The 104650-nt window shown below is 43.6% G+C and overlaps 2 protein-coding genes and 4 non-coding genes across 13 annotated transcripts; 5 read left to right on the top strand and 1 right to left on the bottom strand.

Moving 5' to 3' along the window:
• Positions 1-17273: 17273 nt before the first annotated feature.
• Positions 17274-59180, bottom strand: LOC120400117 (MFS-type transporter SLC18B1-like). 8 transcript variants are annotated; one of them, XM_039528500.1, is made up of 14 exons: positions 58973-59178; positions 57061-57206; positions 55113-55208; positions 51086-51159; positions 43805-43952; positions 40970-41126; positions 38040-38176; positions 29304-29405; positions 27566-27657; positions 26164-26259; positions 25137-25211; positions 18188-18281; positions 18036-18085; positions 17274-17789 (listed from the first exon to the last, which is right to left on the bottom strand). In XM_039528500.1, the coding sequence occupies exons 1-14, from the start codon at positions 59016-59018 to the stop codon at positions 17723-17725; spliced, it is 1380 nt and encodes a 459-aa protein (XP_039384434.1). In that variant the 5' UTR covers positions 59019-59178; the 3' UTR covers positions 17274-17722. The 8 variants fall into 8 exon arrangements, with proteins under 8 accessions (XP_039384434.1, XP_039384437.1, XP_039384439.1 ...); XM_039528503.1 differs by having other exon boundaries at positions 57123-57206; positions 58973-59169; XM_039528505.1 differs by lacking the exon at positions 58973-59178 and adding an exon at positions 58817-58960 and having other exon boundaries at positions 57123-57206.
• Positions 59181-68919: 9739 nt separating this feature from the next.
• RPS12 (ribosomal protein S12) lies at positions 68920-74020 on the top strand. The gene is made up of 6 exons (XM_039532900.1): positions 68920-69030; positions 69142-69187; positions 69605-69721; positions 71890-71992; positions 72511-72612; positions 73927-74020. Exons 2-6 carry the CDS (start codon positions 69174-69176, stop codon positions 73987-73989), a joined length of 399 nt encoding a protein of 132 aa, XP_039388834.1. The 5' UTR covers positions 68920-69030; positions 69142-69173; the 3' UTR covers positions 73990-74020.
• Positions 70447-70521, top strand: LOC120402473. The gene has a single exon (XR_005597254.1). It is a non-coding gene; the product is annotated as a small nucleolar RNA SNORD101 (small nucleolar RNA).
• LOC120402487 lies at positions 72357-72445 on the top strand. Its single transcript, XR_005597268.1, has one exon. It is a non-coding gene; the product is annotated as a small nucleolar RNA SNORD100 (small nucleolar RNA).
• Positions 73012-73145, top strand: LOC120402486. Its single transcript, XR_005597267.1, has one exon. It is a non-coding gene; the product is annotated as a small nucleolar RNA SNORA33 (small nucleolar RNA).
• Positions 74021-74218: 198 nt separating the features above from the next.
• LOC120402488 lies at positions 74219-74303 on the top strand. Its single transcript, XR_005597269.1, has one exon. It is a non-coding gene; the product is annotated as a small nucleolar RNA SNORD100 (small nucleolar RNA).
• Positions 74304-104650: the final 30347 nt, after the last annotated feature.

Genomic DNA, 104650 nt, shown 5'->3' with positions numbered 1-104650 from the left:
CTCCTACCCTTGGCTCTTGTAGGATTATGGAACAAGACCAGGTCCCCTCTTTTAAAAGTTTCCCCACATGACCTTACAGCCTAGAACCTTTCAATTTGGTCAGAGGCAATCTTCAAATTTTTTCCTAGCAAAGGTGTGATTTTTTTTTTCAGTTTGGGATTGTAGGGTTTCTACATACTTCAGATCTTTTTGTTCCCCTTCAGAAACTCCATACAAGAGGTTTGCTGGGTCCTTAGCTCATACCAACCATGAGTGCTGCACACTTTGAACTCTCATTGACAGCTGTTCTATAAGCAGTCCAAAGGAATGGGATACGCTGGTCCCCATTCTTTTGGTTCTGTTCCACAAAGGTAGCCAACTGAACTCCCAAAGTCCTATTGAATCTTTCCACCCTCCCATCAGACTGTGGGTCTGTTAGGGTGGTGAGAGTTTTATGGATCCCTAAAATCTCACCAACCTCTTGAAACACTCTGGATTCAAAGTATCTCATTTGTGTAACTCATCCAAGACCCCAAGTCTGGTGAAGGATTCATTCACTAGGGCCCCTGCTACTGTCACAGCCATTTTGTGAAGTCGTCCATGGCTACTAGCAATTATTGATCGCTAGTCTCTGAATCAGGCAAGGGCCCAAAAATGGCAATGCTCCCCATTGCTGCCCTCACAAGATACTGCTGCAAAGAGGCTCTCCCAGTTTTTTTTTGGGGGGGGGAGGGGTCTTTGCAATATAAGCATCACATTTCCTGCCTGCATTTTACACAATAGAAGTTCTCCCTTAGCTTGGCTAAGGTATTTGCAACCCCAAATGTCCAGCAGTTTTAAGATCATAACTAAAAATAAAAACTGAGAACATGGAATACTAACCCCCCCAAAAAATCTGATTTTCCAAAAATTAGAACCAGGATGAAATAGAGTGAGAAAAAAAAATCTGGTAAGAAAAACAAAACAAAAAACTCCCCACACCACACAACTTTATACTATAATAAAATATGTGTATATTATTAATTTAAATTTTTTTTTAAAATGTACAATGGTATCTTTGTGTCTCAGAGTTAGTTTTGCCAGAAATCCTGGTTTGCATATGCTTGCGTAATTTTCTTCAGGGTATCCTCACTCATGTTGAGCTTGCTGTCTTGGAGGTAGTCCAACTTTGAAAATAAGTGCTCTGCAGTAATAGATACAGAGTGCTTGCTTTGCCACTTGGCTGAAGAATTTCCTCTTCTGACCAACCCAGTCATCAGGCAGAGACAATGAAGGACTATTTACATAAGGTAAACAACAACAGAGGGAGACAGGTCTCTCCCAGACAGCAGGGAACAGTGCAGTTATTTACCTGTCAATGTAAATTATGCATGGTGGAATTAAAACAATGGAAGCCCTATTTACATACTGGAGAATAGGAAGCTCACAGAAAGGGAAGAACAATGTGAGACCATCTTCTCTCTTGAAATAAAGTCGTTGAACTTTGGGAGAGATAAGACCATCAGAACAGCCATACTGGGTCAGACCAAAGGTCCATGTAGCCCAGTATCCTGTCTTTTGACAGCAGCCAATGCCAGGTGCCCCAGAGGGAATGAACAGAACAGGTAATCACTGAAGTGATCAGTCCCTGTTGCCTATTCCCAGCTTCTGGCAAACCGAGGGTAGAGACACCATCCCTGCCCATCCTGGCTAATAGCCATTGATGCACCTATCCTCCATCAACCTATCTAGTTTTGTTGTTGTTTTAACCCTTTTATAGTCTTGGCCTTCACAACATCCTCTGGCAAGGAATTCCACAGACTGACTGCATTGTGTGAAGAAACACTTCCTTTTGTTTTAAACTTGCTGCCTATTAATTTCATTTGCCAAGCCCTAGTTCTTGTGTTATGTGAAGGAGTAAAGTAACTAAGGCTGTGTTATTTCTCCACGCCAATCATGATTTGATAGACCTCAATCATATCCCTCCATAGTAGTCTCTTTTCCAAGCTGAAAAGTCCCAGTCTAATTAATCTCTCCTCAGATGGAAGCTGTTTCATACCCCAATCATTTTGTTGTTCTTTTCTGAACCTTTTCTAATTCAAATATATCTTTTTTGAGATAGGGTAACCACATCTGCACATACTATTCAAGATGTGGGCATACCATGGATTTATATAGGGGCAATTGATATTTTCTGTCTTATTAGACATCCCTTTCTTAATGATTCCCAGCATTCTGTTAGCAAAGACTGAGAGCCATTTATGCATCCCTCCCCAGACAAACTTAACTGGCCAGAGGTCTTGCAAGCTGAGAAAGATGGGTACTTCAACCCCTGTTGGTTGAAGTCTCTGGAAACTAAATGTAGGTGAGAAATGTGCTCAAAGGTCTTCCACCTAGGAAGACAAGGGAAGCCCGCAGCTTCTCTAGAAGGTGTCCTGACTGAGGGGAAAACAAAAGCCATCTTGAACAAAGTCTGTACCTCGCTAGATTAAGTTTTAGATGCATGTTTTCACTTTTATTTGCTTGTAATCGTCTCCACTTTTATATCTTTTACTTGGCATCACTTAACCTATGTCCTACTGTTAATAAAAGTGTTTTGTTATTATAAACCAACTCAGTTGTGTGTGTGGAGGGAAGGACATGTTTACACCAGTTATTTAATAAGCTGCAACATGTTTTTGTCGCTTTAAAACATGTTGCAAATGAAATTTATTTTTCTGAGTAGTCCAAGTGAGGAGTGGATGCTTAGGGAAATCTGGGGTCATCGTGCTAGTTGTAACCAAGGCTGGTGGAAGCCAGAGTGGAGCAGTGGGGTTGTAGACAGGCTGCCAAAGTTGGAGCTGCTAAACCAGGGCTTTCAAGCACCCAGACACTTAGGATGTGACCTACATGCTTGAAGGCTAGTTGTAAGAACAACAGGGTATTTCAGGTATGCAGGGTTACAGGTCAGATGGTGATACAACCCTTCCTTGGTCTGCCTTGCATGCAAGAATGCCGTGACAGGTCACCCAAGTTGGCTGCTCGTAATCCCCCTTTCAGTCCCTTCCAGCCATCAATCTGAGTTACAATGTCTAATGGAGTCAAATAAGCCTCCCAGGAGTTCTTCCCTCAAAGATGACTCTTGCATTATTTGGGCTAACACAGCCCAATCTCTCTCCTCTGTGGGTTACAAATGGAGCAGAAAGCAATTGTAAGTGTCAAGTCTTATTCAAGTCCTCTGGCTGGCTCATGTTCTCATCCAGGTGGCTGCCTTCCTCTGTGGTCTGTGATCCTTTGATTTCCTTCAGGATCTAAATTTTCAGCTCTTTAAGTCCTTGCTTCAACTCTTCTCGGTTAGGCTTTGGCCAGTTTGGAACCTGCTATTTGGTCACCACTATTTTTGGTAAAACTTCTGGTCCATGGCCATCAGATTGTTGGTCACCTCATCAATCCATTCTACTATTCCAGCCTGAGTGTGTTGCAGTTGTGTTTCCCAGTCTGTCCAAGCTCTTTGTAATTGCTGCTCTAACAGGGATTTCAGCTTAGTCCACAAGTCCCCTCTGAGGCTTTTCTGGGAAACCTCCAGACCTTTTAGGTCTTGCTTTAATTCATTTTGGCCATCTTTAATTTCCGTGAGTGCTGCCATCATTTGCTTCAACTTGGTTCAACAGTTATACTAGTTCATAATCTCTCTCGTTGGAAATCAGATCCCACTCTGAACACTTACTTATTTTGACTCAAGCAGCTAGTCAAAAAATTAGGGTCTAGTGGATGATTCTGGTTAGGAGTAGAAATTGGAGATAGTCCAGTGTTTCTTTGATACAGTTTTGATTATTTCCAAAGTCCAAAGTCCTGTGTCTCTGAACACAGAAGGAATCAAACAGGAAACAGCTTCTTTGCTCACAGCATCAAAACAAACCACACCTTTTCAACCTTCTCCCTGACCCACAAACGTCTTCCCAGGTTTCTTCCAAGGTCATACACCAGACTTTCAGCAGCTCGTTCTGGCTGTTCTCTTGGCTTGCAGCGAACCTCTGTGTTCTGCCAATTTTCACACTCTCTCTCTGACCCAAAAAATATTCTGCAAAAGCTCCTGGGCAGGTTCAAATACTCCTTTTGTTTTAGGTGGGGGCTTTTCCTTACGGTTTTGTTACTTGAAGAGTGCCTTTACACCAAATCAATCTTAAGTGAGGCTCTAGCTTAAACCATAAGATTTCACCCAGGTCATAATAATATTGAAGAAAGTCTGCATGCATTTTTAATTTTCATTTCTGCTAACATGAAAACAATAATAATTTGCTCTAGGTATATATAATCTCATGGACAATACCCTGAAATGCTCAGAACACCCTGGGAATACTCATTCCTCACTTTGGAACTGTATATTTGTATAAGCCTGTGAAATATTGTTGGCCCTTCCTTCAAGAGACATTACTCTTTCCTGTCCATTGTGATCACAGCTCTCTGAACAGGGCCAGCCCAAAGATTTTAGAAACATTTTTATATGACATGATGCTTTGGTGGGCCTCCAAATATAAAGGACTTATTTTATGGTCCAAGACAAAGGCGAATCTTCCAATTGTGCTGGGGCCTGTGCAGTTATCAATGTTTTAAAATGTTTTCAAGAGAGTCATTTGTCAAAATAAGCTGGGAATGTGGGAGTCAATGGATTGTTAAGTTGTTAGAGGTTTTTGGTGCATTTTGGTGAATGTTAGCACTTTATAAACCAAAATTAATCACTTCTACACTCCTGTGAAGTGGCATTATCTTCCTCATTTTACAGATAAGAAATTAAGGCTGTCTACTGTACTAAGTTTCATTGATATAAGTTACACTGATGTACTGCCAACATTTGTATAGCCTTTGGATGTATGCCTGCTTGGCTGCTTGCAATGGCCCTGCACATACCAACCAAGAGCAGTGGTGGCTATGGAAAAAGTGGTGCACTACAGAGAGGTATCCCAGTGTGTCCTGTGCCATCATTTGGTGCAATGCCTTATGTGACATTTTCGTAGTGCTTTGTGGGATACTCATGATTCGCCCTGGGAACTATCAGTCAAGTTCCCACACAAGCCTCTTTATGTTCCTAGGTTACTTGGGAGCAGGCAACTCACACCTGTTGCCTGGGTGCCCTATGTCATTAAAGACAAGAGATTCCAGGGGACCCCAGCTGAGATGGGGAATTAGGTAGGAATCCTCTAGTCACCCCTCTGCAGAAGTCCTCTTACTCATATGAATATTTATAGTTGGTGGTGCCTCCAGAGAAACAGATACTGTACACCCCTACAGGTATGCCTCAGTTGTCTCCAGGAACAAAAAAGTATAAATATTTATACAGGTAATAAACACCCAAAATAGAAAATTGGATTTAAAGGGTTATCCGAGCAACATACAATGGCAAATGCAGTAGATTAAAGCAGGGTTAGTTATAACAGTAAGAGGTCAGTAGGTAGCCCTTCTATAGTTTGGCTAATGGCTGCAGCTTTCATCAACAACAACAAACCTAACCAACAAACACTCAGCATTATACAGAGATCCACCCCGTTCCTAAGCGGGGAGTCTCCCTTAAGTTTATAGTCCTTGGCTCGCTTTTGTGCATTGGCGTGCTGGAGTTCAGGCCAGTGCACTGTAAGTCTGGCAAAGGCAATCCAGTTGAAATAAAAAAGAGTGAGGTGATTTTGAACTGTGACCAGTTTAGATTGCACAGCAATAGCTGGTAATATAGATTGTTGTATGAGAGAGCAATAGCTTGTGAATCTGATCATACAATGAATCTCTCCCTCTTTTCTTCTTAGACTTAAATGTAGCCACACAGCCTTAACACTATATCTTCAAACACAGAGCATAGCCTCAAGGCAACTCACTCTTTCCTCAAATCATCTGAGAGACAAATTTAGTTCTTCTGTGCAACCAACAATCTCCAGCTTCCGCTCTGAACACCTAGCTGGGAACAAAGAGTCCATGGGCTGGGGCCCAGCACTACCATGTTGTCAACAATAGCTCAGTCTTAACCCGGGTCGCACATCTTCAACCCCTGCAATTCAACAAAAGGGCTTCATCATAGCTTTTCTTTGCCCAAACCCCCCAAAAAGGAGCAGCAACTCAGTTTCTGACCTGGGAAGCCCCATCCAATTCCAGAGGACACCCAGCATGGGATCTATAGTCCTTGAAAGTCAGTATCTAAGCAGAATGCCTCTGATAGGAGTTCAGAGGCTCCTCAAATACAGGCCTACACCATTTTCTCCATCCCATAATGCTTGTTCCATCCCATCATTTTTGCGTTGTTTTTATAACTCCCATAGTCCCATGCTCTGCTTTTTAGTCTCCGCCATATCTCTGGAAGAAGCATGGACCTTGCAGAGCTCAATGCAGTTCTAATGACCATTTCTAATACAGGACACACAATTCTCATGTGTTTGTGGGACTTCAAGTGCTATAACAGAAAACAATTTGACAACTTCTTTTACTTTATAATCCTTTCCCAATTCTAGTAACCTGTGCAATGGGACAAAGACAGGAATGACTTAAGCAAGGAATTGACATTAGAAGGTCTGAAAGTCCTTCTTTTAAGTCTTTCAAGTTCAACTGATATTTTTCTTATGGGTTTGTTTGTTCAGTAGTGTTTTTTTAAATGGTTATTGTTTTAGCACTAAGATTTATAAAGTTATTGGAACCATTTTCCCTTAAATGCTGCCTAATATTTATTAGAATGAAGCTATTCCCTCATTTTAGAAAACAGATTAAAGAATTTAAAAACAAAAACAAAAACCCCTTTGAGCAGGTTTCCTGCATTGTAATAGTGAATATCTCTTAGGTTCTGGCTTTGTCATAGAACCTACATAGAACTCATTGAAAAAGCAGAGCCCTTATATTTTGTTTCAAATAAGCTTTGGACCCAACAAGTACATCAGTTACTCCATTTTACTTAATTAGACTATACCAGGGGTTGGCAACCTCTGGCACGCGGATCGCTAGGGTAAGCACCCTGGCAGGCCAGGCCAGTTTGTTTACCTGCCGCGTCGGCAGGTTCGGCTGACCGCGACTCCCACTGGCCGTGGTTCGCCGTCCCAGGCCAGTGAGGGTGACAGGAAGCCGAGGCCAGCACATCCCTCGCCCGCGCTGATGATATTATATGTTCATTATTAGCCTATACTTTTTAGAGCTATGAAGTTATGAATAGAGATTTTTACCCCTCTCCCACCATACCATTGCCCCTTTTAATACTAAAGACTATCTTCCAGGGTCTCTACGTGGAATCCAGTTACTTGTGGATCTGGGATGTCTTCAAGATAGGAGTAAACGGTTTCCCTTGTGAAGACCCAGCCGTAAATACCATCTTCAGGAGGCACAATGATACATGCACCTTGACAAGACAGGCTAAAACAAAAAGCCTCCACCTAAATAAATACATCTAAGTACAGAATAGCCAATGACAATACCTGCAGGGCTGCTGCTCTGATGGCCCCTTTCAAAACGTCCATATTTTTATTCATCAGCATCAAAGCATCTTCAGGAGAAACAGGTATTTTGGTGTCCTCTGACAATATAATCAAGTGCTCATATACTGCTGCAATGTAGCTGTCCAAGGCACAGGCCTTAAGGACAAGCAGAATAAAAGCTGAAGTGTAAAACACAAGGCTGGGAACAGGCCATGTTTGAAGCTTGGTAGTTGCTCAAAAATGACCACAAGTGTGGGCAAGGCTACGGGACTAAATCAGAAAAACCGATTGCCTCGCTTTGGAAACCTCCATTACCTATTTAATCAAGGGATTCTGTTACAGGAAGTCCACATTGTGCAACACAGTTACCACATCTAGAAAGTCTTACACCATAAAGGACAGAAGACCTGTACTAGTAATGCTGTGCCATTTTAATTACCTTTTTGTTGACATAGAAGTCACGGGGCAAAAGCTGCAGAAACACTGCAGTGCTGATTTAGAAACAGAGCAAGTCTACGGCAGAGCCAATAGTGTGAATTCATGGCTAGCCAGCCCAGTAGAAAAACAAAGTGGGGGGGTAGGGAGAAATCATAGCAGGATCTGGTTACTCTTTACCTTGTTACTTATTTATACATGCTGGGCTAAAGTCTTCTGCCTTAAATCAGTTTATTTACTGAATTAGGATCGTTTGCATGGAGTAAGCCAAATAGGATTTGACGGCAGGAGATGAAAGCTGAAAGCTGGAACACCTAAGAACAACATTTTAATAAATAAAACTGATTTTAAAAACACTGTAGCTGATACAGTTAGGCAACCTTGAGAACAATGTTAGTAAAGAGAACTGGTTAACCTGTTTGGGCCCAGAACCATTTAAGACCCAAAAAAAAAGCCCCAGAAGGTTAGATTCTGAAGTTGCACAGATGACCAAAATTATACAAAATAGGAGAGAATAATCTAATACTAATGAAAAACCCATTCAAACCGAGCTCTCACTGGCCATTCCAGACAAACAGCTTTATTACTAAAACCACCCAGAGCACGCTGCTCTAAAGTAGCGCATAGGATGAAAATGATACATACACTACAGCTAACTGAGAACATATTACTTATGAAAAAACAGGCCATACCGATCTTTAGCTGCCTATTCTGGGCAACAAAGTAGTTTTGTATTAATAAAGCCACTAGGGCTGTCAATTAATCACAGTTAACTCATGCGATTAATTGCAATTAATTTTGAGTTAATCAGTTAATTGCACTGATAATACTAATTTATTAAATATTTTGGATGTTTTTCTACATTTTCATATATATTGTATTTTATGTTGTAATTGAAATCAAAGTGTATATTATTTTTCTTTACAAATATTTGCTCTAAAAATGATATAGTATTTTTCAATTCACCTCATACAAGTACTGTAGTGCAACCTCTATTGTGAAATTTAAAGTCGATTTTTTTGTTATATGACTGCACTAAAAACAAAACAATGTAGAATTTCAGAGCCTACAAGTCCCCTCAGTCCTACTTCTTGTTCAGCCAATCGCTCAGACAAACAAGTTTGTAAATAAGAAGAGGGCAGCATTAGCTCCTGTAAATGTAAACAATGTCACTAGAAAGTGAGAACAGGTATTTGCATGGCACTTTTGCAGCCAGCATTGCAAGGTATTTACATGCCAGATATGCTAAACATTCATATGCCCCTTCATGCTTCGGCCACCATTCCAGAGGACATGCTTCCATGCTGATGATGCGTGTTAAGCAAAACAACACACATACAAACACACCATTAGTTAAATTTGTGACTGAACTCCTTGGGGGAGAAGTGTAGGTCCCCTGCTCGGTTTTACCTACATTCTGCCATATATTTAATGTTATAGCAGTCTCAGATGACGACCTAGCACATGTTCATTTTAACAACACTTTCACTGCAGATTTGACAAAACACAAAAAGGTACCAATGTGAGATTTCTAAAGATAGTTACAGCACTGGATCCAAGGTTTAAAACTCGTAAGCACTTTCCAAAATCTGAGAGGGATGAGGTGTATACCATGCTTTCAGAAGTTTAAAAAGAGCAACACTCCAATGCGGAAACTACAGAACCTGAACCACCAAAAAAGAAAAAAAAAATTCAACCTTGTGCTGGTGAATCTGACTCAGATAATGAAAATAAACATGTGTCTGCACTGCTTTGGATTCTTATCAAGCAGAACCCATCATCAGCATGGATGCATGTCTCCTGGAATGGTAGTTGAAGCATGAAGGGACATATGAATCTTTAGTGCACGTGGCACGTAAATATCTTGCAATTCTGGCTACAACATCTGTTCTCACTGTCAGGTGACATTGGAAACAAGAACCGGGCAGTATTATCTCCTGCAAATGTAAACAAACTTGTTTGTCTGAGCAATTCGCTAAACAAGAAGGACGACTGAGTGGACTTGCAGGCTCTAAAATTTTAGATTGTTTTATTTTTGAATGCAGTTTTTTTGTACATAATTCTACATTTGTAAGTTCAACTTTCATGATAAAGAGATTGTACTTCAGTACTAGTATTAGGTGAATTGAAAGATGTGTTTTTAAAACAAAAAAACAAACAAAAAACCACACAGTGCAAATACTTAGGGTGACCAGATCACCCAGGTGAAATATCATAACGTGGGGCGGAGCAAAAAACCACGTCCACTGGAGCTCCATGCCCCGCCCCCCGCATGCCTCCGCTCTGTTTCCACCTCCCTCCAGCACTTGCACCGCCATACAGCTGATTAGCGCGAGCCTGGGAGGGAGCGGGGAGGAGGAGGAGGAGGAATACGGCGTGCTTGGGGAAGAGGCAGGGCCAGGGCAGGGATTTGGGGAGAGATCCAATGGGGGCCTAAAGCAAGAAAAAGAATTCTAGAAGTATCTTTACTGAAATTTATTTCTTTGTCAGTACACTAAAATCTTCATTCTTTTAACTTGGAGAACATTTATGATGGGAAATATTTTACAGAAGATACTGGTTACTTCCAATCCATGTTTTCCACCTACAGGTGAAAACCCTTTGTTGTTTATCAAATGCTTAAGATGGCATAAGCTTCTTCCAAACATTTGCAAATATTTTGTACCTAAATGCAAGGCTTCATATAACCACTGCCTGATATCATATGAATAGCAAGATGTTTCATGTACAAATATTGCAACACAAGGTAATTTGATGCTAGACCTGGTGAAGTGAAGAAACAGATTGACAGAGCCAGAAGGGTACTGAGAAGTCACCTACTACAAGAAAGGCCCAACAAAGAAAGTAACAGTACGTCACTAGCCGACATCTACAGCCCCCAACTAAAACCTCTCCAGCGCATCATCAAGGGTCTACAACCTATCCTGAAGGACGATCCCTCACTCTTACACACCTTGGGAGACAGACCAGTCCTCACTTACAGACAGCCCCCCATCCTGAAAGAAATACTCACCTGCAACTGCACACCTCACAACAAAAAACACCAACCTGGGAACCAAAGCCTGCAACAAACCCTGGTGCCAACTCTGTCCACATATCTATTCAAGGGGCACAATCATAGTACCTAACCACATCAGCCACTCCATCAGGGGTTGTTCACCTGCACATCTACCAACATGATATCCACCGTCATGTGCCAGCAATGCCCCTCTGCCACGTACATTGACTAAACTTTACTGCCTGGGGGAAGCAAAGATGAAAATTACACATCTCCGAAAAATCCAACATCCTGTCAGCCAAGCTTCTCAGGGTACTGGGAAGAGCTGTCTCATGCAAGCATGTCTGGGGTGGAAAATTAAATAAAGTTTTGGAAGCAGTCGGTGGGTTTTAAAATTATAGAGTTTTGAAATTATACCCACAGCCACTACAAAAATTTCTGTGTATAGGTATGAGTTGTCCTGCACCAAAGAGTCTCATTCAGAACTCAATTTCAGAATATTTAGGTTGAAAAATCATTGTTTGCAATGGGCACCTAGAAACAGGAAGAGCTATATGATGCCAAGATGGAGAAAGAGTCCTGATGGCCTATAAAACAGGGTTATCAAGGGCAAGTGGTCAAAGCAGGGTGAGAGAGACATTATGCTTAAGCAGCCAGAGCAATGGTGAACAAAACATCCTAATTTTCCAGTGGTGATCCAGTAGATAATACTGAAAACAAGGTATCACTGGTTTCATTATAATGAGCCAGCTGACCAACCTGTCACTGGCCCCATAATCCACCATCCTACAATCCTCTCCTAGCATTTAGATTAAATTTTGGATTCAGCTTCTTCAATCCTGGTACCTCAAATTCTTGCAAAGGCATGCAAGGGATTTGAGCTACCCCAGATCCCAAAGCACAAACCCGAGAGTTGGTGTGATTCATAGTCTGGCATGCACAATGGGGAACACTGCAAGTGTGCCTTTGAAGGGAGGGAGAAAGCACTGCATTGGAGCAGATGGCAAGAGCTCCCCTACGCCTCCCATAGAGAGTAAGGCAAAAATAGGAACTACGCGGGAAGAAGCAAAAGCTGGTCAAAGTTGGAATTTCTGTTCCATAGAATATTACAACATATTGGAAAAAATTCATTCTGTTGAAAAGTTTTTGAACAGCTCTAGTGAGAGGGTCCTTACCAAGAAACACGATAATACAAGTAGCACTTTGGCACCCTCTCGACTACAAAGCAATATCCAAACCAAACTGAAACATGGTTTAATTATTGCTGCATGTTGCTAGTACAGCTTGGGACAGGGAGTCTAAGGCTGAGAAGGTGCCACTCCAGAGATCAAGAATGTCCATGTCACTAGAAGACCTCAGAGTAGAAGCTAGAGAACCACCAAAACCACTCCTCTCAGTCTCTTCAAGTAGGGGTGCCAAAAGTCTCTCCTAAAGAGACAGGAAACCCCCCACAGCTTCTAGAATACCAAAATCCTTAGCCAAGAGAAAGGGACACCTCTCCCAGTTCAATATTGCAACAGTTGTGATCAGCCAAAGTGCTTAAAATCCTCTTGGTATACAGCAAAAATGCTGCTGGCAGGTTGATCTTAACAGCAGCCCCTCAAGTTTGGAACTCACTCTCCTCACTCCTAATTGCCTTCAGAGCCTGTTTCTCCAAGACTTTGCGGAAGACTGTGGTAGGGGTGGGGTTTATCAGGAGAGCAGCCAGCAGCACTCTAAAGAGGTGGGGCTCACCAGGTGCTCCTGATACAAGCTATGGAGCTTTACAGTGATGGCAGATGGCTCAGAGCTTTTTGAGATGGGAATCTTTCATGTATTGTTTATATATTGAAGATATAAACTCTGCTATACTTAAAGAGGTAAGTGGCCCAACTAGCATCCACTAGTAATACAGACCCTAAGTCCACCCAACTCCATCTCCATCGTAAGCCAAATTCATTCCTGGTCTAAATAGGCCCAACACCAAACTTCTTTAACATCACCCACTGTGTAAACTCAGCCTTCCCACTTTAGCCTTTCCTTCCCACTCCTGTGTTCATTAGGATGACATGGGAAATTGTAGACTTCCTCTCCACCCTCACTTTTAATCTCATTTGGCTAAAGAAATTCACAGAATTTAGAAATAAGAAATTAATTGGTTTTATTTAACAGAGCATTATGCTCACTGCTTCACTATTTCAAAATTCCCTTTGACCATCTTGTATTATCAGTTATGATATTTTTAACCACCATCTGTTGCGTCTCGGTGCCTCTCAAGCGGGCATGAACAAAGCTCTTCAGTCAGTATGATTGGCAGCTAAGTCATTTATTTCTCTCCAGCATATTTCATTTATACAATTAATACAGGCAATCAAGCAATTGCTAATTGGTTAATAAGGTACAGACAAGCACAGCTATAACTTCATTGGCTATTTAGCATCCTGGCCAACCCTCTAATTTATTATTCTGTTATTGCCTCCCAGCAGATAAGAACGAGCCTCATCCTTGAGACTTGCATGTCAGTTTCCCACACTCTTATGCAAAACAATCCGACACTTCCCCCCTTTTCTCATAATAAAAAAAAGGAAGGCACAGCAAAACATTTTCAACTTATAGCATCACATTACTACAATCTATTACACAGCAAAACTAAAAGCAAATCTAAACACCAGCTGCCTAACTAAACCGTAACAATATCTTCCGCAATGCCCTATTTTTACCTATACATCCCTCCTCCAGGTACAGGAGGGTTGTTCCAATGTGCAAACACCCACAAAGCAGGTTTCCATTAAGGGCTTTCACTGCAGAAACATGGGGCAGCAGGCAGAAGGCCTTTGTATTTATGGCACTCTGCGCCAAATTCAGCCAAGGCCGGACCCAAATCCACCTTGCTTACTGTCTTCCCATTTCCCATGCGCCGTATCTGATCCAATTAGGCCACCTGGCCTTTGCCTCGCTCTGGCAGTTCCCTACTTTCTCATAACAACATTATCTCATCCCTCTATTCTCGTAACCACACAGCTGTGATTTTCCACCAAGCCAGCATAGGGAAATTCTCCCCTCTATTCCAAAAACACATAAAAAAATTAACAATAACCCATTAAGCAAAACAAAACTAAAAACCAAATAATACTTCCTCAATCTATAAGGCTTATCCATAACCATGCAATTCATAACATACAACACCAACAACATCAAACAAAACAAACATAAATACACAACAAATAAATGGTATAAATTCTACAGGATTCCCCCCTACTCTATAGCACACCAACTTGTGGCAAACTTCTATTACCAAATCATCCCTCAGATGTCAGGCGATCAAACTGACACTGACTAAAAACACAACATAAACCACATAAACGAAAAGACAATACTTGCCAGAAAAACAAACAAATAAACACCACAAAACAAAACATAAGACACATAACATAAATTTAACTCCATAAATAAATGCATGGTACATAAAAATGCTATACAGCTAACACCAATTTTCTTAATATCTAAAAAACAAAACAAAACTACCCCTACTGGGCAAGCAATCAGCACATACAATATACAAATACCCTTAATACCATCAGGCAAAAAAAGAAAAATTACATCATCAATTAAATCATTTACAGTAATACAATTGCATCCTAACTTACTTCTGAATTCAAAGCTATTCACAGCTTAAGGGTTCTTACTATTAACTTCTACTTTTAAACACAAAAAAAAATCACCACTTATATGCCCGTAGCCTAATACAATTACAATTACATAGCACAATATACATTCTTCAGCTAATGCAACAAAATTATTCATAGCCAAACAATTACAAACTAATTTCTTTACCTACATGTATTTACAAAAATTTCAAAACACCAAAAACTTTTCTCTCTCAGCATTTTTACAAAATTCAGCTATTATTCCCTTTAGCAACCACAGAGTTAACTTTTTACTCTGCCTAACATTACTAAACTTGTAGTTAATTACCTTTTCTATCAACTACACCCTCAAGGTTATCAACCAGTTTTCCAAGCTTGTTGTCTGTTGCCCGCCGCCTGGGCCCGATCCTTTTTTCCTCTTCAAGTTCTCTATCTATTGCGTGCCTGCCTGGGCCCGATCCAAAGCACTTTACATAAAGGTATTTTGGGTCACATAAATTCAAAGCCATTCTCCCAAATTACCTAAATTTATGCCTAAACAATCCACAATTCCCCCCTTTGAGAATACTCAACAAACCGTTGGCTGAGTTTTCTCAAACTTGAAAAACAACAAACAATTAAACTCTAAAAAGCTGGGGTAAATAATTCCACCATCATCCTCCCCATGAACCCGGCAGGGTTCAGTATGTAAAAACCCTCACCCCCCAACTCAACTGGTTTACATGCTGGGGAGGGGCACTGCAAATACTCACACTTCCAACCAAACAGTATCCAAATATATCTCTACAACCCCAAATCAAATGGTACTCCTAATATATCTGTAAGGGCAGTGGGCTATCCTGGTGCTCAAAATCACTCCGAATGGCCATCAGCTGGCCATTCAAAACTTCAAACATACTAGCTCCCACGGCAATGCTTTCTCAGCCTCAATAAAAGAAGGACATATCATTTACAATCCAATTAGGAAGGGCTACCATAATGGGGGGGGCAATACATGCTAAAAAATATATATATATCCAAAACACAGGGCGCAGCCTGTAGAATAAATCCCAAAATCCAATGAACATCACATTTCTCAGCAGGAGTCCCAAATTTCTTCCTGCCAGTGTACAATTCTTTATTTCTTCACCAGGGTCAGTTCTCAATGTCTTTTTAGTCAGAAATTTCTGGACTTTGGCAATATCAACAACGTGAATGTTTTTTCTTCTTTTCCACCACCGTCGTAGATCAGCTTCTACGGGGGAAATAATCAGGACGTGGGGGCTGCAGCGGACAAGGGAAAAATTAGCCAGCACGTTACCTTGTCCTTTTTTCCTGCTATTTAAAAGCACAATGGAACTAAAAAATAATTAGGCCAATCATCAGTAGGAAAATTCTCCTGATGTGAAGGGGTCTTTTGCAATAAAAATCATGGGTCCAGTCAGTCTCCTGGTTGCAAAAATGGCAGGGCTGCTAGGATCTTTGGGCAGCTCTTCCATACCTGTAAAAGGAGACAGCTAACACAGTCCGTTAGTGCCTGGCAGGATTTTGCAGCTCTCATTAGCTTTTTTGGGCCCAGTCAAGCTCTCTTTAGTCTGGGCTGTTTGCCAAGTCTTAGTGTCCTTGACTGGGGCGAGAAGAAAAAAAATGAGCTGTCTTCGATTAACTCATGATGTTCTTTACTTTCCCTGCTTGGCTTCTTTTAAACTGTAAATCCTGTGTCAGAACACCCAGTTGTTGCTGCTCATACCGGAGAAGCACAACGGTTTTCCCGGCACTGTCCCAGGCTCAGACCAGCCAGCGTGGGACGCCTTCTCGGGCTCCTGCCAAAACAACTTACTTGCTTGTAGGTCGAACGACCTCCGGGGCCACGGCATGAGCCTCTGCCTGCGCCGTGCACTCCAAAGTTTTCCGTCAGGGCTCGCTTCCAGCGGGCACCTCCTCGTCCTGTGCCTGAAGGCCGGTCAGGAGGAGCCTCCCCAACTCCCCTCTCTTCTTAATGAGTAAATCAGTGCAGCAGGGGAAATTCTTTCCCCTGTCGTTCATAATGTGCAATAAAGGCTTCTGTATTTTCTTCCTTGTTTTACTCCATACTTGACTCAGGAAGAAAGCTTCCTTATCGCCCTGAGTCACCGACTCCCAAAGCTCGGGCGTAGCCGCTCCCAAACAGTTTTATCAAAGACTGTATTTGGTTTAAGTCCCCTTCTGTGTCCCCAGATAACATATCAAAGGAGCCTTTCTCCCTGCCGCTTCATAATGTGCAATAAAGGCTTCTGTGTTATCTTTTCTTCCACTGATGCAGCGGTTCCCATATTAGCCGCTCACCTCTGAGCTCAGATGCGCCTCTCCTTTGGACGCCCGGGGGCCGGCCCTTCTCCAGCACTCCCGCGCGGCTCTTCCGCCTGGAACAGGCCACGAGACTAGGCCACCGACACTTTCAGCATTCGAATCACGCCGGATAGGCACTCCCGCCTCTGGGCTCAGGCTCCTGGCCGTTCGCCTCTGGGCTCAGGCTCCCGACACTATCATGATTCAATACGAATCACGTCGGGGTCACCATTTGTTGCGTCTCGGTGCCTCTCAAGCGGGCATGAACAAAGCTCTTCAGTCAGTATGATTGGCAGCTAAGTCATTTATTTCTCTCCAGCATATTTCATTTATACAATTAATACAGGCAATCAAGCAATTGCTAATTGGTTAATAAGGTACAGACAAGCACAGCTATAACTTCATTGGCTATTTAGCATCCTGGCCAACCCTCTAATTTATTATTCTGTTATTGCCTCCCAGCAGATAAGAACGAGCCTCATCCTTGAGACTTGCATGTCAGTTTCCCACACTCTTATGCAAAACAATCCGACAACCATCTTCCCTTTAAAAAAGAAAAATGCACATTAGAAAAAAATATGGTAGTGACAGACTATGTGGAATAGTCCCCCGCAGATACAAGTACAAAAAGTAGAACATCCCGAAATAAAATTCTTTCACATTGGGCAAAACCGCTTTTCAGAACACTGTACAGTGAACACAGATAAGCCGGCTGACATCGGATATTTACCAGTTCAATTAATGCACAGCAGGAACATCCAAAAGAAGGGCATTTGACATTTAATATCCAAGTTTCAGAACAGCCCTGGAGCAATTTATTGCAGTTACAAATAAACCACAATTCATTGTGCATTATGGGAAGATATCCCCACCCCCAGCTCTAGAATTATGCAGTATTGCGTGTTTGTGTGTGCGAAGTCCACTCTTCTCATCATTAAGTTAACTATAAAAAATGAGCAGTGACCCAAAAATATTTCTGGCTACATCTCACTAGCCAAAAGGTGAACTCTTTCTTCATTTGTGCCTGGACGAGTCTGCAGGCTGGATCTGTGAGTGGAGGGGAAGGGAAAAGGAGGAAAGGCAATGTGTGAGACACAACTTCTGGATACTTTTTGAATACATAATGCTAGCATTAACAAAAACAAACAAACCCCCAAACAAATGCAGGTGTAGTCTGTACCCCCAGAAGTGCTTAAAGTATCTTTCATTACTAAGCTGACTTTGTGTTTTCCTTAATTAAAAGGATTTAAATCTGGTTGGACATGGATGTAAAGAATAAAAGTCCCACAGTACCTTCTTCTTCGTGAGGCCTCTAGGATATAGAATATTCCAATAGCTAGTCCCTTTAAAGAAATGGCCAATTATTACAGTTGTAATAGTTGTGTAATATTTTATAGTCACAGTCTGCAATAAAAGCAACAAGCAAGAATACTAGCTTTACTTACACTTAATAATGCCCATCCTCCTTGTATGGCGGCAGCCCATTCAAACCCCAGCCTCTCATTTAGGAATCCACCTAATGTTGGTCCTACAAAACCTCTAAAAATATCAAAGAGAAGAAGTATGGGTACCTCAAAGAGAAGAGAAGAGATTACAGCATCCACAGCTAAAAGATTCTTTATCACAATATGTTGAGACAAGAGGTTTCAGATCTATAACTTATGTACAGATGGCACATCAGCTGGCAGACATCTATGGAGTAGTCCCATGCAAGAGTGGTTTGACACAGGGTCTGTCAGTGTAGTCCATGCACCAAACTGAGATTTTGTGAAGTGAGCAGGGGGGAAAGCTACGCAGAATATAAACTAACTTATGTTTTCAGACTTGTGTCCTGTTGACTCCTGTGCCCATGCAGAGTCCCAGTGATTTAAATGGGACCATGCCAGGTCTGTGCTAGAACTCAATGCAGGAGTGGGGCCTTGTGTTCAAAGTTAAACTACTTATATAGGGGCCTGGTTTTCTGAGGTGCTGAGCACCTTGCAAGGTCCACTGATTTCCATGTGAATAGTGTGCTCTCCAGGACCGGCTCTACAGTTTTCGCCACCCCAAGCAGAGCACCGAATTGCTGCCGCGGCGGGGGCAGTCCACATGCCCTTAGGGCGGCAGGCGCATTTCCACAGCGGCGGCAATTTGGTGGCAGCTTCTATGTTTAGCTGAAGCCGCTGCAGACAGCTAAATATAGAAGCTGCTGCCGAATTGCCTACACTGCGGAAACGCATGTGCTGCCCTAAGGGCACACAGACTGCCCCCGCCACCCTAAGGGCACACGGACTGCCCCCGCCACCCTAAGGGCACACGGACTGCCTCAGCCGTCCAGGGCGGCAAATCAGCGCGCTGCTTGGGGGCAAAACAACAGGGACTGCCGCCCCTTGAAGATTGCCGCCCCAAGCACCAGCTTGGAATGCCGGTGCCTGGAGCCGGCTCTGGTCTACTGTGCTTTTCAAAAAAGCTGAGTGCAGCATCATTCTCATGCAGTAGCACAACATTATTATTTGTTCACAATTAACTTCACTTTGTGTAAACTGAAGTAGCTTTTTACAAGATCTAAAGACTGATTTAGTAACAGGAGAGGACGGTACATATATATCTGTACTACATCCACCAGGCTGCTGTCATATACCCAGCATTGCTCTCAACTGTCCTGCACTAAGCAGGACAGCCAGCATTTCAGTCACTCAGCAGAGAGCACCCCACTCTTGTTTCATTAAATCCCATCAGCTGTGAATATGGATGATATAGGAGGGCAGACTAACATCCTAGAAAATGCTGCCCAAAGCTATGGTTTGTGCTGCTGTTGCCTGTGTGCTGCTCAGGGCCGGCTCCAGACCCTAGCGCACGCTTGGGGCGGCGTGCCGCGGCAGAGCAGCAGGCAGCTCCGGTGGACCTCCCGCAGGCGTGCCTGTGGAGGGTCCGCTGGTCCCACGGCTTCGGTGGAGCATCCGCAGGCATGTCTACAGGAGGTCCACTGGAGCCGCGGGACCGGCGACCGCCAAAGCGCCCCCACGGTGTGCCACCCTGATTGGGGCAGCGCAATTCCTAGAGCCACCCCTGGTGCTGCTATCAACACAAGCAGGGTGGGCAGAGCCCTGGCTGTGGCATACCTAATGTCTTCCTGAACTTCCACTCACTTGGTGGCAGCAACTGGGTGAGAAACTCTGGAACCCCTCCCCTCTATCCAAATAGACGCAGATTCAGGGGCAGGTAACCTAGGTAACTGCTTGAGGTGCTGGACTTGGGACACTGGGCTCAGGGTCCTGTTTTTCTTGTTAGTGGCAAAAAAAGGAAAATAGAACATTTGAAGTGAAGTGTTTCAGGTATTCCACATGTGGATTCATTTTTCACTTAACCTCTGAGAATGTTCTGGACCTTTCTAGAATGTTGTGGAACCTTCCGGACTTTGAGAACTACATTTTCCTTGAACCTCCTAGAATGTTGTCAGCCATGCCCTCATGGGTGTGTAAGGGGCAGGGCGTCACTAGTCAGTGAGATATAAAAATGAAGCCAAGTGAGAATCCATCTGCGATATTGTGAACCTTGTTTTATTGTGTAATTGTGAAAGTGTACTTGTGTTTTAAGACTTGAAGAGTGTAAGTAGCAACTAATAAAAGGACTAATAATGAGACCAGAGATATCTATCAAACCCCTATCTAAGCAATATAAAAGAAATACTGTTACTTCTTTTGCCATGCTTAACACATAATGTTTGATGACTTTCTAAGACTGCGGAACATAGACTTTTGCTCTCCCCAATACTGTCTGTTTTCCCCCATAGAAAGTAAAAGATGCCCCCAAAAGAAGCCTTCAGGAGCTCAGTATAGGAAGCAAACTAGATTGCAATTGAGCTTTTTGCATCAAGGGGTAAATTTGATGGAAAAATATCTGAAACAGATCAATATAGACCGGGCTTTAGATAGTAGCCATCATCCCAGTGCAAATAAAATTGAGGCATAAAGTGTAAATCATAGAAGTCCTATTACTAAGGAATTAACAGATTTACCTGAAGATAAGAAATGAAAATGTGAGGAAAGTGATGGAGAATGGTCCAGTGTTCCTGGCAGCATAAAGGAGAGCAATGAAGAAGAATGTGGCTCGCATGAAAAGGAGCGTAATGTGAAAGAAGAAGAAAAAAAACTGGTTTACATGAAAAGGAGAGAAATAATAAAGAAGAATCAGCCTTGCATGATGACAGAAACAGCAATGAGAAAAATTGCACCCCGCAAATTGATACATCAGATCCCGTTTTATGGCCAGCAATCCTAAACTCTGCCAATATTGATCGTACAATTTTGAATGGGCCAGGAAAAACTGAGGATATGATGTTTCCAGTAAATGGGCAGAAGCGACACATCTCAAAGTCACATTGTGAAAGAGTGCTCGAGAATGGTGAGAAACTGAGTAAACTAGCCAATGCCAATTCAAAACACAACTGACAAAGTATTTTATTTGTTGCAAAATATTTGACAAAACCAAATCATTGCTTCTGTTTTCCAGGTACAATTACCAGCATAATTTAGCTTATGCTCTGAAGCAACATAAAAAGTCTCCCGGCCATTTTACAGCCTAACTCCAAATGGTTGAAGGTCAAGTCCAGACTCAAGCTGAATAAATGCAGATACACAGAAAACTAGCACATTAGTAAATGTAGAAACCCAGCATTGGAGGAACGTCAGCATCTGATCTCAAATTACTTGCAAAGAATAATTTGGCTTTCTGGAGCTTGTCGGATATGTTCAGTGAACAACTTAACAGCAATTTCCTCAGTTTGGTAGAGCTCCAATGATATCATGAGCGAGCACCTATATCGAGTAGTTTGTAAAGAAGCTCTGGACCATTACCGCAGCAAAACAATTCAAAATGAATTGATTGACCTTATGGCAAGGAAGGGACTTGATAACATATTGATGCGGCTTGATAAAGCCAAGTACTATGCTGTAATAATGGACTGCACTCCGGACATTTGTCACAAGAAAAAGACGTCATTTACAGTAAGATTTGTTGACGAGGAAGGCTGTATCCAAGTGAAGAAACACTGTTTCCAGTCTGGATGACTCAACTGGAAAAAGCCTAACAGAATTGTTTATGAATGTTTTGAATGAGAATAAAATAAAGCTTCAGGATTGTCATGGCCAAGGCTACGACAAAAAGTATGAACATGAAGGGAAAAAACAGTGGCGTCCAGGCAAGGATCCTGGCACTGAATCCAAGAGCTTTCTTCATGGCTTGTGGCTGCCATGCCATCAATCTGGTTCTGTCAGAGGCAGCATCATCATCATCTTTAGAATCAGTATCTCTCTTCAGAGTATTGCAAAAGGATATACATCCTGTTTTCAGCATCAACTATCAGGTGGAAGATCCTCACAGATAACAACAAATCTGAGCCTGAAGCCACTAGGTGACACTCATTGGGAGAGCCACATTGACAGCATAAGGCCGGTGAGCTACCAAGTGAATGAGGTTTACGATGCCCTGATGGAACTGGTGCAGTCGAGTAAAGCCGAGGCCAGAATCTGACATTAGGCACAAAGCCTGGCCAACCAGATCACCGACTTCAAATTTCTGATCTCAATTGTGCTTTGACACAATATCCTGTCCCAAGTAAATATTGTAAACAAAGCATTAAAAACCTCAGTCAATGGACATCACAACTGCTGCTACTTTGACAAAAAGCTGCTTTGATTTCATTGTGGCCTACAGAGGCAACGGATTTGAAGGTGCCATCACTGCTGCCAGAGAAATGGCAGAAAATTTAGGAGTTGAGCCTTTCTTCAAGGAAACTCTTATTCATTGGAAGAAGAGAGAGTTTGGTTACAAGCGGAGAGGTGAGGTGATGGGAAGCTCAGAAGAAAAATTCAGAAGGGAGGTTTTTTTGCTCACTCATTGATGCTGCTCACGTGTCCATCAAAGAAAGGTTTGGACAAATGAAGTACCATGAAAAGACCTGAGTGTTTTTGGTATGCCCTTAGTAAGCTGCTGGTGGACAGGGAAACACTCGAACAATTGTACAGACCTTCATTGGAAGCTGACACACGGGGAAATGTTCGGATGTCAATGATAAAGACCTCTGTATCGAATTGTACAACATCCATCACATTTTGCAACATGGGAACCACTCTCCACTCCAAGTTCTCCAATTCATTCATGATGCAAAGCTGAAGGATACTTCTCCTAATGTGTGGATAGCTTTGAGGATTCTGCTCACGCTGCCCATCACAGTCGCAAATGGTAAGCACAGCTTTTTGAAGCTCAGGCTCATTAAAATGTATATCTTTTATCAATGATGGCTAAGGCTGCGATTTTGTCATAGAGGTTGCAGAAGTCACAAATTCCACAACTTTCCGTGATCTCAGTGACTTTTGCAGTTGCAGTGGCTGGTGCAGCTGATCCCGGGGCCAGCTGCTCGGGTGCCCTGCAGCCAGTGGAACTGGGCACTGCTGGAGTAGCCTGGGAACCAGCCGCACAGGTCACTGCTCAGGCAGTTCCAGGGTGGCTGGCCCCAAGCCGTGGTCCCCAGGGGAGGCTCTGTGAAATGTCTGAGCAGTGGTCCCCGGGGATTCGGAGCAGGGGTGGCTGGGGGAAGTCAGCCCCCACGACCAATGCAGTGGCTAGCCATCAGTCCCCAGGCCCCCACAGCAGCGGTGTCCTGTGGCCCCCAGAGCAGCAGCACCCAGAGCCTCATGAACTGCTGAGTTTTATTCAGGGGTATTTATATAAATTTTAAAAAAAAGAGTCATGGACAGGTCATGGGCCATGAATTATTGTTTATTGCCTGTCACCTGTCCATGACTTTTACTAAAAATACCCATGACTAAATCTTTGCCTTAGCAATGGCCAATGAGAGACTGACATCGCTTGCTATTTCATTGCTTGAAAATGCCATTGCCAGTCTTTAGATCTCCGACATTGTGCTTCAGGTTATGAGGGCAAAGGCAAGAAAAACGACCTTTTGAACTAAAGGACTAGGGTTAACATTCTAAGGCTGTCACCTACTGTAACACTAATTAATACTGCTCCACCCAATGTCGGTGCACAGTTCAATTTTGTGATGTTAGAACACTTCAGTTATTCTTAAAATTAAGTTTCTATAAGCTTAGAGGAATTTTTATTGTCTTATATATGGCATGAATAAATGCAGTTTTACAGATCCTAGCATGCAAATTGATAGTCTTATATGACAGGGATAAATCATGCATCCAAATTGTGCAAAGTCATGAAATGGGCTACAAATGCAAAAAAGGTATTCAAAGTCTAACAAATGGCAGGGAGGAGCACCAAAGGCACTCCTTGCCTGGGGTGCCATTGGTCTAGAGGCAGCCCTGAACACACACCCTACCTCAAAATGCCAAATTATCCACACATTAAACTGTCCAGACAATGAAGGGGGAAAGGTGGCAATTGACAGGAGAGTGGAAGGGGAGACAGAGGGTAGAAATTGGGAGTAGTGATGGGAATGTCACTATGTCCTTCATCTCAGGCACAAGCGTCCCTCCTTGCACTATTGGGAGGTTCAGTGTCAGTGTCTTTAAGCTAGCACACGCCAAGAGTTTTGATAGCCAAGAAGTAACCACACAGAGGGGAACTGCAGGCTCACCCAGACTTAGTCACTAACAATCATTTCTTGATGTGAAACACACCACCATCTCAAGGAAGATTAGTTCAGATTCTGTCCTGCTATCCCTTTTCTGCACATTTTGAATCGCTGCAGAACATGCCCACCTGGCAGCAGTTTAGTAATGAGCCTTTGGTCCAAGGTTAACACAATGACAGAGGTAAAAGTTAAGTGATTTTTCATCATCAATTTGTCACTGGGAGACTGGTCCCTTTAAGAGGTAGCAGGGTCCAGTGCACCTGTGACTAACTACCTGCTGCCCAACCAGGCTTAAGAAGAGGTATCTGGACAACAGGAGATGGGGAAGGGCTACCCATGGATCTCTCTTTCAACACAGGGAAAGAAGGGAGAAAATTACACAGGGAGCAAGTGAAAGGGTCCCTGAAGGGAGCTACTGGGAGCCTGGAAGCACAGACTCCCCACCTCCAAAGAAAGAGGGCTATACAACCCCTGAACCTGAGGGGACAGAGACTGCAGGCTCAGGAGGCTTTATTTTGAATCTGGGCAAAAAAGACTTTATTTCAAGTCTTTGGACTTCATGAAGTAGAACCCCAGCAGGGGAATTTCATGTTATACCTTTGGACTGCGTGGCATTCTTAAGGGGTCCTGAGAGCACAGACTATTGAGGTGGGACATCGAAGAACCATACTTGGCCAGCAGGGAAGGGGGGGGAGAAGGGGCTAAAGGGCAAGCCAATTCTTTTACACACTTAAGAAGCCCAGCAACATTATAGTAAACACAGAGCAACCAAAACACCAGAAGTTTATAGAGCATGATTGTGTACCTACCCAAGTGACCACATTGCACCACAGAGCCCAGACACCAGTCCTAATGTACTTAACCCCTGCTCGAATCCATTCTCACTGGAGAAAGACAGACAGACAGGTTATTTCCACTAAGTACACTTCTTTCCTTTTAAAGTGCTCTATTCCTGGGGGAGGTGGGGAATGTTCATATTTTCCTGTGGGGGGGACTACATAAATATACACACAAGTACATCCACTACAGCACAGAGAAGTTTGTCTGCACAGAGGATCTACAACTTTCTGCCCCTTGTCTTGCCTATTAAGCCATCTGGCACCACCTCCCTAGGAGAAGGAAGAAAAGGACAATGTTAAGTGGGATTCCCAGCACTACTGCATAATCACCTTTGAGACTGTGATAACTGGATATCCATGTCATACACAGTCAGTCTGTGATGGGGCATAGGAAAAGGAAATCTGAGAAATGGGTCTGAAAAAGGGGGAGCCCTTGGTTCCAAGGAGAAATACATGTTGTCTAAACATGGAACTAAGAGGACTTCAGCCCACTATGAGCAAGCAGCATGGAAAATGGGAAACTTCATTTAAAGTAATCCTGACTCCTGCTGATAGAACTGTTACTGTAGTGTCTCCCAGAGAGACAATGATATTCGCTGGATATTAACCCTTCCAATGACCTGAAATAAGAGTCCCCTAAAAAAAAAAACCCAAAAAACACACACATTAGTGTTATGGCTTGCTATGCAAACTACTAAAACCATCTGGACCCCATAACCATATTGAGGTTGTCACACACCCCTGACCAACAGATAAAATTCAGAAGTGCGTAAGTGATGTAGAAGCCCAGCTAACCTGGGAGGGGGAAGGGGTGGGGGCAAGAATAGCCACTTGTCAAGTGGCTAAGTCACTTTTTCAAAAGGTTCACCCAACATCTCAGGCTCAGATCAATAATTAGTTTCCCCACCCCTCCCTCTCAGAGAATGAAAAGGTGGCTGGAAATTGTTTGCAGAGCTTCCAAATATTAGTAAGAATATAAACAGACAGAATTACTTACTAAGCACAACTTAGTATCTCAGGAAACAGTGGGATACCAGACATCCCAAAGGAAAAGCCATATAAAACCAGCATTAGGACAAACATCCAGAGTTTGCTGCAAAATAAGCATTGAAAGGAATGGTGTAAAACTTCCTTAAAATAAACTTTATTTTTGTTAATTAGGACTGTTACACCAGTTCTCCATGATTCAGAGATTAGTTTTCCCTTCAAACCATCATTAGCTAGAATATTCATTTTAAACCATCTAGTAAATAGCCCTGCATGTTTTGACGGAAGAGATTTAAGAGTGCAGCTTCAATTTGAAAAATGGACTTTGTGAAAAATAAAAAAATATGTGATTCCATGTCTGTTGTGTCAATTATTTCCTTATGCAGGGAGCTCAGTTTATAAACAGAGAATAGTTTTACCAACTGCTGACCCTGAAAATTTATCTTGGGGTTGTTAAATCCAAGATATGGTCTTTGTTTCACAACACTAACCATTCTGCAGTCCACAGTTACATCGGTGTAGAGATGTAGGGTTTTTTCACCCTCTAAGCTACTTTCTGAAGTTTCTCCTCCACTCACTCCTCCTCCCAAAATGTTTGAAATTAGTTATGTTCTTCTTCAAAAGTTAGGGAAAAAAATGTAACCAGCTCTACACCTTAGCAATCCTTGCCATCAGTGTCATTTCACAGGTGTAACAGAGTGTATCATTGGAAGACAATAGGGGTAGCACAGGTGGCTTTACAAATGGAACACAGACTTTCTTTGCTTTTTTTGGGCAATGATTTTCCATTGAGAGGTATTTCAATGTCATAAATATCCAAGGAGAGACAAGCACTGTCGTTTTTTATTTTAGTGTAATTAAATACGAAATGCGGGTTATAGTGTTTACCTAACCTAGCTACACTGAGGTAAAAAAAGCCACAGTACCCATCTCCCCTTGAATACGACATCAAGATGGCTCTCAGTGGGATCCCTCTTCTCCCCCCCCCCCTCTTGAAGATATAGCCGTAGTTTATGCATCCCAAGAACTAACAAAATAAGTCACTTTGCTCTCCCACAGCCATCTTGGTCCTGGAGGACTTACTAGTAATAAAACTAACCTTTATTATTCTCCACCCCAAACACAGACTAAAGTGAACAGATACAACTCTGAAGAGGCAAAGGCTGCAGGGCAATACAGGCAAGTTTCTTCTAGTCATTTTTTTTTAATTATAACCATACGCAAGTATTCTGATGCTTCCATCTGGAGGTACCTTTGTGTTCTGCTCATTGAGCAAGGAAAACAGTATCTCTTTTCAAAAGCTCAGCAGATAAACTCTTCTTGCATTGAATGGCTACATAATTAGACAGAATGCCAATTAATGGCGAAAGCTCACTAGATAGTTTTGGAGATAAAAAGGCAGTAAACTGTACCTTTCAATGTGCAAGATGGGAGCAGGTCCTAACAGGAAAAACGACAGTGCTGTCAGTAAGCCTCCAAAGACCAACAACCATTTCCTTAGGTACTGTGAAAAAGAAATCACAGGTCTGAAGAAATTCAAACTCAACCAAACTCTTATCTGCCAAACTAGCACATACGCAAAAATAATGTGGTTAAGGCACTTCTGAACACTTCAAATCCACCAGGGGAAGGAACATAGTTGGGACTCATTCAGATGCATTTCCCTTCCTTCAGGAGCATCTCAAACCTCTTGGGGGTGAAAGCAGGGAGTGGGATTTAGAACAATAATTTTCTAGAGAAAAAGTTAATATTCTCTCCCCATCAAAACAGAGTATGAATCCTTACACTTAACATTTGCCACTCAGCATTAGTTATGGCAACACAGTATCTACTACTCCCAGTGTAAGAAGATGCTGCAGATATGACAGGTAACAGAGGCAAATTTAAGAGTTTGACTGGATTACCTCAACCCCCAATGAAGCTTTTAAAGTGGTCCCTGCGGAAAACTCCTTTACATTCTGACTGAGGGTCCATAGGTGGATGTATGGGAGAGGCACTGATCAGTACATATCCTATCTCATGCCCACTCCCTGGCAAGTACTGCCTATTGTGGGGATTGCATCAGGAAGCTTTCAGGTGACAAATCAGGTGGTGAGGGTATTTCAAGTCACTGTGACCCTACTGCAAATAGACTCTGCTACCAGATGCCCAAAGCTTGGTTTTCACCAGCAGTATGATTCAGGACTTTTTAAAAAATAAATAAAATTAAAAAAAAAAATACTGCTGAAAAGTAAGTTTGCATGTGATGCTGATGTGACATTAACGGCTCCCACTACTGTCAAGTGCTTGCTGCCATACAGAGTTGGCCATGCACCTAATTTTGGATATTCAAGGTCTCTGCTTTTCCTATTGTCTTTTTGCTACTTAATTGGTGGTCTCTGGTAAATGGCTAAAAAGTGATACATACTGTGTCAAAATAAACAGACATTTGCACTTGTGATCAGATAAAGCTTGAACAAAGATCTCCACAGGTAAAAGGCTGCGTCACCAAAGCCTCCTAGCCCACACATATACAGAGCTTATTTGAAAAATTCCTATAGTGAGTTTTTCATTAAGAGTGTGAAGATACAGCTGGTCAGAACATTTGTCCAGAAGGAGGGGAAAAAATCCTGATAGCTTGTTCACCACCTCACACCCTCTCTCCCCCCAGTTCCACCTGGAGTAGTGATATACCTATCTCATAGAACTGGAAGGGACCTTGAAGGGTCATTCACTAGCAGGACCAAGTACTGATTTTGCCCCATATCCCTAGGTGGCCCCCTCAAGGATTGAACTCACAACCCTGGGTTTAGCAGGCCAATGCTCAATTTCTCCCCCCACCCCCGTTTCTTTACATCTAAGAGGCCAACCATGCATTTAGCCCATCTAAAAATCCAGATGTACATCAGCTCTAATGTACATAGAAATAATAAAGATAATGAACAAGTGTATTTGTGATCTTAATGTAGCCCAAGATCCTATGAAGGAATCCACTGACTTGAAAAAAATGGGACTCCGTGCAGGTGTAAAGGCCTGGGCAGATGGATCCCTTTGCAGAATTGGGGTCCTGGTCTAAGACTTCAGAAAAGAGACTGCTCTGCTTTTTACTTTGCATATTTAAGCTAGTCATGTACATATGACACTATACAAGCAATAAGAGATTTTACTCACTGGCATTTTATCACTTAGAAGCCCAAGTAATGGTGCAGACAGGGAGTAGGAGAGTGCCAACGCTAGAAATACTAAACCCACATAACCAGACGGTAATTTGAACTGTAAAATAAAGTTAAAAAAAAAAGCACAGAATGATTGAAGTATTCCATAAGAATCACATTTTAGGCTAAGTGGCTGAAGCCAATAACTAACTTCCTTATGAAATATAATTTTTCAATACTTGTGTATCAGCAGTAGTTTTGGGGTTCCCCTTACCCCAAATCTCGTCAATTCATCAGGTTCCATTACTCCACAGACACGCATGGGTCAAGTCTAATCTCAAAAGTTGACAGATTTGCCCCCAATCCAGAAGGCTGCATTTTAACAGCTCAGAATCTGAGGTGTTTGAAATGTAGATCTCAGAGTTCAGTACCCAAGTGGCTCTAGTATTTACATTTCCTCCAATTTTTAGTTTTATTAATAGTAGAATACTACAGCATTTGTACCTTCCTACTAGGTGAATTTATTTTACAGCATGACTTCCCTTTAAGATGGCTTTTAAACTGGAAAAAAATTAGTGATTTGATTTGTTTAAAAAAAAAAAAGTCAAAAAACACTGCAAACAGAGGTGTTGTTGGAGCCATGTTGGTTCCAAGATATGAGAGACACAAGGTGGGTGAGGCAATATCTTTTATTGAACCAACTTCTGTTGATGAAAAAGAAACTTTTGAGCTACACAGAGCTCTTCTCCAGGTCTTGGGAAGGTTCTCAAAGTGTCACAGCTAAATACAAGGTATGGAACAGCTTGTTTAGCATAAGCAGCAAAGAATCCTGTGGCACCTTATAGACTAAGAGACGTTTTGCAGCATGAGCTTTCGTGGGTGAATACCCACTTCTTCGGATGCAAGTAGTGGAAATTTCCAGGGGCAGGTTTATATAGGCAAGCAAGAAGCAAGCTAGAGATAACGAGGTTAGTTCAATCAGGGGGGATGAGGCCCTGTTCTAGCAGTTGAGTGAAAACCAAGGGAGGAGAAACTGGTTCTGTAGTTGGCAAGCCATTCACAGTCTTGGTTTAATCCTGAGCTGATGGTGTCAAATTTGCAGATGAACTGGAGCTCAGCAGTTTCTCTTTGAAGTCTGGTCCTGAAGTTTTTTTGCTGCAGGATGGCCACCTTAAGATCTGCTATTGTGTGGCCAGGGAGGTTGAAGTGTTCTCCTACAGGTTTTTGTATATTGCCATTCCTAATATCTGATTTGTGTCCATTTATCCTTTTCCTTAGAGACTGTCCAGTTTGGCCGATGTACATAGCAGAGGGGCATTGCTGGCATATGATAGCATATATTACATTGGTGGACGTGCAGGTGAATGAACCGGTGATGGTGTGGCTGATCTGGTTCGGTCCTGTGATGGTGTCGCTGGTGTAGATATGTGGGCAGAGTTGGCATCGGTTTGTTGCATGGATTGGTTCCTGAGCTAGAGTTACTATGGTGCGGTGTGCAGTTACTGGTGAGAATATGCTTCAGGTTGGCAGGTTGTCTGTGGGCGAGGACTGGCCTGCCACCCAAGGCCTGTGAAAGTGTGGGGTCATTGTCCAGGATGGGTTGTAGATCCCTGATGATGCGCTGGAGGGGTTTTAGCTGGGGACTGTATGTGATGGCCAGTGGAGTCCTGTTGGTTTCTTTCTTGGGTTTGTCTTGCAGTAGGAGGCTTCTGGGTACGCGTCTGGCTCTGTTGATCTGTTTCCTTATTTCCTCGTGCGGGTACTGTAGTTCTGAGAATGCTTGGTGGAGATTTTGTAGGTGTTGGTCTCTGTCTGTGGGGTTAGAGCAGATGCAGTTGTACCTCAGTGCTTGGCTGTAGACAATGGATCTTGTGGTGTGCCCAGGATGGAAGCTGGAGGCATGAAGGTAGGCATAGCGGTCAGTAGGTTTTCGGTATAGGGTGGTGTTAATGTGACCATCAATTATTTGCACCGTAGTGTCTAGGAAGTGGACCTCCCATGTAGATTGGTCCAGGCTGAGGTTGATGGTGGGGTGGAAGCTGTTGAAATCATGGTGGAATTTTTCCAGAGTCTCCTTCCCATGGGTCCAGATGATGAAGATGTCATCAATGTAGCGTAGGTAGAGAAGGGGCGTGAGTGGACGGGAGCTGAGGAAGCGTTGTTCCAGGTCAGCCATAAAAATATTGGCATATTGTGGGGCCATGCGAGTGCCCATAGCGGTGCCACTGATCTGGAGATATATATTGTCATTAAATTTGAAATAGTTGTGTGTGAGGATAAAGGCACAGAGCTCAGCAACCAGTTGTGCTTTGGCATCATCAGGGATACTGTTCCTGACAGCTTGTATTCCATCAGCGTGTGGGATGTTTGTGTAGAGAGCCTCTACATCCATGGTGGCCAGGATGGTGTTTTCTGGAAGGTCACCAATGCATTGTAGTTTCCTCAGGAAATCAGTGGTGTCACGGAGATAGCTGGGAGTGCTGGTGGCATAGGGTCTGAGTAAAGAGTCCACATATCCAGACAGTCCTTCAGTGAGAGTTCCAATGCCCGAGATGATGGGGCGTCCAGGATTTCCAGGTTTGTGGATTTTGGGCAGTAGATAGAATAGCCCTGGTCAGGGCTCTAAGGGTATGTTGATTTGTTCTGGTGTTAGTGTAGGGAGTGTCCTGAGTAGATGGTGCAGTTTCTTAGTGTATTCCTCAGTGGGATCTGAGGGAAGTGGCCTGTAGAATTTGGTGTTGGAGAGTTGGCGGCCTCCTTTTGGTAGTCAGACCTGTTCATGATGACAACAGCACCTCCTTTATCAGCCTCTTTGATTATAATGTCAGGATGGTTTCTGAGGCTGTGGATGGCATTGCATTCTGCACGACTTAGGTTATGAGGCAAGCGATGTTGTTTTTCCACAATTTCTGCCTGTGCACGTCGGCGGAAGCATTCAATGTATAGATCCAGACTGTCATTTCGACCCTCAGGAGGAGTCCATGTGGAGTTCTTCTTTTTGTGCTGTTGGTGGGAGGGTAGCTGTGTATCAGTGTGCTGTTCAGTGTTGTCCTGGAAGTATTCCTTGAGTCGGAGATGGCGAAAGTAGGCTTCCAGATCGCCGCAGAACTGTATCATGTTGGTGGGGGTGGCAGGGCAGTAAGAGAGTCCCCGAGATAGGACAGACTGTTCTTCTGGGCTGAGTGTGTGGTTGGATAGATTGACAATATTGTCAGGGTGGGTTAGGGGTACCACGGTTGTGGCCCCATGTAGCAGGTAGGAGTTTAGACAGCTTGCAGTCCTTTTTCCTTTGTAGAGAGGTGAAGTGAGTAATGTAGATCTCCTGTCTTATTTTAGTGAAGTCCGTTGGTATGGAAGTTTGGTTATTGATGAGGGTCTCCAGGTTGGAGAGCTCTTTTTTGATGTTTTCCTGTTTGCTGTATAGGATGCTGATCAGGTGGTTCCTCAGTTTCTTTGATAGAGTAAGGCATAATCTCTCACTGTGGTCTGTGTAGTATGTAGATAGCAGTGGATTTTTTACCTTTAGTCCATTAGGTATGATGTCCATCCGTTTACATTTGGAAAGGAAGATGATATCCGTCTGTATTTGTGCAAGTTTCTTCATGAGGTTGATGGATTTCCACTCCATACGGCTAAATGCAGTGCCTTGCATGGTGTCAAGTATCAGAGGGGTAGCCGTGTTAGTCTGGTTCTGTAGAAGCAGCAAAGAATCCTGTGGCACCTTATAGACTAACAGACGTTTTGCAGCATGAGCTTTCGTGGTGCTCATGCTGCACGTGGTGGAAAAATTCCACCACGATTTCAACAGGTCCAAAACTTCAGGACCAGACTTCAAAGAGAAACTGCTGAGCTCCAGTTCATCTGCAAATTTGACACCATCAGCTCAGGATTAAACCAAGACTGTGAATGGCTTGCCAACTACAGAACCAGTTTCTCCTCCCTTGGTTTTCACTCAACTGCTAGAACAGGGCCTCATCCCCCCTGATTGAACTAACCTCCTTATCTCTAGCTTGTTTCTTGCTTGCCTATATAAACCTGCCCCTGGAAATTTCCACTACTTGCATCCGAAGAAGTGGGTATTCACCCACGAAAGCTCATGCTGCAAAACATCTGTTAGTCTATAAGGTGCCACAGGATTCTTTGCTGCTTCTACAGAACCAGACTAACACGGCTACCCCTCTGATGTTTAGCATAAGTAATTAGCATATATGCTAAGGGTCCACCTAAGGTGAAGTGGCTCATTAACACCCCGCTCATAGGACAAAAAAAGGTGAGGTAGTGGGTTAGATTGTTTTAATAAACCATAAATCCTACGCCTTTATTAAAGCCATGATTTTAGTGTCTAGCAAAGTTATGAATTTAAGCTCCTAGGCTTGTCTTTTGAAAATGTGCAGTTTTCCTTTGAGGAGAAGGACTGAGAAGTCAGATATGAAGTGATTGTTTCATGAAAAAAGTGTTCAGACACCAGTGATATGGTTTTTGTCTTTCATCATTTTCCTTGGTGGATTGTGGTGTGGGGTCTTCTTAAAATTCATTATAGTAGGCATTGTTGGAAAGTTGCCAGCTGACCTCATTGATGTAGTCATCATGGTTGAGAATTACAACAATACTCCCTTTGCCTGCAGGTTTGATCACTATCTAGTGGTTGAATTTCAGGGACTGTACAGCTGTCCTCTTGGCAGTGGAAATACTGTGGTGGATATGATGTTTGTTAAGGATTTCACAGCCTTTTTTTTTCCCCCTGAAGCAATCAATGTGTGGTTTTGTCCACTATGGGGTGTCCATCAGCGTGCCCTCTAATTTTCCCCATGCATGTGCGGAATGAATTGTGCTATGTGCACCATCACCTCCATATTGGTGCAGATAAAATTCATGTGGTGGGGATGGGGCCAAGGGGTTTGGAGTGTGGGAGGGGGTTCGGATGCGGGGGGTGAGGGATCTGGCTGGTGGTGTGGGGACAGCAATAAGGGACTTAGGGCTGGGACAGAGGGTTGGGATGCAAGGGGTGAGGGATCTGGCTGAGGGTGTGGGTTCTGGGGTGAGGTCAGGGATGAGGGGTGCAGGCTGCCCCAGGACTATGGCAGGGAGAGAGGACTCCCCCAGCGTGCGCTCTCCCTCTCCCTCCCCTGCCCCCACCACAGCACCTAGGCTGGGGTGGGGGGGGGGAAGAAGAGGTGCCTCCCCTTGCTGTGGCAACCCCGGGACTGGGCTGGGGCCGGGGTGCCTCTTCCTCATCCGCAGCAGGTCCAGGGCAGGGAGAGAAGCATGTCTCCCCACCACAGCCCTGAACACTTGCATGACACTTAATGCGACCACACAGCTTAGAGGGAACTTAGATGTCCAGTCATTCTTTTTTTCTTATGACTGTGGGTGGGGACATGGTAATTGTAGGCAGTGTTGTCATTGTTGTGAAAGAATACTTGGAGGCAGAGTCCATGAAAGAGTTATTCTAGTTTTCCACATGATAGTATGATATCAGGGTCTGTGGTGGGGCAGAATGTTGGTCCCTTGTAAAGTACAGATAATTCAGCTGCAATTAGGGGTACTCTTGATAAATCGATGATGTTGGGTTGTCATGCAGCATTCGTGTGTCAGGTCCTATTGCCATGGTTTATCTCAGAGACAAAGTTCTGTGGGTTGTGGAATTGCTGTAGTTGGTTCCATTTTTTGTTTGTGTGTGTTTGACAGTGGTTAGTTTGTTTTTTTAAAATAGTTGTTTGAGGGTTTTTTCCATGATCTCCAGGTAGGTTTCTTGATTTTTTTCTTCTTTCTGTCATATGGGGGTACATGACAATTTCTTGTATGAGGTGATTTCTTCTGGAGTATGGGAGGTGCAAGAGATGGTTTCTTAGTTTTTCTGAAGTCCTTCTGCAGCGCTGTACACCATATTTGGAGTTGTAGGTCTCTTTCTCCAAACAAAAGTTGGTCCAGTAAAAGCTATTACTTCATCCACTACGTCTCTCTAATATCCTGGGAGCAAGTCAAACAACAACAAAAGATACTGAATTTTGCCATTGAAATGGAAATTCCACAACAAGAAAAAAAATTAACAGCGGCATTTACTTCCTGAGTAAATGCAAGAAACAAATCGTCCCCAGAGGGCTCATCATCTATAGCCCTCTGACCACTACATACAACTTCAAATATGCTAAATAAAACTCTGCAAAAGGACTTCAGGAAAAACTGAAGAACCATCTCTTGCGCTTCAGATATTCCAGAAGGAACCTGACAGACAGCTATATACAAATAACCTGTTGATCACCATACCTACTTACACAGGTCCAGTAACTACCCCAGATACACCAAGAAATCTGTTATCTACAGCCAGGCCATCAGATACCACAGAATATGCTTTGAGGAGAAAGTCAGAGATACATACCTTAACACACCTAAAACCACCTTCACTAACTGTGGTTTAAACAAAGACTGGGAAATGGTGGGTCATTTACAATTTGAATTCTTTTTCCTATGTTAAGTTCTCTCTCACACCTTCTATGGGCCATCTTAATAATTATCAAAAAGTTTTTTTTTTTCCTGCTAACTCATAGCTCATCTCATTTTTTTAGACTCTGCCTGTTGGCATGCATATTTTTTTCTTCATCTTCTGTGTATGTATAATAATCTCCTGTCTGTGTGTGTATGCATCATGCCAAGAAGAAGAAGTAGCTAGCTCTCAAAAGCTCAAAAATAAATAAATTTGTTAGTCTTTACAAGTACACAAGTTTTTTTTTTTTAAATAAGGACAGTCCACCAGAGAAGTGGATCATATCACAGAACAGGCCTCTCTAATAGCCCGAGAGAACTTGCCCCATTACAGAAAAACAAAAGTTCTGATATATCCCCACTTGTCAGTTATCACCCCACACTGGAACCCTTATAGAGCATCATTAAACAATTACAACCCATGCTCAATGGGGACCACATCCTGAAAAAAAAATTTCCTGAACCCCCTCTTCTGGCCTTGAAACAACCTCCTCCCCCACAACCTCACTAAGGTCCTCATCAGAAGCAAGCTCCCTACAGACTAGGGAGCATCAACTCAAAATAGCACCAGACCCTGACAGAACAGAAGGAATATCTCCACTGCTATAATGATCAATACCCCACCACAACACACCTTTCAAGATCCAGGGGTTCTACACATGCCTATCACAATGTGTGGTTTACCTCATCCAGTGCACTCAATGCCCCAACAACCAGACAATCACTATGCTGTCAAATAAACTTGCACAGAAAAGTGATAACACAAAAACACCTTATCACATATGGGTGAACACTTTTCACAAAACCATCACTCCGTATCTGACCTCTCAGCCCTCTTCTTCAAAGGAAACCCGCACAACACCTTCAAAAGATGAGTCTGGAGCTTAAATTCATAATGCTGCTAGACACTGCAATCAAGGTCTTAATAAAGGACACTGGATGTATGGCTTATTACAACCATCTGTAACCCACTAACCCCACTTCTTTGTCCTATGACTACAGAGGTGTTAATGGGCCACTTCACCTTGAATGGTCCCTTACAATATGTATTAACTTCTTATGCTAAACAACCTGTTCCACTTTGTATTTAGCTAGGACACTCTGAATACCCTTCCCAGACCTTGAGAAGAGTTGTGTGTAATTCAAAAGCTTCTCTCTCTTCTCACCCCAACAAAAGTTGGTCCCATAAAAAAGATCTAACCCACTTTGTCTCTTTGATATAAAGAGGGATTCAGAACAGGGCATGGGAGGGAGAGGAAAGGAGTCTCACTGATGCAAAAAACAATAGAATGGAGAAGTTAGAATATTGTAGAGTAGGCTTTGTTCACTTGCCATTTGTCTTTCCCTAGTTTTATAGGCCAATGGCATCAACAATTCGCAATTCTAGATTTGAAGAGCTCAGTCAATTCAAATATTCCAAGATTGCAGCTATTTCAATTGAAACCTCAAAGTCTGTAAATACTCTTCTTACCCAATCACATGAACCCTCCTGCCATTCACACATGCATTATTTGTTCATACTTATCCAGAGTGGGTAAGAATCAGGAAAAAAAATGGCACTTGGCAAAGGTGCAATTAAGCTTGGTTTTCAAGTTCCCTGATGGGGAAACACAATGACAACAACATTAATACATACCTAATGATTTTGTTAGCATGCACTTTATTGCAGCATGTCATGCAAGCATACAAACAAGTGTCACTTATCCATCTTAATGGATAAGTGACAAGGCCAAGATAGTGTCTTCAGAACAGACTGTTGAAACAGTTTAAGTGTTTTGTGTTGTTACAAGCAGAGGTGGAGCCTAAACAGCTTAACCCCAAAATAAGATGCTTTTGCTTAGGACAATGTTCTGTCACACTATTATCCCACAGACAAAGCATTTACTCATTTTATCTGATAGACAGGGGTGCATGAAAGGGAGAGTTGCAGTCAGTTTCAATACCTTAGGGAAGGATCTTACGCAACTGGAAACCAAGGGGGGTGGGGTGGGGAGAACATATTAAAGAGAGCAAGGGATGGATTTTCATAGCTGTTGAGTACCCATAATTCCAAATGAAGTTAATAGGAGCTGCTAGTGCCCAGCACTGCGGAAAATCAAATTACTCTGAATGGCAAGTCAACAATACAGTATTAAGCTCAGCTAATGCCAATGACAAGCACATTTGATAAAATAGAATTTATTAGGACATTGATTTTAAAATATTTTGATTAAAGTACTCCATATTGCTGAATTCATTAACCCATCTGTTGCACAGTAAGATGACTCACCTTCTCTGAAACAAACAGTGACATAGTGGGCTCCAGAAAGCCTAAACACGCACTTAGTGAAAATCTAGTAAAACAGAGAAATACAACTTTTGGCAGGGTAACGAGCATCCAGAATGAATCCTTGGTAGCGAGTGCATCTGTTTTAAGAAAAGAAAATAAACTGTGTTCTTTTGGTAGCATGGATTGTGTTTAATTTGATATGCTCATAACCCACTCTCTTGCTTCCAAGATTCAGTATTCTCCCACAACCATCTTCAAAGCAGTGGGAATCTCAAACAAATTGAAGCAAAATTTACAATGTTACAGCTCATGGTTGGACATTGTTATGAGATCAGATTTTTTTTTTTAAAGCCTCGAAATTTGGAAGCTGGACAAATGAACAGAGGGAAAAAAAGGAAGAAAACAGAACTTAAATGTTCCTACTTAATGCTTTCATCTTAGATTTAAAGTAATTGGGCTATTGCCTATTAAGTGAATAGGCAAAAATATGAAATACTGCCATCTCTCTACAGTACACCATTTGCCATTACATAAGATCAAACTAGATAACCTAATAATTCATTCTGACCAGTAAACAGGGCCGGCTCTAGGTTTTTTGCCGCCCCAAGCAAAAAAAATTTTTGGCTGCCCCCAACCTCCTGCCACCCCCGCCCTGGGCTCCCCACCAGACATGACCTCCTCATTCACCACAGCAATCCCCATTTACACTTGCAGTGGGGATCAAACTGTTTCTCCTATTTTTATTTCACTTTAGTATAAATCGCACCCTCCCCCCCCATCCCCCGCAACCCCATCTTTAGTGCTCCAAATGCACATGGAAGGCATAGAGACTAACCCTCAAACCTTGTACCCGGAAAGGGATGGGGATCTAGTAAAGAGGGTTCAGGCAGGAGGAGCAGGTGTAGGGGTGCTGGGGGCTCAGAGGGGCAGGCACTGACAGCTGCTTCCCCAGCCCTGTGCAGGCAGAGCCAAGAGGACAGACACTGACCCCCAGGTGCCCGAGCCATGGGGGTCGCCTGGCGGGGCAGTATCTGCTGCCCCGCTCGGAGCTGGGCTCTGCCTCTCCCCACCTACGGCAGGCAGCACGGGGCTGAGGCGGGGGAGGTGAGCAGCGGGCTGGGTCCGGGGGCAGGAAGGGGTGGTGGCAGCTCGGGCTGCCCAGCCACTTGCCCTGTCAGCGCGCAAGCCGGGATCCGCGCCCCCTGCCCAGCCCGCTCGGGCGGGGAAATGCCGCGCTGCACCGCCCTGGGGAGACTCCGAGCAGAGCGGCCCCAGGACCCTCCCTGCATCCCGGGCCCCACTTCCCTCCCTCCCCGGGTCTTCACCCACACGCTGGACTGCAGTTCAGGCTGCCCTGCCGCTGGGGAGCCAGAGCATCATCCCCCGGAGCTGAGCCCCTCTCGCAGCCGCAGCTCCGGGGGGGGGATGATGCTCTGGCTCTCCAGCGGCAGGGCAGCCTGAACTGCAGTCCAGCCTGTGCAACTCAGGCTGCCGTGAGCACCATCTAGCGACAGAAGCCAGAACTGCAGTGTCAGTTCCTGCTCAGCCTGAAAGTCTCAGCTGACAGGGAACATATTGGTTCAGAGCTGGCTCCTGGCTTTTCGTGCCCCAAGCAAAAAAAAAAAAAAAAAAGGGGGGGGGTGGGGGAGGAGGCTGGAGCGCCGCCCCTTGGAAAGTGCCACCCCAAGCACATGCTTGGAACACTGGTGCCTAGAGCCGGCCTTGCCAGTAAAAGAAAATTAACACATTGTGCATCATAAAACCACATGTGGAAGTTCTCCCTTTTCATGGTATTCCTAGTTCAGACATGCACTACCAAAACAAAAAAGATTGATTTGGTTTGACAACTGACAATTAGCATATTCATGCAGTTACCCGATCAGGCTTCCTGCACCTTGGATATGCACTCTAGACAAGACACATTTCAAGTACCATTGTGATGTCTTTTCATTTTTAAGTTATGTTCCATTGCCCCGCTCCTGCACACACTTCAACATGTGCACAATTAGACTGCTACTCATATGCATCATCATCTACAAGATCAAAACCTAGGACTATTGTATAATGACTTCCACACTGCAGAATTCAAAGCTGCATAATTGAGTATTTATATCCAAGCTATAAACATCTTTTGAAGACAGACAAATGGTTAACCAGCATATCCCATGTAGTGGTAGCAAGCAGGATACATACTTATTATATATGTAGTGCTTCCTCTCCCGTGATTCTTTTTATATTTACCATCCCCTCACTTGTGGGCTTTCTATAAAGCTTCAAGTATTTAGCCATGCAGTTCTTATCCTCCAAAGTTATCACATCTGAACTGTTCCATTAGTTTTATCCTCCAGCAATCTGGTGATGACTACCTTCTAATATTAGGCTGTTCATATTATATCGACAGTTACTTTCTAGCTACCTTTTCCTCTCAAAAATGCATCAGAGTTCAAAAGTACTGCATGCAGCTGGATTCTTTCCCTTGTATTCCACACAATGCAAGAGATAATGAACACAATACATAGGAATCCATTTGTCCTTGGTACTGTAAGACTCCAACTAGCCTCAAAATGCTACTAAGCAAAGACAACTGATCATTTCCAGTCCCAAAGCTAAGAGACACATGTAGAAAAGTCTCACTGCAGTTCAATGCAACAGAGGAAGCTAGCATTTACAGGGATGGACAGAAGATATTTGGTTCATTCCAAGCCATGTGCATCCATGATTTTTAGGTATGTTCAACAAGGACCTGATCCTGCAACATTAAAGTCAGTTGCAATTTTGCCATAAGATTTCTGATGCCTGATCCAGCTCCAGAAATCTCATACAGATAGTTGCACACATGAAGAATTAAAATATTTTACTGGAATATGTATCTATCCATCCATCTCAAATTTGAAATATTAATCAAAGGAAGTAGAAGGAAAAGAGCCTACCGTATTTTGGTAAGAGGTACATGTTCAGAGGCACCAGGATCAGCACTATGCATCCTAGCACTATGAAAGGGACTTCATAGCCAAAGGACTGGAACAAAAAGCCACCTATAGGTGGGCCCAGCACCAGTCCAAGCCCTGTAAATGTTTCGAGACTACCCTAAAGAGGGGGAGAGAGAGAGAGAGAGAGAGAGAGAGAACAAACATTAATTTTTGGGTGCATCCAAATTCTTCAGCAAGTGTCTGGAGACAAATCACTTCCTATGAGAAGCATCCAGTGTGAGGAGGTTGGTTAGACAGAAGCGAGGCTGTGTCATTGATCAAGAGCTAGAACAAATCAGATCCATCAACAACCACTTTCACATGCAAGGACAGCAAAAGGAGTCTGGAAAGTTGTTTAGGTAAAAGCAATTTGATCCTCTTATTTCAGCACAGAGAGGACAGGACCAAGTATAGTTCTTATATTTTGGTATTAGCTACTCAAGTACTGCCTAACATAACTAGTTTCTGGGGCAAAACACCTCCATATACCCAGTACATCTGCAGAGAGGCCAGCAATGAAGTGACTACATTTCCCAAATACTAAGTTCTCCCCTTCAGGTTCTACTGTAATTTCGTAAGCATATTGCAGATCATCATCATCAAATTACTTCTTTGGGGCTTGGGTGAAAAATGCCTTAAGTTGAAGCACTTTTCTACCTATATACAATTGGTCAAGTTCAGCCCTGGTATCTATCTAATGAAGTCCATCAAGTCACAAAATGGGTATGCTTGACCCACTAAGTTTGGTTTCTTTTATCAGAGGCTACCTCAAAAAAAAAATAGGACGAAGGGGGCCTATGTGGACTTAGTCTCCTCTTACAATACTATTAGTCCCCATCAGGTAGTCAATAGGTGGACCACAGGCCAAATCCAGGGCCGGCTCCAGGGTTTTTGCTGCCCCAAGCGGTTGCGGGGGGGGGGGGGGTGAAGCCGCGATCGGCAGCAGCTCCACCGCGCCGCTTTCTTCTTTGGCAGCAATTCGGCAGCAGGTCCTTCCCTCCGAGAGGGACTGAGGGACCCGCTGCCGAAGAGCCTGACTTGCTGCCCCTTCCCCTTGGCCCCCTGAAGCACCTGCTTGCCAAGTTGGTGCCTGGAGCCGGCCCTGGCGAAACCCAGACCATCAGATGCTTTTGAATGGAGCCCAATAATCTATTTCTCATATTTTTATTTATTTTCTTCTCTGGAGTCTGGACCGTGACTATACCTTGACCAAAATAACTGGACTTTGACAAAAATAATTGACTACCCTTCAGTTACATCATTGGATCAACCTATACTTAGACTAAGAAGATTTCCTAAAAAACAAAAAAAAAAACAAAAGTAGTTAGCCATAATATCCACTGGGAAGTAATAGAACAGTGACAAGAAAGCTCACATAAGGGCATGTCTACACTAGAAAGATGTACTGCTTGCACTATAGGGGTAGTGCTTTCACCAGCATCATTATTCCTATGCAGGAAGGAGAAAAACTACACTGATAGAAATCACATTTACACTGTATAACTGTCTACATAAGGCTTTTGCCAGTATAACTATTTTGGTTTAAAAGGCCACCCATAATTAAAATATGGGCAAAAAACTTAAGTGTACATCAGACTTGGGTGTCTACTTGGTTTCCTTGGAGTTAATTTGCTTTGGGAAGGGGTGTGGGGGGGACAGGGCAGTTTGTTTTTTTTATGTCACAATGCTGGAGTGGTCTACTTCTGAGATTTTTGCTGTGTTAACAGCAAACTATGACTCTAGTTATTTTCACAGGATTTCAGAGATAACACTGAAGGGCAGACATCTCTCTCATGGAGAAACAAGACTGACAGGTGACAGAGGCCTCAGTTCAGCAAGTCCACCTTTATGAACTGGAGCCTTGTATAAAGCGATGGAGGGTTTAAGATTTAAAGTAAACTTTTATTTAGTTCTCCCACACGCACTCCACCCCCCGCTCCCTCCAAAAATGATTACTTCTATCTAAATTTAACAGCAGCACCATTCCTACTCCAAGTCTCCAGCCATATCCACTTCTTAGATCCCTCCTCCCATTGCTACTGGCTTGCTGTTTTATAAGCAAGGGCACAGCATTAGTATCATGCAAAGTTGGGTCAGCACGCCCTCCCTTGTGTCTACTCCTAGTGAAGCCATCACCAATGCAGCTGGACACAACAGCATAGGGCACTTTGCAACAGTCCCCACTAGAATGGAGGAACCTTAGAATAAAAAAATCCCAAATGTAATGGTTTAACTCCTCACTGAAGCACCTGGTTAAAGCAGATTGATCCTTAAGCAGAAAGCTGTATGATAAGCCAAGACATTTCCCTTTGTTGTGTTATGTCATAAGGAATTCAGTTTTCACGAAGACTAGATTAAATGGAAAGCATTTTAAAATGCTTTCCTACCCATGTTTCAAACAAGGCTGGTAAACTGATCACAACAAGAATATAATTTAAAAAAAAATCCCTCCTCTCCTAATCCTCAGAAAGACATCAAGGTTTTTATTATTTTAAAAACACTCCTGTATATGTTACTGAATGAGCTCAGTTTTACTTCTTTATTCCTTCCATTGTTCCAGGACCTGCATAACTTTTGTTGCACCTGAATCATGTTTATTCATCCAGGCATATATAGTTTTTAATTCAAATTAGAGATTTTTTTGTCAGGCTTTTTAAATTGGAGGAGCTTATATTAGACACCTGACATGAGCTGTAGGGTTACAGTGGCTGTCTGGTACGCAAAATGCATAAAGATGAGAGTAATTAAAAACACTTATTCTTGACATTTGGCTATAATGTATAGTTCTGTACATACCATTACTGTAGCTATATTATTGGGGAAAGCCTTTGCAAGAATAGAAAATGAAGCTGTCACTGCTGCAGCAAAGCCTGTGGCATCCATCACTCTAACCAGAAAACACAAACCAATGAATACTGATCCATCAGGTGCTCTATCCAACATACTGAAAGAACAAGGAAACAAAACAAAATGAAACAAGCCAAACCGATAATAGTTTTAAACAATATGCTCGAGTGGTCAAAGCACAGGGCAAGTCACTTGCCCTTTGTCAAATGGGTAATAAAACTCTTACCTACCTATCACATAAAGAAAGTTTGAAAAGTTTAGACACCTATCAGCCAATGCAGGCTCTCCCCCCTCCATCAGAGTCCAGGGATAGGGTCCTGATGAGAAGCTCAGTTCCACTTTGACTCTCAGGTGCTGTGGAAGGTGCTGTCCCAGGACCTGCTTGGGTGCTCCAGCTTTTGCATGTATTAGAGATACTGGAGCTTCTAATATATCAAAGCTATGTCTATAGTGCATTGTAAATCCATGCTAAGACTCAGGTTTGAGCCCAGACCTCCCTTAGCATCCACACACAAATATTCTGACTTGGACTCTCAGACCCAGCTCCTAGGACATGGGTGAAAAAGGGTGTGGGGGGGAGGGGAGGGTCTGAGCCTGAGTCCTTCGGAGATTCAGGTTCCAACTGTCTTTTTGCAGGGTGGATGCAGCTCAACCCTGGCTTCCCAGGGTCATGGCTGGACAGCTTGTCAACATTGTCCCCCAGTCCTCTGGGCCAGTGTTTCTTGGCCCTTTTAGCTCAGAACTACCTACTTGATTCCCAGAAACTGGAAGCAACCCTTCCTTCCCATGCTGGCCTCTGAACTGGGAACACAGTTAACCATCTCCTGTGTTAGCACACTTGCTGTAGGATGACTTCTTGTGGCTGGCCATGGGTACTAGCCAGCCTCGGAAAATTAACCGGAATCTGGCTGATCTCTAATGCAAGACAAGCAAGCTATCTGACTTCAGCAAAAGTACCAGAAATGACCATGTGTACCAGGAAAGGTTGGAGAAGCTTACAGCATTGGGGATCCACCACTCAGCTGATCAATGCTCAGAGTGAACAAAGTGACTCTAGTATCAGAGGGGTAGCCGTGTTAGTCTGGATCTGTAAAAGCAACAAAGAATCCTGTGGCACCTTATAGACTAACAGACGTTTTGCAGCATGAGCTTTCGTGGGTGAATACCCACTTCTTCGGATGCAAGATGCTTTCACCCACGAAAGCTCATGCTGCAAAACGTCTGTTAGTCTATAAGGTGCCACAGGATTCTTTGTTGCTTTTAAAGTGACTCTAGACCAACTACTGCAAAGTCAGGGATAAACAACCACACCTCTGGGAACTCTCTGCCTCTTCTCTGAGGAATTTGATGGGGTAATGGGAACTGAACATCTCACTGAGTCTATGGTGGTGCGTGACAATGTGCTGAGCAGGGATTGCACCCTTGTAAGCCCTGAGTCACAGGCAACACAGAGCAAAACCAGCCGCCATCAGATCAAGCACAGGAAGGATTTTGCTACTCATGCCAGTCCCTGAGGAGGTTCTGCATAGTGAGCTGCTACAGCACATCCTGAGTCCATGCTGAGAGGAGCTGTTTGAAGATGCCCCAGGGAGCAGCCCGCAGCAGAACTGGAAGCATCAGAACCTAGTAAACATGGTGGCAGAACATTTTTGTTAATATAGGGAAGAGTCAATTTTGGCTTATGCCCCAATGAAATCATCACCAGGGATAGCAGCACGTATCCGCTAAAGGTGGAACACATGCCAGGACCCTAATGTTACCTCCACCCCCAGCCACCATATGGAATTCAAAATGGATTCCGGGAAGTGAAAACAAAGTTAAGCAGTTCTGATGAAATTTTTACTAAATATACACACACACACACACACACACACACACACACACACACACACACACACACACACACACACACACACACACACACACACACACACACACACACACACACACACACACACACACACACACACACACACACACACCTTGTCCCAAAGATGCATTGTGGAGATAAAGAGCCTTTTACTAATAGTACACAATGCCATACAAATCAGCACCACTGGACCATGCCAAGCTGCCTGTCCAATTACTCTAAACTATAATGGAGATATGGTGGGGGGGGGAGGGACGAGAGAACATAACTGTCCAAAATGCACCTGGGTTATATTTACTCCAGGAGTCCTGTATTACAAGTCCAAAAAGATGTTGGCGGGGAGGGGGGGGAAGAAGTGCTTTTCAATCCCTTTTACTGAGCTATTATCTGAATATGGGGAGAGGGGTAAAAAGTTATTTAGGCTATGGACATCTATGTGGAGTCCAGGCGTGTGTGCGTGCGATACAAGGAATCCAAATTGACCTGGGGTGTCTGTATGTAACCATGGGGGCTGTATTGTAAGCCTAAGCTGCACTGGGGTCATTGCCTGACTGCAGGGAGCTTTCAGGGAGGCTTCACTAGATCTGCAAGTGAACTCTGGATCCTGTTGATTTCCCCACACATTTTCCATACAGTCCCAGTTATTAATGACTGCAAACTTTTCCTGGAGCATAAACTCCAAACAGGTGATCACATTTCAGTGCAGGGCATGCTTATTAGGGCCTCCTCTGTAGGTCACTAACCCCTTCCACTCATAGATGTGTAATGCCTGACCAACAAGTCTAAAAGGATTATGAAACCATGGCAAGCGGTCCCCCTTCTTCCACCATAACTGAAAAAATGGACTGGAATTTTAGAAATAATTTGAATTGATTTGTAAATCAGACCTTATCCTAACATGATTGCTTTCTGCTCAATTCCCAACAGTGTCAGAAAACCAACTTCTTTTTCCTCAGAATAAAACCCAAAGTACCATTTTTGACCTTGACTTTCACTACAGATGAAGTCAAACTTTTTGAAATACTCAGACAATATGTTCTTTCATTTGTCTTGCCAACCCTTTCACCTCTGCAGGGCAGTCAGTCACGCAGGACCCTTTGGGGGTCAGGGAGGGAGGGCCGTATGCTGCTACAGCAGTCAAGGAGGAAGCAGGCAAGAAGAATTAATGGTGGACATCCTGGATAAAACTGATATTGCTGCTCATGACTAATGGGAGGAAGATGTATGGTAGATTGACAGACCAAGAGAGGCTGCAGCACATTAGGGGAGATTGGCAGCATCATTTCTGGAGCCCAAGCAACACTTGAGGGAGAAAATTCAAGTACAGCAGAAAGGTTAGGGAAGCTGCTTGTGCTCAGGGAAGTGAGACTGAAGGTTCCAGCCCCACTTACCTCTGTACCTCCTGCTCCAGTCCCACCCCCTGAGCCCCACCACATTCTGTGATCGGGTAATACATGCCCCCAAGGCATGAACACTAATTGGAATGGACACATGTATCCCATTCATTCTTCCAGTCCTGTGTAGCAGCAGCCAGTACATACATGATGCACTAGAAAAGCCAAAGAACTGGGGAAGGAGGTACTCAGAATTGGTGAAACAGAGCTGGAGTGTTTTCTTCTTGGAGTGTACAGGATGAGTCAATTAGCTACCCACCTGTCTCAGTGAGAGAGACAGACTTAGGGAGCTGGCACCAGTTTAGCACCACTGTCTTGCCAGTCTGTTAGCCACCCAAACAATCAATCTCCTGAGAAGCTCTGCCAGCCTTTCCCTTGACCCTGCAGGTTAACACTCTAATCCCCATGCTCCCTTCAAGAATAGAGTATTCCCTGTAATATCCAGACCCTGTCACTGGGCACTCACAGAAATTATCAAGTTGGCTGTCTCCAAAGAAAGCATACTCACCAGCCTGTTTTATATTTAGTAAAGTGTGAATCCTGAACTGAAAAAAGCACTAAGATGAATTTATAATAAACTCAAGAATAAGCTTATTGATTAAGGACAGATTTAAGTGAAACTGGTTAAGATGGTGAAAGGGGAATTGGTTACAAATAAAACAGAAGTATAAACACTTTCAGAGATGAATAAACTTTTAACAGGTGGAAAGCTTTACCTATGCTAAGTTTCTTGCCTACAGCAACCTCTCAGCAACACTAGCCCCAGGGCCAGGATCCAATTTCCATGGCTGCAAAAAGAACTGTCCATTTTGCTCCCTCAGTTATGGGCAAAATGTTTTCGCGTTATGTTTCCCCAGAACTCATTTGTGTCTGGGATCAAAACAAGACAACCTCCCTTGCTTTAAGTCTCCAACATCTTCTCACGCTGATTACTCATCTCCCCACACACCTGGCTTTTCCTGGTGACTTGCATGCGGATGTAGTTCCCATTGTGTTTTGGCTTTCATGTAGGCACACTGGTAAGTCAATATTCCTTTGTCTGAGAGAAACTAGTTTATTAACCCTGCCTAGTAACATTTTCAACATAATGGTTACATATTTTAAACATTTTTAGTACATACATACAACTTCTTGAGAAAAATACCTGCAGATGCATCTCACAGTGCTTAGAATGACCAGTACGGTATAAGCTGTTATTTGACATCTCACACAATCTTCTTTAAAAGACAAATACTATGACAGCAACCTGTTAGGTGTAGTGACTTGGACAGGTCAGATAAGAGTCACTGACACAAAGCAGTCAGCCACTAATGAGTCTATGTCACAATTGTTCACTTTTTTGGCAGTGATTTAATGAGCACCATTCACTTTTTTTGCAATTCTCCCCACCACCCCCCGTATTAGGAGTTTGATGGTAGCTGGGCTGGCTTGTAGTTTTTAATATTTTCAGTTTTTATTAAAACCATGTCTAGAATTAAAGTGTTTTGTTTGCACAAAGATGTCATGACAGCTGTTTATTACCTTTACTAAAGCTGACTACATAACAGCAATCCAAAAACAGTGGGCTGAAGTACATGCCCATTTTACAGTAAAGATTTTAAAAAAAAAAAAAAAGCATAGAAAAGACCATATATTCCATTGCATCCATACATTTAAATTCATTAAGAATCCCCCAGAGGTAATGGAAGTGTGAATGGGATCCATCCCACCACAGATGATATTTCACATTACTATAAGCATATATTCACACTTACTATTCCCCCTCATCCATGGGGCGAGGCAAGCCCACATTGTGGCTCCACAAAGCATCCCTGATTTCCATGGCACACGTGGATCCTGATTCCATTATAATAGGTGTACTGGTCTAGCAATCCATTAAAAGCCTGAGTGCACACCTGAAGAAATGGCTTCACTTTGTGAAGAGCACAGCAAGCCACAATAATGGACAGCATAACTCTAGCATCCAAATGATCCAGTAAACAGCTATAGCAGGATTTCAAACCACCATTCTACAGCTACGGAAGGTGTAATTAACCTTCTTTTGCAAGGCCTTCTGAGATCACGGTACTGTTTCAGAAGCCATAAGGGGTACATGGAGTTCCCTAGAACAGGGAGGACAGTTACTCTATTTATTACCATCTCATTTGGTGGGAATAGTCCCAGCCTGTCCATGAAGGTAAAGTCCTATTCTGCAGAAAACCTTGGCACCATGCACTTTGCTGGAACAGCCCATGTTGGCATCCATGATTTAGCCTCTGTGGTCAACCAGGGCCTCCATGATCAAGTTGTATCACTTGTAGTTCATGCACTCATGTACTCCTTGAGGAGATCAAACTAAGGACACGAGTCCCATCCATGCCCCAGTGCAGTTTGGAAAGCCCATTCTCTCAAAATTATTTCAGGGACTTTGTTTATGCCCACTAACCTTTGGGTAAATCTCAGTTCCAATTGCCACACAAACATCCACCAGCACAACTCCTACCATTGACTTGCCAACTGGTTAGCCATGGATGTGTAGCAGTCAGGGATAGAGCTTCTTTCAGATGGCTATAGCAACCTTGCTCTGGACCAGCTTGGCTCCCTCACATGTGTCCTGATGCTGGAGTGTCAGGGCAAGCTGCTGACAAAGCTCCAGAAACACCTGCTTCTTCATGTGAAAGTTCTGGAGCCACTGCTGGCATCCCAGGTCCATGTGATCTGATCCCATTAGTCCGTTCTCATGGCCCTGATCCAGAAGCACCAGTCAACATATGGGGGAAATCTGCAGCTATAGCAAGAATCATTAAGAGCACCCACCAGCTGGAGTCTGCTACATCTGTATTCCTCTCTGAGAGGTGTCTCCAGTAGGGACCATCCCCCCCTCCCCCCCAAAACACTGTCGAAATATCTACCAGCATCTCATGAGCACTCTCTCATTTCCTGAAATGGGAGGGAAAGTGCAAGCTCTTCCAATGGTGCTTCACCCATGTTTGTGACTCTGGTTCTTGGGAGTGTGTAGACCCAAAGATGGCTCAGCTGGATGTGTTGGCAGGTTGAGACAATTTCCAGTCAAGTGCCATAGACTGGACAGTCAAGTTTTCCCACAATACACAGTGAAACAAGGCCTAGAATGGCTACAGCTAGAGGATGCACTAGGATGCCCGGAATATGTCCCAAGAATAATGTTTGACTGGGGTCAGTATAGCACAGTATGGATGTGTCAGCATGATTGCAAGACCCAGGTCCAGAAATTGTAAGCCCTGGTTCATGATGCAGTGTGGATGCAAAAGATACTGAGTCTGCAGTCTCAGATCCTACAGACCCAGGCTGACAATGCAGTCCAGACATACCCCTAGTGCTTGAACTGGAAAAGGAGAGTGAAAATCTCTAGCCCTTCTCCAACTCCTCCACCCCCTTTGGGGGCAGAGGGCCAGCACAGCATCCTTCTCCCCTGTGAAAAACTCCAGGGCCTTCCTCAGTTGCTCCTCATTGTTTTGCCAAGCAGCATCCCCACAAAGCTGAACTTGATTTCACTATTTCACAGCATTGTGAAATAGACACTTTTTAAAAATAAAGCCTACATAATCAGAAATTAGTGCCTTAGACCTTACAATTGCCAGACAAAGTTTCCAATTTCCAAACGGATTTAAAATAATTAAAAGTCCCATTTTATGAGCTAGATTTTGTATGTACTTATTACCATACTTGAGGTTTTTCCAATAGCCATAAATGCAATTTGCTAATTAGTATCTTCCAGCCAAGGGTCTCAGAGTGCTAAACAAACCTTACAGCCCCCGGAGTTAGGCAAGTATTAGTCTCACTTTACAGAGGAGGAAAACTAAGACAGAGAGGTTAAGTCATTGGCCCAGTGTCAGAAACAGAGCTGAGGTCTTTTGACTCCTAGCCCTGAGTCAAAAAACAAACACCCCCCCCCCAAAAAAAACACACAATGCAAATTTCACACTAGAAACAAGAAAACACACTCACCCAAACAGAATTGTAACACATCCTGAGACAAACATCCCAGCCACAAACGTGAATTTGGCTCCAATTTGTACAAGCTGCAATTGGTCAAGAATAAATGTTACATTTTAATTATTTCCAGTCCATTTTTAATCAAGGAAGTTTATTTGGAGAGTTTTGTTATGAAATCAAAAACACTGTGTGCATGCTCTAGAAAAAAAATCACTGACAGAACAAAGGCAGAGAATCAGACTCCCCGCACATTTAGCTTGTAACCAAACCTAAAAATATTCTAAATGGTTAAGTGACTTAACCTACTTTTCCCCCCCCCAACGGTAAGTCACTGCTAGAGCTAACTGTCACTGCCATTTGCTGTAGCCTCTGTACAGTGGCAGAATGCACCAGCATTCTTATATCGATTAGATAGAGTGACTCACATACATCCAGCATTGCTTATAGCAGGCAGTAATGGTGCTTTAAGGTAGGCAATGGGGAGCTGACTAAAATGGCTGTTTCCATTTGCTCAGCTGCTAGTCTGTTCGATAGATAATCCAAGACAACAAGGTATGCAGCTCAGGGCATATAAGCACCAGAGGCAGTAAACACAGGATCTGTGAAAGGCTAATTATTCAGGGAAAAGATCATTCTGTCATGGAAGCCAGTTTAAAAGAAACTAGTTACCATCTCTGAGGTAGGGAATGCACTTCACTTCTCCCCATTCTCAGAAATGCCAGAGGCAAGACAGCGTGGCCTGCTTTCACTACAGACTCTGCCAGCTAGGAAATGGATGGCTGGGGGCGCAGCCTCTGGCCAGGTCACCTTCAACAATATAACTCTGTGTGGCTTCTTATTGCATTCTAACCCTCCCTTTCCATGAGCACACATTTCAGTTTCTTTGGATTGTTCAGGGCTGGAGAACCAGTCCCTGTACTGCAGCGTGTTTTACTGAAGCCAGTGGTTTGTCCTGCTTTCAGTGAAACACAGATGTCTGATCATTGCTACAGGCTACCCACTTGTCTCTTCCATTAGTGGGAAGTTGTGTGCTTCACACAGCCCCCACTCACTTACCTTGCAGATGAGAAGTCACACACATGCACAGTAATGATAGCCAGAGCCCAAGTCACCGGCCCCGGGGCAGCTGCTCCTTCCCACCCCCCTCCCCGCCCCATCAGCAGACCAGGGGAGGGTGGAGAGGGCAAAAGGGGCCTCACTTTAAGCAGGGTCCTTTGCCATGGCACTGCTTTAAAGAGGCAGCTGTACAGGCTGTTATCGGTGGCAACTTTTCACCAGTACACTGTACCAGCTTGTACTGCCTTACTTTCACCCCAGTGGTCTGTTGTAAGGGCTTTTATTCTTTTTTCTTGTAAATTGAAGGGACTTCCCACTGGAAACAGAGGTCTAATGCCACTTTCATTGAAAAATATTTTCAAGTACTATTCCTTCCTCCCCCCTGCCTCCCCCCCCAAAAAGGAAGGGGTAAAATAAAATAAAAATTTTAAAAAGTGTTGTAAGTGTGTTAAAAGTATAGCTAGAGCCTTAAAGCAGCCTGTACACTAGCTTAAGAACTATATTTGATAGCCATATTTAAGGTGGGAACCTAGAAGTCATTTTCCAACTCTAAAATGTTTTCTTGCACGGTTTAGCTCCATGCCCACTGACTGGCCAGACTGCAATCACTGCAGCAAAGGGGGAGAAAAAAGTCAGTTTTGAAAAAAGACTAACAAGGTGTTTCTCAAATCTTTGAGTACTAGTCACAAAAAGACAGGCAAAATTGAAATTGGAAGAAGATACTCCAAAAAGAGAGCAGACAGGAGAACTTTTTTTGATTACAGCATATTCTGGCCACAGTTTTGACTAGGGCTGTCCACTAATTGCAGTTAACTCACAAATTAATTGAAATTAAAAAATAAAATGGCAATTAATCACACTTAATTGCACCATTAAATAGAAGACCAATTGAAATTTATTAAATATTTTGGATGTTTTTATATATATTTTCATATATGTTTATTCTGTGTTGTATTTGAAATCAAAGGGTATATTTTTATTACAAATATTTGCACTGTAAAAATAGTATTTTTCAATTTACCTCATAAGTACTGTCGTGCAATCTCTGTTGTGAAAGTGCAATTTACAAACGTAGATTTTGTTTTGTTACATAACTTCACTCAAAAACAAAACAAAGTCCACTCAGTCCTACTTCTTGTCCAGCCAATTGCTCAGACAAACAAGCTTGTTTACATTTACAGGAGATAATGCTGCCCTATTTACAATGTCACTAGAAAATGAAAACAGGCATGTGCATGGCACTTTTGTAGCTGACATCAGGGCCGGCTCAGGTTTTTTTTTGCTGCCCCTTGCGGCGGGAAAAAAAAAGGCTGTGATCAGCAGCAGCTCGACCATGCTGCTTCATTCCTCGGCGGCGGGTCCATCACTCAGAAAGAAACTGAGGGACCCGCTGCCAAATTGCCGAAGACCACTGACATGCCGCCCCTTTCCATTGGCTGCCCCAAGCACCTGCGTTGTTCGCTGGTGCCTGGAGCCGGCCTAGCTGGCATTACAAGGTATTTTCATGCCAGATATGATAAACATTCATGCTTTGGGCACTATTCCAGAGGACATGCTTTCATATGGATGACACTTGTTAAATATAATTAACGCTTTTTTTTTTGTGACTGAACTCCTTGAGGGAGGATTGCATGTCCCCTGCTCTGTTCTACCCACATTCTGCCACATACTTTATGTTATAGCAGTCTCAGATGATGACCCAGCACATTTTGTTCATTTTAAAAACACTTTCACTGCAAATTTGACAAAATGCAAAGAAGGTACCAATGTGAGATTTCTAATGATAGCTACAGCACTTGACCCAAGGTTTAAGAATCTGAAGTGCTTTCCAAAATCTGAGAGGGATGAGGTGTGGAGCATGCTTTCAGAAGTCTTAGAAGAGCAACATTCCGATGTGGAAACTAGAGAACCCGAACCACCAAAAAAAACACCAACCTTCTGCTAGTGGCATCTGACTCAGACAATGAACATGCGTCTGTCTGCACTGCTTTGGATTGATGCATATCCTCTTGAATAGCAATTGAAGCATAAAGGGCAGGGCCGGCTTCAGGCACCAGTGGAGGAAGTACGTGCCTGGGGCGGCACATGCTAAGGGGTAGCATTCCGTCCATTCTTGGGGCAGCACAGTCCCACAGCTTTTTTTTGGGGGGGGGGGCATGCTTGGGGCAGCAAAAATGGTAGAGCCAGCCCCGATAAAGGGACATATCAATCTTTAGCGCATCTGACATGTAAATATCTTGCAATGGCAGCTACAACAGTGCCATGAGAATGCACTCGTTTCAGGTGACATTGTAAATAAGAAGAGGGCAGCATTAGCTCATGCAAGTGTAAAAACTTGTTTGTCTGAGCAATTGGCTGAACAAGGAGGACTGAGTGGACTTCCAAGCTCTAAAATTTTTGCATTGTTTTGTTTTTTGGTACATAATTCTACATTTGTAAGTTCAACTTTTGTGATAAAAAGATTATACTACAGTACTTGTATTAGGTGAATTGAAAAATACTATTTGATTTTTACAGTGCAAATACTTGTAATCCAAAATATAAAGTGAGCACTGCACACTTTGTATTCTGTGTTGTAATTGAAGAGCATGGATGTCTGTAAAAGTAACTGGAAAATAGGAAGACAACAAATACATTTACTAGAGTATGGAGTGAGTCTCAGAGTGCACATAATTAGTTTTTCCTGACCACTAAACACCCAGGAACGGGCGGCAGCAGATGGATCACTTGAGGATTACCTGTTCTGTTCATTCCCTCTCAAGCACCTGGCATTGGCCACTGTTGAAAGACAGGATACTGAACTAGATGGACCTTTGGTCTGACCCAGCATGGCCATTATTATGTCAATGTATCTTTTCACTTGCTTAAAAGAGCAAATTTATATATGTCAGCAGTCAAATTCGTTTATTTGGACCAGGCTCTGCATAAAGTTTAGGTCCTATTCCATAATTAAGTCAGTACTGAAAACTGTAAAAATACTTACATAATTTCCTACTATTAAAGAAGTCAAGAAATTAGATAAAGCAAAGCATCCAAAAATCAGTCCAACAACTGTATCACTGGCACCCTTTTTCTCTGCCTGTAAAAGGAAACACCATGACAGCCAGACTTAGAACATGGACCAAAAAAAAAAAAAAAGAGAGGGACCTCAGTTCACAAAGGAAAACATTAGCATTAGGTAAAATACTTTTAATCAAGTCTTACATCTTTACAGCAATTTAAAATCACCTGGCACCACAATTCAGTGGTGATGCAGAAGCAGCATCTATTACAAGTGGAAGCAGGTGTGAAGGATGGAAATTCTAAGTTGCTGTGTTGCACTACAGGTCAGCTAGTAGGACCTTACCCAGGGACAGAACACATTCCCTAAGTCCATGCACAGATGGAACCTGGTGTGCACAGACCTCATCCCCCCTGCACGGAAGGGGCAAATGAAGGATTCTGCTGTCTCCACAGCATGGTTCCCCTACCCCCCAGATCCCAGGATGCCACAGAGGACACCCTGAAAATTTGGGATCCATGCAGAGGAAAAGGTGTGGACCGGGCAAGGGGAAGATGACCACATCTCTCCCCTGGTCTTATAGAAGTTACCTGGGAAGAGGTAATATGGTCTGTCACTGTACTTTTCCTTTCCAGTAGAACTACACTGCCAGAGGGAAAGAAAACTAGGGTGATTCCAGCACTAGAGGTACAAGGCCTCTGCACAGGGAGCACTGGCCTCTCTTAGATCTTGGTGGCTATGTAGCATCTGGGGGCAAGCTTTGAAGATCACTCCATGCAGCAGGTGGGCAGAACACTGGAATGTTCGAGGGGAAAACCCTTAGCCCTCTCTTCTAGGCATTGCCCCAGGTGGGGATGATCTGGCTAACTGACCAGGGCCTAAGGTGACCAGATGAGAGACATGAAATATTGGGATTTGGGGGGGGGGGGTCATCACCAGTGGAGCAACCAAAAAAAAAAAAAGGCTGCTGGAGCATAGGAAAAATTGGTGGGGGCTGAGCCCCCACCAGCAGCTCCTCCCCCCTCCCCCCACTGCACCAGCTCACCTCTGCCTCCCCTGAGCTGGCTGCCGCATCCTGCTTCTCCCTCCCAGAGCTTCCGCCACCATACAGCTGATTCATGCAAGCGAGGCGGGGGGGGGAGGAGGAGGAATGCAGTGTGCTTGGGGAAGAGGCAGGGCCAGGGCCAGAGCAGGGATTTGGGGAGGGATCCAATGGGGCAGGAAGGGGGCAGAATTGGGGTAGTGAGTTGAGTTGTGCTGGAGTACAAAATATTGGGACAATTCGCATCCCGAACATCGGTCAGGACATGGGACAAACAAGTAAATATCGGGACACTCCCAATAAAATCAGGACATCTGGTCACCCTACCAGGGCCTGCCTCTCCCTGTCTGAGCAATAGATTTGCTCTAAAATGATTACTCTGAAGTGTCATGGGGCTCCACATACATTTATTTTTCCTCAACTTGCACATCAAGTTTGCTCAATTTAATATGACAGTAAAGGTGATTTTCCTATCTGCCAGCCTGGCAAACTTTAACCTGGGAAAGACTGAGGGGGAAGTCATAGGTGGATGGGGGAGGGGAGAGAAGAGAGTGATCCAGAAGATAAGGTATTGGAATGGAGTCAAGAGACCTGGGGTTTATTCCTGGTTTTCCTACTGACCGGCTAAGAGGCCTTGGGCAAATCACTTCACCTCTCTCTACAGTTTGTCTGCCTCATCTAAAACAGGCTGTAAGTGCTTTGGGACAGGAACAGTCTCTTACAGCGCCTGGCACAATAGGGGCCTGAGCTCACATGTAGCCTCTAAGGGTGATGCTGAAATATAAATCTGATAACTTTATAAAAAAAGGTAATTTCTGATTAAAAAAAAAATCTACAAAATATGCAGGTAATTTGAATAATAGTTTGCAGAGCTGTACATTGATTTACCTCTCTTGGAAAAAAGGGCCCCAGGATCGAATAGCAAATCATTGAACTGAAGTTTAAACAACCTGTTGCTGCCATTGTGAAGAGCTGATCTCTGGTAAATCTGCTTGACTCTTCACTGGGAACTTCTGGTCTGCCATTCTCTAGAACTACAAATATTTGTATTAGGTACAACTTCAAGCTGTCCGTTTACAAGAGATGGGCCCTCCAGGAATTCAGAATTAGTAACCTAAACCTATGGGTCAGGAAAAGGGAATTTACTAGACAGTATTTGGTCCTGCCATGAGGGCAGGGGACTGGACTCGATGACCTCTCGATGTCCCTTCCAGTCCTAGAGTCTATGCAGGGGTGGCTCCAGGCACCAGCATGCCAAGCACGTGCCTGGGGCGGCAAGCCACGGGGGGCGCTCTGCCGGTCGTCGTGAGGGCGGCAGGCAGGTTGCTCTCAGCAGCATGCTTGCGGAGGGTCCGCTGGTCCCATGGCTTCGGCAGACCTCCTGCAGACATGCCACTGAATACGCGGGACCGGGGACCTCCCGCAGGCAAGCCGCCGAAGGCAGCCTGCCTGACGTGCTTGGGGCGGCAAAATACCTAGAGCCACCCCTGAGTCTATGAGTCTATGTTCTGCCATTAAAAGCCATAAAACCCACCATTTCCGAATGTATTACTGCACCATTTTACAAGGCTATGTCTACACTGCACAGCTTACAAGCCGTGTTACGGCTGTAAGGTAAGCAGAGTCGCCACTCTTCTTGACAAAATAAAAGCACCCCCAATAAGTTGTTTTTTTCCACACCCCTGAGAGATAAGAGTTTTAATGAGGAAAGTGCAGCATAGACATAGCCTAAGTGAAGCCCTCCCCACAACCCTATCAGTATAGCCTCTTGCACCCAGAGTCCATTTGACTTTTGAGAGTCTCCCAGGGTCTCTCCACAGCTTGTCATTGATGCTGCAAAATAATCTGCCACTGCCACTCTCACATAGTTGCAGTGTTTTGGCTACACAGTATTAATATGCTATAAAAAGTCTGCACTTCATCCCTCACAAACACTTTGTTTTACAGCCCAGAGACCCAGAAACAATCAGCTTACAAATAAAGATGTAAGAAACATTTAAGATACAAGTGTAAGTCATCTACCAGCTCTTTGTATCCTTCAAAGAAGGTTTGCAATAGATAGTATTTAAAATTTACTCCCTTTCTTTCTCACCACTCCTCCAGGTGTAGATTTCAAGTGTTCCTAATATTTTGCACTCCAGAATGAGGTTGAAGCCAGAAGAGAGTTCCCAGAAAATCAAAGATACTCTTTTGCTCTTTTTCCAAGGTGCAGTAAGATAGTTATTTAACAGGTTTGGCTTCAGGCTCCACTAGCAAATCTTTCCGTTATTTAGCTAGGGTCGCAATTAGAGTCAGAGTTTTTAAAATAGCCAGCAAGAAACCTTCAAGTTCATCCCTTCATAGCCTTTATAAAAGACAAAAAGCTCCTGCTGAGCTTTAGCTAGACTTCACATAAAGACAAAAAGCCCATTGAACACATTACCCCGGAAAAGAGGATGAAATGGGTTAATTTCAACAGTGAGAGATGTAAACATGAAAGGCAAGAAGTATCAGAGTGTGATCTTAGTGTAGTTTTAAATTCTTCTGATGTGCAGAGTTTAGTTACAAAAATAATAAAAGTGCAGACAAAACGGGTCACCTGCCCCCAAAGTTGCAGTTACTCCGAAAAATCAGGTCCCACCTTAAACAAACGCAAACCACTAACCTAAACAGAAGAAGTCAGCCGGGGTTTTCAGAAGCGTTCAGACAATGCTTGGGTGAAGTAGTCACCCAATTTCCCTGGGGGGCGAGAGGGGAAGACACCCGCAACCCAAAAGGTTAGAGAGAGCAGGATCTAAAAGACAAACTCTCCTACTCCCACCTGGGGTTTGCAAAGTCTCCTGGATCCCTGCTTCCTGGCTATCCATAGCGAGGGATCCTGGATATCGCAGCCCCAAGGTAGCTTCACCAGAGTACCACTGTCCCTCTGTCTATCCCGGCTTTGCACAGGGAAGAGATCCTAACCGCAGCGGAGAGCAGATTTAAGGCAGCAGCTTCAGATGTTGTTAGTGAGTATGCTCAGCCTCAGCCCACCCTAAACCCGCTCATTAGCCGCGCGGGAGAAGCAGCTGACACTACCGTTCCCTCCCAGTTTTTCATTGACAAACACAGGCTGCTTCACCATATTTGCTGAATCCGCAGATCAGCGGCTTTAGTACATATTAGTCCTTTTTCTACCCTGAGACTTTGTGAAGGGTTACAAAGAACATCTGCGAAGTTAACGTCACAGCAAAAGGGACATGACACATGGTCACTGGAATCACATCCGTGTAAATGTTCTTTGGTTATTCTATCATTCAGTGCTCCAAACCCACAGACAGACCTATGGGAGCAGCACAGGTGTGTGTGTGTGTGTGCGCGCTTGTGCACATGTGTGCAGCATGTAGCAAAGTAGAAGTGAGCATTACACAACATTTATAGAATTTAGGACAAAGACTATAATGATCATCTAGTCCAGGGGTAGGCAACCTTTGGCACCTGTGCTGAAGATGGCAGGCGAGCTGATTTTCAGTGGCAGTCACACTGCCCAGGTCCTGGCCACGGGTCCGGGGTGCTCTGCATTTTAATTTAAATTTAAATGAAGCTTCTTAAACATTTTTAAAATCTTATTTACTTTACATACAACAATAGTTTAGTTATATATTATAGACTTAGAGAAAGAGACCTTCTAAAAATGTTAAAATGTATTACTGGTACTTGAAACCTTAAATTAGAGTAAATAAATGAAGACTCGGCACACCACTTCTGAAAGGTTGCCAACCCCTGACCTAGTCTGACTTCCTGCATAATACAGGCAACAGAAACTTATCCAGTAATTGCTACATCAAGACCATAACTTCTGTTTGAGCTATGTTTTAGAAAGATATCCAATTTTGATATAAAGTCTCTGAGTGATGGAGAATTTATTGCATTCCTAGACAAATTGTTCCAATGATTAATTACCTCACTGTTAAAAAGTTGCACCCTGTCTTGATTTATGTTCCAGCCATTAGATCTTATTATGGTGGTACATCTACAGGAGCTGTCTATAACTCAAGCTTCAGTCATTTATGATGCCAAAAAGAGATGTCATTTCAAGTAGATCATGTAGATCTTTTTTTGCTTATGCTTTCATCAGCTGCAAAATAGATAACATTGAGATTTCATCATCATTAGGGTCAACATCCCCTGGAGATTAACAGAAGCAATTCATACTTTTCTTGGCTAAGGTTCAGGCAGATGCTTTGGATTTTTCTTCTATGTGGTGGAGACTGGGGTATTTCATTCCCCAGTCTTGAGGCCTTCTCCTGATGTGCTGCTGAACAGAGGGTCCACACAGGCTGCCTCATTCTCCCAAAAGTTTCCAGGTGTATATTGAGAAGCAGATCTAACTTATTCTGCTCATGTGAAGACACAAATAGAGCATTAGGCCAGCTGTCCCCCTGTGCAGGAACAATGGAGATGAGGAACAATTTTGGAAGACATCGGAAAAAGACAGAAATCTGTGCATGGTGGGTGGGTAGGGATGGCTGCTGGATGTTACCTGTTTTAGGTTTTCAATAAAAAAAAAAAACACCGAGTAGTCTAATGTGTATTTCTGACCTGCTGAAATATAGTGGTTTCAGCCTAGGTTGGTTCACTTTTAACTCAAAAGGAAAGTTCTATAGGATGCAAATTGAAAATTTTAAATTTCACAAAGCTTCAAGAAAGTCTTATTTTTTCCTCTTGTTCATTTGTGCTTGTGTAGTTTTTTTTATGTTATTGATATTCATTGTACATTGTGATGGACACTTTTCTTTTACAGGGGTGGGCCACCCTATGCCCTCCCTCATGGCCAGATGTGGTACTGCAGGTATACCTCACCCTATATTATCCTTCCTGAGTGTCAACAAGTATGCTTGCTCAGATCAGGGCAATGAGAAATGAAGCATGCTAATTAACATAAATATGTCTTCCTTTTAATTAAGCTCTATGAAAGGTAGTCCCATAAAGGCCCTTACCTCAGGACTAAGGTTCAGAACTTCCAAATCTTAAAAGTCCAAAACAAATGTCTCTCTGATCTCAGTCTCTCTGAGCTACAGAAAGAGAGAGAGAGAGTTCTTACCTCCTCTTTCTGCCAAGATGGCTGCAGTCTCAGATAATGGGGCTGAAAGAAGGCTTTGTCCTACCCACAAGTTCTCTGAATGGGATGGCATAAAAGTCTGTGTGTGTGGAGATGGATGCAGAAATCACCGTGAACAGATTGGTGGATCTATGTGGTGCTATCAGCTGATGTTATATTCCTGTGGTGCCTGGTGGGGTTGTGTCCCCAGGCTAAAGGTATGTATAGCTGGGGAAGCTGACTTGGGATCTGCATGGAGAGGGAGAATGAAGAGACTGGCAATAGGAGTATATGTTCAAGTGGAAAGAGAGCTTGTTTTGAAGCTCCCTGCTGTTGGGGATCAGCTGCCAGAAGGAGCTTTGGCTAGTGAGGGGGTGGATTAGGTTTCCTTACTCTTGCAGATGGTTTTCAGGGCATGCCCTCCATTTTGAATTCTGCATGGGGTTTAGAGGAGGGGCAGGGATACAGTGGAACTTTAACACAGTCAAGCTGTATCAGAAATGTAGAGGTAAAGGACAGCTTAACTGCCGTACATGTGGCTTCCTCTTTCCCCATGAGTGGAGATGGGGGTAGTATTGGGGTCTCCTCTGTTGCAGGAGTTCCATTTGCTTTTCTCCACTCAGGGAATTATTAAGGGTATGAGTGGACCAGGGGGAAAAGTGGTCCAAAGAGGCATTTTTTTAGAATCTGAAGTGGTGTTTTTTTGTTTTGCTTGACCGTGAGGATCCCAGCAACACAAAGGGAAACCCCAGGGCTGATGAGAGAACACAAAAGCCTGTCAGGAGTTAGAAACTGAGGAGTGGTGACAATAAGGAAGGATCTGAGGTGTCTGTTTCCAGCCATGGGTCTTCTTAGGAGCCACCTAGGAAGAAATCCTAGCAGCAGTAACAGTAGGCAGTATGATCTTCTGGGCAAGATTCCTCATAATGGAAGAATTATCTTAGGATGCCTCCATGGAGATAAGTGATTTGACTGCTGTATACAGGGGACGGGGACAAATGTCCAATTAGAAATGTTGTTGTTGGGACTCCTGTTAAAAGAGCTAGGACTGCCTCTTGCACAGCTGAAAGCTGTGATACATCTGCTGGGCAGCAGAGAATGCTGTTTCAGCTTTTTCTCTTATAGTCTAGTGGATTTTTCTGGGAGTGGTTTGGAATGAGGAGGGGGACTAGGGATTGGGAGTAATGGTTTTGTTATCCCAACCTTTATTAAACCTGTGACTACTTTCTTCCACAATGAATATACCCATGAAGCAGATTTTCTGCTCTGGGTTCCAAGTTGCATTAAAGTGGTGCAGCCTCCAGGTAAAGCTGATGATTGATAGGGTTTGAAGGGTGAATTAAAGGCCCTCATCAAGGCTGATTCTCCACTCTGGCACTGGGAGTGTAGAAGATGGGGGCACGCAAGGATTCTAAAAATTAATACCAGCCACTCCAGGCTTGTATTAAACTCCCAAGGTTACAGCTTCTCTCTCTGACCTTGGATGGGTAGATGCTGCCACCATGCAAATGTTAAAAAACAAACAAAAAAAAACAACAACCCTTTGAACCCAGGAAGGAGCACTTGGGAATTCCTCCCTGTGGGGTACCCTCAAGTCCTTTCACCCCCCTCCAGGGAAGAGCTGAGAAAGAAAACAAAGGAAATCAGCTGTTGCCACCAGCTAATTAAACAACATGTGCACACCCTCTTAGGACACAAAATCCAATCAAGTTCTTAAAATATAAATTTTATTAAAAACAAAAATGAAAGAAAATACATCTATAAACTCAGACTATTGCTAGATTTTAAAAAGAACCACTTATAAGGATTAAGCATCAAAATAATTTTGAGGTCCATCTTAAAGTTTACAAGCAAAACAAAAGCACCTAGGGTTAGCACAGAGGAGTCCACAAGACTTACAGAAATAAAAGAGAGAAACCTAATAGCATCTTCCTAGAAATTTCCTGATCTACTTACATATCTGGGGTTTCAAATGAGTAGTTTCTAGGTATGATTTGATCATTTTTCATACCTGGCGCAAGCTTCTTACAGCATTGCTGTTCTATGTCTCCTCTCCAGAGAGAACAACCACAGACAGACAAAAGGGGAGTCTTGTTTCGATTATAAAAAGTTCTAGCCTTCCCATTGGCTCTTTTGGCCAGGTGCTCACTCACGTCTTTTTACCTATGCATGCAATCAGACTTTTTAACCCTTTACAGGTAAAGCAAATAGAGAACAGCTACCAAGACGGATTTTATAGCTAGCTGGCTGGCTGGGGGCCCATAAAAGGGAACTACTCTCCCCCACACCATTTATCACAGTCCCATTGAAATTTTCCAGGGAAATAATAGAGTGCAACATCTCCACAGTATATTTTATTTAAGTTCTGAGCTGTAGGTATCGCAAGCAGCCATGCACTTGTTTGCATCTATCCTTCACTTTTAGTACCTGATTCTTTTCTCACTTATTCTGACATAAATCAGGATTAACCCTACTGAAGCCCATGGAGTTACACTCATGTAAAACCAGCATAGGTCAGAGAAATTCCTAGTAACTACCATGAGCACCACAACACAGGGTTTGTATTGTATGTCAAACTCCTGCCTTGGTGTCACAGGCTCTTTATAAATGCTGTCACTTCTTTTGACCTTAGTGGCTAGCCAAAAATTAGTAGGTGTTTCCAGTTAGGAGGAGAAATTGCTGATATTCAAGTAGTTCTTTGATGTGGTTTTGTTTATTTACAAAGAATGGACAAAGTCCTGTGTCTCTGAACACAGAATGAATCAAATAGCAGGAAACAGCTTCATTGCTCAGAGCACCAGAGCACTCTCTTTAGCTGACCTCTCCTGACTTTTTGTGGTCAGGATGAACACTCTTCATCCTGACCACAAAACCTCTCCCCAGGTTTCTTCAAAGTTCATATACCATGTTTTCAGCAGCTCCTTCAGGCTGTTCATTTGGCTCTCTTGGTCCTCTATGTTCTGCCAATTTCTCTCTCTCTTACCCCAAACAATGCTCAGCAAAAGCTCTTGGACAGGGTCACATACTCCTTCTCTCTTAGGTGAGGGATTGTCTTTACAGTTATGTTAACTGAAAGGAGTACTCACATCTGTCAATCTTAATGAGCTTTTAACTTAACCCTTAACAAAGTTTCACCTACCTCATAACAATACTATTGATGAAAGTCTGCATTCATTTTTAATATTTTTGTCCACTACATGAAAACACAATAAGAATAATAATTTCCCCTCAGAACACCATGGGAATATGCATTCCTCACTCTGGTACTGTATATTTGTATAGGCCTGTAAAATATTTTTGGCCATTCCTTCAAGAGACATAACTGACTGCTGTCCGCTGTGATCACACCTCTCTGAACAGAGCCAGCCCCAAAGATTTTGGGAAAGTTTTTGTGAAATGTGATGCTTCGGTGGACTCCCAATTGACCCATTTTATGTAAGAAGAGAGATGTGAATCTTCCGCTTGTGCTGAAGTCTGTGCATAGTTAAAAACATTTTTTAAAATGTTGATAAGAGTCATTTGTCAAAATAAGCTGGGAATGTGGGAGTCAATGGATTGTCCAGTTGTTAGGGATTTTTTGGGTGCATTTTGTTGGATGTTAGCACTTTATAAACCTTAATTAATCATTTAAACACTCCTGTGAAGTAGCATTATTATCCTCATTTTACAGATAGGAAACTAAGGCTACGTCTACTGTACAAAGTTTCATTGATGTAAGTTACATTGGCGTACTACCAATGATATTCGTATATTGTCTGGGAGTATGCACTCTTGGCTGCTTGCGATGGCACTCCATTATCATCAAGAGCGGTGGCATCTATGGAAAATGTGGTGCACTATGGATATTTACATGGATATTTATCCCTGTGTGTTCTGTGCCACCATTCAGTGCAATGCCTTGTGGGACATTTTCACAATGTTTTAGGAATATTAGTGATTCGCTCATGGATTTTTGGGAACTTGGTATCAAATTCCCAAAAAGCCATTTTCTCCAACACATAATGCTTGTTTCATTCCCATCTCTGCCATCTCTCTGGCAGAAGCATGTGCTCTGCAGAACTTAGGACAATATTAATAACTGCTGCAGATACAGTACATGTGAATCTCCTGTATTTGCGGAATTTCAAGTATGACTACCACCATGTGTGTGAGGAGGAAGAAGAGGAGATGTTTGATGATAATGACTGGGTGCTGATGCACAAGGCAAATAAAAATGGCAGGTTTGCTGATGGCACTCACAGAGCAGCTCTACATGGTGGATTGCTGCTTCTGGGCCCAAGAAACAAGCACTGGCTGGTGGGGTCACATCAGAATGCAAGTTTGTGATGATGAGCAATGGCTTAAGAACTTTCAGATGCAAAAGGCCATGTTCCTGGATCTGTGTGCTAAGTTGGCCCTCCATTGCAGAGTCACCGGAATTAGAGCTACATTAACAGTAGAAAAGCGAGTGGTGATCACACTAGGGAAACTTACAACATTGGATTGCTATCGGTTAGTGAGCAATCAGTTCGGAGTTAGAAAATCCACAGAGGGTTCCATTGGCATCCAGATGTGCAAAGGGATAGGTTTTCTGTAGTTATGCAAGAGCTGATTGCATGATGCTTACATCTTTAAGAACACAGGTCTTTTCCAAGAGCTGCAAGCAGGGACATTCTTCCCTGATTGGTGCATTCCCATTTATGATGTTGAAATGACAGTAGTGATTCTGGGGGACCTTACCTTTTGCTTCCTTGACAACAATGAAAGATTCATCTATTACAGTGGTGGGCAACCTGCGGCCCATCCAGGTAATCCGCTGGCAGGCTGTGAGACAGTTTGTTTACCTCAACCATCTGCAAGCACAGCCGCCCGCAGCTCCCAGTGGCCACGGTTCACCATTCCCGGCCAATGGGAGCTGCGGGAAGCAGCAGGCCACAGGTTGCCCAGCACTGATATATTGGCTGAGCAGATGCAGAATTATTGTTGAATGTGCTTTTGGTAGATTAAAAGGTTCTGGTGATGTTTACTAACTAGGTTGGATCTCAGAGAGAAAAAATATCCCAGTGGTTAATAGCTACCTGTTGTGTCCTGTATAATATCTGTGAAATGAAAGGGGCTACCAGCAGGGTGGATCAGCTGTCTGCTGAGTTTGAACTGCCAGACACAAGGGCTATTAGAAGAGCCAGCCTTGCAAGGGTGTCATTTAGGGCGTCATTTAGGGATGCCAGGGGAGGGATGCAGCCCCCTCCACACCGAGTTTCATACCACCAGTTGGGACCAACGCTGCTTGCTCCTCTGCCTCCTCCCCTCACAAGCCAGGAGCGAGAGCGATGCACACTGCTTGCATTGCTTATCCTCTCCCCTGCTCCCCTCACCAGTCAGGAGCAATGTGGTTCACTCTTCTCTCCCTCCCCTCCCTGGGCAGGCAATTCTTTGCTCAGCCAATAGGAATGAAGAGATGTATCTCACAGAGCCAATAGCAGGATTGGGAGTTTCTGCAGCACTTTTTTCAGATTCATTCCTGAAACAAACTGGCTCAGGGAGTGATGGGGGGAAGGAAGCTCTGGGCTTAGGTTGGAAGATGCTTGCTGCAGATTTCACCATAATGTACCATTCACCTTCACATGGTGACATGTTACAAAGTCAGGAGCTGACATCAGTAGACACAGGGCTGCTCAGGCTTGGGAGGGGGCTGCTGCCCCAGGCACATTCAGGGGATAATTATCCCCACAGCCAGTCCAGCTTTGGAATTTTCAGGCAGGAAGAGCAGAGCTCAAGAACGACCACCTGGGATCTTACCCTGCTGTCAAGAAACACACATGTGCTGTCACTACGGTTGCAAACTTTCTAATTCCAGAAAATCAAACACCCTTGCCCCACCCACTGCCCTGCCCCTTCCCCGAGGCTCTTCTATTATTTTTCTTGTTTGATCTAATACATACCTTTTTGGCTGAGCATACTTCCACCTACTGGATAGAATATATATTGCATATGTCATTATTTAGTTCCCTGTACAGAGGCGTAAGGAGCCTCATGGTCCACAAGTGGTTGCCTCCCATGATAACTTAGATGGAAAGGAGGGGGGTAAAATTCCACCAATGATGTGGGTACTAGCAAGGTGATAGAGGGATACATTGGAGAAAAAGGACAGAGGATTCTGATTTTGGTTTCTTTAGTTAAAAAGCTAAGGCTACCAGCTTTTGTTACCTCTCCCCACCCCCAAACATCTGTTTTTTGGATTTGTTTCTGTGCTTTTTCATTCTCAGAATTTTCCAGTGTTTGTATTTTACTTTGACTCTTTTCTGAACACATTCATAGGCTTCAGAAATCTTTTCAGGCACAGTGGAGAAGAATATACACATGCTGAATACTGAAACGTAACATTCAAAAGGTGTGGGATTATTTGCCTTATTTGCACCCATGAGAGCCATAAATTATGCTGACATAAGCTGTAGTGTAGACGTACCCTGGGAAAGGTGTGTGTGTGGGGGGGGGGGGAGTTGAGCTGTGTGAATCACTGATCTTCTTCCAGTTCTTGCATCCGAAGAAGTGGGTATTCACCCACGAAAGCTCATGCTGCAAAACGTCTGTTAGTCTATAAGGTGCCACAGGATTCTTTGTTGCTCTTACAGATCCAGACTAACACGGCTACCCCTCTGATACTCTTCCAGTTCGCTGGCCCTTGGGAGAACTGACAAACAGCAGGGCTTTGCAGGGCCATCCAGGAGGATTCAGGGGGGCCTGGGGCAAAGTGGGGGAGCGGATATTAAAAAAGGCACCACCCACTGCAGAGCTTGTACTCACTGGGTGGCGCTCAGAGTCTTCAGCGATGGTGGCTCCTTCACTCGCTCCCTGTGTTTGGCAGCAGGTCCTTCAGTGCTGCCGAAGTGCCACCGAAGACCCGGAGTGAGTGAAGGGCCCGCGGCCAAAGACCCGGACCGCCACTGGGTGAGTAGCCAGGGAAGGGATTCTCGGACAGGGCTCGTGGGGGGGCGGGGCAAATTGCCAGGCCTGGGGCAAATTACCCCACTTGCCCCTCCCTCTGGGCAGCCCTGGGGCTTTGTGCAGAAGGAAAGGGGAACTCTGAGCCCTGGGACCACAGGCGATCCCAGAAGCAGACATGCCAAACCCAAGGGGAAAAAACACAGAAATTGGGCTTGGTTTTGGCTTAATTGGCTTGAGAATTGCTTGTTGGCTAGTTTTTGGCTTGTAGCTTGTTGCGTTTTTTTTTTTTTTTTAATCAGCTCCCAGCAAGTGGGGGTGAGTCCGGGGTGCACAGGGGGCCCACCACAGTCCCAGACAGCCCGCGGGGGCAGCCAGTCACAGAGTGCCGGGCTTCTCAGGGGCTGGCTTGGTCTGAAACAGGATCAGCTTCGGTTTTGTCCTATTGTGAAAGTCGGGTGCTTGTTTACCGCGTTTAAAGCCGGCAGCAAGAGCGCAAAGGCAGCGTGGCACTGAGCCCCGCACGTCTGTGGGGAAACCCTGGGACGGGCCGGGGGTCATCGCCTCAGAGGCGGGTTCCCGCCACCGGCGGGGTTTGGTCCGGCTCACCCGCCGCGCCATGTTGCTGTGGGAAAAAAAAGGTTTTGGCCGAAACACGTCACTCGGCTCTGTGGGGGGAGGGGTCACAGCCAGAGGAGACTGGGGGCGGGTTTTGTTTGTCCGATTGTGAACGGGAGTCAGTGACAGACAGAGGATCAGGCAGTTCCGTGGCCACCTCTTCCGGGAGCGCGCGGCAGCGCCGGGGTCCTCGCGCCCTTAAGAAGGCGCCGCCGGGGCCCCGCCCCCCTCTTTCGCTGGTGACTCGTAGAGGCTGCGGGGTAAGTGGGCACGAGGCCGCGGCGCGAATTTAACCCCCGTCCCCTGGGCATCGGGGCGGGGCTGCGGCCGCCACCGCCGCCACTAACCTCGGTCTGTCTCTTGTGTTTCAGCAAATCCCGGGCGGGAGCGACCCCCACCGACCATGGCCGAGGAAGGGTGAGAGCCGGGGCCGCGGGGCGGGGGGCAGGGGGCGGGCGCTGGGTCCTAGTAGCTCCGCTAGGACTTCCCGGGAGGGGAGGGGGCGCGGGCGCGCGTGGCCGATGCCGGACCCCGCCCGCCACGTGCCGCCGCGTGTGGCTCCGCCGGGCGCTGAGCGCTCCTGGCCCGGCCCAGGCCTGCGCGGCCTGGCCGCGTGTTCGGAGCCGGGTGGGAGGAACGGGTGGCGGGATCTCCGGGTCGGGGGCTTCACCTGCAGCGGGGGGAGCCGGCCTGGGCTGGGCTGCAGCGGGGTTGTGCGTCCCTTTGCACCCCGCCCCCGGCGTGTTATGGGCCCGATGTTTGCAGGTCCCCGGGGCTCCTAAGGCGGGAGGCCAGCAGGTGAACAGAGACATAACTCCTCGCTCAATTGTTTAGCATTGCTGCTGGAGGTGTAATGGATGTTAACACCGCCCTGCAAGAAGTGCTGAAGACCGCACTCATCCACGATGGCTTAGCTCGTGGTATTCGTGAAGCTGCCAAAGCCTTGGACAAGTAAGTCTTATTTTGGGGCTATGTATTGTAACGAGCAAATCTGTTTAAATATTTGTTAATGTAGGTGTATAGATACTTGGACATATATTAGCATGAACAGGTTTTGGCTCGAAATCTGATCCCATTAACAAGGAGACTATCAGTCCTTCTGTCATATGTAAAGTTTAAACCCAAAAATTACAGGTTACAGTCCCAAGATGCTGGGTTTCCTGTGCTTGTGTTATGTAGTTGCATCATGTAACTGAGAGCACCCAAGCAAAAATAGCTTTCATGAACAGTTGTGGGATAGCACATGCAACATGATTTGAGTTTAGGAAATCTGAGTCTCAGTGTAGTTTGCTTGAGCTTCTACTTTAAATGTAGTTTGATTAGTATGGCCCTTGTTTTGGTGAGCTGATACATTTCTTCTGGGCTAGGGATTATTGGAAGATTGAGGTTTTTTATAGACAGTATCAGACTTTGGGTCTACTAAACTTAATAGTGTGCCTTTTTAACTGGGGATAAAAATCTTCTCAAGATCTCATTGAGACTAGGTCTGTTTGGGAAAACTTGTCTTCATTTTTTTGGTAACCTTTAATTTATTTTATGTATCTGTTACCAAATGTAGTATGTGAGTTGATCTCAGAGCACACGCTTAGTGGCAAAGTAAGATAGAGATGCATGTGTGAATAATCTTTTTAGGTTTAGGTATATAATAGCTTCCAAAACTCCAATAAAACTACAGTGTTTGAATGATGACTCTCAAACATGTCGGATACCCCTTCACTCTTTTTATGAGTGATAAAAGTAGTCTGACAAACCTGTAAGTTTAAGGGACTAGACAGATAATACTAAAACAAGAGAGAAAGAAAGAAGACATAGACTATGTACAGTCAACTCTCTGAAACATACTTTAGGAAATACAGTTATATTGCCTAATGTGACATTGCTTTTTGAGCTGCCTTATTTGTTGTAGGCTGGGTGAGGGATGGGCGGGTATTAGCACAGGACCATGGGTAGTAGTGATATTTAATAGGTGGATTCTTTCAAAGTGTGTTAAGTACAGTACTAAGAGACTGTTTTTAGCTGCATTCATCTCTAAAGATAATCAGGTGTGTGGTGCTGGATGGAATAGATGGAGTAGCATCATGATTGTAATTAGGTCTGAGTGTAATGACTCGGATCCTCCTGATATTCATATCTCACTTCCAATTCTTGCATGGACCAGGAGAGATCAGAGGTAAACCAGTGCCCATGATTCAGGTGGATCCTCAGTCAGATCCCATTCTTTTTCAATGGTGTCCTCCCCCACCTTTATCCAATATATGTTATTAATCAAACTTTTACTTGAGAGATTATGAACAACTACAAAAACTCCATTCCAGTCGCCCAGGGCAGGGGGTGTGTAAAATTGCATACAAAATTCAAACCACTCCAGTCATCTTAATAGTCAAAATGCATAAAGATACAAAATTCATGGCTTGTGCCACTTTTTTTTTTTTTTTTGCCTGGGCTCCTGTAACTGCCTTCTTTCAGATCTCCCTTACTCTCATCTTCCTCTTCAATCTATTCAAAAAGTATGTATTGCAGTAGTGTACAGAAACCCTAATTAAACGTGAGGTCCTGTCATGATGGCTGCTGTGCAGATGGGCAGACAAGATCCCTGCCTTGAAGAGTTTATAATTTAAATGTCAAATATAACTAGTGGACATACATTTTTACTTCACAATCATAGTTTGTGCTAATGGATTGCTGTCATTTGAACTATGCCGTGAAGGCCTCACTCTTGCAGTTGACTGCTTGCTGTAATATGGAGGTGTGCCCATATGCAGTCATTTGCAGAAACTGGAATCTAACTACATTACATTAAATCAAGGGCAGAGGTTCCATGTAATCAATGGTTTTTTAGATTGTTTCCAAAACTGAAGTGGATTCCTGTCAGTTAAACTCTGAACTCTGATATTGATGCAGTAAATCCTTCTAAAGCTTGATTAAAAGTCATTTATTCTCTTTTAAACTGAATCTGAACATATTGGTGGGACCAGATAGGTTTTACCAAAAGTGGTTTAATGCAAACAAATAAACTTTGAATATTTGTATTTTTAGTTCATGGCTTAATTACTAATGAAAATCTATTGACTTTGGAATAACTTGTTGTGTAACTTGTGTATAAATGTTCTTTATTTTAGACGCCAAGCCCACCTTTGTGTTCTTGCTTCAAACTGCGACGAACCCATGTACGTAAAGTTGGTTGAAGCCCTTTGTGCAGAACACCAGATCAACTTGATAAAAGTGAGTGTTGAAACTTCAGTTACAGATTTAGAGCTGTATCAGTATTGTACTTAAAAACATACGTGGTGCCATAAATGATCTGATACTGTAGTCTACTCAACCAAGACCCATTTCTGTTGGACTAGTATTTTAGTGCTATGAACTAAGCATATTAACAGTACAAAACCACAAAAGTATAAAAATATAAGCCAAAGAGGAAGAAAATTAAGATTTTTTTTAGTAAGTAATGTTGAAGACCAAGTAGACTGTGGTGTATTTTGTGTGTTGTAAAACTCAGTTGCTGGTACTTCTGCCTACAAATGTTAGTCTGAGGCTCTTAATTTCAAGTCAAAGCCTCATTTACTTTCTTCAGAATCCTGTTAGAGCTGTACAATGATGATAGTTTGGCTCCCTCTACTGATATTTATGAGGAAAGCAGCCACAAACGTTACCCAATGTTTCTGAGTGTACAGCGGCTTTGATCTTATTCTGATTGCATCAAGGAAAGTGCAGTTCTAACATACTAATGTCTTTAACAGGTTGATGACAACAAGAAACTGGGCGAGTGGGTAGGTCTCTGCAAAATTGACAGAGAAGGAAAACCTCGCAAAGTAGTGGGCTGCAGTTGTGTGGTTGTCAAAGTAAGATGACAAGTTTTTTTTCCATTTGTTTCCTTGGTTTCCAAAAAATAAGTAAAAAATCTAGAACATAGTTTTAAATAGAAAAATATTTCCACTTAGTAAATTCAGTGCCAATTCTCCGTTCCAGAAAAAGTTTCCTGTATTGGGGGGAAAAAAATAGGCATACATGGGTTAACATTCTTATTTTATAATTAACTTTAGTGGTATTTTTAGCAGCAAATAGTTTTACCAGTCCAGCTCAGTCTAATGTTTTCTCTTTTTGTTGCTGATTATTTTATAATGCATAACTAGAAATCTGAGTACAGGATTGATAGAAAACATTAATGGGTTACCCTTAAAACAAAATTCAATATTACCCTTTATTGGAAGAGGTCTGGTTCTGTTTTAACAAATAACTAAATGCCAGTAAATTATGTCTGCTTAACTTGAACATGTTCTGCAGAAATCATTAAGATGGTGCTGGCAATAACAAAGCCATGGTACGAGCCTTAAAGACTTGCTAGTCCTTAAGGTCCCTGAAAATGGCTACACATCGTCCATAGTGGACAACACTGATGGTTACTCTGAATATTTTCATATTTCTGTCATTGTTCTGGATTTTAATAAATGGATTTTCTATGACTGTTAAGGTTTTCCCATAGATTCCATGTTTTCACAACAATTAGGTATGTTTGCCTACATTTTACCATTTGGTTTCCTTAAGTCTCAGACACTAAGATACGTTGTAGGGACGTTGAAGGGTATTTTGGAAGAGTAGCAGAGTATCTGGGAAAGTGCAGTCCACTTGCAGTTGCTCAAGGAGCACAACAAAGAGATGGTAGAAGCACACTGCTTTTGAACACACCATTGTTTTTGTCAAAGTACAGGGGATTATTGGTGTGTTTGAGGGGAGTCAAGGATGGGAACAGCCTTTCAAAAATACTTTGTGTATATAATGGAGAATCTGGCAGTTAGTATCCCAACTTCTGCACAGCTCAGTTTCTTCAAATAGTGGGAAGTAGATGAAGTGTGTGCAACTTACTAGCATATTAAGGAGGCTAAAATGAATACCGAGAGTCTCTGATTGTTGTTCTAACATGAGGGCGTGTACATGAACAAGTATATACATACATGTAGATCATACTTGAAGAATAACGTTTGTGTGCCCATATATCTAACTGCTGAATCTATTTGAATATCTTCCACTAAAGTTTACTCCAACATAGCCAAACAAAAATATATTGTAATTAATTTAGCCTGTAGCTTACTCTGAACAAAGATATATTAATTTCCAAAGATGTCTGTATTCCATTAATTTACTCTTTTGTATTATAGGACTATGGCAAGGAATCTCAGGCCAAAGATGTAATCGAAGAATACTTCAAGTGCAAGAAATGAATGAAAAATAAATTTTGTTAAGCCTGACTAATTTGTGTCCGCTTTTGATGGGCAGCATCTATCATGATCTTTCAAGCTAAAAAAGTACACTTTCTAACCCTTCCTTTCATCTTGGGTCTTTTGACAATAGTTTATCCATTCAACTATATCCACTTAGTTAAGCAAACTTTTGCTATCAATTGTAGAGAGAACCTAATTTCATTTTGAGGGGATTGAGAGCCTGTATTGCAGCATCTGTGATGAAAATTTGGCTCCCTCTACTGAAACAAGTGAGGAAAGATGCCTGAATTGTTACCCAAATCTTCTGAGATGCAGCAAAAATTCTTTAAATCTAGCTTTTTTGGCACTTTTTAATTAACATTGGATACATTTTAAGTATGTTTTCCTATCTTTTGAAAACTTAACTACACAGTCCCAAAGGAAATTCAGGTTTGAATTAGAGATTACAGCTCAAATAGGTTTTTATAATGGGCTGAATATGAGTAAGTTTCACCCCACCCTTTGGGAGCATCTGGATTTTGCTTTCTTATGTTTAGATATGTTCTGATAAGGAGTTCTGGCTTTGACTTTGCTGTGAACCAAAACAAGTAATCCTTGTAAGATTCCATTATAATAAGTGAAATGCTCAAATTATTTTGACCTCTTGACCATACTTCTTCTCTACTTTGTGTACTGGCTGTGGCTTACTCCTGTGAAAAGTGAATGTTAAATTACCACTGTTCTAATTAGATTGCATTTTTGTTAGTGCGGGGAATGCACTGACTGAGTTGTGAGGGAATTTATAGGAACCAAGTTGATACCTTCATGCTAATTAATAGGTGAATTTCCTTTATATAACTTGTGACAAAAGCTGGACAGCTGCAAGAGAGTGATGTTAGCCTTAGAATAACGGTCCTGTTTCTGATAAGCTGAGAAGGAGTTGCCGCAGGTCAATTAGGGACACCTGAGTCCAATTAAGGGCTGCCTGAAACCTAAAAATCCCTCTCCTGGTGAGGAGAGACAGGCACCTCTAGGATGAGAGGCTGCTCTCCTCCCTACAACGGAAACAACCAAAACTGAATACTTGTTTAGAGGAAGGACTTACACCCTGGGTGCATAACAGGACGATGCTTCTGAGGTGGGGGAGGGAAAGTTACCCCATTTATGTTTGAATATTTTTTGTTTGATGGAGTACTTCAAGGCTTAACTTGAAAATAGTGATAAAGAAACAGTGGGAAGACCCACTGTCCAGAGTGGGGATTTACTGCAAGTCCTCCCACCACTGGATGGGGAAGTGCCTTAGTTTGTGGCTTTTGTTTAGAGTTGCTAGAAAATTCTTGTATGCCAAATAGGACATTTTGTCAAACAAGAGAAACATCCGAGCCAACGAGTATAGATCTGGCTGTTAATATTTGTCCATACCGTCTCAGCCCCTTTTATCTCCAGTTTTTTGCAAAAGGTTTTTTCAATTTTAGCTCAGGTTGCTTAAGTACTCTGAATCAAAATCACTTGCATACTCCTACCAAGTGCACACCACTGCTTGGAGTTGTGGTCTGAAAATAAATCTATAAGCCTGATTATGTAGGAGACATGCACTCAAGTATTTTAGTATTTACTACTGTGCAAAACTATAGAGAAGAAAAGATTTGGTGCTTGACCAAGGCTCTATCAGCAACAAAGTTGGTTTTACTCTTTCCTAATAAATGAAGCCTGCTGATGGGAATAGATACATTAAGGTTCTCAGTTATCTGCAAGGGCTAGTATAACAACCTAAATAGAATTACATACACAACTACAGTTGCAAAGCTGAGCATTCAAAAGTTGGGAAATGCCAGAAAAATGGTTGCCTGTACAACCATAATTCTGCTGCCTTTGCATATTGAGTTTTCTTCACAGGATTTTGACCTTATTGCACTCAATGGATATTGCATTTTGAATGAGCAGCTCTTTTAATTCTGTTACGTGATTGCTGGGTATTGCACCATGCCCTTTCATACCAAATACTGTTCAAACCCTGCTCAGATTGCAGAATTATTTCCTTGTTTTTTCTGTGGGACTCTTTGCTGTAGTTAGGAGTGCTTCACAAACATTAATTAATCTTCACACCACACACACCCCGGGTGGGTATGTCTACACTCATAAAAGGCTTGTACAAGCATAGCTGCTTCTGGCCCAGGTCAACTGACTATGGTTGTGGGGCTATAAAATTGCAATATTGATTGGACTGGCCCATGTGGGAGGGAGGGACTAAGAGTCTAGGCTAAGCCTGAACTTCTCCACTGCAATTTTTATCCTTGCAACCCACCTCAGCTGACCCAGGCTCTGAGACAGTGCTGTGGGTTTTTTGTGATCTGGTATTCCCATTTTATAGATGTGGAATTTAGGCATTGAAACCCTGATCCATAAGAGAGCATAGGTGCCACTCAGATCCTGAAACCCCTCTCCACTCCTGCCTAATCAGAAAAAGGTGCCTAAAATCCCATGGGATTCCATAGTTAAAATCTAAGGCTATGGCTACACTTAAACTTCAAAGCGCTGCCGCAGCAGCAGCTTTGCGCCGCTGTAGTCATAAAAGCGCAGCTGCGAAAAAAATCCCCCTCCTGTCGCTGTCCTGCCTGCCTGCCTGTGGGGGAGGCGAGGGAGCGCTGCCTGCTCCCAGCGCTGGGGCCTGGGGCACACACTGGCACTTTTTTTTTTGCGCAGCAGCTTTTGCAGCCTGCTGGTGCCTGCACCCTTTCTGCAAACTTGCAGCAAGCCAGTGCCTAAGCCTCTGCATGTGTGCATACACTCTGTTGCCTCAGTCTAGGTCAATGGTTCTCAACTTATTTATTGTGGGCTGCATATGCAGCTCTATGTTATGTGGGTTGCATCCACACTATATGTACTACGTGTATGGCCCTGAGGATGTCAAATGGGCTGCAGCTGTGTGCTGATAGACCAGTGGTTCCCAACCCATGGCCCAAGGTGTACATGTCATGCCTAAGTAGGTTCCTCAGACTAGGTCAAGGATTGGCAACCTTTCAGAAGTGGTGTGCTGAGTCTTCATTTATTCATGCTAATTTGAGGTTTTGTGTGCCAGAAACACATTTTAAATGTTTTTAGAAGGTCTCTATAAGTCTATAATATATATATAACTAAACTATTGTATGTAATGTAAATAAGGTTTTTAAAATGTTTAAGAAGCTTCATTTAAAAGTAAATTAAAATGCAGAGCCCCTTGGACCAGTGGCCAGAACCCAGGCAGTATGAGTGCCAGTGAAAGCTCACGTGCTGCCTTTGGCACGTGTGCCATAGGTTGCCTACCCCTGAACTAGGTTGTCTCCTACCTATTTTTGCAGAGCCTTAGCCAGTAGCTGTGCTCAAAACATGTTTTAACCTGCACAAAATGGTTGCAGGGTTGTGAGGCTGGCTTCCCTCTAACTGAGTGGTGAGGGACCTTGCCTGTGGTGTGGGAGAACCCAAGTTCATTTTCTCATTCTATGTGATGTGGAGCAGGGATTTGAACTTGGGCTTCCCACCTTCCAGGAGTGACATAGCCATTGAGCTATGAGGTATTCTAGCATTGGGAGGAAGGCATCTCATTCTTGTGAAGCTGTGTATGATGAATTATTAAATATGGGTTGGGCCAGGGTGAGTGATTATAGTGCAGTGATTAGAAATCTCACCTGAGAAGGGAGACCCAGGTTCAAATCCCTGTTCTGCATGAGGGAACGGTACATAACTGGACCCAGTTCCCGTATCTTAGATGACTATCCTGATAGTATAGGCTCCTAATTCCAGGAGAGGGTTCACTGCTAAGAATCCCAACCAGAGATTGGTGCCTTCCTCTGGCCCAGAGATTGTGGTGACTCTCAACCTGCACATGTGGGCTGCATCCAATACTACCTGTATGGCCCTGAGCATGTCACATGGGCTGCAGCTGCATGCTAATTGGGCTGCAGGTTGAGAACCACTTGTATAGAATGTCTAGGCACCTAACTTGAGCTGTGGGTTCCACTAAATGGTAAGGTGTCTAAAAGATGGTGAAGCAGCAAAGAAGATGGTGCAATGCTGAGAGTTGCAATACCTAAATCTATGATTCTAGGCCAGAAAGAATTAAGATAAAAAGTGACACCTCTTTCCAGAATACTTAGCATTGTATATGTTCAAAGCACACCCCATTAATTCTGCAAATCAGCCCAGGGTCTCAAGTCAGTCATCCACAGAATGATGATCTCATAATGAGTGATAACCTATAAAATGTTTGGCTTACGTGACTTTCACAACATCACATGAGAACTCTGGCAGAAGTAGGAATAGAAGCCAGTTCTTTGGGGCAGCCATTTAGCTATTAACTGAGAGACCATTATTCCTCTCCCTGTGAGCCTGTACTTTGTTCACTTCACTATACCATTCTGATTCATTCTCAGAGCACCATCCTGTGTATCTGATGAACCCTGGTTCTGCAGGGGAAAAAAATAGTATGTAAGACTATCATAATGCATATTCCCAATGGATGCATTTCCTAACTTTTGAGTGCTTGACTTTGTAACCTTAATTTTCTTTTTTAACATTTCTGTGATTTCTCAGCTTTTTAAAAAACAATGAAGAATAAATACCATCATATAGAAACCTAGCGATAGCGATGTGGGTAATCAGTGGTGTAAACTTTACACGTTCAGCACAAACATTGGCCACTCATGTTAATGGACTAACTGACACTCTCCTGTCATCCTCTGCATGGACCTGCATTAAAGGGAGATGAGCTGCACTTTGCCAATGGATTTCACAGCTATTTGCTGACAACGGGAATGTTGAGACTCAGAAATCTTAGGCTGTGTCTATACTATGAACGCTATAGGGACATAGCAGCCTACACTGATGGAAGGGGTTTTTCCATTGGTGGAGGAACACCACCCTGAACAAAGTTATGTAGGCAGAAATATTCTCTTGCTGACATAGCTGCATCTACACTATGGATTAGGGCAGCATAGCTACATTGATCAGGGTAGTGTGCTGTAGTGGTCACAGATGCTTGTGTCCATTCTTGTGCTTCAGGGAAAGCCTGACCTGTTTCCTCTCCAGCCTGTCTGTAGAACAGTCCTGTCTCTTGTCCTCTCTCCCTGGCTTCTCATCCCAGTTTTTCCTATGAGGCTCTTTACCTCAGTTTTCCTGCTGTCATGATCTGTCTTGTTCTCTCTGTGTTACAGTCAGGTAGCTTCCTCCTCCATGCTGCCTCACCATCAGCAGTGGGAGCATTGAGAACAAAGAGAAACCTACTCCTTGCTCAGTTTGTACCATAGTAGCTGACAACAGCTGGGAGCAACAGTTGCAGAGAAAGTTCTGCTCAGTCCCTGCAGCTCCAGGTTGGAGCATATGCAGTCATTCTCTGGAAATAGTGCATGTGCAATCGAGGCAGCATGTGCCAGCTGTCATGGGATGCAGTATGCTCAGTGCAGAATGGAATCTTCAGAGAATTTAGCTGCCAAATTCTAAGAAGTCTCTACTGAGCATGTGCTTCAGAGTCTCATAGTGTGGCCAAATTTGGGCATTTTTTCATGGGAACTGCAAAAGACACATCCCAGAAACCAGGGTGACTTAAGCCAAATTTGGTGTCTCTGCTCCAAAACATGGTGATGCTGGAGCATCTCAACAAAATAGTCACAATTTTTGAAGATGGTGTGACAGGGCTGGGGTAAAACCCTTTGAATGCCCTGCCAAAATGGCCAAGCTCTGGGTTCTGGTAGGGAAGCCAGCGGAGAGCTCAGCTGCGGGCCCTAACGAGGGTTGGCTCATAGCAATGGGCTATGCTCAGCTGGGCTGAGGAAGGGGTAGGCTATAAAAGCCCTGGAGAAAGCTGAGTCAGGAGGCTAGTCTAAGAGGGGATAGCCTAAGAGGGCTTATATCTTTGTCTCCTCACTAAAGGCAGGGAGCCTCATGGTGGTTAGATCCTGGGATGGGTCTGAATGGGGATAGCTGTTGGGGAATAATGGGGACTACATGGTTGTACTGTAAATAAAGACAAGGGTGAAGCACCAAGCAGGCACGGGGACTCTATTGAACCAGCCAACTCAGGGCACAGGCTCAAGAGGGTGGAGACCTGAGTGGAACCTGTGACAGACGGGCTAAGCAATATAATTTCCTTTACACTCTCAAAAATGGTTGAACCATATTAGCTGAAACATCTCAAAAAACAAAAAAATAGCCTGAGGCTGACATCCAGCATGGGAAATTTCAGCCCAAGCAGTTATAATTTGGGAAACTTACAAACAAGTGAAAACAGGTTCTCATAATGAGAAGGATTAGGCAACCTTAACAATAGACAGTGGCACCAATTTCACTTATTGTGCATATTGGTGGGGGAGGGTAGGACACAGTAATCTTCCATCTGAGGACCGTACTTGGCACTCATACACATTTGAAGTCTGTGAGTGATAGCTGAATTTTCTCTATATATTTTTCATATATAGATGTATTCATTATTTGTATTGCCTAGAAGTCCTGGTCATGAACAAGGAACTCGTGCTGGTTGCCATACAAACACACACAAAAATGGCCCCTGCCCCAAAGAGCTTACATGCATTTTAACTTTTTTGTGCTGTGCAAAAGGAAAAACAATATTCCTCCCACAAAAGAAGCTAGCTTGTGGAAAAGAGTATGAACAACGTAGTCCCCCCACAAGAAATTCTCCAAAAAAGCAACCCAGAACAGCACTGATACCCCTTTAATTTAGTTAGATTTCATAGAGTTGGCTAATTTTTATTTGCACATATTTATGTGCATATCTCACAACTTCATCAGGAAGGCCATTCTACCTTAGCTCAATATATTCTTTCATGTGTTCTCTTAAAGCTCTGCTCCCTAGTTCTCTTAAATTTCTATCCAATGTCTTTGTATAGATAAACAATTCACAGCAGTAAATCCCATTTTTTCCTTTGGGTAAGATCCAATTACTCTTTTTTTTAATTTATGCCAAATGTAGCTAACTAGTTGTGGGGAAGGGAGAGGAGGTTGTCATCTGTGTACAACCTGTGCTGATTGTTTTCCTGATTCGAGCATCTTCTCCACTTTTCCCATTTCTGTGACTGTGGTCTATACTTAAAAGTTATATTGGCAGGGATGTGAAAACCTCTCCACACCCATGACCAACATAGCTAGGCTGACAAAACCCTCAGTGTTGACACAGCTATGCTGACAGAACAGTGTTTTCTGTAGGCATAGATAAAGTCATGCAGGGAGATGGTGTTGCTACATTGGCAGAAAAACTCCTTCAGTCAATGTACTCGGTGTTGTCACTAAAGGGCTATGTTGGCATAAGCTCTGTAGTGCAGTGGTTCTCAAACTTTTTTTTCCGTGGACCACTTGAAAATTGCTGAGGGTCTTGGCGGACCACTTAATGATCTTTCCAAATGTTGTTTGTACCATTAGCTAACTATTGTAAAATGCTTTGGATAAAAGCACTATATATATCTAAAAAAAAACCCTTAATAATAACCTTTTTTTTGTTCTACAAATAAAAGCACACAACTCATATTTTAATATCAGTTGTCTTACCTTTCTAATGTGATGGTTGTGGCCCCCCCCCCCCCCCCCCCCCCCCCCCCGCCATGGCCGCCCCTGAGCTGGGGCTGGGAAGGAGGGAGGTTTCTCCCTGGTAACTGCAGTCCTGGAGCTGGGGAAAGTCATCTCTTTCTCTGGCTGCCACAGCCCTGCATGTCCCAAAGTCTCCCCGCCCCCTCGTCTCACCCCACTGCCCCCTCCCACCTATTCCTCCCAAGGCCCACACCTTACATGTGTATCTTCTCCAGGGTCCAGGTACCTATTTAGTGGAGTCACGCCTATGCAACTCCATTAATTAAGTGGGTGGCCCTTCATTGTGTTGTATGCGGCCGCCCAGGTGCACATCTTAGAGGGAACTATCTGCGTACCACCTGAATGGAGCTCGTGGACCACTGGTGGTCCATGTACCACAGTTTGAAAACCTCTGCTGTAGTGTATACAAAGCCTAAGTACAGGCTCTTTTGCATAGGGAGTTTTTCCAGAATAGCTATTCCTGATTGATTAATTCTGAGTGTAGATGCTCCTCTTCTGGAATAAAAGTGTTATATTCTGAATTAGATTAATCCATTTTGGAAGTGAGTCAAACTAATTTAGAATAAAACATTCTGGAATAAGAGTGGCTGGAGTAAATTGGGAATAGTTAATCCACTTTAAATTCACACCCTTTATTCTGGATTAATTTTCATGACTAGACAAACCCTTGTTGTGAATCCCTTTTCTTGTTGAGAGTGAAATGCTACAAGGGGAAGTGTGGGGTCTTCTTGGAGTTTTTGGCCTGTGACAGGAAAAGCAACCATGTGGGAGTCAGAGGTCACAGGGTGGAAAGTCCAAGACATGTGCGTGTGTGTATTTGGCGGTGGAGGTGGGCCTTTGAGAAAAATCAGCTGTGTTGGGGATAGGATAGGAGAGGTTGGTGTTTTGTAGACAATCTAATTTTGTTATAATTTATGGCAAAGATGTCTAGAGCTTTGGATAGGTTAATTTTTTAATATAAATATAATAAGAAAGCAAAATGTTTGTAGAATAACATAATACAAAAGTGAAGCGTCTGGTTCTTCTTGGACCTAGAATTACTGCACTTCAGCTTTGAGTTTTGACATGGGACAACTGAAATATTTGGGAGCAAATTAAAAGCATTTGTTTTTGTTCTCTTTTATTCCTCTTTTAATACTATATTGGGAGCATAAATACTGCTCTTTATTGTTGCCTAAGGCTGTAATATTGTTAAGGGACACTCCTAAAATTCAGTCTGCATTGCAAATTAGAATTTTGTAACCAAGTTCTGTGGCACAGTTGTAATTGTAACTGGGTCCTAAAGGGAAAAACATTGCTTTTACATTTCTAAACCACTGATAATCCAGGAAATGAGAGACTAACATCCTGACTGAAATTTTAATAGAAAATTCTACTTCGTTCAACACATTTCAGCTCATTATACTTCAAAAATGTTTGCCAGTTATCTTCAGTGTAAGGAGAATAGTAGACCTCTTAATTATAACAATATTTGGTGGTTTACATATTCAAACTTTACAGCTTTATTCTTTGGAGTATCTGTTTCACTGAAATACAACAATAAAACTAGTTGGGTAAAATCCTAACCCATTGAAACCAATGGGAATTTTGTCATTGATTTCAATGAATCTAGAATTTCAACTGCTGTGAATACACTAGGGATTTTAGGGAAATCTCTCACAGTTGCTATCACAACAGTACTAGCAAAAGTGGGAGCATTAGTAACAGTGGTAGACTGGTTGTTGTGCTGATCCCTAGTCCCACAAGTAACAATGGGAGACTTCCCTAAAATCCTTATTGTACAGAAGGCTTGCATGTCTAGCCACACTTGTGTTTCTAGTGTAATGGTCTGAAGTGAAATGATTTACATTATTTGTATTTAAGAGGTCAAAATTATTTCTATTAGAATAGATGGATGTTCACAGCTCTCCCACTGCAGACTCAGTGAGATAACATGTCTTGATCCTAAAGGACTATCTGCTTTCAGAAGTAGAAACTTATTTTTTAATGAAAATCTGGAGAGCTCAACAAATTCCACAGGAAGGTCATAAATACCGTAGAATTTATGGATTTCTTTTGTTTTAACTTACAGCCTTTTCCCTGGGTATATTTTAAATTTGCTGACTCAGTTTATGATATGTTAAAGTAGTCATACTTGAAGGCAGGAAGCAATCTGGCTGGCTAATGAGGGTTTTGAGGCCTGTAATTATTTGAATGTACCTACACTGGTTGGAAGTCATTAGTTTCATATCAAATGTTATCAGTGCACAAATTAAAATGCATAGTAAAATATTTACTATACCTTTAAGTTCCTGTTCTCTATGATTTCAAATGTTGAATATCTGTCAATTTTTAAACTTGAAATGGTATGAAATTGAGGAAATGTAGAATATAGATCCTATCTCAGGATTTTCTCAGGTCCTGTTTACATTAGAGAAACTTGCATTGCAGTTATGACTTCAATGAAGTGATAATGGCGCAAACCCTTTTGGAAGCAGTATAAAATGAATCTTGCACCAGTGCAGCTTCAGATTTTTGTGACTCTGGAGAGAACATTTTTAAGGGAAAGAGACAGAACTACATCTTGTCCCCCAGTAATCAGATATTGTCATAAGAATGCCAATTGTAATTGTGTGTGTTGCAAAGTAGACAACTGGACAGTATATCAAGCAGACTGGTTACTTGGGGCCAGATTTTTAAAGATATTAAGTGCTTAACAATACAGAGAGGCACCTTAGTGGGATTTTTAAAATGCTTTTGCACCTGACTCACATTAGCACTTTTGAAAACCCACTAGGTATCTATCTGCCCCAAATCTGGCCCTTAAGCACTTTTGAAAATTGAGACTTAGGCTCCTAAAATCCCAAACTGGTTTTGAGCGGAAATAAAATAGATTGCAGTTACTCTGAATACCAGTGTCTGGACTATGACCAAATTCATACTGGAGAACATGTTTATACATACTGAGTCAATGGACTAAAAAAAAAGTCCCTGTTACAACTTCATTGTACACAGTGGGGTTTCTTTGCCATAATTTAGAATAGAATTTAATCCAATACTTGGCATACTAATGAAATATTTTGTATTAGTAAATGTAGTGAATAATACAGCTCATTGAACCTAATGGTAGCTGGAGAACAAACTTTCTCTTATTTATCAGCCTGTAGCTTGTTAGATGAACAGTCAGGAAAAGATAAGAAAATAAGAATAGCCATATTCTGGAAGAATAAATTTGTTGTCCAAAATTTAAATTTCTTTGTAAGTACTTAATGGTTATCATGGTCCAAACCCCTTTATAACGTACGTGTTTTAAAAAAGAAAGAAAGAAATTTGCCTAGACATGAACATTTTATAAAATGACCCATCAGTTTAATAATATTACTAGATTCAGCTGGAGACTGACAATTTCATTTTGCGAAAACTTTTGAGGCTTCAAAATTTGTTTTCTTTCTGCATTGGACCAAAACAAAAAAATTGTAATTGTTTTTTATGAAAAGGAATTCAGTTTAAATGTCCATTTTCAGATCAAAAAGCCCAGGTTTTCAATTCACATCTCTCTTAAAGTGTGCAGTCTTCACCCTGGACCTCAGAAACCTTTCCATCAAAAACACCCCTGTGAAATGTTTCAGCTTCTACCAGACAGCATTAAAAAAAAAAGTTATTCAAAAATGTTCTGATCAGCACTAATTATTATTCTTCGAGTGCTTGCTCAGGTCCATTCCATGTTATGTGTGTGTGGTCACCACATGCACCGATGCTGGAAGTTTTTCCCTCAGTGGTATCTGTAGAGGCTCTGGCTCTGGTGCCCTCTGGAGTGGTGCACATATGGGCCAGTAGAAGGGGCGCTGTTGGCTCCCTCCTCCCTCAGTTCCTTCTTACTGCTAGCGATGGTGCTGGAACATCTCCTTGTTTTGGCAAGTGCTCTTACCCAGTGGCTCTTCCTATCATTCATTGTGTAAATAGTTCTTAGATTGTTCTCTTAATAGTTAGCTAATAGTACTGTAGATAAGTTAGATAGTCCCCTAAGGGACTTAGCCCAAGGATCGGGCATTCAAGCCTTGTGATCACTGCAAAAAGCCTATGCCACTCATCAAAGCTGCTTGAAGTCTTTGGGGGAAACCCACGCTAGTGCCAAGTGTCACATCTGCAAGAGCTTCAAGCCTAAAACTAAAAAGGAGCGGGACATAAGACTAAGGGCTTGGCTACACTCGAAACTCCAAAGTGCTGTCGCGGGAGCGCTCCCGCGGCAGCACTTTGAAGTGCGAGTGTGGTCGCGGCGCCAACGCTGGGAGAGAGCTCTCCCAGCGCTGCAGGCACTCCACCTCGCCGAGGGGATATGCTCCCAGCGCTGGGGCACTGTTTACACTGGCACTTTACAGCACTGTAACTTGCTGCACTCAGGGGTGTGTTTTTTCACACCCCTGAGCAAGAAAGTTGCAGCGCTGTAAAGTGCCAGTGTAGCCAAGGCCTAAGAGTGCTGCTCATGGAGTTGGGCCTTGCGCTGGTCTCTAAGCCACCGAGATCAGATTCTGCTCTGAGCACAATGGCATTGGTGTGAAGTGTGGCACCGGCCTCCTGACACCAGTCCCAGTCCCTGATACCTACTAAGAAGCAGAGGAAGCACACCGGGAGAAGGCTTCCCTGGCATCCTGTACTGAAAAGGGAAAGTCCAGAGAGTAGCATAGGTCCATGCGGGACTGCATGTCTCCACAGCCCAGCCAGGTACCTGTATTGACAGCTAGGCTATCCGGCCCTCCTAGGGTCCCACTAGCCACTCCGGGTAGTGGCAGAGGTCCCATCCATGCCGGAGGCCTTCCAGACTTCAAAAGACATCATGTCTTTGCCGGTACCACTGATGCCACAACAAGATGTTCTTGTCTCTAGAGGGAAGCCAGCACTAGGGCTGTGCAACAGCCCCCATCTATGTAGTATCGCTCCCTGGCACCGCGGTGGTCGACGTCGAAGTAGTGATCCCCGGGGACACACTTCCAACCTTCCCATACTGACCAGAATTCCCAGCATCGTTCGCTGGACTCTCGGCACTGGTCCCTGAAGGTGTGGCATCGCTGCCCAATGGTCACCACAGAGCTGTCGCATGCCCCTGGTCTCCCGAATCATGGCACCAGTCACCGGAGCATGGGCATCACTCCTTGGGGCAACGAAATTTGCCGGGACCATGATGCCGATCCCCAGGACCACAAGACCAGTCCCTGGTGCTCAAATGCATATCGCCGGACTCATCACTGATCCCTGGGGTTGAGGTGACATTCTCTGTCAACCCATTAATGGTTGCCGGACTCCTGGCATGGTTTCCAGAGCTCTAGGCATGGATCACTGGTGTACCATCACCGATCTGCCTAGCTCCGCTGCTGGTCCCCGTCAGGCTATTCAACATTTGAAATCATAGAGAACAGGACCTCCTCAGGCTCAAAGGCTGAGGAGACAGCAGGTACCTTGGGCCAGGTGCACCCACCCACATCGGGGGGGGGGGGCCTCCTCCAGGGCCACCAGCCAGAGCATGGCCTTAGGGTCAATGGCCTACCCCGTGGTACTCTTGGAACCCTTGGGGGTTCCCCTAGGCATCAGAGACCCAGATGTAGCGTTCAGTGTCAGGGGCCTCAGAGAGGAGGTCGGCGACAGTCTCCCACCCCCCTCCAGACTCTCAGGAGTGTTCTGAGCAAGGTGCCCAGGAGCACCCTCTGGCCTCGGTGGAGGCATCCCATGCGGGGGATGCTGAGCCAGCCCTGCCCTCACCTCCTCTTCGTCCTGACCTGATGAGGCAGTGGCAAGACCATTCCAGACAGTGCCACAGGACGACGCCAAGGCACACAAGGAACTGCTAAAGTGAGTGGCTGCATACCTGCAATTGGAAGCAGAGGAGTTGGTGGAACCCTCTTTCACTCTATTTGACATTCTAGCTGTGGTGGCCCTGTCTAGGGTGGTGCTTCTGGTACACAAAGAGGTGGTATAGCTGGTGAAAGCCTTATGGTAGACCCTGTCCTCTCTCCCGCTTATTTCCAAGCAGGCTGAGAGGAAGTATTACTTCCTGACAAAGGGGTTTGAATATTTAAATTCCCACCCAGTCCCAAAGTCTTTAGTGGTCTCTGTGGCCAACAAGAGGGATAGGAAGGCACAACCCAGCACAACTCCCAAAAACAAAGACAGCAAGAGGCTAGATTTATTTGGCAGAATAATTTATTCATCTACTAGCCTCCAACTTTGAATGGCAAACCATCAGACCTTACTTGGGAGGTATAATTTCAGTGTGTGGCAGTATGTGGCCAAGTTTGCGGACTTACTGTCGTAGGACTTCAGGCAAGAGTTCCTGCCATTTTAGATGAAGGGAGAAACGTGACAGGGCCTCCCTTCAGGCCGCCTCCTACGCGGAGGACTCAGGAGCCAGGACCATCACTACAGCCGTGTCAATGAGGCAAGCATCATAGCTGCTGTCTTCCAGGCTGTCGACAGAGGATCAACAATCCAGGACCTCCCCTTCAATGGTCTAGCCCTGTTTTCAGATCAGACAGACACGAGGTTACATGGACTTTCCGTTCCGTAGGTCTCTATACACCGGCCCCCACTAGAAAGAAGTTCAAACCACAGCAACCTCAAAGACCAAGCAGTCAGGCACCACCAAAGCCCTACCACAAGAAGGGCAAGGGCTATAAGCACTGTCAAGGCCAACAACCAACCCTTTTTTCCCACTCAGGCTCCTCCTGCTACCTGCCTGGAAACAAGCGGGCGTTTTGAGGATGTGCCTGGGGGCAACCTCCCAGTCTGCAGCCAGGATCCTGCACCCCTCTTGTTTTCAAAACGCCTTTTTCCTTTCCTCCCTGCTTGGACACTATAACATCGGACTGGTGGGTCCTCAGCACTGTGGCAGTGGGGTATACCCTGCAGTTTATTTCTACCCCACTCTTACCCCCCTTCCCTGTCCTTCAGGGACGCTTTTCAAGAGCAACTTCTTGCCCAAGAGGTGCAAGCCCTCCTGCAAGTAGAGGCTGTAGAGGAAATCCCCATACATCTAAGGGGCAAAGGGTTTTACTCTCAGTACTTTCTGATGCTGAAGGCGAAGGAGAGGGGTCTGCACCACATATGGGACCTGCGAAGTGTCAACCAATATCTCAAGAAGTTGAAGGCCTCCATTATCCCCTCCCTGGAGACTAGTATGCCGCCCTTGACTTGAAGGATGCATATTTCCATTTTCCACAGACACAGGAGGTTTCTGTGGTTTGTAGTGGCAAACCCATTACCAGTTTGCAGTGCTTTTCTTTTGGCCTGGCTACAACACCAACATTGTTCATGAAATGCATGGTGGTGGTTGCAGCCTACCTGAGGCACCAGGACATTCAAATTTATCCATACCTAGATGATTGACTCATCAAGGGTCATTCGTGGGCACAAGTCCAGCACAGCATCTGGTTGGTGCAAGCCACGTGCCAAGCACTGGGTCTGCTGATAAAGGAACAAAGAATAGAGTTCATCGGAGCAGTTCTGGACTCTGCCTGAGCCAGAGCTTTTCTCCTAGAACCCAGATTCAAGGCAATGTTAGGTCTCATCAGCCAACTCACCAGCCACCGTATCACCAGGGTTTGCCTCAAGCTGCTAGGGCACATACTAGGGCACTTTTATGTAGTTCAACATGCACAAATGTGTCAGGCCCCCTGGCTGGCACTGGTGTATACCCGCCCAGCCAGACACCACCTGGACAGAGTCCTCTCAGTTCTGCTGTTCTGGCATGGTGGTTCAACCCGGTAAATATATCTGACGGCATACCCCTTGCGTCCCCAAAATCCATAGTGGTGCCAGTGTTGGACACATGCGACTTGGGCTGGGGAGCCCACCTTGGATCACGAAAGACCATGGGGCTGTAGTCCCAGGAAGATCTGGCATTGCACATCAATACCAGGGAGCTCAGGGCCATCCATTTGGCTTGTGAAGTGTTCCTTCTGCATCTATCCCATCAGATGGTATAGGTGTTGACAGACATATGGCCTCCATGTTCTATGTGGACAGACAAGGAGGAGCATGGTCCTCAGACCTCTCTCAAGAAGCCCTCTGACTGTGGGACTTCTGTATTTGGCATGCCGTACATATCAAGGCTTTCCATCTCCCCAGTGTTTGAAACATGTTGGTGGATCGCCTCGTCAGGTCATTCTTTTCTCACCAGGAGTGGTCTCTCCACTCAGAGGTTGTCAGAATGATCTTCCAGAGATGGGGAACTCCTTAAGTGGACCTGTTTACCACCAGGCAGAACAGGAAGTGCCATAAGTTCTGCTCCCTTCAAGGGCTCGACAGCAGGTCACTCTCCAACGCTTTTCTCCTGTCTTGGGCAGGCAACCTGATGTACTCCTTCCCGCCAATTCTGCTTATCAGCAGGACCCTCCTGAAAGTCAAGAAGGACAGGGCCAAAGTCCTCATGATCGTCCCAGCCTGGTTTTGCCAGCAATGGTTTGGCATGCTCATAGACTTGTTAACAGCGCCCCCATGGATGCTTTCCAACTGCCCAGACCTGCTATCTCAGGATCACGGGAGGTTGTGGCACCAAAACCTTGCCTCTCTCCACCTCACAGCTTGGATGTTGTGTGGCTGAACCCGGAAGAGCAGACCTGCTCTGCTCAAGTCCAGCCCGTTCTGTTGGAAAGTAGAAAACCCTCCACTAGAGCAACTTACCTGGCGAAGTGGAAACACTTCTCCTCATGGGCGTAAGAGCAGAAGATCCCCCAGACCCAGTCTTCTCTGCAGTCCATTGTGGACTATCTGCTTCACTTGAAACATCAAGGGCTGGCCTTCTCAATCAATGTGCACCTGGCAACCATTTCAGCCTTCCATTCCTGTGTCCAGGGCAGATCAGTATTCTCTCATGAAATGACCATCAGATTTCTTAAGAGCCTTGAAAGGCTTTTTCTGCCAGTTGGGGATCCAGTCCGCCAAGCAATACATGGGCCTTTCGGCCTAGGGGTGCATATGTCACCACCCCAGGGGTGGGGTTGGCAACAGGGAGATAGGGGGACCCTGGCCCACCCTACTCCACCATGTTCAAGCCCAGGGCCCTAACAGTGGCAGATGGGTCTGCCACTGGGTCAGCGGGGATCCTCCCGAAACATGCTGAGTCACCTTCAGGCAGCAGAACTGGACTGGAGTCTGGTTCCCCTGGGCTGCTTCTTACCAGAATCTGGGTGTAGGGTACAGTGATCCTCCATCTCCTTGGGGTACTTGACCACTGGCAGTTCCTTGGGGTCCTCCTCTGTCTCCCCTGATGGCAAGGCATCAGTCCACTCTTGGGTTGGGCCAGGCTCCTGCAGAGGTGTCTGCTCCCTAGAAGAGATGTCTGCTGTCTCCCATGGCTCAGCAGCAACTGAGCTCCAGGGCACTCATCTCCTTTCCTACTTCCTGTCCTGCCTTGGTACTTCCGTGAGGGGGGCAGGACAAATTTGGCCCCTCCCAGCCAGGGGAGTTTAGTGGTCCCTCACATTCCAGTTCCGAGGGAGGCCACTCCGCCTCACTACATTGGCAATAGCAGAATTTTCCTATACTTCAGATATTTCGTGTTTGGTTATATCTGTAACCCAAGCTTTCACTTAATAGTCCTACTTCCGTTAATTTTTAATCACTTAGAGACTGGATGATGGAGTTTATCTTTCATTCCATGTTGATCCTGATTAAGAAGGAGGTGGGTTTGAATGCTGATAATGCTTGGTGAGACTTATATTCCTGACTGCTCTTTGGAAAGTCAATTGTTACAAGACCAGTTCTTCTCATTCACATCAGGATTTCCCACTATAATATGCTGATATATTTTGCAGTAGCACAAATGGCAGGGGATCAGGTCCTGTCAGCAAGAAATCGGTATCCTGTACAAGCACATATGCAGGCCCCAACCTTTCCTTTGGAGAGTATTATTTATTCTGCATGGTTGCCAAGAGAAAAAAAAATGTATTCCAGGATTATTAAACACACTAAGTATGATATTGGCTGATGTGCACTAATGTCAAAAAAGTAAAATATATTTATAGTTAAGGCTGACACACTCTAATTAATTCCTGCTGTTGTTAATAAACATAAGAACCTGAGTTCAGCCATAAGGGCTCCTCAGCATAAGGACTGTTTACCCAGTTTTATTATTTATTTGTGTAGTAGCACTTAGGAGCCCCAGTCATAGACCAGAGTCCTATTGTACTAGATGCTATAGTTACACTGAACAGAAAGATGATCCCTGCACCAAAGAACTTAGAGTTTTTATTAAAATATGGGTTTTTTTAATCCACTGCTGTAAAACATCTCTGAGCACACATTTTCACATCAGTTTTGCCTATGTATTTTAAGGTGTCACCAACATCCACCAGCACCCACTAGCATCAAAAGGCTAGATACACAAAAGGGACTTAGAATTGTAACTGTAATTATGGTATTGTAATTGTGATCTGAAGTAGAGCTCTGTGTAGCTCGAAAGCTTGTATCTCGCACCAACAGAAGTTGGTCCAATAAAATATATTACCTCCCCAACTTTGTCTGTCTCTGGTAACCCTTAGCATTTACATCCCCAGTCCCCTGATGCCTCATGGAATCTACAGCTCTGAGTTAGGCATCCAAGCTCTCTGTACAATGCATGGGGAGAGTTAGGTACCTAAGAATGGGATCCATCTGAGCAGAAGCCACCTAAGATAGGCAATAGGAAACAACAAATGACATAGGCACCTAACAGGAGCTGTCTTCCTCTGCTTGGGATGTATGACTGACTCATGATTCTCCTAGTGTCAGGTGCCTAAGCCAGGTAATTCCTTTCTCACAAAAAACAAGGGGGAAATGATGCTTTCTCTCCCACCATTGTACTCAATAGCCCAGGGTTTAGCATACCCAACTAGAATGTGAGAGATTGAAGTTCAAATCCCCTCTGTGCCTGATATAGAACAGGTATTGGCACTCTTAGAAAAGGGCCTTAACCACTGGCCTGTAGAGGCATTCTCCTTCTGTCAGTCCAGAGTTTTAAGCTTTTATTTGCTTGAGGGCATTAAAACAGATCTGGATTGTTAACTGAACACAGTATTGTGGTTTGATTTATTTTATTCTGAAAACTGGATAAATCACCCAAGGCTTCTTTCCAATAGTTTGTAACTGTTACTTTGGTTTATTAAGGAAATGATGGGCCTTTTCATTAACTTGAAGAGCAACTATGGCTGTATTGCCACAGATCATCAGGCTCTGCAGCCCTAGGACCCTTTGTGAGCCCTTAACTCGGCCTGCAGCCTGGGGTTTTGCTAGGCTGGAGCTCCCCAGCTCCCTCTGCCCTTCCTCAGCACTGCTCCACCTCAGGTACCCTGATCAGCTTCCAGACAGCCAGGTCCTTCTCTCTGAGAAGCTAGAGAGAGTCTGTCTTTACCCCCTTCCCGAGGCTGCCCCTTGCAGCTCTCTGTCTCTGGCCCTCAGTCCTCTTATAGGGCCAGCTATGGTCTGATTGGGGCATGGCCCCACCTGTGGCTGCTTCCCCAATCAGCCTGGCCTTTTACCAGACACAGCCCTCTCCCAGGGCTACTTTAACCCCATCAAGGCAGGAGCGGGGTGACCACCCCGCTACACGCCCCACAAATATATATGGAGCCAGGCCCACAAAAAGTTAATGCGGCCCTGGCCAGGTGTGCCTCTGATATTGCCGTCTGTGGTAGGAGAAGGTAACGGCTCCCAGAGGGTTAATAAACAGTCTTTATCCCTAAGGGAGCAGCAGTGGGAGCTGATGTTCTGAGCACAGGACTGCCCACATGCTCAGGGTTTAACTGATCGCCATATTTGGGGTCGGGAAGGAATTTTCCTCCAGGGCAGATTGACAGAGGCCTTGGAGGTTTTTCACCTTCCTCTGCAGCATGGGGCAGGGGTCACTTACTGGAGGATTCTCTGCAGCTTGAGGTCTTCAAACCACAATTTGAGGATTTCAATAACTCAGACATAGGTTAGAGGTTTGTTATTGAAGTGGATGGGTGAGATTCTGTGGCCTGCATTGTGCAGGAGGTCAGACTAGATGATCATAATGGTCCCTTCGGACCTTAAAGTCTATGAGTCTATGAGAAGTTTATGTTGAAAACTTTTTAACATGTCTTTGATTGATGAAAACATCTGTGTACTGTACAAGGACACAATACCATTAAACCTTTTCCTAGTGCATTGAGATGACTCGTGTGAGTATGGTTTTGCAGAGCCATGCCCTAAAACTACATTTGCTATTGCTCTGCAATATGAAACAATCAAATGATAATATGCATAAGCAAAGTGCAAGGTATCATGAAAAAGCTATGATGCAAATACTAGTTAGCTTTCAGACATTATTAACTGTATTTTTTCCCTCAATTCCAAGAAGTGTCTGAGCCACATTACATGATATGAGCCAATAAAAATAATTTTAAAGTCATTTTGACCAATGGGAGCCTAAAAAATTCATCCAAAATCAGAGAACTATTTTTATACTGTTAAAATATAAGTACTTTTAAAAATATTTGTACTGAGATATATGCAAACAGTACAGTATTGTATAACATAGGGATACATTTTGATGTAAGTGGAGTACTTGTCTTTTTTCTTAACCTAAGCACTGTATTAAATGTCCAAATTGATATAAAAACTTAGTTTGTACCTACTTGGCTTGTTATAAAAAAAAACCTTTAAAGGCCCTACGGTACTTCACATTGCTGACATTCTAGATTAGTAGGTGCAAAGTGGAGATATAAAAATAATAAATACTGTATCTATGAGGGGGAAAGAAAATATTTAGATACAAATCAATACAAACTTACAACCTTGTCTCGTGTTTCTGATCTGATGTTTGAAACATTTGGATAGGTTCATAGGTCAGCAAATGTAATGCTGATCTGGGAATATATTGGGCCAGTTCATCCCTACTGTAACTCAACTGAGGTTAATGGAGTTACACAAGGATGAATTTACCCTTTGTGGCTCAGAGACTACAGTGTTATACACTTGAGTAATAAAACTACAAGAATACATTGTGTGATCAGCCGGGCATTACTTTAACTGAAATAAACAAGCTATTTTCCCCACCCCCAGTTTTTCTTAAATGTTGAAATAAAGCATTTAGGCCAAGATCTTGCATGCCAAGTTTCTGCCTAGTAAAGTTTTGCAGCCAAGTTATAAAATAGCAGAAAATATATATCTATTTATTATGCTGACATGTAGACAGACCTTTATTAAAGCAAATTTTATCTGATTTTTTCTTACACCTAAAATGTGCATAATGCTAATTATGGTGCATTTTTGCTTTCTTGCTTTTTCAAATGATTCTAAAATTTTGTTTTCTGTAGCAAGCAAGTTTAATCCCACATTCAAATAGGCTTCATATTGTGGAGGCAGAGTAAAAAACCCATGCACCGTAAGTGACCTTTTATATTGATTGTATTGTTAGCAACTGGAGTGTTGGATAACATAATGCAGATGCCTAGGACAGGTTTAAGAAAGCAAAAATTTCTGAAATGATTCCAATTTTAGAAGTGTGTGTGTTTTGGGGACTAGAGGTCACATTTTGTAGAGCAAGTAGAGCCCCCAAATGAAAAATGAAACACCCTCAGATACCCATACACTTAAATGTGTGTGTAGATTCAGGTTGTGTTGTGCATTTTCCTTTTCAGCCCTTGACTTGAGTGGCCAATATTGAGGTAACACAATTGTTTCTGTTTCACCAGGGCAACAAACAATCTGATATTTAAAAGCTCATAAAGAAAATGGGTATGTGCATACAGAATCTCAACTGCTACTGCAATGCTAGTACATAGAAAACAAATGCACTAGATTGCAGTCTGGAAGCAATATTCACTGTAGGGCTTTTGCTTTCCTAAGCAAACTGGATAATGGCTCTTCTCAGTCCATAATCACTCACACACTACTTGTGCCATTCTCTCCTTATGCATGCATAACACTTATTAATATCAGTGTGGGTTTGGCACATACTGAGTGTGTGTGTGTGTGGTCATTATTTAGTGAATGTATTTAAAATAGGGACGAAATTGAGATTTCTGGAGACTTTAAGTCCTCTATGCACTAAAGCAGTACAGCTTGGGCAGCAGAAGTGTAGATTTCCACATCTTTTTCTGAGAATTAGATTAGGAAAAATATGTTTGTGCCCATGTTAAATTCTTACAATCTTTCTGCTGAGAAGGTCTAGGGCCTCCCTCCATGCAGAGATTTTAAATTTGGCAGTGGGGTAGCTATGCATCAGGGATGTGCCCTTTGTTAAGCCCATGAAAATCCATCCAAATTTGGCTAAGTTATGAGCTTTTGAAAAATCACAGTTCATACATGCTTAGTAGGCATTTGTTAGTTTGGCAGTTAAATTCTCCAAAGCTTCCATCTGCAATGAGCACAGGGCCGGCTCCAGACCCCAGCGTGGCAAGCACGCGCGTGGGGCGGCCCTTTCCCGGGGGGGCGGCAGGCTGGGCCGGCGGACCTGCCGCAGTCATGCCTGCGGGAGGTGGTCCCCCGGAGCCCCGGGACGACCGGACCTGCCGCAGGCATGACTGCGGCAGCTCAAGCGGAGCCGCTGGACCTGCGAACCGTCCGCAGCCACGGGAGGTCCAGCCGAGCCACGCGGGACCAGCAGTCCCTCTGCAGTCATGCCTGCGGGAGGTCCGCTGCTCCCGCAGCTCCGGGGCGCCTCCCGCGCATGACTGCTTGGGGCGGCCAAAAAGGTAGAGCCGCCCCTGAATGAGCATGCTCCAAGCTGTCACCAACTGGACTGAGTATGTGCCATCTCCACAGAGCATGTGAGCAGACTCCATCCCAGGGTTTATAGGGGCTGAGCAGGACTTTCACTGCTATTGCTACTGATGGCAACTAGGGACTATTGTAATGCAAGAGAAAGGAACTGAGACAAAAGAGACTGTGTGCTCTCAATGCTCCTCTTACTGGTGCCCAGGCAACATGGAGGATCAAGAGGAAGGAATGCAGGGGTGTGAGAAATGATGGGCAGCAGAGAGTGGGGAGGAGCTGAGGAGCAGCAGAGGGGAAGCAGACTGATGATGGTGGGTAAATAGGTGCAGAGGGAGATGAGAACTGGAGCCAGGGGAAGGGCAGTTGGGTAGGAACAATGGAGGAGGGATAGGAGCAGTGAGACAGTGAAGTGGACATTGGAAAGGAGCTATGAAGAGGAAGGGAGGGAAGAGGACATGGATTGGTACAGAAGGGGGCAGAGGTAGGCTAGGGCATAATGGAAGAAGGATCTAACCAATAGACAATACTCCCTTCCAAAACCAGGAATTGAACCCAGGAATCCTAAGCCTCACCATTCTTCTACTTCTCACCATTCTTCATATCTGTGAAACCCACTGGCAAAATGTCCCCACCCCATCCACTGCTGGTCCACATAAAGCAGGGATCAGCAACCTTTGGCATGTGGCCCGCTGGGCCGGGCCAGTTTGTTTACCTGCCGTATCCACAGGTTTGGCCGATTGCGGCTCCCACTGGCCGCGATTTGCTGCTCCAGGCCAATGGAGGTGGCGGGAAGCAGCGGCCAGCATATCCCTCAGCCCGCGCCACTTCCCACCACCCCCATTGGCCTGTAGCGGCGAACTGCGGCCAGTGGGAGCTGCGATCAGCCGAACCTGCGGACGTGGCAGGTAAACAAACTGGCCGGGCCTGCCAGCCTTACCCTGGAAGGCCGTGTGCCAAACGTTGCCGTTCCCTGACATAGAGGATTATAACCTCTACTACTACTGCTATCAGTGATTCCATTAGCTCAAGTGGTAGAATTCTGTCACTATCATCAATCTGTTTCCCTCCCTGATGACAAACCATGTCACTAAGATGTCATGTGATGGAATTTCTGTTTTTTTCATGTTTTTTTTTTTGAAAACCTAGGAAATTACATAGAAAGAAACTATGTTAAAAACATTATTAAGTGAACTACCCATTCACTGAATAAGCAGGGGGTCTGTGGAAAAAAGTAGTATGCAATTAATGACAATATAATGCATATTCACAAGGAGGCAAAATTAAGGTTACACAGGAAATCTTAATTCTGGCATTTTCTAACTTTTGTGTGCTTGACTTTGCAACCTTGCCATTTTTTTAACATCATTTTTTAAAAAATGTAATATAATATGGTAGAATATATTATAACTCTTTGTAAGGTCTGTAGTGTCTATTTTAGTACTCAGATGGAAACTATTTTTATACTGATCACACAGATGTGCTGATAGCTGGTGCATCCCATATGGAGGGATGATCCGTCTCATTCAAGGATTCTGTGGTCTGACTACAGATTGTGTTCATCTCTAGACTCTCTCAAATGTGGTCCTAAATCTACTACAGTACCCAGGCTAAAGGGTTAGTCCATTCTAAACAATATTTCGCGGTTTAAACAGGAGATGGCAGCATTGCTACAGCTAAAACAAACAAACAAACAAAAAAAAGCAGAGCAAGACTGCAGGGGGGGAAACTGATTGAGATTAGAGTTATAGCAGCACCTGCTGCTGTGATTCCATCAAGATGGGTACATAGGAAACAAATGTGAAATGAAACTGTTTAATGCCTTTGAATTGTAGATTTTTACGCATATTTTCCAGTGTTGTAGCCCTGTCCCTTGTAAAATGTAAATGGTCAGATGTTTAGCCTTTTATGGGATTCAGAAAGCTGTGCACATAAAACAAAGGGCTTTGCTGTACAGCTGTGACATTTTTAATCTGCTTTCTCCCAAGTAATAACACGCAGAACAAATAGCAATTTCTGCTTTCTTTAACTCAGGTATTTAATTCGAGAAATGAAATGCAAACTGGTAATGATGCACTGAGTTATTGAAACTTTTGTGAGGTTGTATAATTCAGTCATTTGTTTTGTAGCTCACCTTTATACATTGGCTAGACATGGAACACACACCAGTTAAGACTGAAGAACACCAGGTCTCAAATTAAGCATGTAGGGATCCTTTGGAATGTACAGGGCTGTATAAATGTAAGATAAGCAGCAGTGTAGGTGAAGTTTCTTTCACCACCCCAAGTGTCTGATGCATTACAGTATTCAAAGCAGTTCAATATGCTTACAAGACACTCACACATGTGCAATATATTTGAAACATTCCTACCAAAAGCATTGTGGTAAAATCTGTAATGTACAGCTTGCTGGATTTTCACTGTAAAGTAATACAATCTCCACATGTGTGAAGGCTAATGCAATATGGTGTTTTATTTTTTGCTTAACCCAGGGGATATGAAATGAAATTTATCAGCTAAAGAATTTACATGAGAATCCATAAATATTTTTCGACATCCATCAGTGGTGTATGAGGAGAGAAGGAAAAGACAAAACTTTGCTTGACCGAACAGGTAGCTTTAAAGCCTTCATCTTCTCTGCGGGTTATTTTGGAAAACTAGTCAAATCAGTCAGTGCTTGAGGCATCAGTATATTTTCTCAATGATAAAAATAGATTTAAAATGTGGGGAGGTTTTTTAGTCACTGATTTAATGGCAATTTTAAATTCTATTTTATGGAGTTCAAAGATTTGTGATTTTTTTTTCTCCTTGGATGGTGATGCAATCCTCTCAATCATTTGTATGTGCAGAGGAGATTAAAAAGGCCAAAGTGGAAGCCTAGAAACTCTTGTCTCTTACCACAGATATAAATAGTTATCTTGACCCTTTAAGCACAAATGCAAACAGATAGAGGTCTAGCACTTGTATCCTTTGGTATTCAAGAGGCCTAACTAGGATGCCTTGGTTCAGATTTAAATAAAGACCTTCCTCATGGACAAGTGTCTGCCTAAGATTGGACAAAATATAATAGCTAGCTGGATAAGATATAATATGGCCAGGACTGAGAAGATGGTGGGCCAAGGAAAGCAACCGGAAGATATTATAAGGATTATAGCTACTCTTATGTTTGTGGATGTTTATCTGTTGAGCTGGATGAATTTTTTTGGACAAATACTGCTTTTTTTTTTTCCTTTCTTTTTTTTGGAGGGTGGGGGTAAATAAAGTATCAGGGAGGGAAGCTATTTACAGATTGGACAGAGATGTGCCAAATAGCTTTGGACAATTTTTCCCCCAGATTTAGAGTCACAAGGGAATTTGTGTGCTATTCACAAAACTGGTGGAGGAGAAGGTGGTGCTGTAATCATTATACCTTCTAATCCACTCATCCGGAAGACCCAGCTTTGAATTTGTGCTTGGGGGCAGAGACTTGATCCTAAGTCTTTATGCTGTGAGGTAAGTGCCCTACCCACCAGACTGTTGGGTATTCTGGGGCGGGGTACTTTCATTGTCTCCTACTAAAGCTATTCCACATTAAGGCACTTACTTGGGAGGGTGGAGACCTGAATGCAATTCCCACCCTGTTCCAATGTGGGAATTTGAATCTGGACCTCCCACATCCCAAGTGAGTGCCCATCACTTTCTCCTCCTCCAGTTTTGTAAATCTAACCCAATCCTTCCTTTGCTTTCATTAAAAATAGTTTAAAATGTCTGGCAATGAGATGTTTTGTTTCAGTTTGAACACAAGGTTTTGTCTGATCCAAACCAAAGTTATTTCACCATTTTGATTTGTTGAAATGTTTGGTTTCCGTTCAACTCACACCATTTTTTTGTTCAATCACCGAACCAAAAAATCAATTATTCAATCAGCCCTACTCATTTGCTACTCGTGTTCACAGTCTAGGATAGGGGTTGGCAACCTCTGGCACGCGGCTCGCCAGGGTAAGCACCCTGGTGGCCCAGGCCAGTTTGTTTACCTGCTGCATCTGCAGGTTCAGCCGATCACGGCTCCCACTGGCCGCGATTCGCCGTCCCAGGCCAATGGGGGCTGCGGGAAACAGCGCAGGCCAAGAGATGTGCTGGCTGCCCATTGGCCTGGAGCGGCAAACCGTGGCCAGTGGGAGCCACGATCGACCGAACCTGCGTACGCGGCAGGTAAACAAACTGGCCTGGCCTGCCAGGGTGCGTATCCCGTCGAGCCACATGCCAGAGGTTGCCGACCCCTGCTCTAGGAGATTGGTTAGGTTCCAAGCTACTGATGGATGATCAGATTAATATCACTCAGGATTGCTATTTTACATCTGCACTTGCCCAGGAATGCCGTCCTATTGTTCATCATGCCTTTGTTATCTCAAGATTAAATTACTCAAATGTGTTCTACATGGGACCACCCCTTAAATCAGGTCAGAAACTGAAGGGGATGAAGAATTTGTTGGCCCACTTGTTAAGCGCAGTATCTTACCATATGTGACCAGCTATGTTGTTATAGCTATATAGGCATGTGCTAAATAAGGTATAGGTGTGGGTTAAGTAAGTAATGCAAAAGCCTACAGGTCTTAAAGTCTGTAAAGACAATAGCTTAGCCAAACTAACTAAGGCCTAAAGACTCGACATAAGCAACTAACCAGTAAATGACCCTATGTCACAAGGTATAGGGATGTTATAAATAAGTGTAGCTAAATTGCTGACAGGTGAACCTGCTAAGTCAAGGTCCACTTGTGTGTCATCTTACCTACTATGGGCTCCCCAGCAAAGGGTGGTGTGAGTATGCAAGTTCTGATGCTTGTATTATCCCTGTCTATTTTGCTACGCTGTAGTGTTTGCAATACTGCTGATTGTGCTAATAAAACTCCCCAGATTCAAAAGGTAAGTGTCTCTCTCCGACAGTAACTGTAATACTGTGGTTGATCTAGAGACAAATGAATCTTGCCAAACCACAGAATGTTAAACTGGAAATTCTAAATAATACCTGACCAATAGAGCAGGCAACAGCATATTACACTAGTGGTCCAGGATCCTCACAGGCTGCCTTGTGGTTTCCAAGTGGAGTTTAAGGTATTGGTTTCACTTTAGAAAGCCCTGAATGACTTAGGAGCTGCCTACTTGAAAGACCATCTTTCTCCACAACTGATGCTCCCTCAGTTCCAATCAGCAGGGAAACATGAGCTGGTACTTCTGTGGTTTAATAATGAGGGAGTTGCTGGCACTTTAGAACTCACTTCTGCTTTTGATCTAAAATAACCTAAATCTGTTGACTTTTCTAGCTCACTGCAAAGTTCATCTATTTGTCCAGGCTTTTGAGGAGGAGCAGAATTGTGAGGCTGGTGAGTGGGGCAGAGGTTTGTACTTGTTTGTTTTTCTGTTTGGTCATTGTTGGCTTGGGATCAGAAGGGTGTTACTGGATTTCTGATTCCGAAGAATTGTATTTTAAATTATTTGTCAGTGGCCACTAGAGTCTAGGATAGGTGCTCTTTAAACTATTTTTCTGGTCCAAATTAAAAGAAATAAAAATAAAGACATAAACATGCCCCCCCTTTTCACATTATTTATGACCTAGTCATGGCAAATATGTCAATGATCTCTTATCTGGCTTTGGGTTAGCTCCTTGCTAGGGTCCTGAACAAATAGACTCTCTGTTTACAAGACTTCTGGGATTATCCTTTCTACTGGTTGCCAGGACCTAGCTTGTTCTCTCCAGACCCTTTCTGTGGAGGCTGCCTCTGCTAACCATTTCTTGTATAGTGTTTTCGCTATAATTTATTTTTTCAGTCATATCACAAATGTATGTCTGTTTGTGCCCAGTGTTCTTAGCTGGAATATTTTACAACTAAAGCTTTTATATAACTATTGCTTGAATTCCTAAAGGAAAATATGCAGCAGTTCTGTGTTAAGCTCTTTCTTCAGACTTATTGTTCCAACCTCCCAAATGTGTTTTCACTAACATAATAGTGTGATAAATTGAAGACGGGGGTGTGCAGTTTAAACATTTGACAGTGGTTCTGCTAGAGCTGTTACAATGGGCTAGCTATGGAAGTTTTCCTCATTAAGTGAGGTATTTTTTTTCCCAATCTATCCTATCTCAGGTACTCTATAGTCTCTGGGTCTAGGGTGGACTTTGTATTAGTTGTTTTATGCTCACTGGATAGTACATGCATTGCAGATGTTTTAGATTGATCACTTGATACTTGTGGTAGCTGAGATACTTGGTGTGCTTAGGATGATCTCAATATTGTGTTTAATATCCTATTTCTTAGGCTTTTATCTTTCAAAGTGGTGGGGCAGGGATGGTGTCCCTAGCGTCTGTTTGCCAGAAGCTGGGAATGGGCAACAGGGGTTGGATCACTTGATGCTTATCTGCTCTGTTCATTTCCTCTGGGGCACCTGGCATTGGCCATTATCAGAAGACAGGATATTGGGCTAGATGGACCTTTGGTCTGATCCAGTATGGCTGTTCTTATGTATGTTCTTATGAATTCAGCTCTGTCATCATCTGGCAAGTGTTTATGTGTATGCAAGACTTTAATGTCCCCTTAGGAGTCCATTCTAATACTTCTTGTTTTTGTTTGTTTCTCTGGCACATATTTTCCACTCCTGTCCAGGTTTTCTATATCTCAAGAGAGGAAGGATGGTTTTGTGATTTAATACACTAGACTGCATCTGGGCTCAGTTTGTTACTCTGCTACTGATTATCCTATGTGACCAGAGACCAAGTCATTTAACTTCTCTGTTTCTCAGTTCTTCATCTGCAAAGGGGGATAATCTAGGAGGATTGTTGAAGGTAAACTCAGGTAAATGATGCTTACACACTTCTCATCTGGGAAAGGTTCCGATGGAGGTTAGTCTACTCACTTTTTTTTTAATCACTATGCCACTTGGATAATACTTCCTTTCTTCCACTGTTTGTCCTGTCTATTTTAGACTCAAGCAAATTGAGACACAGGCTGTCTCTCACCATGGGTATATACAGTGGGTCTAATCATGGAGATAGCCTATAGGTGATGCTATAATATAATAATGTTAGGAATGTGTGCTGACTACACAATATTTAGTAAAAAAAAAAACCTTGCAGAATATCTAAGTATTTACCAGCATCTGGTAGTTGGACAGACTGTGCCCTTGAGTGTCAGTTTCAACTGTGCACTTGTTACAGAACCTTCAAGATCATGGAGAACCTGAGTGCGTGGCATGAGCCTACTTTGTTTCTCTAACCTATATATCAAAGAACAGGGTTGGCAGAACAGGCCAACTCAACTGCCCTTAGAGGGGCTGTAGAAGACTGGTAAGAGAAGATCCAGAAAATGTTGAAGTAGGGACGTCTAGGGGAAAGCTTACAGAAATTCAACAGGTTCTCTAGTTTTATTTCAGATTTTATTTCAAACTTAAGAGCACAGAAATGAGCTACCATTATGGACAATGTTATAAACAATTATACTGAGAAAAGATTTTTAAAAAATAATTAAAAGCCTTCAAACAGCTCCATAACAGGGTAGTACATGGGGAATTTGGGGGAGGATGACCAGGGAAGGAAATCAGAGGCAAGGTCCAGCCCTGAAAATAGTGTTCAAAATTACTAAGTGTCCACCTTAGCCCAATCCCCACAACCTAAAAGTTGTTCAGAGTCTTAATTTTGCTTTAACCCCAAACTCAGATTTCAACTCAGGGGTTGTGCAACTGCAAACTGAACCTACCCACAAAATGGGCTGAAAGTCAGGTGAACAAAAAACGATTAGATTTCCCATAACTGTGGGCAGCATTGTAACTGCTCTTACTTCTAAAGCAAGATGATGCAGGTAGTCTGTAGCTAGAGGAAGTGATCAATAATTGAAGGGTCCATACAGCCACTGAGAGAGGCACAGATTAGTTAGTCATAGGAGCATAGAAGTCAGAGTTGAAAAACCTCGTACAACAGATTCTTTTCTGTCTGCTCCAGTCCAAGATGCCCTACTGCATATTTTTAAGGTCTGAGTGGATATTGATGACAGAATAAACTCCTAAATATGTATAATACAATAAAGATTTTCCTAATAATAAGGAATCAAAACTGTGTGCCAAGTCTTTGGACAAACAGCTGGTAGGACTTGGAGTCACTATTAACCCCAGCAGCATGTAATATAGGCAAAACCACAAATGTTTCCTCTAGGAAAAATCCACAATAGTGTACATTGGGTACACACAAGCCAGTGAAAGGATTCTACGTAATTTAGAATGGATACCAGCATTCTAAGATTTAAGACTTTATCTTCCATACTGCCAACCAATCATGTGCCTGTCTCCATGGTAGCTATAGCTACCAAATAGATAGTGAAATAGTGTAAGGCTTTCGTAATGAAACCCACAACCAGGCAACCCTTGCCGGGTTTCAGGTAAATAAAAGATAGGTAGGGTCCATG

The sequence above is a fragment of the Mauremys reevesii genome, linkage group 3 (genome assembly GCF_016161935.1).
Source record: "Mauremys reevesii isolate NIE-2019 linkage group 3, ASM1616193v1, whole genome shotgun sequence".
NCBI lineage: Eukaryota > Metazoa > Chordata > Testudines > Geoemydidae > Mauremys > Mauremys reevesii.
The sequence above is the reverse complement of the archived record's forward strand: the minus strand, read 5'-3'. Positions and strand labels throughout refer to the sequence as shown.

What these genes read in the sequence shown, in the direction of transcription:
- LOC120400117 (XM_039528500.1), bottom strand. Translation starts at nt 59,018, where the DNA reads ATGGATAGCCAGGAAGCAGGGATCCAGGAGACTTTGCAAACCCCAG. An exon ending in GGAGACTTTGCAAACCCCAG is followed by an intron (nt 57,207 to 58,972) that starts GTGGGAGTAGGA and finishes AAATATTTGTAG; the next exon opens with TTCTAGAGAATGGCAGACCA. An exon ending in GAGGCCTCACGAAGAAGAAG is followed by an intron (nt 17,790 to 18,035) that starts GTACTGTGGGAC and finishes CTCCACTCACAG; the next exon opens with ATCCAGCCTGCAGACTCGTC.
- RPS12 (XM_039532900.1), top strand. An exon ending in GCTGCCAAAGCCTTGGACAA is followed by an intron (nt 69,722 to 71,889) that starts GTAAGTCTTATT and finishes TCTTTATTTTAG; the next exon opens with ACGCCAAGCCCACCTTTGTG. An exon ending in ACCAGATCAACTTGATAAAA is followed by an intron (nt 71,993 to 72,510) that starts GTGAGTGTTGAA and finishes TGTCTTTAACAG; the next exon opens with GTTGATGACAACAAGAAACT.